This window comes from Takifugu rubripes, chromosome 6, assembly GCF_901000725.2.
Source record: "Takifugu rubripes chromosome 6, fTakRub1.2, whole genome shotgun sequence".
In the NCBI taxonomy this organism is placed as follows: domain Eukaryota; kingdom Metazoa; phylum Chordata; class Actinopteri; order Tetraodontiformes; family Tetraodontidae; genus Takifugu; species Takifugu rubripes.
In genome coordinates, this window is record NC_042290.1 from 5169015 (window position 1) to 5308021 (window position 139007).

Here is a 139007-nt window from a genome sequence, read left to right on the forward strand (position 1 = left end):
GGGGATTTATTAGCTCAAGGGTTCCCATACTTTTTTCCACCAGTGCAATGATGGTTGATGTCAATGAAGAAAGGGAAGTCTCAGAGGTTTTATTTGTGTTTTTGTTATTTTAGGCACTTTATATCTGTCAAAAACCTCAACTTAGATGAAGGTCAGAACTCATTTGATGACAAATCAGTGCAGGAAACCATGAAATTCCGGTTCACACAGTTTTTCTTGCCACTGGAAACTAATTCAGTCCAGACTGACCATTCCTCAGAATTAAAGTGTCGCTCCGTCGTCTGCTGTCACCTCAGTGATACCTTGATATTTTCCTGTAGTGGATCAGTCCAGACGGTGCTCGCTGTCTCTCGCTGTCAGCACTGAGGGGCCGGCCGATGCGGGCCGGGCCTGCGCGCCGTAATTCCAAACATGTGCTCGCATTCCCGAGTTGCCGCTTTCTTCCAGGAGCAGATGGAGGTGACGCTGGCCAGAGCTGCAACATTTGGAATGCCGTCAGTTTCCACTGGTCCACATCAGCTACTTCAGTAATACAGCCACTTCCACCAGTGTGTTTCCCAAAAAAATCTGATCCTGGAAGGGGGGTGGGGGGGTGCAGCTGCTCCCGTCTTCAGAGAAGAATGAAGAGATTCTGGAACACTGCAGATTTTTATATAACAAAGTTCCTAACTAATAAAATAATGGGGAAGAAAAGATGCCAACAGTTGGGATTTGTGAAGGGAGCTGGATAAAAAAGACAATATGAGGAGACGGTGTGAGGGGGCAGCGCCGTTGTTTCTCCATAGGCTGGGAAAACTGGGGGATAAACAGCTCTTCACTTCCAGAAGAAGAGATTGTCATGACGACTACCAGCTGCCGCACGGCGACAGCTCCGAGATTGGAAATATGATTGGCTAATCCTGCAGGATGAGATGAAATACGGCAGCGTTGTGAAGACCAAGGTAAACTTTGTTGAGGACGGGGAGTTAATTGAAGTGTCACTCCAGTCCCGATTTGAATGACGCCTCGGACAAATGAGAGCCGCTGCTGGTTCCTCCCTCACTCCGCTGCTCTGCATAAATCGCCGCTCGGAGGTCACCGACTCAGGAAGCAGCATCTGGCCAGTTAGTTCACACCAATATCTTAGTCACTGTCAGCCATTAAATAGTTGCTGGGTTTTATCTGCCGTCAGCAGTCTTGACTGACATGCACATTAGCTCCTTTCTCCCGAGGCTCGGGAAACACATATTTTTCACAACTTTCATCCTCCCATTCACATTGCCGGCGAGGTGGAGGTGTCTTTGTTGCATACTAATTGCGAGTGGCTCACCTCTGAGAGCAAGACATCCGTGCAATATGCAGACAATTTATTCACTGTCTGTCGCAATAAAAAAAAAAAGTCAGCCATGACAGGTGAATGGCTGAAATTCCCTGTCAGCAGTGGAAAACTGGGAGTTGATGCCGTGTCTCTGGTCCCCATCGAAGGACCGATGCGGTTTTGTCTTGAAGGATGTCCCTTCCTAGCTGGTTGGTTGCTATTTTGGCGGCTGTGCGCAGTGTTTGTGCATCTGTGCGTGATGGTGAGGATGTTATGAGTAATGCTGTGATGTATTTAAGCCAGCGGATGCATGAGTGGCACTAGAGGACAGAGGAAACGGCAAAGTCACAAATCTGCACACGGAGGGAAACCTGGTTTTATTGTCCAGTTCTTAAGGTTCCAGTCGGAGGAAGATCACATATTTGCCACTTCACGGCAGAACCTGGGGCATTTCCATGCTGTGAGGGATGCCAACCACAACCTTCTCCCTGGTTCTTCTGCTCATGTCTTACTTCGATTCCTTTTATCCTCAGTTTTTCTTCTGTCCCAGTTTTGCCAAATGGTGCACTTCTGGAATACAGGAGCAAAAGTCTAATTTTCCTTTCAGGTCATCAAGATTTCCTTCTTGTGAATGTGACTCAAACGTGTGAATTGATGCCTCAAAATAGGGAGGAAGGCTCCAGCGGAAGGAGAGGGCAGGGCTCTTCCACGAAATATCCAATAATCTCATGAACATCAATTATTTTTAATGGCTAAATTCAGTACCGCAAACCACCCTGGTTGAATTGGCCCATTTATTTTTTGCTTTTGTGGAGCATTTGATTAAATCCTGTACGACCAACATCTTGTCATCTCTTTCCAGACACCCACGAGTTAATTTCAATCCAATTTTACAGAGAAAGGGGGGAAGAATTCTTCTAATCAAGAGTATCATCTGGGACGAGAGTACCCTTTTAAGTCTTGGAGACAAACCTCAACCGGGCCCCTGAAAGGAACCGAACAGAGGGAAGTCTTGTGTGTTTTCCATCCAAGCAATGAACAGAAAAGAGGAAAGAAGCGCTGCTCAGCTCCAAACATAACAGGTGAGGCTGCAGGTGAGACTTTCCGGATTATTCAAGAGCCGTTGGTGAGGATGCACTCAAACAGACGTGAGGGGCCGAGTCGTCAGAGCAGCTGGGGGAGTCGAGTTCAGATGAATATTAATGTGCAGCGGAGACGTTACAGCGCTACGCATATCAGGTGGGATCTTAATCTATTACAGCACCAAGTGGCGAAGAATAAGAACCTAAACTGTCCTCTCGGTGTCGCTGGGCGGTGATGTGTGTGGCAGTGGGGGGGGCTCCGACAAAGGAATCTGCCCATCAATAAGCAGCTTGGGCCTGCGCCACCAGGATGGCAAAAAAAGAAAATACATCTGGACCTCAGTTTAGCGTGTGTGCCAGTGTGTGTGAGCTGCCCCGGGGATTAAACCCAGACATGGACTCATCTAATCACTGGTGGCCTGAATGGAGAGAGAAAATCCCCCGCTCGGGAGGCGAGTGAACAGACAGAGGTGCGAGGAGGTAATTCGTGAACACTGTGCGCGAAGCAGCAAAAAAAAAAAGTTTATTAGATTGCGCGCCGGCCCGGCTCATGTGGCATTTCACGCCACATCTGTGAAATTAGACAAAGCGTGCGCGAGATAGAGCAGGTCTGTGATTGAAGTCTGTGCAGACGGTGGCCAGACGCACCTGGGTTCCCCCGTTCATCCGAATTCAGACGTTAACCCTGAATATAAGGCACCAGAACACCCGACACGTGATCACATCTGGGCTTTACCACGCCACAGTGAGCTAAAGGGGACGTCTATGATCTCCTGAGACAGACCCACCTACACCCCAAAGGTCCTCAGCTTATTTACGCTCAAACAACCCAATGTTAGCGTGGAGTCGAGCCGCAGTGTCACGGTTGGCACGCGCCAATTAGCGGTCGGATCAAACGCGTCGTCAAATGGTGGTTTTCACTCCCACTGGGCCCATGCGGCTGTCCAAAAAACAATTTAAATCCTGTTCTTTGTGCCGGGAAAATGGCATCTATCCTTGTCAGATCAATAACGTCGTCGTGACACCCTGTGAGCAGTTTCTTTGAGCTGGGGCGGATTAAACGCTGGCAGACATCTAGTCTGGCTTCATCTGAGGAGCTGCAGAGATTCAGGTGCTGCAACAGTGCAGCATTCCCACAGCGTTGGTCCGGGGAAAGCCGTTGCCCGTCGGCGCACCTGCCGCGGCCCCGCCGTCGCCTGAAACAGAGGCTCCTGCTGTCTGGACATCCAAAATTAATTAAGGTAAACCTTTTTTGAAGGGCTTAAGACACTTGTTTGAGTCTACATGTCATCCAGGGTGGCGAGGCGGGCTGGGGCTACCGCTGGCTAACGAGGAGAAACCTGAACCCAGCAGGCACTTTTACCTGGTGATAGCGCTCAGCGTTTGGAATTAAAACCAATTATGGCTCCTCCTTCCAACGTGTAACGCGCACGCCTGTCCCTCGCCACCGGCGAGGATGCACCCGCGTGACCGACCGCCTCGGGCGGGGAGAAATCTTGCCACCGACCTCTCCTGGGCCTCTCTCCCCCTCCCGCCTTTAATATTTCATAACCTGCTCCTATATCTGTTTATTGATAATCAGGCCTCCGCTAGAACTGGGGAAGCCTGAATCTTTCATGCTGGGTGATTTTCCCCACTGGTCTCCACTCATTCTGATAATTCCGCAATTCCAGTAAGTAAATTGAATTATTAAAAATGATGGAAAAATGAAACTGAATGAGTTAGGTGGAGGGAGCGACAGCCTTGTAATTCCACAGGACTCTAATCTTTTATTTCTGAAATGTTTAATATCCAAATAAATATTTCAGCCTCAGAAAGGGATTTAGAGGAATAAAGAGCATCGCCGATAAGCGAGTGAGAGCAACGGCGCCAGCAGTTGTCAGCAGTTATTCCACCACATGACTCAGCTCTGCATCCCCATCTAACCTGGTGCTGCTCTGCCCCCACCTGCAGCTGGAGTGTTACCTCCATTCTCACAGTTTGATGCGTTTTCCTCTCAGTGGTTCAGAGACTCGGGCGTAATTGCTGCCGACCTTCTGTTGGTCCCTCCTGCACTCCAAACCCTTTCTGGACCAGACATGATGCTTTTAAGGGGCGGCTGACATTGAACCGGACTGATTGGGGTTCACCGACTGAGTGTGGCGGCGGGCTGCAGCATTTGCAAGGCTTATGACTTCTGTTGAGGCTGGAGCTCCACGTCGCCTTGCCTCCTCAGAGGTGGAGAGAGAAGAAGAGGGGAGGGGTGGGGAAGAAAGAAAAAGGCCCTTGATCACCTGAAGTGAGTCACCTTGCAAATATATGAATAGCAAATGCAAGAAAAGTAATCTGGTGGTGCAACGCTACATCCTCCTATTTGCATACCTTCCAGCCCCTGAAGCTTCTGCATTTCAGAAGCAGCTGAACTCCACATATATTAGCTTCCTTTATCCTAAAAGTGTCTATCATTTTTCCCCATCTCACCTTTCCTTTGTCTCCTGTCCATCTTCTCCCGTCCTCTTCCTGCCTATTGTTCCCCAGCCTCCTCACTCACCCCGTTCCCCCTCTGTCTCTCACACAGTCCCCCCACCCCCCCTTTCCCCCCGCAGGAGGCTTCACAGGGAAGCAGCCGGAACACAAATGACAATTTTTTTCTCTCTCTGCCTCCGTCCACTGCTGTCCTGCTGCTGGAGACCCTCCCCAGCCACCATCCACCCGCCCACCCACCTCTTCATCCGACCACATTGATATTCAAATCTGCCCGGTTTGCATTTGCCAATAGCAACGAAGCTCCCGGAGAACCGTCCTCAGGGCTAATCTACAGCGCTGAAATGATCCATCAGCTGGGCGCCGTGACCGTCTGTGCAGGCCATACATCAATAACAATGCTGAGGGTCATAAACAGACTATAATACACTTTCAACTGTGTAAAAATTGAGCGAGAAACAAGTCTGCATCCTCGGAGCCGCTGCTAAGATGCTAAAGCTAGCGCGTGGGCCTCGGTTTACCTGAACACACACGTGACAGCAGGTGTTCAAACACTGATGATGGCATTTTCAGGGAGTTTCTAAAGTTCTCTGATGTACCACCACTGAGAGAAGGAGAACCTGATGTACACCCCGTCCTGTTTTGTACAGCGTTTAAAAAGGGAGCGCTGGTGTATCGTTACCATGGGAAACACCTGTTGCCTGTTTTGGGTCTGGGGACAACATCATTAGTGGTGAAGCAACTCTTTTGCCGGATACAATCCCCACAGAACGGTGGCGGGAGGAAAGAGTCTGTTGCTGTTATTGACACAGCCTTCTGCGAGCAGGGCCGGCGTCTTCCATCTGGCCATGAGCTATCATTATCTCTGACTTCTTCTCTCAGATGAATCTGCCTCAGCTCCATGCTGAGGAGCCTGACTTTACTTAATGGGCCCTTTCAGCTGAGGTTTGCTCAGCAGAAGCCTCTTACAAACCCATTTAAAGGGGGGTCTATGGATTTCATGGCTCCCCGGGCGCTCTCTCCTTCTTTCAATAAGGTGAAGTCCAAGGCTTTATCCATCCGTCAATGGGCCGGAGGAGCACTGGATGCAGCGGTTTTTAATCCCAGAGATACCACCATCCAGTGTATGTTTGGCTGTTTGCCTGATGGAGGGGCCACGTTGCAGTGCTCCCACCTGGAGACCTTTTAGTTAGTGTGGCAGAGCAGATTTATTGTTCCAGATGAAGATAAAGACAGCTCGGACTCTGTCCGCAGAGTCAGAAATATAAAATGGGTGATTGAATCTGCTGCTTTGAGTCGACTCAATGGGTGCTACACGCTAATGTCACCCCGCTAACAACAGCATTGGGACGGAAAGGCTAGTACTAGCATAACTTACTTCATTTGAAACTTCACAGTCAGTTACCGCATGCCAGCTTTTGCCTTCTGAGAAATCAGCCGTGACAATCATCCGCACCTTCCTAAAAAAAAGAGCAATTTCAGGTCTCCTGACTGCACCCCGGGGAGTGGTAGCACGGCGGCTAATGGTGTTCATCAGAGGAACCGCTCCACCAAGGTCAGGTAATGATGACTTGAAAAGCATTAAATTAATAAATGAAATTCCCCAATGAAGGAAACTAGCCAACACACACACACACACACACACACACACACACACACACACACACACACACACACACACGTAGATTATTATCATCATTACTATCAACACAACACAACCCATTAAGTCATGAAGTGTCAGTTGTCAGCGTCAGTTGGGCAAAGCAGGGACACACCCTGGACAAACAGAACCACCCTGGGAGAGCACATGCACGCTGGGAAACAAACCGACAACAATCTTGCTGAGATTTGACGTGTCAATGACGAAACTGGGGAGTTTCTTATGGTGGTAACTGATTTCTTTTTCATTTTAAATACTGTAGCTGCGCCTGCACTTTGCTAACAATGTGAGCTCCATCAGCAGCTAAATAAACTGCTAGCTGAACTGCTAGTTATGGGCACGTGACTCTGATTTATTATTGCAAACTGGTGCAGCATCGTCATCTCGGGTCGCGCTCAGACTGTTGAAGTAAATAGGACAAGGTGTTTTGATGACAAAATTAGGAAGCATTAGTGGGATTGCACCAGGGTCGCCCGTCTAAAGAATTGATTGGCTGGCTAATTTGAGTAGAAGGTCTGACTCGTTGATGGACGTCGGGGCTGCAGAGAAAACCCCTGGAAGGGGTAATTTATTTCTTTGAGGTTAGATGGTCGCCAAACGGGCTGAAAAGGTTATGCAAATCACGCCGCTGGCGGCTGGTTTTCTTCTTTCCTCGCCGCCTCCATGAGTGACGGCGCAGCTGGACACGGATGGAAACACGTCCGTTTCCTTTGCTTAAGGTTTATTGAGTGATGCAACATTCTTGGAGCCTGTAAGAGGAGAGGAAATGTTCACATCTCTGCTGAAGTGGCGGCGCTCTCAGGACGGCGCCGGCCAAATTGAAACGCTCGCTTTCAGGGTCGGCTTTGTCCGCCAACACAAACTGTTGTGGCTGGCAAAGTGGACGGCGTTCACTCAAAAGTGTGCGGAAAATTGAATTGAGATTGCACAGCAGGGAGCCGCATTGTTCACCTGGCTGTTTGTGTAGGTGCACAGCTGGGATTACTGCGCTTGTTCTCCCTTCTGGAGGACGGGTTCACTCGGAACACCAAAATCCAGCTCCCGGGCGGACCGAGAGGCCTCCTCAGGACCAGGGCCTGGCTTTGCTCCGCTCCGGAGAACGTCGCAGGGGAAGGCGAGGCTCCGGCCGGGGCCACGTTGGAGAGTCGGATCCAACAGATTTGCATCCCTGAACGTTTGAGGGGAAGTTGCGCAAACATGCAAATCTGGCACGCGGCTGCACAGTGGGCCCCGGTGGTGCTGCAGGCCCGGTGCTCTAGGAGGGGGAATAAACGTGCACGTGCTGGAGCAGAGCCGGTGCTGTTTAATTGACGTAATGATCTGATCCAGGACGGGCTGGAACGATGCTAACGTTCCTGCCCGTCCAGGTAATTAGCGCCGCTCCTGCGACACACGGGAGGCCTCGCAGTCAGAAGCCGCGTTCACCCGCTAGATCCTCCCGTGTTTTGTAATTTAAGCGATGGCGCGAGATTTTGGGAAGCTGGGAGATGCTTTTTGATAATGATGAAAGAAAACAAGGGCGCGCGTTGCCTCCTCTTTCATCAGACTCTCACAGGAAGCTCTGTGTCTGTTAATTTGACAGGTAGGAGAAGAAGCCCTTCATTCTCCTGTCTGAGCGAAGATCTGGAATTTGGGCTGAGATCACACACACACACACACACACACACACACACACAGACGGTTCACATCTGTGTGCTTATAGACCTTCCTTTGATGGAAACAAGGAACCAGGTGTGTTTGCCAACATTCGCTGACCCTCGCAGGGCTCTAAAAGTGTCTGGGCTCCGCTCGGAGTAACTTTTCCAGGAGACGTTTGAGTCCTCTCGGTGGGGAGACTCAACTCTCCTTTCCCAGCGTGTCCAAAAACACACCGGGCACCTTCTAAATCGGCACCGTCCCACATCTTTGGCCGTCTGGATCCCTGACGACGGCTCTGTTTTTAGACTGCACGGATTGTGTGTGTGTGTGTGTGTGTGTGTGTGTGGTGGGGGTGGGGGCACTGTGGACGTCCTGCTGCACTCTGTCCTCTGCTGTATGCTGGACTCACAGCTATCCCATATTAATCAGATTTCATGCAACATCCATATGTTTGAGCAGCACAATAGAACCCTGGCTGTTACCTGCTGCCTCCAACAACACGACAACCCTGTGTGTGTGTGTGTGTGTGAGAGAGAGAGAGAGAGATTATCCCCATCAAAGGTGTTCCATCATCACGTTAGTTGTCGTCCGTCTGTCAGTATCACTTGGAAATGTGCAGGATTTTGCACGTCACCGTGACAACAGAACCGGTGCAAGTGAATCCTAATTTCCTGCTTCCATCTGTCACCATATGCGTGTCAGAAATTATGTAATTTTAACTCTCACCTACATCCGGTCCTGAGAGAGGTCAGCGAGACCGAGACAGATTAAACCTTTTTTATTGGGTACAATCATAACTGTGTCATTGAAATTTGGGGGGGGGGGGAAATTGGGATTAAGATTAGCAGCCATGTTTGCAAAAAATGACAGCCCGGAAGGTCCCATTAAATTCAGCCCCTGGCTCACTAAATGGAATAACGACACCATAATCCCGTGTAATAATTACAGCGGCGTGCACGTGACTTACTGTCTTGTTTTGGTTGTAATCGGACAAAATGCAGGTATAATGCCACCTACTGTCTGCAGAGACAAAAGACTCTTATTACTGATCAGGCGCCGCAAGCTGCAACAAATATGACAAGCGTGTGTGTGTGTGTGTGTGTGTGCGTGTTGAGTACATGCAAAGTTATACTACACCGATTAGGAGCAACTGTATTTTATTCAAATATTTGATGGTGGTGTTGTTTTACATCAGTAAATATCTGAATGATTCGGTCCTCTGTCACTCTGATAGACAGCCGCCATCACCTCCTGCATCAGAATCATTAAAAAAAAAAAAACACATCCATTAAACCCCATCAGGAGATTCCCACATGATACCAACCCCCCCAGCCCGCGCCCTTCCTTACATCTGACCCCCCTCCAGACCCATCCCCCCCCCACCCCCCCACTGACACACATCTGATCAGGACCTTTTGTTTTGGGCTCCTTTTGTTAACAGCTGGCCAATCATGCAGCTGTGGCAGCGTAATAACAGCGTAATAACAACACACACCAGGACACCCCCCACCCCCCCCCGAAACTTTATTTCCAAGGTGGCAAATCAGACATTTTAATTCGTCCCCCTCCACCTGTTTATACCCGTCCCTCTATCTAAATATCTAAGATGGCTTTTGCAGCACCATCAGCACCAAAGTGAACTGCAGATAACCCCATGACGTGGCGCACAGTATGGAAAAGCCTACAGAATACAGCCGGAACCCGCTCCGAGGTGCTGCTGGTCCTGTCTTGTGACTCCAGTCCACATGAAGGATGAGCTTCTCACACACAGACGTTGTCCATCCTGCCGCTGATGCTCCCTCGTCTCGTCGCAAACTCTTGCGCACCCTCTGGTGCTTGCTAGTCTCCCAAACTTCTTTGTGTGTAGCCGTAGCCTGCTTTGCAGATTGTCTTCCTTGTCTGTGTGGTTGCTCATTATTCAGAGACAGACGGATCTCAGGTCATCTGCAGCTGCAGCAAAGGAGAAGCAGGAAAGATGGCGATCATCCATTAGAGCGACCGGGCGCACGCATGAAAGACAACTTTTGGGGAGGATCGCTCGAGGAGAAGATCGTAGCAGTGAGTTTTTCCCCTTTCTATCTCCTTCTCTTGTGCTATATTTCCATCATATTTCGGCTGGGCTTTCAGGGTCTGCGAGAACGTCGGTGTGGTAGATCATGGGATATAATTTGGAGAGAGCCTCGTGAATGACCTGGAAAGGACTGACCTCGCTTCTCCTTTTTTAGTCCTGGTCCAGCTTCGGAAAGATGGTAGTCAGGAGCCGGGGTTTTTATTCTGGTCGCTCCGGCTGGTTCCAGTGCAGCCAAAGTCAAGTGGGTCTCCTCGCTCCCCAGTTTGGGTCCTAAACTAGCCTTCCTCGCGTCCTCGCTATGTCGCCCGTCGGTTTGTTGTCAAAGTGACACAAGGAAATGGACGCGGTGGTGTGCGTGGTTTTTTTTTTTTTTTTTTAAAGAGAGGGGCTAGCCTGCGTGATTTCAGCAGCACCGGAGAGGAGTGTTTTGTTATTCTGACATGTCTGGTCAAGGGAATTGCGAGCCCCGGCTGTGCGCGTCCCCTTCCCCGTTGCGCGTTAGCTTCATGGAGGAGCCATTGCACGGATTGCTCTTCTCTCCCGAGCAGCCTCCATTAGAGGAGCCACCGGGTCCGGTCACAACCACAACACGAGAGCCGGTGCGAGGGGGCATTTACATGGACCGGACACGCTGCTTATTCCTTCATTTATTTATTCGGTTCAAAATAAAAGGAAACCGAATCTGGTCGCGATCGCCGGTCGGAGCTCCACGGGGTTGGAGATATTCCCCTTGATGGTGCTCAAACGCGTGCAAATGCGGCTTTGCCGTGGTTTAATTCAAACGTTTGTTGCTCTTTTGGTGTCAGATGGTGGGGTTATTCCCCCCCACACACCACACGCACACACACGCACACACACGCCGGGTTGCTGCACTGCTCGGATGTCTTATTTGCTGTCACGTCAGGTATGTCACGCTGGTGAGGGCTTCACCATAAAATGGAGGAAAGCAGATGAGTCTCTGAGGAGAGCCCTGGAGTCAGACAGACAGGATCCTTCACGCCAGAACAAAGGTTGTGTTCAAGGAATCCTCAGCCACCACCACCTCCTCCTCCTCTTCCTCCTCCTCCCTTCTTCTGCTTCAGCTTCTTCTTCTCCTCCTCCTCCTCCTCCTGCTTCCTCTTCTTCTGCTGCTTCTTATTTTGGCTGGTTTCAAACTTTAGTCAGCCAGGAAGCAGAAGAAGCCTGCGGACCGGCCTGAGATCCCTTTTGTGGTGCTGTCAGGACTGACTTTTAAGAGTTTTAAGCTGCACTTTTAGGATTTTGATTCAGAAATAGATGTTTTTAAAGATTCACTTTCAGGCAATGGACAACAGGGTGGCAGTTATACAGATAGTTAATGTTCAACCACACACACACACACACACACACACACACACGGGTTTCTATAAGGAAGTTCTCAAGATGATACTCTGCTTTTATATTTGGTGTTTTATTTAGATGAGTTCATTTTCTATTTAGAGCAAACACTTGTGGTTTATAGCGTCACACCGTTGTGCACCTGCATGAACATTTAAGGCCATTAAATCATCGTCCCACCATGGGCCAGTTTTTGGTCATTTGTATGGCGTTTGTGGACCAGCTTGGCAGGAGAGCAAATGAGGCGTGTTTTCAAGCCGCCGTGTGTATGTGTGTGTGGTCTGCTCTGCAGTTCCCCTGCCCACACTGAAATCTTGCTGACAAGGAGGCTGTAAGCTTGACACAGTGTGCTGCGACAATGCCTGGGCTGAGAGGAGCAATCAAAATGGTGGCCGCGGTTCCTTCTCCTCTCCTCGGCGTGGCAGGGCGAACAGGTTCTCAAGGAGCTGGCCGGCTGAGACAGGAATCTGCTGCCGTCAACAAATTTGCATGGCAGGAGGCAGGCGGTTGGGGAATTCAGCCTGGTGGATTTCTGGATCTTCTTCAAACGGGCCCCGTGGTGAAGTGCAGACAGGGCAGAGATGTTTGTTGTGGAGGATAAAGCCTGAGACACTCGCTGCTGCGCCTAACTTTCTCCCACCTCCAAGGCGCTAGCACGCTCCCTCTATCACAGACCTATCGCTAGGCCTTCTGCTAATGCTAGCCCTTCTGCTAATGCTAGCCCTTCTGCCAGCCAGGTGTGATAGCAGGAGACTGTTAACTGGTAGTGATTGTGGCTCATTGTGGGGAACTGTCCCCCTGGGGTGGGGGCCCCCAACGCTGAGGGGCCCGCTGGGCGCTACTAAGATGTCTTGAGTAAAATCTGACCAATAAATCCTGGTCAGGAAGTGCAGGAAACTTTTGCCCATGAATGTTGGTGCAAACATATGGAATCGTAATAATAATAATAATCCCATTCATTCAGCACTGATTACCCGGGGCCATGTGGGAGCCCATCTCCCACCCAGAGGTCCTAAACTGGTTAATCTGTCTCTTCCCACCTATTAACAACCACATTAACAAGTTTGTTGTAATTAATTAAACACACTTTGCTTATTATTCGACTGTACGGCAGCCGCGCCGATTCGCCCAGTGAATATGAAACGGTATCTTCCAGCACAGAATCGCAATTTCGCGGCCCGAATGTGCAGCTGATAAACTGCATTTGTGTAGCGGCGAGCGCTAATCACATCAAAAAGTGTGCGGTTTCTCTCAGCATCTCGCTGGGGGAACGTGGCTCAGGCTGCTTTAAGGTGACAGAGATGGCCGATACTTTGGGAGGAGGAGAAAAAAAACCCAAACATTACATAACTGGATTTTTGCAAGGTATTTCAGGATTATGCTCAACGGGGAGGACAGAGGATTAAACAAGAGAGACCTCTATGATGGTTTGAATGCTGGAAGGAAGTGGTGGTGAAGCTCATCACTTGCTGATGCTTTCACACACACACGCTAGCACATGTGCAGCCCCCCCTCCCTCCTCCTAATTCACTCTCTCGCATTGTGCGATGCACTCCTCCATTCTTCTCTACCTGGGGCAGAGGAGACAGCCAGGGAGACGCACAAAAGCAAATTGAAATGCTCCGGTGAGTGCTCTCACCGCATGATGCATAGCTCATGAGACGCTGCCGCGGCTACGCTAGCAGCGGCGCCGAGGCGCGTGGCCCCGCGGATCCATCAGCGCCGGTGAGGACCTCCAGACCTTCTCTCCGATCTCACTGGGTGTGACAGTTTCTGTTGCAATCGGGTGGGGGGGGGGGACGTGTCCTGCTGCCGAGCGACATCATGTCGGGCTTGAACGAGGAAGTGGCTGCTCCGCTGCTACGTGTGGCGTTCCAGTTTCTCTCGTCAGTTGCCACATCACAAGTCTGCAGAACTGGTTCCTCCTCTCTGCTTTCCATCTAAATATCAGACTCACGTTCCCTCTCCTGGAGAACGTGGCTCGCAGTGGCGTCCGTTAGCTTTGCGTATCAGACAGCAGGCCGGTTTGGTGAAGTTCCCTCAACCCTGAGATAAAAGCTGGCGATCGGTCCAAAGGGGACCGACCGTGTCGGCCTGAAGCTGCCAGTGTTGGGTCGGAGGAGGGGGGGATTCTTTGGAGACACCCGTTCCTCGGGCAGCAGCTCCGGCGGTGTGGCTGGACAAGGCCCTCATTGAGCAGGAACAGGAGTGGTCTTGTAGAAGGGATCCGCTCTGGCTCGGCCTACGGAGCAACGGAGCCGTCCAAGGATGATTAAATATTTAAGAACGCAGAAAGGAGGCCTCGGCGGTGAGTTAATATTGATGGCTCTCTCATCTTTCCAGTCTCTGACTTGTTGCCTCGCGAGGTCGGCCGGCCCCGACCCCGAGGAGCACAGCGACCCAAAGAGAGTGTGCGCCCGCGCCGGTAACCGTAGCAACTGTTGTGTGAGGAAGTGAGACCTGTGGTGTTTTCTTCTTACGTCCGTGAAGAACCTTCTGCTGAGTAGATGAAAGGAGATAAGAGGGTTCAGCGGAAGATGCTTCAGCTCTCTGGGTGAAGGAAGCAGCATCCGAGCGCCCTACGTTAGCGGCGCAGCTCTCCACCTGACCTTGGTCTTGTCCACACGGGTTGTCTGGCAACTTAGAGGGTTCTTCAGATTGATTTTCATCAGGAAATGGTTTCCTAGGAGAGACACTCAGCCTGGCTGTGTGGAATGTTAGGTTTCCTGGAGCAATTGTCCAAGTGGAAAAAAACACTTCCTGGTTTCTCTCCAGCGCCTATCCTTGCGCAACCCGGGACTTCAGAAGGAATCTTCATGTTTTGGAGGCTCCATCCGCTCGGATGTTATAAAACCCTTTTTAGGAGAGATCCTCTCTTCCTCCAGAGGAAACTAAATATATCTACCTACTGCTTTTCGGGATAAAGTGGCAGGAATAATCACGCCTGAGGTGATTAATTAGATTGTGGAGTCAATGAAATAATAAGGGATGTGGCGGAAGGTCGGCCCCAGCTTTGTCTTTTATGCCTTTTCAACGCAGAGGAAACCGTCGAAACGGCTCCTTTGTGTTCGATTATTCCGCCTCAGAGCTCCACGTGTGGACGCGTCGTCCTCGGCTCTGGAGGACGTCGCCTCCAGCTCGTGAGGAACAGCAGAGCCTCCTTCAAGGAGGCCATCTTTGCAGTGAGGGGGGGGGGGGGGGGGGGGGGGGGGGGGGCGACATCTTGCTTTTGCTGACTGCTGTGACAGTCTGCAGAGGGAGGAAGCTGCAGACTCAGGTCCCTGCTCTTAAAGTTAAACGCTTCCATCTGTGTAACTAGATAGCGGAGGCACCTCCAGAGCAGGACACTCAAAGACCTTGAGGAGCACAAAATGGTGGACGGCTGCGCTGCCGACGCTCCAGCCTGAACCGCTCCGTCTCCTTGGTCGCAGAGGAGCCGGCCATGTGAAATGGAGTCCTGTGTGTGTGTGTGTGTGTGTGTGTGTGTGTGTGTGGAGCTTTGGCCTCAACTCTGATGCAGGAGATAATTCCGTCGGCCCCTGAGAGAGGGACGAGAGTGCAGCCAAGTGAGGTGACTGTACTGAGAGGAGCCCGGACAGTCAGGCCTCCAGAGAATTCCAGCTCAGGCACGTTCCTCACATCTCATCCTTCACATTCTTTTTGAATGAACTCTTTTTTCTTTACATAACACATCATCTTAGATGAACAGATTGCGTTTTGTTATCCGGAATAAAGTGTTTTCATGAGCCGACCTTCAGATCCGAAGGTGCTGCGGCGGCGAGCGGGCCCGGTTGTGTGAGCCGCGTCCTTGAAGTGAGCAGTCGGAGACGGCTGCTGCGTAGGGAGACGGCGCCGACAAAACGTATCATTCATTATGATGTGATCGAGATTTTATTTCTGCGGTTAAATGGCCTCTTTCGGCTCTCCCAAGATCTGCTGTCATCCTTGTCAGCCGCCGCTATCAGGGAGTTCCAGCAGTCCGTGATGACCAGCGCTGATATCGCACCGCCTGATCAAAAATAACGCTGGTTTCTCCCAACAACCATCAGTCATCAGCCGTTTAAGGCCATTGGCATTTATTAACCAATGATTTTCTGGAATTTGCATCCATGGCGATCTGGAAAAGAGATGTTATTTCGGAGAGCGTGCGTTGATGTGAAGTATTGAGAGGTGGAGCGAGGGATGTCGGCTTCTGTCGGAGAGGCAGAGACGGGAAAACGCGGCCGTTGCCTGACCTTGCAGTATGGCTGGCAGATGAAATAGGAAATGATCTGCTCTTCTGTGGATTAGCGTGGCAACTGGCCCACCATGCTAACAGCTGTGCTACCCCAGACCTCCGTCAGCAGAACGCTTTCAGGTCTAAAGATCAAACCCCTCTCGGCCCTTTTTAGAAGACCCGCCGCCACGTTGCGCTAGCCCTTTGTGTGGTTTATCTTCGCTGTGTTAGCATTAGCATGATGTTTAACAGCTTGTGCTTCTCTACTGTTCCTTTAACAAGAATCCTTAAAGATCCAGAATGTGAGATCTTTAATCTTTTATTGCCAGAAAGGAAAGATTTTTGGTTTGCTAATTTTAGCATATACAAAGGTTGATACTGGTCCCTCTCCTTGAGTGCTAGCATGTTTATATTCTATGTTTACCTACAACAACAAGCCTCTGGGCTGTTTTTCCTGACAACAGTTGTGGAGTAACTCATTTAGTCCCCCACCACTGTAGGTTCTCTGGCCTCTCCAACGGGAAGGGGTCTGAAATGCTAATACCTTCATACCGCCACGTTGACGCGACAACGTTGTCACCAAAAACGGTTCTTCCCTGTTCCTTCGAGACGGCTGAAAATGGCGAGATTAAACATTTGCAAACTTTTCACTCTCGAGCCCAGTTTCAAAAGCGTGCGGATTCAGGCGCTCCGGGCGCCGCTCTCGTGTGTACGAAAGAGGCAAATATCTCAATTTTCTGCCATTTTCATTGTCGTGTAAACAGGCCCTGGGGATCTTAACATGATCTCTGGGTCGAGGAAGTCCTGCTCCGGCCTTCTCGCCTCGTGAGTGTTTTTTTTTTTTACTTATGAGCTCTGCTTTTTCCAGATTAGTGGAATTAGACGTACAGATTTGATCCTGGAGGAGCGTTTCTGAGACGCCACGGTGGAGGGGTTCGGATCAGATGGAGAAATTCTAGACCAGGCCATACTTCCATGTTGGATGGTGGAGTACAGAGGAAGCTCTGGAGGAAAAACTACCAAGAGGCCAAGAGCAGGCTAAAAATAACCAAAGGACTAGAGCAGAGTCTGTGCAAGCCTGCACTCAGGAAAAGTTTTATGTCTTCTGAACTCGTCAGAGCTGAGGGGCAATAAGATGAAGCTGGGTCACGGAGAAGGCTCAGCTTGAAAGCATGACAGGAAGTGCGATCTGGGGACTACAAGGGAGTAGGGTCTGATCCTGTACGCAGAGCAGGAGTGAAAGGTAGGAAAATCAGACGGTGGGACAGGTAGAAGGGCTGGGTGGAAGAAAGGAGAAATCAAGAAAGCTGTCTGATGTTAGCTAACAGATTAGCCCCAGACCCTAAAAACAGGCCGGTGCTGTTTGATGTCTGTTTATCTTGTGTTATTCTCAAATACAGATTATTGCAGTTGACATGCGACGTCTCAGACGGACTCCTGGCTTAGGGAGGAGGAGAGCGAGAAGGTTTTTGGTCAAGGCTGGTTAATGGTTGACCTACTTCTCTTTGAATGCCATATGCTTCCTGGGACAGATTGCTGCAGATTGCCAGACTAACATCAGGGATTATATTTAGGTGGCGTCTGATATCTCCTCACCATGGTGATGGTGACATTGGTGGTGTTTCTCAGGTCTGCATCCACACGCAGCAACTCTTGTAATTTAGCTAGCAGATGTGTTTTTACCCCACATGTTTCGTCACCAGAGTAAAAACTAATCCAATCTATTATAGTAATTGTATTTGACGGATTACCCCGCAGCACTGTTTTAAACGTAAAATTAAGTTAAAACATACGTGTGTGGCTGTGCCCCGATCGCATCTGCAGCTTCTCCTCTTCCTGGATCCCTTTTTCCTTTTCCCTTTCATCTCCTCTCGGCAGATGTCTGATGAATGTTATGACAAAACGTTCATAGTGAGCTGCATCGATTTCTCACATCTCATCACAAAAGGCCCGGCCCATTGATCGGCCAGGTGTGATCGATGTCTCATCAGACGACTCCAAATGAGCAGCGTCGGGTGATCTCATCACCTCGCTCTGATGATGTCACCGCTCTGCTGGCTCTTACTTATTAGTTATTTATTAGTTTAATGCCGACAGCAGCTCATTTCTGCGTTAAATCGCTTCAGAGTGTATCTCTACTGATTACAGTGCAGCCAAGCTAGTGCTGACAGGCTGATGCTAGCATGCTAACACGCTCGGGGAAAGAATGCAGACCTGGAGCAGGGGAGCAATGGAAGAAGGTGGATTTGGCTTCCTGTACGTCACCCAGATCTCAGCCTGGACCTGTGCGCTGGACAAACAAGCCCGATCCAGGGAGGCCCCACCACCTCCATCTTAGGAGGCCTTAAAGGATCTGCTGCTGGCATCTCGGTGCCAGATACCACAGCAGACCTTCAGGTGTCTAGTGAAGTCCATGCTTGACAGGTCAGGCCTGTTTGGGCAGTCGGGGGTGGCGGGGTTATAATGTTTCTCCTGACAGTTTGGGTTTATTGTTTATTGTTTGGTGAAACTTGTTTGTTTGGAGGATTATTGGGTGTGAATGAAAGCCTCGATCGTGCTCATTGGCAACTTATTTCCCCCTTTTCTCTCTTTCTTTTCCATCTTCTCTGTCTCCGCTCTTTCGGCTTTAGAGCTGTGTTTAGTGTAAACATCGGTGTCCTCACAGGAAACACTCCAAGGTGGAATCGAAACACTAAATATAGATAGACCTCATCTCAAAATCCCGAAGAACAGAAAAAGCACCTGCATGCCCTCACTCAGGAGTCTACATGTTGCTGCTCTGTGAGAGGATTATTGGACTATGAAGGACATTCAGGTTGGACCAGCTCTCCCATTTGAACCGGTGTTGTTACCAACAACAGTGCTGTGTGGCAACAACCAAAACAGTTGAAGCCAACGTGCTCCTGGAGCAGCGCGGCTCCTCCAGGGTGAAGCGACAGTTGGAGGTCGTTGCTCAGGAACGCCCGCCCGCATGTTCAGACCCACGTGTGTCTGCAGGCCTCCAGGTGAAGAATCCAAAACAAGCTGACGCTGGACTTTCAGTCATTGTTCAGCGTTCAAAGTGCTGACGAGGCCGCAAACGTGCGCATGTGTGTTTGTGCTCTCTAATGACTGCCCTGCCTGCATGCGTGCGTGAGACTCTGCAGACGTGTGCGCACGTGGTCGCATGTCAGCTGAGGGTCGAACTGTCCGAGATGATAATTATGCTCCCTGGTTACCCTTTGGCTGTTTCGGACTTCGTAGCAGCCGCGTGCACGCGCGCGCGTGGGTGTGTGTGTGTGTGCATTCACTAGCAAAGTGAGGACATTTTGGTTTTAGGTTGTGGTCAGGAGCTTAATCACTCACAAGTCCTCACAAAGATGGAAATACTTGCACGTGTTTGTGTTCTTGTGAGAAAGCGAATTCAAGCTCGCAAATCTTTCCCCCTTTTTTTTGTCCGTGATCAATGAAGCAACACTAGCGTTGGTATGCTAATGTTGCTAATGATAACACTGGGTATTTCGGGCGACGGACACGTTTTATCCGGTGTTGGCGGGTCGCAGCGTCGGCCGTGCAGCGCCTGTCTGGTGTTGGGAGGCCGAGGTGTGGAGTCAGCAGCTGAGCAGTTGTGCAGGCTTTGTGCACGAGAAAATCCATTTTGGCCTCTAAAAAGACAACAGTCCACCAAAGCAGCTCATCGGCTACTTGAAGCAAATAGATTTGGAAATGTGTCCTATGCATCCCATGAGGTTCCCTTTCTTAAGCCGTGGAGCCGGAAACTCAGGATCGATCTGCAACATGTTCCTCCTGGGATGTCTTTTCAAGTGTAGGGCTGCAGGTTTCGGGTTGGGAACCCGTTCAGCTGGCGCCTCTTTTGCGGGTTTTGAGGCGTCTTCAGGATCATTACCTTTTTTCCTCTTCAGCTTTTTACAGAGGCTCTTTTGTTTGCTCACAGAATTTATGAGGATTTAATTGAGTTTTTCCTTCACTCGACCCATTAAATGTTAACCGGGTCGCTGGCAGAAGCAGAAACACCACCCTGTGCGTAACAGCTGTACAGGTGTTCCTCACCAGCCTTTGTTCTCCAGACACTCATCAAAGCCAATCAGTTCTTTTTTAACCATCTGTCCACAGCATGCCTTCCCAGAATGCACCAGGCTTCATCTTCCTTTGTGAGTTCTGTGGTGAGGTTTTGTTCTGATGACTTGTCCGTGGCGGCCATCTTTGTGCAGGTGTTCAGCAGCGCAACACGAAACAACACAACAGTTGACGTGTAAACAACCAGCATTTAACCGTTGTAAAGATGCAGTAAAGATACTGTGACAGCAGTTAAACCAGCTCCACCTCCCGTCTACCAGCCTCTTTATTTCCTAGTTTTCCCCTCTCCGTGGACGGAGTGACTCTGGGTCTGTCATGGCCGTGCAGGAGAACCGGGGTTGTTGCTGCGGTGGTCTCGGCGCCACTCTTCCGCAGTTCTCCACCCATTTCTGAAGTTCTGTCTATTGTCGTAAGTTGCCCCGGTACAGTCGGACCTGTCTGCTCCCAACGGATGGAGCGCTTTGGTCCACCATGTTGGAATGTTCTCGGGAACCCCTGAGGAACACCTGAGGAACGCCTGAGGAACACCTGAGGAACGCCGCCCCCCACACACACAAGACGTTTGCTTTAAGTTGAAATACCTGCTTGTGCAAACAGGCCTGCAGCGCACCGTGCGTCTGCTTCACGACCACTGAGGCGTGAACGCAGGAGCTGCGACATGCAGCGCATGGACAACAACCGTGCACAACTTCTCAAATTCCGACGGCTGCCCGCCAGTCTGGGGTCCAGGGCAGCGACTAAATGCAGAGAAGGTCAGTTTGCAGCTTGTTTGTCGGCCTTCCAGGCGCTCCCGGAAGACCACGTCACCCTCTGTAACGGTAACTTTGGGTCTGACAGGTGGGTGCTCCACACGTGAGCGCGCCGCCGACAGCTTCATTGGGTTGGTGATCTTTCTGGTGCGCGTTGGTGTTTGTTTACTGCTTCAGGCTTTCCTGGACGTAGGTGAATTCAGATGCCTCCTGCTCCTCCTCCAGAGTCTTCTTGGCTTCTCCAGATGTTGCAAAGGTTGCTTTTTTATCAGTAGGTAAATGATTGTGCTATCACCAGGTCCAGTTGTCTTCTGCCCCCCCCCTCCCCCGGGTGACATATCAGGTTTCATCCTCGATGCAAATGAAGTTAAAAGCAGTCAGGTTTGTCTCCACCGTTGCCACTGGTTCCTCAGCAGGTTTGAAGGGCCACCACATCTTGCACCTATTGGGCAACATCAAAACGTTGAAACCTAAACTCTGGTTTATCTGGTTTACGAACTCCTTCAGATGAATCCAGTGAAGGAAAAGATTAAAACGTCCGGTGCCAAAATAAATATATCTTGCTGCTGCTTGACTTGGCCCATACTTGCATCAGCAGATGTTGGATTTCAGGATGATTTCACCCTGTGCTCACAAAACCCCTGTTGAAAGACGGGGATTGTTTCATCGCGTACAAGGGCAAAAAGAATACAACTCGACGAGGAGCACTTTGAGATAACGCCGAAGAAATTCTGATCATTTACGGAGTAAAATGTCCCAGTTCTTTAAAGAAGTATGGAAACATTTCGGATTACAATTTTTTTAAAAGGTAAAATTAGAATCAGGTGTTTACAGTCAGTGGGATGATAATCAGGTTTGAGTGGGTGCTCTGTTTTATTTCGAGGATCTATGAGAGACTGATTCACTGTATGTTTGTGGTGTTGGTCCTCATTAGGATGGGAAAGGTTACAGAACCTTTTGTGGAGGGTTTGAATGGGTGACCAAACTAAAGGAAATAACAGCCAGAGTCTGACCAGCCGTGACCCCTCTGAGTCCAAGAAGTGGAATAGTTTAGAGACCCAAACACTTAAAGGCCCCTCGCATGTGTTGATTTTCATGGGTCCAACATCTGGAGAACAATGTGCATGAAGGACACATGGAACATCTGCAGTTTGCTTTTTTTTTTTGTTTAAAATACCCAGCATTCCTGAGTAATCCCATCTGTGGAGCACTGCGGTGGCAGTATTGTGGTCCAGGCCTGTTTTGCCGCATGTGGACAAAGACGGCTTCCAGCGGTGATGGAACAATCGTTTCTGAATTATCTCTGCAAATCTCAAGCCAAAGCGGGTCAACACCGCGAGACAATGGCCCTGAGAACACACGCCGTCCGACCAAAGAACGCGCACAGGTCACATTTGGACACGGACGAGTCAAAGCCCTGCACCAGAAGGTCAGAGAAGATACTGCAAGCACTCACGGACTCGTGACATGGTGCCACCTCTCGTCTCCCTTCCGCTCTGCTGGGTTAAAATGGCAAACATTGACGAGTCGTAAAGCCGCACAGAATTTGCTGATTCAGCTCAGGCTGAGCTTCAGGTGGTCCCCCTGCGTGTGAGAGCAGTGGACACAACATCCATTGTTGCTGCCGTCAGAAATAGGCGCTCTGTGCAGCGGGTGGACGTCCTTCAGCGTGACCATGGTGGCCTCGCTGCGTCCGTAACCGGCACAAATACAGCAGGTGGAAACGCCAACACCTGAACAAACATGTCAGGGCAATAACTCATTGAACTGGTCTGAATCCTCCTTCAGCCACTGTCGGGGTGTGTTACCTGCCTCCACCGGGCTGTCAGGGAGGCCTGTGTGTGTCTGTGTGTGTGTGTCAGAGATGGTGCGTTTAGTCCTTCAGGCTTGGTTACATCAGAGGATGGGAGCAGCCATCTTGATCTCCAGCTCTCCTGTTTGCACAAGGCGACGAACGCTCGCCTGTGGAGGTTTCTGCTCAAGCGTCGGCGCCGCGGTTGCTCTGACGATAGCGCCGCACCGTCATCTCGATCAGTCAATTGGCGATCGAGCGCGCGCATGTCTTTGCGTTACAGGATTCTCCTGTAACCAGGATGCTCGCCATAACGCGGCGACAGTGGATGTAGTGCTACCGTTGGTTAGGACAGAACCTCTGTGCTCCTAATCTGCTTAGTGCTGCCTCATTCAAAGGCCCTCTTTCAGACGGAGCAGCTGCTGTGAGCCAGTTTGAGCAGAGGGTGTGACTGCTGGCAGAGCTCGCCGATGCGGAGAGACCGGTTGGTGATTAACAAATGTCAGTAGACTTTGGAATCTGGGGAGCCCGGTCTGAAGGCTTTGTCTTCCATTACTCACTGTTGAAGGTCTTTCAGGTGGCTCCCTTTCTCCTCCCTCCTTTCCGCCCTCCCCCTCCAGGGCCCCGCTCTCCCCTCCGTCCGCCTGACCTCTTCTCATCTTCTCCTCATGGGTTCAGGGTTTACCGAGCTCTGAGACATACCACACATATTTACACTCCCTGTGTGGAAACGCAGTTCTCCACCGAGTGTCAGACCCTCCAGAAGAATGCAACTCGTGAGGGAATCTGCATAAAAATCCCCAGAATCCAAAGTAACGATCAACCCAGCTCTGACTTTCTGTTCCTCCACGGGGTTTTTTTCATGTTCCTGAGCTGTACGTTTTGTGTTTGGGTCACGAGAGTCTGGTGAGTTGACTTCTCTGCCCCGTGAGTGCGGGGACGACGTGTTGAGCAGATAAAATCGACCAAATGTACGTATCAAACAGACAATCTGGATAAAAAAAAGGGTGCAGCAGAGCCAGCCTGAGAGGAGCGTGAGATGTTTTTCAGTGTGGGCAGCAGGCTTGGGTACATCTGGCAGATAGATTTCAGCCGGTTCTCCAGTGTCAGCCCGTCTGTCTTTGAGGAAGAGGATCAGATCTGTGGTTCCATGTTGTGTGCTGGCTGAACACCTAAGCACGCATGGCCGGCTCCTAAAATGGCTGCCCTTGAAGCTGGGCTCAGAGGAGGATCTGAGCAGCTCAGTCGCTGCCTGTTCGAGCCCCAGCTGACAAGATGAAAGCAGCTACACAAGCTCGCCCATTAACTTGGTGTGGCGCGGGGACCGAGTGCACACGCACGGCCAGCTTTAAGGCAGATGGTGGTCGTGCAGGAGTGGGTTTTTTTCTTCCCAACCTCGGCATTCGTCTGCGCTTTTCTCCAAAAGGATTGTCTTGATATCCATGTCAAGGAACCTGGCATTAGAAGGCAACCTTGTTCAAAACTGCAGCAAAGTGCCAGGAGAGCAGGGTGGGGTCCCATGGCGAGACTGTAACCTGACCCCGGACAACAATGGATCCCCTGGTTGCTCAGGGACATGCTGGCAGCTCGGCTGACTCAAACGGAGCTCCGCTGGTTGCGTGTAGGAAGCGGTGAATGATCTCTGACATGCCTCTGGATCAAGACCGCACAGGTTAGCTAGTCGGCGTTTTGAAATCAAAGACCTTTTGTGTTGCTTTCCATCCACTGAGGTGTTAAACTCATTTGAAGATTTTCAGGTTTAAATGCTTTAGTTTGCCACTAGTTCAGCCACTAAATGGAAACATTTAACGTCCTCTCACTTGAATTCTTGCCTTTATTTCTTAGGTCACTGAAGGAAACAAACTTAAAAAAGCATTTTTTTAGTAGTAGAGATAAGATAGAGGAACTGATCGACCTGCTCAGTTATAGTTCATGTATGATTACAGAAGTTCCTTGTGGCTCTCAGTTCCAGGTTCATTATTGAAATAGCTAATGGGGAAGACGTCCACTTTTCCATCTTGCTGTGAACAAACTGGGTTTAACCGACTTCAGGCTTTCAAGCTCGGGGTGATTGTTTTTGCAGGGCGGGGTCCTGCTCCTAGCCTCCTGTGAAGGGATTAATTGGTCGTGAGTAATGTTTAGACGGGCGTCAAAAGCCAATTTTTCCTCCATTCAGCCCTCACCAGGAACATTCAGAGGAACATTGGTTAAGCCGGTTTATCAAGTCTCTGAGATATAATTCTATTTTAATAGGAACATTGTCGTGTTTTTACACTTTAAGGGCCTCTTTATTTCAGAAGCAGCGTGACTTTTCTCAAGCAATATGTGTAGCTATTACTTTTCTTGACAAATGGACATCGATTGTAATGGTCTCGATGAAGGACATGATGCTCATCATCATCAGGACCCATCAGCGTTTTATTTTTTGGGGGGCCAGGCCCAAATCACAAATCAGCTCTAAGACATAAAGCCTTCATCTCTGGCTCGATGCATTCAATCTTATTTCAGAGCCCTCGATGCAATCTGATGGAATAGTCTGCTCTAAATACTGATCTGTGGAGCTGCTCTCCAGCTGTTGCTTATCCCAAGGTAATAGAAATGGGACAAATCAGCCCATAATCCCTCCTCAGTCGCTCCATTGTTCTTGGAATGATGCTCTGCTAGAAAAAAATGGGACCATCTTAGTGTCCTGACTAACATCAGCATCTGTTGAATCCATCTCTTTGTTATGAATGGGGAGGTCTCCTATCGTTGCGGGGACCTCTCTGGGCATTTTTGCAATTGAAGAATAACCCACAAATGTGCGGCTCATTCATGTGGGCTTGAATTCGCAGAGAGACACATTGAAGTTTTGCATAAATGAACAACTACTGTGTTGATTCTTATTGCGCATTTGACTCAGGGAGACTCACATTTTTACTGGAAATTTAGCAAACACATTTCAACCTCCTCACCTCCACGGCGCACTGTTGTGTCTTTATTTAAACTGATTTATTCTTAGCACGCAAAGCCAAAAAATATCAATTATCCCTCTGGATTACACTTCTTGCTCAGTTCAGCTCTGTCATATAAATGAGAAAACGAGCTTCTGCTTCGTCAGAGCAACAAATAATGAACATTACAAATAAAAAATCCTTCCAAAGCCCACCTCTTACTAATGACGTGACCGTGATTACTCCTGTCGGTTTGTGTTAATAATCCCGTGTTGTAATTTCTTTTTCCTTTGCAGGTTTCCCTGATTCTCCAGGGAGCGTTGCCTCTTTTTAGTGATGGAGGCATTGCAGTGTGATGGCTGTGACTTCCGAGCCGAGTCGTACGATGACCTGAAGACCCACATTCAGGAAGTGCACACTGCCTTCCTGCAGCCGGCGGATGCGGATGAGTCTGACTCCATGAAGGATGAAGATGAGGAGGATGAGGAGGAATGTGAAGACAAAGATGAGGCGAATGAGACGCCACCAAAAACTGGACCGAGTATGTAATCCTTCCCTCATTATCCTAAATAACTCTTTCCCTTGGTATTATTTTAGAGCTCTTCAATGAAAAGCTACATCAAATGGTAAGACTAAAAGGCTTCTGAGTGTCCAATTTGTCTTCTCTCCTAGGCCCAGGCTCCACAGAAACTTCCAAACAGACGCCACAGACGCAGCCACCAGAGACACATTTGCAGTTCTACCAGTGCAAGTTCTGCGTCCGTTACTTCAGATCGAAATCCTTCTTAAAGAACCACACCAAAAAAGTTCACAACCTGGTGGAGGATGACTCGGATGAGAGCGTCTCCTCGCAGACAGCCAAGCAGCCCAGCTACACCGTTGTCATGCACAACGACCATTCAAAGGTCTATTCCTGTCAGTACTGCTCCTACAAGTCGCCGCGCAAAGGAAGGATGATGAAGCATTTATTAATGTATCACAATAAAGTGCCCACGCAGAGCGCCGGAGATCCCTCCGCCGATATCGGAGAGGAATCTGACTTGGTCAGGGGACACGTGAAGGGAACATTTGCTTGTGAGTGGTGTGACTATCAGACTGACCAGAAGGACAGCTGGTCCGCTCACGTGGTGCAAGAACACAGCGACAAGGTCAAGATAGTTTCCTGCATTTCAGAACTGGAGGGGGAGGCCGGGGTCAGCCCGCCCAAAAAAGATTCTCCCTCTCCTTCCAGGAGCCCCACCAGAACCAATACTGGTTTCGCTGGAAAGGAAGATTCGGATGGAAAAACGCCAGACGACCTGTCGGAGGAGCCGCTTTCAGACATCCCATCGTTTCAGTACGCGCAAGCGAGCGCGGCGACGGCGAACAGCACGGGCTCCTTTTTATTGTCCCAGAGGTTGGCTTCTTCCAAAAGCATCAATGAAGAAGATTCCCAGAGCAGCTTAGAGGATGATGACAACGACGAGGACGGGGAGCTGGGCGACATCGACGATCCGAACTACACCGGGACCCTTTCAGCCGACGCGAAGCAGCTCCTAACTGACGACGATCATAAGTTACTGGAAACTAAAGGAATACCGTTTAGGAAATACATGAACCGATTTCAGTGCCCCTTCTGCTCCTTCCTCACCATGCACAGGCGGAGCATCTCCCGCCACATCGAAAACATTCACCTTTCCGGGAAAACCACAATGTACAAGTGTGATGAATGTCCGTTTATTTGCACCAGTCCACTTAAATTGGGCACGCACAAGCAGACCCACAATCCCTCGGAGCTAGAGACCACGGACCTAACGAGCGACAGCACAGACGCCCAGAACGACAGCGGCGCGGAACCACTCAATGGGAGTAAAGTCAACGGAAAGAGGGTCACCAGCACACCAAACGACCAGAACCCTCATCGCTGCACGCTCTGCAGCTTCTCCACCACCACCCTCAAAGGTCTGAGGGTGCACCAGCAGCATAAGCACTCCTACTGTGACGACCTCGATGCGACCGCATTTGAAAGTCAGCTGACGGACCAGCCGGACCCCGAAGTGGATTCTTCCCCCATCTTTGTGCAAAAGACCCAGACCTCCATTCTAGGACTTGCCAACAAAAAGCCCTTAGTGCCAGGGAAAAGAGCCAGAAAGTCCATTAATGATTTGCCGTTGGACTTGTCCTCAGTTAAGAAGAGAACTAGAATTGATGAGATTGCCAGTAACCTTCAGAGTAAGATCAGTCAGAGCCAACAGGATATGATTATAAACTTAGACGACATTGACGATGAAGATGCAGGAGAGAATCACACCGGCGCTGACAAGGACGATAGAATTTTCACCTATAACATGCAGCCTCATGCGAGGGAGTCACTGATTTCCCACGAGGGGGGCAGGATAGGGAAGCGGAAAAGCCACCCCAAGTCAAAGCCTCGCAACATTCCCCTTTCCCTGACTCTATCGGATGACAGCGAAATCCTCTCTACTGACCCAAGCGATGGTATGATGCAGGATAGCTCCGATTACTCCGAGGAGGCGGGAACTGCACGCTTCTACTGTAAACACTGTGATTACCACAACAAGTCGGCGCGTAGCGTTAGCACCCATTACCAGAGAATGCATCCCTACATCAAATTCAGCTTTAAGTACATCCTGGACCCCCAAGACCAGAGTGCGGTCTTCCGCTGCTTAGAGTGCTTCATCGAGTACAACAACTACAACGACCTGCACCAACACTACATGGATCACCACCCTGAAGCCAGCAACGTGCTCAACTTCAACCAGCCAAATCTGGTGTACATGTGCCGCTTTTGTTCGTACACAAGCCCCAACGTCAGGAGCCTGATGCCTCATTACCAAAGAATGCATCCCACCGTGAAAATCAACAACGCGATGATCTTCTCGAGCTACGTCGTGGAGCAACCACACAAGACAGCCGAGTCTCAAACGCTGAGGGAAATACTGAACTCCGGCCCCAAGAACTTTAACTCGGCTTCGCCGTCGCCCAGGTCCTCCTCCAGCCCGGTGCTGAAAACCGTCTCCAAGAACCCAGAAGAGAGCGCCGAGGCGGACACTCCCAAAGAATCCATCGACGGCAGCATTGTTGTCTATGACTGTGACGTGTGCTCCTTCGCCAGCCCCAACATGCACTCGGTTTTGGTCCACTACCAGAAGAAACACCCTGAGCAGAAGGCGTCCTACTTCCGCATACAGAAGAACATGAAGGTCATCTCAGTGGACCAGTCCCAGACTGTTACCAACTCTTCGTATAAGCTCAGCATGGTCATGTCTCCAAAGCAGACGACCAGCGCGGCGCTGTACGCATCCGATGAGGAGATGTACTACTGCAAACACTGCGTCTATAGCAACAGATCCGTCGTCGGCGTCTTGGTCCATTATCAAAAGAGACACCCAGAAGTAAAAGTGACCGCCAAATACATCAAGCATGGCGCCCCGACGCCCGGTTTGATGAAACTAATGGATGAATTACAAATTGCCACGCCCAAACAGTTTATGAAGCAGTTCCAAAATAACGGCCATGATGGATGTAACAACTCCAGCCCCAAACTGGGCGGTGGAGAGAAGAGCGAGGACGAGCTGTTCTTCTGTCAGCACTGTGATTATGGCAACCGCACCGTCAAGGGGGTCCTCATTCACTACCAGAAGAAGCATAGAGAAACCAAGGCTAACGCCGACCTCGTGCGCCGCCACACCGCCGTCGTCCGGAGTCAGCGCGAGCGTGCTCAGATGGTTCAGTCGAGCAGCGTGTCCTCTATCATGGCCCAAGCCCCTCCCGACGCCGACAACCCCACTTCGCTGCGGTCTCTGAAGTGCCGACACTGCCCCTACACGTCGCCCTACGTCTATGCTCTGAAGAAGCATCTGAAGAAGGAGCATCCCACTGTGAAGGCCACCGCCATGACCATTTTACACTGGGCCTACCAAGATGGCATCCTGGAGGCTGGCTACCACTGCGAATGGTGTATCTACTCCCACGCCGAACCTCAAGGACTCCTGCTCCACTACCAAAGACGCCACCCCGAGCACAATGTTGACTATGCATACATGGCCAGCAAGCTCTGGGCTGGTCCTGAGACCACCCCACAGGACGGCAACATGGAAACCAAGCATTACAAATGCAGAGATTGTGCCTTCGAGGCCTGTTCCATATGGGATATCACAAATCACTATCAGGCCGTCCACCCATGGGCCATCAAAGAGGACGAATCCGTGATTCTGGATATCATCACAGACTCGGCTGAGAACATCCATCAGCAGGCTGCCAAAGAACACGCATTTCCTTTCAACTGCCAGTCCGTTGAAGACGAGGGAGCGCTGGTGATCGCAACCCCACCCCGAGACAGCAACCCCCACCACCATCCACGTCTTTCCATCTCCAACAACGCCTACCAGTGCACCGTGTGTCTGTCAGAGTACAACAGCCTGCACGGCCTGCTCACTCACTATGGGAAGAAGCACCCGGGCATGAAAGTCAAGGCCGCAGATTTTGCACAGGAGGCCGACATCAACCCCAGCACGGTTTACAAGTGCCGACACTGTCCGTATGTCAACTCCAGAATCCACGGAGTGCTAACTCACTATCAGAAGAGACACCCGTCGGTGAAAGTCACCGCAGAAGACTTCGCCAATGACGTAGAACAGATCGCGGACCTGAACGAGGGAGAGGAAAAGTGCAAGACACAGAGGCAAGGGTATGGAGCGTATAGGTGCAAAATCTGCCCTTATACCCACGGGACACTGGAAAAACTCAAAATCCATTATGAAAACTGCCACAACCACCTGCCCGCCGACATGTTCAACTCCTCGGTCACTATTTTCTCCCAGAGTAGGGATGCAGAGTTGATGGGCGAGTGCAGCGCCAGCAACATATCAAGTACAGAAAGAGTGCAGGAGGTTAGCGAGTTGGACCTTAGCCTTTCCCATTTACCCGTCAATAAAACCGGGAAACACGCTCTATTCAAGTGTCAGCTGTGCAAATATTTCTGCTCCACCAGGAAAGGCATCGCTCGCCATTACCGCATCAAACACAATAACGTCCGCGCCCAGCCGGAGGGTAAAAACAACGTCTTCAAGTGTGCCCTCTGCTCGTACACCAACCCTATACGTAAAGGCCTGGCAGCCCACTACCAAAAGCGCCACGACATCGACGCGTATTACACCCATTGTTTGGCTGCGTCCAAGACGATGACTGAAAAACCCAACAAGGTGGTGGCACTGGCGCCCCCCGAAGGGGACAGTGAAATGAGCGAGGACCTGCGCTTGGCTGTGGAGAGACGGAGGTGTTCTCTTTGTGGTTTCCAGGCCTTCAGCAGGAAAAGCATAGTGTCGCATTACATCAAACGCCACCCAGGCGTCTTCCCCAAGAAGCAGCACTCCAGCAAGCTAGGTCGCTATTTTACTGTAATCTATGCCAAAGAACCTCCCAGCACCATGGAAGAGGAAGACAAGGACGCGATGGAAGTCCTGGAACCTGAGCAGGATAGTGATGACTGGTTGCCATTCAAGTGTCTGAAATGCTTCCGGTTGTCCTTCAGCACAGGCGAACTGCTCTCTATGCATTACAACGACCACCACGACAATGACCTAAAGAGAGACTTCGTGGTGTTGCCCGATCCTGGGGACGAAGACTCTGAGTGGTACCAGTGTTCTCACTGTGAGCTCAAGTTCCTGGCTCTGCCAGCTTTAGCCAAACATCTGCTGAATCACAATGAGGAGTTTCAGAAGAGGGCCATGAGGCAGGAGAGGAGGAGGCAGCTCCTCAGCAAACACAGATACAGCGACCTCGCCGAGGTCAAATCGGAGAAGGTGAGCAGACAGGAAAGTCGGGAATCACTCAGAGAATCTTTTACTATGTACTATGGAATAACTGAGCACTTCCCATGTACAGGAAATGCCTGAAAATAGGACTCCAATAGGATTCAGGTGTAACTTCTGTGTGGAGGTCCACCCCACCCTCCGAGCCATCTGCAACCACCTGAGGAAGCACGTCCAGTATGGAGAAGTCAAGGAAGGACATGTGAAGGTAAAGGAGCGTTAACGTGGAGCACAGCCGTTTATTTCTCTTTAATTTAGGGAGTCCGGAACGTTTCTATCATCCGAACATCCTGTCCTGTGCCGTCCCTGCGCGTCACCAGACTTCACGGGTCCATTTGTGCACCGTCTGGTCTGACGCACAGGCAGGGCCCTGGTGGACCGTAAATGCTTAGATGAGGATTTTTAAATGTTCAGGTCAGGACACAGCTGGCATCAGTGGCACCAGCAGGCAGACTGGACTCAGGTTCGAGGTGTTGGTCCACAGTTTTTTTGTGGCTCCAGACAAACCCGGTTAACTGTTCCTTTTCCACTCGTCTGGCCTTGAGTTGCCATTTTTGTTTCAATGACAGAGCTTTGTGATCAGAGTCTGTCAGCTAGCCTCTGCCATTAGTATTCCACTGAGGGTTCCAGTGCGGGTGGGGGGGAAGCCCTCACCCAAATAAAGGCTGCTTCCTCGGCCCAACGACCTTTCAAGCATTCCAGACGAGATGGCTTTGGGACCGAGTGACACAGTGATTTACATTTGTCAAAGGAAGTCTGCAATAGATAGATTTGCAGTGCGACTTGTGTGGATCCAGAATGGAGGATGGGGACGTGGTCATTTAATGGAGGCAATCACTTAACGTGATACAGTATATTTGCATGTTCTGGTGCCCTCGTTAGTGCATCTTCAGCCGTGGATTCTGAGGCAGCAGGATGAAGAACAGGCTGACAGTGCAGCCAGGGCGACAGGGGCGAGTCTGTGGATGCCACATTGCATTTACGGCTGCCTGAAGTGCTTGGTCAGGTCCTTCCACAGAAAGAGCTTCCTCGGGGCAATAAAACAAGAGAAAGTCACGGTGATTGCCCCTCTGCCTGTGATGGCTGCAGACATCAGCCTGCAATGGAGGAGGAAGAAGAAGACGCGGTTGTTGTTGTTGTCTGTTGGCAGATTTGCAAAGATCTTCTCCCTAAGCTCTTTATCTGTGTTTGCATCGTATCAATCGGCTCCTTCCTGGGGTGATTAAGCACCAGCAGCTGGTAATGAAACACTGACAAATACAATAAACGCCAGTTGTTTGCGCGTAGAAGGAACTCGTGTTTCTCTCCAAAGGTGAAGGTTGGGGAATAGCGCCGGTCTGTGCGAGCGGTTGGACTTTTCTCGCGTCACATTCCATTTTTCTGAAGCAATCAACTTGCCGCCGCTGTGTGTGAGTGTGCCGGGGAACATCAGCTTTCCCCAGGTCAGGCCCGGTGCCTCGGGTCACTGTTGCGGCATGTTTATAAATGATTGCGCCGTGTCACATTTTTCTCTCAGCAGTGGCTCGAAGCAGAAAAATGCTTCCGGGGCGAACCCACTGACATTTAATCATCATCTCAGGCTTCTCCTTTTCGTTCCGCAGCAAGAGGCCACCGAGGTCCCCCTGACGTTGCCCTCGGAGAGCCTCACTAATGGCGATCTGATGGAGGCTGAGGAAGATGACCAGACGGAGAACCCCATTGGTGCCGCGATGGGTCCGGCCATCGCTTCCGCCATGTCCCCTGACGTTGAGGACGAGGCGCTGGAACCGGAAACCATTGTGGTCCAAGGACGGGCGGCCGCCCTCATAGCTGCAGCCAGGGCCATGGTGTCAGAGGAGCATCTGAAGCAGAGACTGGCGGCGAGGGGCCACCCGTGCGCCCAGTGTGACCGGGTATTCATGTCCATGCAGGGGCTGAGATCCCACGAGAGGAGCCACTCGGCCATGGCGCTGTTCAGCAAGGAAGACAAATACAGCTGCCAGTACTGCCAGTTTGTCTCACCTTTCAGACACAAGTAAGTGAGACGGTAAACTGGGTCAAAACGTCCAGAAAAGGTCTTTACTGCCAGGTTACAAACGCGCATTTGAGACCGTTAATTCAGGATTTACCTTCCTGATTTTCTCACGTGTCAGGAGTGCCTGCGGAACGCGGCGATGCCTTCGAGGCACCGTTGTCCTCACATCCCTCAGACACCAGCGCCGTCAAGCCCCTGTCAGATGCGCTGACAAACATACACACATTTTGCGCATTTTTTTGGTTGTTTTTTTGCGGCACACGGCACTGTAGCGTTTCTGCTTCCAGGAGGGTAACGCTAGAGATGGCGAGACGGAAAATAAGCGCGAGTTCTTCATCTCCTCTGAGCTCCCAGGTGTAATCCCTCTGTACTGTATGTGCCCTGACCCAGAAAGTAGCTGCATTCCCATGCCACCTAGGAGGCTGGCATTAAAAACATCGCCACTGTCCCCACAGGCACTCGTGCGCTCATTTCCACCAGGGGATTGTGGATAGACGGGTTCACCCCACAGATCCTCGTGCTGCAGTCACTGAAAGGGTCGATGATGGAGACTCTTTTTATCCTCTGTCTCTTTATCTGCTGCCAGTTTTTGGGAAAAAAAAAAATAAACAAACTAAATGTCCTCTTATCTCACCACCTCTTCCGTTTTATTTCCTACTTTCCCGTTTCATCATCAGTCTGGACAGACATGTGCAGTCTCACCACGGGCACCACAAACCCTTCAGGTGCAAGCTCTGCCCCTTTAAATCAGCCTACGTGAGTCGCTTAAAGAGCCACCTTCACAAAGCACACACAGGTAAATCACATAGGGATTATTATCAGGGTTATCATGAGGGATCACTTTATACATATGTGAGCAATAGTAAAACTGTTTCCTGCTTGTCGTGGACACGGAAACTGATGGGTGTTGTCTTTTTCTTCCTCTCAGGTGAGCAGCATACTTATAAATGCTTGTCGTGCCCCTTCTCCTCGATGACCATCAGCCAACTAAAGGAGCACTCGCTCAGAGATCACGGCGAGGCTCTGACCCTCCAGAAACTGCGGGCCGCCACCCAGGCGTCCCATTCCACCTCCAGGCCTCTCCGACTCACCAGTGCCACCGAGCCGACGTCCATAACCCCGAACGGTAATAAAAACAATCAGAATAATTTGCTAAGTTGACTCGAGGTCGCTTTTCTTTCCCCCTGTGGACTTTCTTTCTTCGCCTCGGCGGTGGGCAGGTGAGGCGGCGGTGGCGTTTTAGCGGCCTTGCAGGTGCAGCTAGCGGCCTGTTTGTTGGCAGCAGCTGTCACCGCGCTGCCGGAGCTGCAGAAGCTCCCCTGGAGCTGCAGCATTCCTCAGCGCACCAACCACCGCTGCGAGCGGCGCCGCCCTGAGACAAGCCGAGCATTGAGCCAGAGCAGGGCCGACGTACTGCGCATCCCTCCTTCAGATGGATGTCTGAAATCCTCATATTTGCAGTGGAAATAGACAGACGAGTATTTATTTGGCCTCGGCGGCTGGAAAATATGTCAGTGTGGAAAATGGCTGCGGGTTTCTGTTATTGCAAAGAGCCCTCCTCCTTTAAGACGTTGTCCTCCTTGATCGTCAACATTAATCATTCCAGAAGACGCGTCGCCACTCTGACAGAATCTGATCTCCATCTGCTTCCTCATCTCCATACGTCCGCACAACACAGAGGAGGATATTAAAAGCGTGATTCAGCTGTGGCACCGTTCGATCTCCTTGACTCCTCCGCCGGAGTGAGGAATTGACTCTGGAGCATTTTTATCAAGTTTCAAAGTTTTTTCTTCCTGTCTTGCCTTCATGCCTCCTCAGCCAGCCTGGGCGCTGAATGAAGCATTTTTCACTCAGATAGATAATCCATTAGTGTCACTGTGTTTTATTTATTGATGTGTTGCAGGCTCAAAGTAGGACGAGAAGATGCGCTATATTACTGACTTCATAGACATGAGGAAGGAAAAGGGGAAGTAAGGAGATGAATGGATTGCAGGCTCTGTTAGCATGCCTCAGTCTTGTCTCCTTTAGTGAGCATCAGCCAGTTTTTATTAAATAACCTCAATATTGGAAAAATGAAAAATCAGCATTGGATGTATCAGTGACCTCAATTAGAGGGGAAAAGAAACTTAAAACTAATATCAACCCATACAGGCATTTAGAGAGCTACAATATTTTATTCGAACCTTATTTTACACATTTTAATGGAGCAAAATGCTAAAGATATAGTCCAATGTTTATCCACTGTTTACAGTTGAGCCTTCAGCATTTAGCTCATCACATGATGACGTTTTCAGTGCCCCTTTAATGATAATAGTTTGACTGAGTGTAATTCTGATTTACGTTCCTAAAAAGTTCGCCTTTTTCAAAATTTGGCTACTAATACAAACCTGCTGTCACAAGTGACCAACATAAATACAGACCTAAATACCTTTCATTCATTTTAAGATGTCCCCCATTCCCTTGTTCCCTTTCTCAGATCCGTCGTATCTGGAGCCGGCAGACGTCCGTGTGCAGCTCAGCCATTACCAGCTCGCCTCCCGCACTCACATGTCTTCAAGCATGACACCTGGCGCCTCTCTGATGGCCGACGGCCGGCCGGACGGCATTCTCACTTGTGAGTTCTGCGAGTTCAGTTCCGGATACATGCAGAGCCTGCGCCGGCACTACAGGGACCGCCACGGGGGCAAAAAGCTCTTCAAGTGCAAAGACTGCACCTTCTTCACCTGCTGCAAGTAAGAAAATGGACGCTGGTGCTCCAGATTCTATGAGAATACAAGTGTAATACAGTCCAAAGAGTAAATATGGACAACGAAGCCCTTCATTCGTGCCTTTGAGTCTTTGTCTTTGAACCGTCACAGGAACAGCTTCTCCATGCATGTGGAGGCAGGTCACAACAGCAGTGAACCTGAAGACATCCCCAAAGACCTGCGCTGCCCCCTCTGCCTCTATCACACCAAAAACAAGAGCAATATGATCGACCACATCGTGCTACACAGAGGTACGCTTCGCAGACGCACCCAAATAAAGCCTGCTGTCACACGGTTCGATCTCTGCCCTGTTTTGAAACCATATTTTCCCTTAGCTTGATAGCAAACTCAAAGCTTTGATTTGACTCTACATAACAGAAATGTTGCAAATAAAGTCTTTTTTCCCTCTTCCATGGCTCCTTTCTAAGATTTTTCATGCGTGTCCCTTAAGTAAAAGTAGCAACCTAATCATCGCTGCCACTCTCCTCCTCCAGAGGAGCGCGTGGGTCCGCTGGAGGTCAGCCGCTCCAAGCTGTCGCGCCACCTTCAGGGAGTGGTGTTCCGATGCCACAAATGCACCTTCACCTGCTCCAGCGACCAGGCGCTGCAGCTGCACCTGCAGAAGCACGCCGAGGTCAAACCCTACCAGTGCCAGCTCTGCTATTACGACAGCGGTCGGCGGAGGCAGCTGGAGGAGCATCTACGCCTGGAGCACAAGGTCAGCCACGTGACAGGATGGTGGTGGAGCACATCAAGTTTGGAGTTTCTAAATTTAACCTTTCTTATGTAATTGGTTTAATTGCTTAGTTGTTCTGGAGATAAATGCCTCACTGAGCTTTAAACAGCTGTTTTTTCATTTTTTATTTAATTCTACATGGTGCATTTCCTGGTTTGATTTGGTCTGAGCTACATAAAGGTTGTAGGAGGAAACTCCAAATCAGCTGCAGTGGGATAATTAGTCTGATCTTCACTTCCTGTTTCTGATCAGGTGATCCGGAACTTTGAGCTGATGGGCCGGGTCAACCTGGACCAGCTCGAGTTAATAAAAGACCAGGAGAGCAGCTGTGATGAAGAGGACGACAGAGACGTGATGGAGATGGCTGAAAATGAAAACGTGGCTCGGCCAGAAGACGAGGAGGAGGCGGAGGAGGAAGAGGAGGAGGAAGAGGAGCGGGAAGTGATGGAGAGTATGCAGGAGGAGAGAGAGATGGACGATGAAGAGATGGAGGGCTTCAAAGAGGAAGAAGAGGAGCAGGAAGAGGAAGTCAGTGAGGAAGTGGCAGAAGAAAGGCATCCTCTACAAGGTAGGATGATAATAAATGGAATCATTTATTCGAGTGTGACGTCCTGCAACTGGCGGATCATTCAAACTCCATTTCCCAGAAGCCCTCGGGTCTCCCATCAGCAGCTCAGGGGCGAGCAGCGCGGAGAAGCGCCTCCCCTGCGAGTTCTGCGGCCGCTGCTTCACCAACAGCCTGGAGTGGGAACGTCACGTCCTGCGCCACGGCATGTGAGTGTGTTTGCCCTCTGCACCCGTCTTTCAGGTCTTTTTCTGGTCTTTGCACAAACAAGAGGAGCCTTCAGTCGGATCTGTGTTTGTGGAAGGATTCCAGACATCTGCGTCAGCACACATGCTCACTGTAGCCGTTCTTCTTCCCTGGTAGGACGGTGAACACCAGCCGGACAGACACCAGCAGCTCCTCCTCCACCGCTGAGGCCTCGGCTTTGTCTTCCGCCGGTTCTTCTGTCGCCGTGGACGCGGGATTGGACCCGCCCGGCAACCGAAACGAGGAGGCCGAGTTCTCGCTGGGAAGCCCGAGCCAGTTTGTCGAAGACAAAGAGAAGCTCGACACCAAAAAGGATCAAGAGTTTGACTGAAGGGAGTTGCCTGTTGGGAGATTGCGCCGCCATCGACCAGCGCAACAATCAGCACTGAGTTACAACATCAAAGAACTTCAAAGGAACTGAACGGGACTGGAAAAAAACAACAAAAAAAAGACGAGTGAAGCATTACTAGATTTTAGGTGTTGCATATTTAAGTATTAGGCTGAGCTGCATTAAAGGGCGGAGCTCTTCACTGGGCGGTCCCCGAGGACAGATCTTAATATATTGGTAACCAATAGTGAACAGAACTCTTTATTGCTGACATTCTGGTCAAATCTACAGTGAAAGGTCCCCCCCACAGATGAAACGAAGCTATTTATAAAGAATGTTCTCCCGACTGATTTGAACTAAATTCAGCATTTTATTAATGAAAGCACCTTCTTCCACCCCCTCCTCCCCTCTCCCGCCCCTGCTCATCAGAAACAGGGTTACTGTAGCTGTTGCTAATAGAAACCAAGCATTTAAAGCTGTGGCCTGCTCCAGAGCTGCCCGCTCCCGTTTCCTGCTGGGACGGGAAGCCCTTCTCTTCCCGTGGCAGACGTGTTGAAGTGTTCCTTGAGGGATGGTGGCACCTTATCTCAAAATGTGTTCCCGACAAATTGTCCCCTAATGTTTGTAGCAAATTGCTATATTTTCTGTCCCTTATTATACTACGTATAAGCCTTCTTCCGGTGGCACAGTTTGAGTTAACTGTACTTTATTGTTCACTGATTTTGTTGATGCGAGTGAAGAAAATTGGACGTTTAAATTTGCCCTCCTTCTGCGGGTTAACCCGCACACAAGTATAAATGTGTCATGACCATTCCCATGTGACGTACTGGTATTTGTCTGTGAAGCGTAGTACGTGCTAGCCTTGTCATAATGCAATCTGATTAGCAGACTGAGACTACACTTGTCTTTTCAGTGCAAGATAAAAAAAAGTCTTGCTGATGGTGTACCCAAAAATTAGAACCAGAACCCACCTTAGGCTTGTGTTCTGGCTTTCTGCATTACACTGTCTGCATGACAAGCCGTCTGACCGTCATCCTGCAGATTTATGTACTAGGTACTAAAAAATCAGAAGAAATAATCGACGCAGTATTTTGTATTGTAAATCATCATCTTTGACTACTCTTACCCACAGAATTTGAATGGATGCTGAAGTCAGCGTGTGAAGTGCCTGTGTGCCTTAAGATGTATTTTCCCTTATGGCCACTAGATGTCACTAACCAGGAAATGACCCAATAAATCAAGAAAACTTTATTCACATTTATTGTGAGACAAAAACAAAACAGCTGGATCAATGTTGGTGTTTAAAGAATATTTAAGGAAAAGCATTGATGTTTAAATGTGCAACCTTATCTTTATCTCAAGTCTGTCCAATGCTCATGTTGAGGCTTAAAGTGTCTAAATTCCAAATCTGGAGACTTCCCTTTGGAAATGTGATAACAACGATGCGATGGGACACACTGAATCGACAAGTGTAGCCGTTTGTTCCCGCACCTGTTTGCCGCTGGGACCGTATGAAGATCGATTTGCCAAAAGTGTCAAATCCCCCTGACTTCAGCCCCCCGTCCCCTTTAACTATCACACATGCCGCATTTGTCTGCTTGTTTTAAGATTTCACTTTATCGTTAATGCTGACAAGAGGCAGAGATTGTATTTGTTGGTTGTAAGTTGCTGCTCGAACGCCCCGAAGCCTTATGACGCATGACTTGCAATGAAGTAATATATATATAAAAGGAAAAAAAATAGTCAAATGAAACCGTCTGAACTGAAGATTCAAAAGAAAAAACAAAACAAGGAGCACAGTTCTTGAAATTCCTGGCACCAAATCCTTTTCTGCTGTGTTTGCTGCTGTGTTTGTCTTTACGGAGGATCGATGGAGGGGTCGGAGGGTGGAACCACAGTTGGATCCGTGTATAGAAAACAAACGTTCATGTTAAGTGTTTCAACTGTGATGTTTCAGAAAGCATAATTTAACCCCCCCCCCCCCCCCCCCCCCCCCCTTCCTTTTTTTTCCTTTTAGATGTTGTTATTTTGTTAAAAACAGAAGAAAAAAAGAGAAGATATAGCTAATCTCAGGGGGGCTTCTTTGAGTCCCCGTTTCAACATTATTCCGCTGTTGTATGTCTGGTTGCAATGAAAAATAACTCCGTTTTTGTACTGTAATGGGAATGAGCACATAGGAAGAGCAGTGTAGTTGTTTGATATTTAAAATATAAAATGATGCAGTTCTTTTTTTGGGAGGAGGGGGTGACATTAGTGTAAAGTGCTTGGTCCTTTTCTGGGATTGGCCACCGTGTGGATTCCCAGTCACGTCTGATCTGACACCCAACACTCCCGAGGCTTCTGTCGGCTCCTCCCGTCCCGTTCCCGTCCTGGAAAAGGCCTTGAGCCGAGCCTCCCAGCCCCTTCTTCTGGTTTTCAGGATCTGTGTAGCTTTTTGCGAGGTGAAAACTGTTGTTGTAGGAATAAGCTTTGTTAAGGCGGCTGGTGGAGCTCAGCGCGGGGCAGGAGATACTCTGGACCCATCTGAGCTTCAGGGCCGTCCCCCCAAATGTGCTTGTTGGTCTGTGATTATTTTAATAGAAGATAACTATGAATCCCTCACTGTGTGCAGTCTCCTGACTGTAGTATTCCCGGTTTGCCTAAAGTTGCGCCCCCTGCTGACAACACACTGGATACTTGTATATATGTTTAGTTTGTTTTCTGACGCGTTTTTCCTTTTCAGATTGTCGTCTCCATAGTTTTGACACTAGAATATCTCCTTCTTGCCTTTTCTTCCCATATAAATCTGATTACCTGATGGTGGGTTGTGGTGTTGCCTAGAATGTTTGTTTACAATTTTATTCCATTTATCTCTGGATATTCTGTAAATATTGTAATTCATTGTCTTTTTTTAACTTGATAATAAAGATATCGGATAACAGCATGTGTCCTTGTCACATTGTGTGGATTAGCATATGAGGATAGAGGGAAAGTGGGCAAACCTTCTTTGGTTTTTGCTTTAAAGTCAACGTTGTGGTTGTTTTGCATTTTGCTTCTCACATGACACCATTTCCTGTTGCCATCATTTGATTTACAGGCACTAATGTTCAATGAAATGTACTGATTAGCAAGTAGCTAATCTGGGAAAACAAAATAATCTTTTTACATTCTAAGTAATCAATATGAAACTGATAAATTGTCCTGCAGATTACGAGCTAATAAAATGAACGATCAAAGCTCCAGATCACCTGTTCAATAGCACCATGCTAACAGAGTCATGTGATGATCATGAAATACCCTAACGTGGCTGTCGGTGCTGTCTTTGTTGCTGTTGACGTACGCATCATCAACATATTTTATTAATAGAAACAAGCAACTTTCTCATGGTTGTAAAGCTGTTTAAATATATAATTGTAAATGAACTGGCATTGCTAATTAATGCCAAGTACACACGTGTTTCCTGGCTGCAGAGCTAAAACCCTTGCAATCTTCCCACTAATCTGCAGCCTTGCGTAACAATTTGGATTATTGGCCTTGTCTACATTTTATTGTGGATGTCATATTTAGCTTTTGTCCACTGTGTCTTCGATTCTTCAGTTCACACATAACTATTTCCTTTGTGTGTCCACAGAGTCCTTGGAACAGCCAATAATAGCCCCAGCAGCTTGTCTACAGGAAATAGCTCTGGGCTGTGAAGGCATCACAGTGGCCTTCACTTTGAGTCATGTCCCCTCTCTCCCCCGTCTCTTTCCCCTTTTCTCTCTCTCTCTCTGTCTCACTCTCGCTCTGCTGACCAAAAGCCCTGCAGATGCCTGCAGAGATTATGTTGTGTACCGTTTTTTCTGGTTATGAGTGGCTAGACATGCTGCATCTCTATCAGTAACACCAGGGTCTTTCATAAATGGAACCAGATATTGAGCGTTTTTTAAAATCAGCTTTTTCCTGTGGCACCGAATATGTCTCCATTTGATCCCAGCTCGTCCCCCGAGTCAATTCTAGTAGAGACCCAAGTCCTTATTTCACATGTGTAACATCATCTCTTAAAAATATCTCCACGTCATCAGAGTTCAGAGGAGGCCAAGGGCTAACTGATGACCCCTGGAGACAGAAGCGAGAGCCACAGCGACAGTGGGAGGAAGGGAAGGAGGACGCAGCTGCAGCTGATGCTGCTGAGCAGAGCAACATAAGGATTGGCTGACGAGAATATGCGGCTCCTGGAATAAAACCAGACTGAGTAGAGGATGTGGAGAGACAGGATTAGACAGGAGAGCAGCCAGATGGAGAAGAAGACTTAAAAATGGCCATAGACCCATCAAGCACTTGTAGTTAACAATCCTCTCAGAGTCAGAGCTGGGCTGCACATTTCACTGGAACCTGGGTGCAGCTGAAACTCCTGCATGCTGGATTTGTTGAATAATGCGATAACCTCCCAGACCACTGGCCATGATTACGAAACTCCAAATGACCTTACTTGTGTGTGTACCTCAATATGACATTTGACAAAAAATCAGAAGGTTAAAAATTGCGTGGAGGTCTTTAGCGATCTACTGCTTTCTAGGAAAAATTGATTGACATAATTGCCATAATGAGTGAGAGTTACTTTCATATCTTATTAAATGGTCCCCTCATGACCTGTACATGATGCATCAGTCATAATAGTAGTTATTTAGGTAGTTATTTAAACATCAGCCACCTGGCATGCGCTAATAATACAGTGTTTGGTTTAATTCTGGATAGCATCATAGCAAATAGAGTTATATTACTGGGGTTATTTACCTGAATATTCGCCATGTAAATGCGTCGGCGATGCAGTACCCGCAGCGGCCACTGGGGGAGCCGCTGCGCTCATTTCAACCACAGAAGAAGAAGAACGTGAACATCATGGCGGTTGACACTTTGTAATGAGCCAACAAAATAGCAAAATTTCCCCCCATTAAGTTAGACTAAAACATTCAGACCAGGCCCGAGAACACAAAGTTGCCAAAATGCTGATAACTTTGAAAACCTTACAGCAGCAGACCTTTAAAATCGAGATCGATGAGGAGGAGACGGTGAGAAACGAATGCTTGCATTTGTGGAGTGGGTGGATTTGGGAGGGTAGCTTTATCTACCACATTTCTTAACCGTTAGGGTGTTGTTGTCGTTTCTTTTGAACTAAAACTACCATTCAAAGAACGCGTTTTAATGTCGAATTGTCATCCGCACGCCTGACGTCGGTTTGAGACAACTCTGCGTCATTGAAGTGACGCTATTTTTTCGTAAAGTCATGCTGGAATCAGCATTTAGCCGGAGCCAACGTCGGGGTCCAAGCGGGTCACTTACTACACTGGCTTTGTTAATTAGTTGCCAAGTTATATTAAACTGTCCTTTATTTCCCTGTCTCGGTTGCGAGCCTTGTGTCATGTGTGCCTTAGCAAGCAGTTTAATCTACACTTTAGACTTTTTCAGGTGACGTTGCGAGGACCCGTGATGGTGGACAGTGTTCGGTGTGTTTTGGACCCTTATTATAGCATCAGAACCTTAATGGCAACTCTGGTTTTTCCTACAGGTGAAGACATTAAAGGAGAGGATTGAAGCAGAGAAAGGAAAGGATAATTTCCCAGTGTCTGGACTGAAACTGATATATGCTGGTATGTTGTGTTCCCTGTGTGTCTGCAGCTCCGTGGTTTATCCCAGCAGGCGTTTAAAGGTTCATCATGATTTGCCTGGCAGATTACAGCCGCTTTCCATGTCGTAGTTAACGCAAAATAGTCAAACAGTTTGAATATCTGTGTTAAGCTCCGTCTTCTGTGCACCCGCGCTGCCTTTTCTTATCAAAGACTAAAAACATTTCCTGTGCTTCCTTCCAGGAGTAATCCTCAACGATGTCAAACCCCTCAAAGAATACAATATCAGTGACAAGAATTTTGTGGTTGTCATGGCAACAAAGGTACGCTGCATTTCCAATTTTTCTCAACGATTGACAGGTTTTGTTGGAATATAGCATCGTTGAGGTGAACTGGTAGTTAATTGTTGTGGCTCGCCTTCACACATTTGTCAGGAGAGTGAATTCTTCTTTGAATTCTCCAGCCTAAAACGGCACCAGCGGCCACACAGCCCTCGCCTGCTGCTTCAGGTCCTTGCACGGCAGCCCCCCCGGCCCCCGGAGCCTGCTCGACCGTTTCAGAGGTCCCCACACAGCAAACCACCAAAGAAGACAATGCAGAAGAGAAACCGCCTTCGACCGCTGCCCCGGCGTCCACCCCTGAGGGGTAAAAATAGACCTTTTTGTTCCCTCTTTCACTTAATTGAGAGGTTTGTGCATCACCTGTAACAAATGTTGTTTCCCCTAGTGGAGGATCTGAGGTGCCAACAAATGCAAACCTGATTGATGAGGCCGTTTCAAATCTGGGTGAGGCTGCATGAGAAGCCAGTTCAAGCAGCTTTCTAAAAAGGCTTTAATTCAGTGTCCCCCCTGATGACTTGTGCTTCTTCCTGTCCTCCAGTGACGGGCCCGTCGTACGAAAGCATGGTGAACGAGATCATGCTCATGGGCTACGACAGAGAGCAGGTGGTGGTGGCGTTGAGAGCGAGCTTCAACAACCCCGACAGAGCTGTGGAGTACCTGCTGACCGTAAGAACACGGCGGTGATGACGCCGCTTCCTCGGAGACTCTTGTTTATGAGGCGTGTGGCTTTTCCAGGGTATTCCAGGTAGAGACCAGGGCCAGGCTGCAGGAACCACTGCAGAGGCAACCTCAGCAGGCGTGGCTCCTGCTGCACCCTTGGGTGGGCTCAGAGCGCCCACGGGCACCGGCTCTTCCACAGGCGCAGAAAGAGGTAAATGCTCCATCGTGCTAAGCTTGTGGGTCTGTGAACATCTCTAACATTTGGACTCATCTCTTCCTCGCCAGTCAACCCCCTGAGTTTCTTAAGGAATCAGCCACAGTTTCAACAAATGCGCCAGCTTATCCAGCAGAACGCTTCATTACTTCCTGCTCTGCTGCAGGAGATTGGCAGGGAAAACCCGGAGCTGCTGCAGGTGAAGCAACGGGCTGGACTCCTTATTGTTCCACTATTGCGTAATAAAAGGGCTTGAACTCAAGAACCTTATAACCTTTTTTTTTTTTTTTCTTCCAAATCTGTGGAAAGTATTTTAGGCAACAGAAGCTGAAAGTGACTCTTCCCCTTGCAGGAGATTAGCCGGCACCAGGAACAGTTCATCCAGATGCTGAACGAACCCAATCCGGAGCCAGTGCCAGGGGGAGGCGGTGGAGCTGCGGCAACAGCAGCAGGAATGGCAGGCACCGCTTCTGGAGAGAACCCAATGAGATACATCCATGTGACAGCACAGGAGAAGGAATCCATCGAAAGGGTGAGGAGCACTAAACAATTGAGTCCACGCCCGCGTTCTTCTAATCTTAACTTTCCTAAGGTTTGATCCTTTCAGGATGGTAAACATGAAACACAGATTGGCATTTACATTTCAAATGTTTTCTTTGCTTGAAACTCTTCTCTAATTGCAGCTAAAAGAACTGGGCTTTCCAGAGGGACTCGTTATCCAAGCCTTCTTCGCCTGTGAGAAGAACGAGAACATGGCCGCCAACTTCCTTTTACAACAGAACTTTGATGATGAGTAAAAGTTTGATTGGGGTTTTTTTTTTTTTTGTTTGTTTGTTCTTTACTTCTTCCTCCGCTGTTTGATTGTTGGAATAGCCAAAATATCTACATGTTTGCACTTCCAAACACCAAAAAATCAGAAACACAGACTCGTTCCACATCTCCATTTCTTAATGACACTGGATGTTGATCAGTAACTATTGTTTGTAATTGGTTTCAAATGATTGGAAAGGAGGAGAAAATAAAACAACTTTGCATCAGAATGCTTGTGTGTTCCTAACTTTAAAAAAAATAGTTCAATTTTGATTGTAGTGACGTTTGCTCAGCTAAGATAGAAACCTGTCTGCAAGCAGATGTAATATTTGAAGAGAGTTATTTGGTAAAGAATGTACTGTTTTGCATATTTGTGCTGCACTTGGAGCCTGGAGCATGACTGCAGAAATCTGAAATAAGAGTCGGCGCACATGAACTGCAGACACTTCCTAAAGAGTAAATGTATTGCTACTTTTAACCTATTTATTAAATAGTTTTTAATAAATATGAGCGGTGGCGCCACCTCGGTTAGCCTGTAGGGGGCGACGCAAGACCACGAGCTCTACAAAGTCCTGCAGAAATTCGCTTTTTGTGAAGCTATTTATGAAATAAATGTTGTAAAACAACCAAAAAAACTGCATTGGCTATTTTTTTCAACAATTTAGATGATAAAACTCGACGATATACCCTATACATTTCAAATGTAACCTTTGCACTAAACAAAAGAAGTAATTATTTTAGTTTTGCAGCATCTTGAACAGCTCTCTTCTCAGAGCGTAACAGAGCATCGTTAGGCGACGTGTGAGCATAAAGCGCCGGCTCCCTGATCCCTCCTTACGTGTTTTCCCCCTTTATGCTGTGCAACTGAGAGGTCAGATTTGGTGTCGCTCTCTGAATGTCAGGCAGGAACTCGGATGTCCTCTCCATTCTTCCCCCTTTGTCGGGGGAAAAGACAATCCCATGGAAGCAGGGCATTGTGGGATCGCATTTAAGAAAAGTGGGGAGGGAAAAAAACCTTTTTAACTGTCATTGGTGTTCTCGCCCCAGGCGGGCTCATCGCTGTTACGGGGTGGGGGGCAGGGGGGTAATTTGGGAGCTGTTGTTGCCATTTTAAGGCAGTTTATTACAGTTCCAGATAACCTTCGAAACACCTGAAGTCACGCCGAAGCACGAGCGCCGCCGCCCTCTTATTTCAAATACAGTTTTATTTAATTGTGCTGTAAAATACAAAACCGATAACAAAACTTCATTATATTCACAAATGTACAAAATTCAAGATTATATTACATATTTTTTGGCTATAAACAAAACAATGCAAATCTTTTGTTCCGAGTTCACTCATTCAGTACAAAAATATGAATGTCTGGTATAAATAATTGCACTTGGCAGCTGCAGTGCTCTGAAGATTGCCATCACCATTTCTGAGTGAAGAGTTCACCTGATATTTTAGGTCCGATTGTGGAAGAAAGGTTTCTGAGAAACACATGGCACTTTTCACGGTTTTAAACCCTTAAATCTTTGGTACCTTTTTCCATAAAATAAACCTTCCGTTAGGAGTCTTTAAGCACCGTTCTGTACCTGAAATCACGGGAATCGCAGGCAAAATGCGTCTATAAATAGAAATGGAGTCATCGATACAGTATTTAAAGCAGTGTGTTGTGTTTTTGTGTTGGCTTTTTTTTTTTAGAGACGGAGCCTGTTTTGACACGTTGCTGGTGGAAGGCCTCCGGAGATGTTTGACTGTTGCTCCTGGTTTTCCCTGACAGAAATACTTTTCCAGTTTAACAAAAAAAAAAAAAAAAAAAAGCTGCTGGCACCTGGTCCTCCAAGTGTTGTCAGTTAAATAAGACGGATTCCAGTTTGGTCCCTTTCGCATTAGCTTTACAACCCTGACTGAGAGGTCTTGTCAAGTCACTTGTCATTTAAAAATAAAGGCGGGCCTCCAGGGGAACTCCGACTCTTGCCGTGAACGCCACAGCGTGTCTTGTCGCTCGCCAACACCCAGAAGGCGAATTCTGGTTTTGTTCATTTAAAAATAATAATTCAGAGAGGCTTCAGTCGTCCATGGAGTCTCATAAGTGTCTCTTCATGTGGAGAGCGAGGTGGTCTGACCTGGAAAAGGCCCGGTCGCACTTCTGACACTGGAACGGTCGGTGGCCCGTGTGTTTCCGGTAGTGGCGCGTCAGCTCGTCCGAGCGGGCGAACTTCCAGCCGCAGCCCTCCCAGTCGCAGTGGTACGGCTTCTCCCCTGGTGGAAACGGAGGCAGCAGTTAGGACCGCGCCAAAACCCCCCAAAGAAAACTGGTCAGGGGAGGGAAAGAAGTCCCTCCTGTCCTGCAACCTGCAACCGCCCCAGCGCACCAGCCCGGGGCCGGAACATCAACCTGTTAGGCTGCACCTGCCCCCCCTCCCTCCCTACAGCCATCATCCCACTTCACCACTCCTGAGCTCCAACCTTCCCACATAATGGGCACCTTTAGGGTTGTTTGCCTCTATTAGCCGTTTGAATGGAAGAAAGGGGACGTTTAGGAGCGCCGAGCGCCTACCTGTGTGTGTGCGGTGATGCGCTTTGAGGTGGGAGCTCTTCGTGTAGGTTTTCCCACAACCTACGTAGTCGCACGTGTGCGTGGCAACTCTCTTCCTCGGCCAGGAGCGCCGACCGCGTTTAGGCTTGGGTTCCTCCGCCAAGCAGTCCCCACTGGAGATCATGAGGGGCTCTGCAGGATCGACAGACCACAGTCAGCGGACCAGACCCCCAGACCCGACCATCGCATTTCAAAGGCTTTCAAATCGCCACTGCGGCGCCCCGGCAAACTTTTTTATATGCAAACCCCTGCATATTTGTGGCTGTAAATATTGAAATACATGCAGATTTAGCCACAAATCACATTAGCTTAGCTGTGGAGATGAAGGCGTGCTGACCTTGATACTGCATGGAGGACAGCTGAGGGTAGGGGGTGTAGCCCTGGGGGGAGTTCTGGTGGTATCCCTGCGGAGGTAGATTGATCTGAGAGTGGGGGTGCCCCAAGACCTGATGCTCCCGGTTCAGCGGATGGTCCGGGGAGAGAGAGGACGAAGACGGTAGCCGTCCTCCTGTCAGGGCTCGCCCTCCTCCGGGAAAGCTGCGCAGGTCTAAATGAGAGGGGCGCTGCTGGCCCCCGCGGCCCTGGGGGCTCACCCCCGCCAGGTGTATGTCGATGGGCTGCGAGAGGGTGCAGTTGCTGGGGTTCTCCTGCTTTATCCTGTGGCAGGTGAAAGACGGCGCGGCCTGGGACAGGACCGAGTCGGAGGCGGCGCTGATGCACTCGGTGCTAACGCTCACGCCCTGGCTGTACTCTCCCATGTCCATTGTTGTCTTAACCACAAACTTGCCGTGGAGGCTGGTGGGGTGGAGGTACGCCGGGTCCAACTCGGGTCTCATGAGCTCCGCAACAAAGCCCCCCGAGGGCGAGACGTCACTGATGTCTGGGATGGTGTAGAGCAGCTCGCTGGTGCCACCCTGGGGGGAAGGCAGAGGGTAAGATGAGGTGAAGGGGCCGGGTGATGGGGAGAGGGCCTGGGCAGAGCCGCACGCCATGGACTCCTCCTGCTGCTGCTGTTGCTGCTGCTGCTGCTGCTGTTGCATCATGGAATTTGATAAAATGAAGTCGTAATCTAAGTCCAGGTCCGGTTCCGGGTGCTTTTTGGACATGCCGAAGCTTGTTGTGCTGGTGGCGGTGGGATGGTCCGGGTCAGGGCTGCTGCTTTTTGCTGGCACACTGGGTCTCTTAAGCAGGGACAACTCCTCCTTCCATCTCTGGAGGAAAGTTACAGAGGCATTAATGGCTCCGCTGGTATGAGTGCGCTGCTGTTTATAGCAGGCGAGGAAATCGACTAGAAAATTGTTCTCTCTCTTTTTTTGAAAAAAGGATCTAAAAATGAGGGAGCCAACACTGACAGCTCGAGCAGTGGTTTCAAGCACTTTCCAGGCTTACAAGGCTGACTGGAAATCATTCCTGATAAACACTGTAAAATGTCCGCGCAATCAAACTCTCGCAGTCGGTTATAGCGTATTAATAACCTATTATGTCTAAAAATAATAACCGCATATTGCGCAAAATGATCTTTAGTACTCCGTGTCTCCGCACACGCCAATTTAAACGGGTGCACGCCCTAGCTGTGCCCATAATAACAGACTGGGAAAACAACCCTTAATAAATGGCAAAGAATGCGCCGCATTGTTTGATATCTGACGTGCAAAGAACGCGGTCGGTACTCACTAAAGTGGCGCTTCCTATGGACTTAGTCTTGACGGCGGGGCCGCTGGCGAACGTGGATATAGAGGGCAAAAGGGTACCACCTAAAGCCATCTCCGCATCATTTGGAGGCTGCCTGAAAAGTGGACAGAAAACATAGAATGCTTTTTAAAAAAAAAGGAAAATCCAGCCGAGCGATCCTGGAAAAAGTGAGCGCAATCAAAGTGCGCACGCCAGCGTTGTTATTGCAACTTTGCCGAGGTCCGCACCTCATCAATGAGAATCTTTAAGACAAGTGGATCCCGCGGCCGCTCTGCTCGGTTCTGCACTCAAATATCCTCGGGGGTTTTTCTCTTGGCTTTTTTTTTTTTTTGGTGTGTTTTAAAAAGTTTCCGCTCGGGGGTGTTATAATAGGTCCCGGTACATTCTGCCGCTAATGGGGCGCCGCTTCGTAGCAAACACGCAGGCTGGTCTGGACGCAGACGCACGGGAACGGGAAGACGGAGAGGCGGCGAGCGGGGGAATCCCTCCCGCCTGGTGTCATGCAGGAGGCCGGCAGTATGAACTGAGAAAGCCGCATGAGAGGTTTCCTTAAAACCCAGGGGCTGATCCCTTTTCTATATACAGTCAATGGGCCGGACAGCTGTTCCCAGGACGGGGCCGCCTGGCCCCGCCCTCTGCGCGCTGATTGGCTGGGACCGGGAGTTCGGAGTGCGTAAGAAATCAGGTTTACAGGAGTTTTGACACCGAAGCTGTACTGAAGGCTTTTTCCCTTCGACTAAAGGCTGGGGGGGATGTCACATTTCACCTGAGCTATCATCATCATCATCATCATCATCACCATAATAATAATAATAATAATAATAAGGGAGAACCGGTATATTACACACAACTGCGAATGTATGTCAAGTAAACAAGGTGTGGCGGAGAAACACGGTTGTAGAATAGTTTTGGCACCACACAACATGTATCTGTCGTTGAATAAGGCTCTTCCTGCGTCCCGGGTCAGGAAACAGCCAGTCACGTGGGCTATCGCGATATGACGCGTAAAGGTAACAGGGACACGTGACGTTGGGAGCGCTGACGTGGGAGAAGCGGCCCCAGATTCCCACCTTGTGTGGTCCCCAGAGTGTCGGAAGTCGGGGCTCAGAGGGAGGAAAAAAAGGAAAAGTAGACCGTCACAATACAACCTGAGCAGGGCGAAGCTGTCCCGGGGAGAGAAAAAAGGGAGAAATAACGTGGCTTCGTTGCTAAGCACCCAGGCCGGAAAACATTAGCGCGAACACGTGGGGGAAGATGGGGCCAGTGGAGAAAGGTTTGTTTGTGTTCATAGCAACGGTAGGCCTACATTTCCTTACTCTTATCCTCACTAAATGTGTGTGAACAAGCGCCATTTTTCACATCACTGGGATAAAATGTAAAAAGGGGAAGAGCTAATTCTGTTGCTTTGGTTAATGTCACGCACAGGTATGCACTCACCTGGGTATGAGCTGAACATATACTGTATGTGTGTGTGTGTATAGAGTAATGTATCATGTTTTCTCTCTCGGGAATATTCAATTTCTTCTGTTCGTTTGCGTTTGAATTGGCTGGAGTTGGTGTTTGCTCAGAGCTTGCTAGCGAACACAAACCTCTCTGTCCAACATAATTAGACACATTTGCTCAAGAGTTCAGTGCAAGAGCAAACAAAGCTCTCGCAGGTGATCCTGTTGCATCAGGATCTTGTCCTTTACGCATGTCAACAAACATGCTGTGACTGCAACAGGATGCGTTTATCTTCACGCGTTCCGTTTGCTTTCCTTCCTACTTTCTCTCCCCAACGTACTTTGAGACCAAGAGATCTGGGTTTCGAATTCATCGCCGTAGTCCTGACTGGTTCGGCCAGTGACTCCATTCCTTTTGTAGATTAGGCAAATTTAACAGGGAATGTTGACAGAGTGTAATGACAATCACATGGCATCATGCTAATTATCGGACGACATTGCATATTTATTTTCATTCTTATTTCACTCTCTAAAATAAATGTTCCCAACACCAAATTGTGGTGATCAAAAGCAGATTTAAAAACAACAACAACAAAACAATTAAACTAAAAAGCATTAATATAAGTGTTGCTCGCGAGCGCCGGGGCTTCTTCCAATATTTCGTTTCAACAGCTTTTGGCCTTGTCGGCTCACCAGCGCCCCCCTCAGGCACCTGCAGTATTACATGAAAATCACTTGTTAGCTCCCTCAGTGGTCACCGACCCGGTCCAAGGCTTCCCGGTCCAGCTGGGAACTTGTCTCCATGAAAACAGCGTATGTGCATGAATACGTTGACAAGTTTTAAACATCTTAATTGAAAATACCCAGCGGAGCGTCGCGTTTCCCAGCTGCTGTCATTTACAACATCTGGCTGTGGACCAGCACCGCCAGCGGCGCTCGGCCTCGGCGCTCTTGTTTTTAGGCTAATTTGAAATGCAAAGGAGCACCAAAAGGCAGTTGGGAATCCAGGGGTACAATTAAAACCCCGGCGCCACGCAAATGTCCTGTTAGAAGCCAAACGAGTTGCCTGAACAAGCGCTGCAGCTTTTCCTCAGTGTTCACGCCGCTGACACAGTTTCCACTGGTGTCACTCTGCCCCCCCCCGCCCCCCCACCCTCCTGGAAAGTACCCAGTAGAATATGAGCACCGGCGGATCAGAACCCCAGATATTGAGGTCTTTGCCGTTCTCTTCCAGATGCTGCCGTTAATTAAAAAATAGCGTTCATTCTTCTTCTGAAAGCTGAGTCGAGCAGTTTTTTTTATTATTATTGTGTTACTGGCATCTGCTGCTCTTCTCTTGATTTCGTTTAACAATACGTGTAATCAAAGGCTAATTGGTGAATTCAGCTCCTCTGTGGTTAACAGCCCATAATAACAGATGAATATTCACTCTTGGTTCGTGTTTTTGCACAAACAATCCTCAAACTAACGGCGTTAGCGTTCCCTCAACATGCTAACATTAGTCACCAGTGTTGCTCCAGCTGATTTAGAGTCTTTTTTTCGCTTGTTTTCATGAAGGAAATGTGGATCGAGGAAAAGAACGAGGCCGTCTGGGGGGGGGTTTGCTTCGGTGTGTTGCTAAAAACGCTGATCTGGGTTTTTCTCCGGCTCCAGCAGATGCATCCAGGCCTGGTTTTAGGCCCGGCTGGGCTCCCCCCACCTGCTGCTGTCCTCCAGGAATTCACCCGCCAGCAGAGACCAATTCCACAAGGTTAATGCGAAGGAAAATTAGGTCTGGTCATTGTTAGGTCAAAATAGGTCGCTGTTTATTTCCCAAAGGTCTCTGACACTAACAGACGTGGTGGTGCACGGCGAGTCAGCGTTTGTTTGGACAGAGCCGGGCCCGTCCTGCGAGAGGCCGGCGCCTCCTGTAATTTACAGGTGGGCTTCCGTGTGTGTAGGAAAATGTGGCTGTGGCTGTGGGTCGGTGGTGGCGTGGAAGAGGAAACGGCTTTGGAGGAGGAAGCGGAGCGGGAGAAGGCATGACGGAGCGGGAGGGAGCGGGAGGAAGGAGCTCCTGTCGGGCGGCAGGCTGTCCAGCCTTTGCCTGTCCTGGGATTCCTCCGCAGCCTTAAATATGCCGGTTATTTTTAACCGGCGACGTCACAGAGCTGCGCCGGCCCCCCTCTTACAAAATATCCTCTCAGCCAGGAGGGGAAGTGGCGAGAGGAGCCACTCTTCCCGGTCACATGATCCGGCCCAACAAGAGGGGGAAGTGGAGAGTGACTGGGGGGGCGGGGGGGCTGCTCCGGAGCCACGCCAGCTGCTCTGGAGCTCGGCCCCGCTCGGCCCGGCCAGATGAGGCGTTCCGTTCGAATCAGATGCTCAGACGTCAGAGGGCCGAGGAGACCAGAGCCGAGCTTGGCGTCCGTGAGCTGCGGAGGAAGTGAGAGCGTGGGTACGGGAGGGGGGGGGGGAGGGGCTGCGTGACGTGAGGCAGCAGCCCACCAGGATTAGAAGCCTCTAAAAAGAAAAGGAGAGCGGCCGGGCTGCCAGAACTGGAGAAAATGTGCTTCTCTGCCTGTCTGACGCGGGAGATTCAGGGACTTCCCATGAGCTCACCTTGTTGACATACCAGGAACTTGGACTGGCTCGTGTCTCGATCTGCGGCCTCGCTGCTGACAGATCCAGGACCAGCTTCACGTTAGCGTCTGGCTTCACCTCAGCAAGGGACCGTTGAGCTGATGAACCAGCGAAAGATAGAGTAAACACACAATTAAACCAGAGGTGACGACGAGAGCGGACAGATTATTAAAGTCACTCTTTCTGCTAGTAAAACATTGTGAAAAGGCGACATGCTAACTGCTACAAGAGAGACGTTAGCAACAACAGGGACAAAACGTCCAGGAGGTCCAGAAGAACTTATACCTGTATATCGCGTTTAAATCCAATCGGACAACTAGTTAGCGTAGTCACGGTAACCAAGAACGGGTAGCAAAGAGTTCAAAAGTTATTGTTAATTCAGATAATCCGTAAACTAACTCACCTCACATCTGTTGCTATGCTAGCAATATTTACCTCCCACACACACACACTCATACACGCAGTCTATATATTTCAGGACAAACTGTAGGAAAATCTAATTTAGCATCATTCCAGTCGTGCTCGTGCCATCAAGGCCGGGGAGGCTCCGGGTAAATCGGAACCGCATCTTCAGAAACGTGAGGTTTGGATTTTTCCACGTAAGCCAGATGTGCCGAGCGCCAGCTGGAAACATTCCCTGAATTAGCGAGGAGCTCGTCATTTTCACACTTGATACCTGTGGCGATGAAGACGAGCCCACGTGGACGCTGCATCTGCTTCCCCTCCGGAAGTAACTGAGGACTCTCGGGTACCTAAAAGTCCAGTTTGGGATCTCTGGGAAGCGGATTTAAGGTTCCCCACAGGTGTGTTTCTACTGTAATTGTTGTCAGACTCAGCTGGACCTCCGTGTTCCTCCGAAGGTGCGGACTCTTGTTTTCCCATTGGGAGTGGTTGGGAATGTGTGAACTTTTTCCACAAGTGGCCGCTCAAAAGGATCCTGGATTACCTCTGGAAACTTTCTCTACACTTTCGCGGCAGCGCTCAGGGGCCGGTGGCGACAGCAGCAGCGCTGGACGCGGCGGCTAGCAATAATCGAGCTAGCAGACGCTCAAATGTCGCCGCAGGTTCTGCGGAGCGACATGGCAAACTGTGGGAAGGTTCCAGGACAAAAGGAATGCCGCGAAGCCCGTGGAACAAAGCGCCATCTCAGCTTTGCTCTCTCCCTTCGGTCCAACTTTAGCTTCCCTCTCCGAGGGCGGTGACGATGCCCGGAGAGAGTTTATGGACACGTTGGAGGCCCAAAATCGTGGATTAATCAACCGGCTTCGTTCCTGATCGTCCCGGCTGGATCGAACGTCCGACAGGCACAATTGAAGCGAAAGCTTCTCCAGTCTGACGTTTTATTGACATCATGCTGAGTCTAATTGGAGGGGGGGGGGGCAAAAGTAAAACCAGATGGGCCACCAGATCAGGAACAGCTTCACTCTCTTCCCTCTCGGAGCTTTTTGGCTGAGCAAAGCTTTAATGAAACATCATAAAAAATAACCTATTTGCTCAATTTTCAGCCAGTTGAAAGACACTGATACTGGGCCTTTGATCCTGAAGACACGCCAGGGGGGCGTGGCTACGCCTCAATGTCCATATTTAATGTTCTGTTCAGCCTTTTAGGCGGGAAACTAATGAGGGAATCGGCCGGCGGAATGAGCTCGTTCCTTTGTTGTCGCGCGATAAATAAAAGCATTTAAAGAGGTCTCTTTGAAGCCAAAGATCCAGTCCAGGGGATCAACGTCATTCCCACGTCCTCACGCAGGACAACTGTCCATCAGGGTTCAGGAGAGCCAAGAGAAAACTTTGTTCTTTCTGAGATCAAAGCATTAAAGCTCCACTCTTTGATCGCCTTTAAATGATATTTATGATGCAGGTTTACGCGGCCAGGTAAAAACAAGTTCATCTCGATCTGGGTTTCTGGGCGGTTTGGAAGCTAAACTCACTCACAAACACCTCCCAGCCACATCTGCTGCCCCCCCGTCACTGTAAAATCACTTTATAGCGGCGCTGGGTGCTCTCTGGCCTGTCGGCCGTGTGTGTGTGTGCGCGCGTGTGTGTGTGAGACCCCACAATGCCGAGCTGCACCCCCCCCCCCCCCCCCGCCGCTCACACACACGGCAGACGTCAGCTAGCTCCGTGTGTAACAGGGAAAATGTGACGTTGCGCTGTTGTGAAATGTCGACATGTTCTGGAACCTGACCAGAAACCAGTAAGACTTCATGCAAACAGCATGTAGGCATTACACACACACACACACACACACACACACACACACCTCTGTTGTGAACACTGCGGGGGAAAAATCCAACTTTATGTTTGTCTTGGAGGCTTCAGCAGCAGTGTCACATACAGCGAGAGAAGGTCATTAAGCTATTTAAAGCTGGCTACAAAGGGCCCATTCACGGGTGTGTTGGTGTCCCCTTAAATAAAGCGAGGGGCTCCTTTCTGCTCGGGGTAAACAAGTTCACGAGATGGATCCTCAAAGTCCGGGAGGCTGCGGCCAGAGGAGCCGTCGGCTGGAGGTGTTAGCGCTCCGCAGCTGCGTTGCTGCGCTCAAACCCAGCCGTGTTAGCGTGGGCAGTATATCTCCCATATGTATGATGCCCCCCCCCCGTCCCAGAGCGGGGAACCAACTGTATATGGTTTTAGCCGTGTGAGTTCGATGCTGCAAATGCTATAACTGCTATTTAGGCTCGCCCAGGTTTTTTTTTTGGAATCATCTCATGTTGGACACACAGGGAGGGAGGTGGGGGGGGAGGAGCCAGAAGCAACAATTAAAGCCGTTCCAGTAAGGTGAGGTGAGGTGAGGTGACTTCAGGTCAGGGTTAGCGAGTGCACCAGGTGTATCCAAGACAGTTGCATGTTAGCAGAGGATCGCTAGTTTAAGGGATACACTAGCACTGAGTCCGTTCAGGACTCCGCGGTTAGCTGTGCTAGCAGAGATCCTGATGTTCCAGCTGCAGAAGAAGAAGCTGGTTTGGACCTCAGAAGTTGATGCTCAGTGAGGTGCTCGTGTTGCTGAGTTAAATCAGATGTAGCAGTGACGTCACTGGTCCGACCCAACAGTTTGTCTGCTGACAACGTAGCACTAACAAGGAGAAACGTGGGGAAATTAGCATTAGCTATTTGAATTAGCATCCCAGGTGCACATAGGCCAGACTGACAGGAATGTCGTGGGGTTTGTCACTGTTATTGCGCTCGATGAAAAGTGAATAAAAGATACAGTATTTATTCTCACCTTTGGACTTTTCCCTCATGTGATGCTGGTTCAATTTTCCTTCATTTCACTGGATCCTGCCCCTCATCAACACATCTGCTCCGACTTACCCGGAATTCTATAAGAATTCCTATTGTGTAACTGCCGCGGGCTGGTGGAGATGTCTGAAAACTGTCGAAATTCACTCGAAATCTCTTTCAATTATCTTTCAAGAACACATTAACTGGTCCATTTTCGGAATTTATCTTCAGTGGTTGTTTTTCCAAAGCTCCCAGCGAGCCGAAACACGAAGCGAGGGACCGGGAACAAACCATAAAATGTTAAAAACTGCAAGTTCTGAACGTGCCCACAGTAACAACAGCACCGAGTTTGTGTGTGTGTGTGTGTATTGTAAAATATTCCAGGCAGATGCAGCAGGAAAATGAAAAGCAGTTATTTTTTTTTCCGAATCCAGTGTTTGTCCAAGACCAAGGAGAAACAAACAACCGTTTGAATGTGAAAAATTACTGTGACATGTTTGATAAAGCGCTGATGCACAAATCTGATGTTTTTCAGAGCAGATCTGACTCGCTGGTCCTATAAGTCGAAGAAAAAGGGTTTTACTCAGGATTTTCTTCAGTGTTGCAGAGCTAGCCTAGCTAGCCTAGCCCTTTAGCCTAGCTATAGCAAAAAAAAACCCTAACTTTGCTAACCACTGCGCGACAACTATTTATGTAAAGATGTATTACAGATGAAAGAAATGTTGGTTCATAGCAACACAAAGCGTGGTTAAAAAGCCTCCCGAGGTTTTTCCATGGAGGATCTCTGTTGTATTATGTCACTTATGCAGCCCCATTAGGACATAATGAGGGTGCACGGAAATAATGGAAACAGCCAGAAACATTATTGCTCTTGGCTTCGCCGAGTATAAAACCAATCATTCTATCAGCGCATTTGTATGACATACAACAGCTTTGGGTAGCTTTTTTTTTTTTTTGGGAAAAATCCAGCAAGAATGTGAAAATCTGACTCCATGGTGGATCAAAGCAGGAGAGAATCAGGATGCTAAGTGAGCGCGGAACCACATCAGATGCCATCCGGAGAGGGAAGCTCGGGCAAATATTGTCCCACAGATAAATCACGCAGCTCATTTCCCCACATATGGCGCCTTAGACCCATATATACACGTATATATACGTATATATACAGTATATAACACAGGTAGCTTTATGCTCAAAGACCCACCGCTTTGTTCTTTGGAAGGATCAAAGTCCCCAAAATGGAACGAGCTCTTCCTTGGCCCATCGTCAACGTTTCCAGAAAACGTCATTAAAATCTGTTCGTAACGCTTTGAGTTATTTTGCTGTCGGACAGACGCCGGCTGTCACATGACCTCTTTGGCGGAGGTAAAAACTTTCTTCTTTGTGTATCACGAGGGAGGTGCCGGACTTAGCTAGCTTAGCTAAGACAGCAGTTTGGAGTTTGGACAGGGAAAATGTGGAGGATATCGCCAATAGCTACGGCGATGCGAGATTTTAAAACTCAGAACCCCGTCCTAGATTGCGTCACATGTGGAGGCGAGCACGTAGCTAAGCTCCCCGAGCCTTGAACTGTTTGCTCACTCATTACTTTTAGCATTTGCCTACTAGAAACAGGTTTTTCAGCACCAAACAGCAGCCGCTCCTCATAATATCTGCTGTTCAGCTCTATCAGAAGGAGCAATTTGATGCCTATCGCTGCCGTGCGCCATTTGGTCGGCGGTCCCCGCTCGGAAATGTCGACGTGGGCCACGTTTGCTCGATCCTCAGATAAACCCGTGAACCGCAGTGACAAAAGGCACCTGAGGAGCTCCTCAATGCCACCTTGTCCACCGACTGACTGCTCACCGAGCTGCGGCCGGTTCCGAAAACACACACAAGCGCACAGTTATTGGCCGTTAATTGGGCAGCGCGGCGTTCCGGCACAAGGGCGGCGTGGTGATTATAAAGACATTTCCTGTTTGAGCTGCCTGATAAACACAAGCAGGGTTTTATGAGCATCATCAGACGCCGCGGCCGCCAATCCAAACGCAGACAAGATCCTTCTTGTTTCCCGGTGACGGGATATTTGCTCGTCCAGTCCCAGAGTCCAGCGCAGCCACGGGGACGTCTGTGCTTTTGTCCTCCGCCGTGCTGAGCTACGCTTGGCTGTGTCGTTGCCCCCCCCCCCCCCATCCTAGCTGTGTCGCGCTAGCGCACTGATCTGCCTCCAGGACCCTGATGCAATAACATGTGGTTAGCCACACACGCCTTGCTCAAAGGCAGCGCTCGTGTGGCGCTTGGCTAATCACCATAATGACGGACACGGCTGCGAAACAAGAACTCGGGACGCAAAGTGCTTTTGTTGTTGTTGTTGTTGTTAGCATGCTAACAGCTGATGTTAGCAGCGTAATCCGATGCTAGCTGATGGTCACCCTTCTTTGTTTTTCGAGGCAAAATTTGGAGAATTTCTCCCTCTCCCCACATGCACCCCCCCATCCCCCAGGCTCATTGACTGTCTCCAAAACAAAGGACCAGGATTGTGTTGCCCCTGTTGAGCCTGTTTATCCACTACGCTAATTCCTCGTTACAGGCTGCGTTTATCAGTTTGCAAATACACGGAGCTGTTATGATAATTAGGTTCCCCTCCAGAACCTTTGTGCTCTTCTTCCGAGAATACTCTAAATTCCTGGACACTTAAACTTTCCTCCTCCCCCCACTAATGGAAGTCTTTGAATATTACTCCACCGTCGCTGTTATTGGTTCTGCTGAGACTCAGACCCACTTTCACTGTGTCAGGATGCGCATGTAGGAAGGGAGGAACGGGTCTGACAGGAGCGTCTGTCACAGGATGCTGACCTCACACCGCCGTGCCTTCAACCTGCAATTATGCAACAGCCCCCCCCGCACACACACACACACACACACACACACACTCGCCTTGGTGAGGACTGGGAGGAAGCACTGGGGACGCTCAGATCCCGTTCCCTCTCAGGGGGCCGGGCGGAGGGACAGGCCAGAGCTCAGATCTGATTTCCCAGGAAGGAAGGGAGAAGGGAGGGGTGCAGTGGATAAGAGCGCGGCTCTTGCTTTATTTCGCCCTCTTTTCCCTGCTAACGGTGACCCGGGTCTGCGTTCTGAATGCCACAGAGGTGGAGTTATTACACACAAAGCAAATCCAGGCCTAATCTGGGTGCTATTCTCTCCAGAAACAATGCTGGGCTCCTTTTACGGGGCCGCGGCTCAGATAAGTGCCGGGAAAACAGCCCTCAGAGCCGGTTACATAAGCTCTGCTAGCCCTCTGCTAGCCCTCTGCTAGCCCTCTGCTAGCCCACTGCTAGCCCTCTGCTAGCATCGCCGCTGAATGATGTCTGACTCACCGTATCCTGGTTTCTGGAGCCAGAAAACTTTCCATAAAAACTGTTGTCTTTGCACGCACTGATGAAGAGGGACACACCTCAGTGACGCAGCCCACCAACCCCCCCGCCCACCACAGGAAGTGGACCCACGCCCTGCAGGTAGAGTCCTAACGGTGGCGACACCCTCGCGTCCAGCTGTTAAATATGTGCGTTCGCTTAGCTAGCTTAGCTGCGCCTGAATCGGTGAGCGACCGGGCCGGGTACAATCAGTGCGTCCGGTGTGTTCTGATGCAAACCCGCTGGACGGGTCCGAGCCCACCGGGTGTGTTCCGACCACCCGGCACCAACAGCACCTGTGACCACCTGTTTTTATCAAGATTTTACAACCTTTTATTGAACATCCGCACTCGAAAGAGGGTTTCCCCCCTAATATTTAACTCCTGCCGCCTAAAACTGAGCTCATAAAGGTAAATCAGGTCTATAAGTTCCACAATAATAATAATATAAGTTTCTCCGGGTTCCATAATAACGCAGGTGTGTTTCCACGACGACACGAGCGCGTTCAATCAGCGTTTGATTGCTAATGTCTGGTCGCTAATAAAACAGGTCTTTGGTTAGCTGGTATCACAACAGCCGCTTATCTGCTATCTCTTATCTGATGGAAAACAGTCGCTTCAAGGCGGCCCAGTGCCGCCGCCGCCGCGGTGCAGAGGTGAGGTGGCGAGACGCACGTGAGCGTGCGCGCCTCTCCTCCGGGCTGGCCTACTTTCACCCACACATGACTCATCCTCGACCTGCTATCTGATAAAGACTTATTGTCCTTTTCTTCGCTCGGAGGAAACTCGTTTGTCCACCTGCTCCTGAACCGTTTCTGCCGGCGTGTCGCTGCTCCTCCGTAGCGACAACATCCAAATACAGCGGCGGCGGCCGATACTATCTTATCGCCTGTGAACTGTGTGGGAGGTTTGTGGTGCAATTTACAGCCGCGAGGATGTCAAGCAAAGTCCAAGACGTGATTGGGCTGAGGGAAATGGGTCAGGTGACCTAGTTAACCAGGGGTCTCCTGTTAGCAGCGCAGGCTAGGTGGACGCCAGCGCTACGTGATTCAGCACGTTAGCAAGCTTAGCGACCGTGCTAGCTAGCCAGATGGGTCGTGGCGCACCGACGTTGGACTTTCCCAGGTGTCCCAGTAAATTCCAAAATTCCAAAAACTAGCATGTTAGCAACAGTAAAGCAACAAGCCCCGCCTCTTCTGTGCTTCCTGGCTTCAGATGAGATTTCCTCATTTATCAGGATTTTGCTTCACTCCCTTCATTCTCCGCTCTTCTCCTCCTTCTCCTCCTCCTCCTTCTTCCCTCTGTTTTCCCTTCCGCCTTTCCGCTCCTCCTCTTATCTCTTCCTGGAGGTTTTCGGCCTCTGCTGGAAAGACAAACAGTGACGTCCATCCAAAACTCTGCCTGACGGAGGGGACGACTGCATTGCTTCACCCGGTGCTGACGCACACACACACACACACACACACACACACACACACACACATTCTCAGCTGCCTGTCCAATCGCCACACCCGTGTGCATGACATCAGCCCGTGATGTCATCAAGGGACCAATACTGGGACGCCGTCCACCGCGGCTTCATCGTCGACATCATCGTCCTCTGGCAGCGGCCGGCGGGCCTCAGATGGGAGGCAGCTGGGTCGTTACAATTCCTTCGCCACTCGCGCGTCACCGCCCACGTGCGCGAGTGACCCGTCGCCGGCGCGGCCCTGGCTCGCCCCTCCGCGCTCAGGAGCAGGATGGGCTGGGAAGGCGCGAGGAGGCAGGACGGGATGGGAGGGACGTCTCGCGGTGGGGCCGGACAGGAAAAGCCGCTGCCAAATTCTGATGACTCGTCGAAAAAAAGCGACGGTAAAACAGCAAAGATACGCGAGAGGAAACTCAAAATTCCATTTCTGGGATGAAAGGAAATGAGAAGAGAGTGAAAGCGGGAGCGGGGGGGGGGCAAGTTATCCGACCTCTCCGTGTTGAAATGAAACACACGGGCCCAAACGCCACGACTGTTGGAGCTTCGGTCCACATTCCTCCCATTATTGACGGGAAAACTCTGCGTTCCCTGTGAGTGAGCGTGGCCTAGTAGAACATTCCCTGTGAGTGGGCGTGGCCTGTTTGCTAACATCAGGACGATGAGCTAGCCGTGTGGCGTTAGCTTCCAGGTCAGCTGTTTACAGACGTGATTCAGAGCGATGGGTGTTTATGTGGGCTGGAACCTTTAATCAGAGCAGCGTTGGGACACTGAAACCTTTGTTATTATGGGATTTCGCCTTGTAATAAACAGTTTTTGTCAACGTTAAATTGATTTACTTCGTGGTTTCTGTGGTTTAATGATGCCGCCACCTCTGAGCGGCCCAACGCTACACGTATGTGATGCATATTGCTTCACACGGTGCTGACGCGCACACACACACGCACACACGCACACACACAGCTTTGGCTCAATGTCAAATGTCAATGTGAAACACGTTAAACGATCTCTCCCAAATCCGGAGAACGCCGCGACCTTGTTTCATTAGCTCATCCCAGCTAGCTGTTCATGTTAGCGTATTATCAGCCGCGACCGCAGGCCGCTGGCGCCCGAGCCGTGCGCGCTCGCTATGGAAACGGACGAGCAACACAACAGGAGCTCGTCCCAAAGACGGAGACACAAGACAAAGACGGACAAACGGAGACAATGGGATGAGCCAGCAACCTCAATCCTGGTGACGGCATCCCGGCGCTGCGCTTTGATTAAGTGTTTACATTTGGAGCCGCGTGCGCGCTCACGTCGGATCGTCCCCAGATGTTTCTGGACAGGCTCGACCCGCCGGAGGTGCGAGCAGAGGTGAATCCGAAGATCCGTCAGTGGCAGAGAGGAACCGCGGACCCGAACGTGCGACGTCGCTCCAGGAGAATCCTCGCCGAGGAATGTTTTGCATTAGAGGGATGATCCGGGCTGGAGGGATCTGGGCTGGATCGACGGCACCGGGCCGGAGGCCAGAACGTGTCATGAACCACATATTGATGCTGGCAGCGGCCGCCGGGTCGCATTCTGATCCGGTCGGTTTCTAGAGGAGTGTTTACCAAAACAAGATTCCAGCTCCCCTCATCCCACGACGTCGGGAAACCTCAGCGCGCCACAGCCTGCGTGCACGTTAGTGGAGACGCGTCGGTCGTGCACGTGCACCTTCTCACCAGAATGTGTCGCGTCGTGGACGCTATCCAGGAGAAAATGGAAGGCCGGACCTGTTTGGGAACGCCGGCTCTGACGTCACGCCGCCACTTTAAACTTCAACGTTTCTCACTTTTCCTCCTTCCATCACACACACACACACACACGCACGCACGCACACGCACACACACGCGGGAATGATGCGGCCGTCTGCTTGTTTTGCCGCACACTTTTTTTCTTATCGCTGCAAATACGAGACACGTGTCCAAATGTTGCCTCAGCGCCGGAGCCCTAATCACATTCCCAGAACACACGCCGGCGTCTCCTGAGGGCGTCACGTTAGCGCCGTCCCAGAGAGCCGAGAACCCGATCTGCCGGCACGCACGGCGCTCGGAATCGCCGCGTTCTGGGGGGAGAAGAGATGACGGTGCAGAGGTGAAGGCGTAATTTAGAGAGGGGGATTTCGGAGTTTCGATGGCCGGAGTTCATGTTGATCCTTATTATTGGCTGATTAAGACGTACAGTGACTGCTGACCTCAGCAGAATCCAAACCACATGTGGCCTAAAGACAACAGCCGTCACACAATCCCGCGCTTGTGCAGGGACTAATCCACTGAATTCCCATCCTTTTCCCGCTATTCCGACGTCTTTACGTCGCCGGGTTGGTGAGAGGAACGCGGCTCTGCGGGATCCAGGATTTCACAGCCCCGTTTGGGGTTTTTTATTCATCTCCGGGAGAGCGAGCCGGCGTGTAAATTCATGGTGTCTCTTCCGATTCCACGGAAAGTAAAGAAGACTGTCAGAAACAAACAGGGATGAGGAGCTAAAAGCCACATTGTCCAGATCAGTTGTGCAGTCAAACACGCACGCAGGCGGAATTATTGGCTCCAGCGTTCACCTCCACTGTGCTCCGTTAACCATTAAGAGGAATTGGGCCGTCGGAATCTGGCTCTGATTAAGAACTCTGTCAGGCTGATTTGGAGCAGAGAAGCGCAGGGAAAGTTGGGAAATGGGGATTTAATTCTGCAAACAGACCTCGTCGCCGCTGTAAAATCTTGGCGCGTTTGTCGCTAATATCTTGTTTCAAGTGGAGATTTGGTGATAACGCGTTTCATACGACCTCATTTCGTGGTTGGCACGACGCGGGATCGGCGCTGGCGCCACGCCGGCCGCTCGCCGCTCTTGGGAAACGCTTTAGGAACTTTTAGAGAAGGTCGCCGCCGCAACTGCCCGGTCGGGAACGCTCGGGCTCAAAGCTAATGCCGTCTAAGCTAACCCCAACGGCTGCTGCTTCAGCCAAGGCAGCGCGGAGCGTCACGTTCGGAGCGTCACGTTCGGAGTGTCACGTTCAGAGCGTCACATTCCCCCCCTCGTATTAGCGGAGCGCCGCTCTGTTCTCCAGCGTTTGAGTCGTTCATATTTGCCTGATTATAACATCGGAGCTCTTGTAAATCTGTCCACACGCGTTTCCGTCATCTTGAGGCGTTTGTGCATTTTGCAGCTGATATCTGGAACCTTTCCCAGCTGGAACGATGATGCGGAACAATTGTAGCGTTAATCTGTAGCAGAGCAGCATGAGACGAGGCTGCTCTGCCTTTTAGGTGATAATTATTTGTCTATTGTTCTTAGTGGAGCGCTAAAAGCTCCATTAGCATTAGCTCATCCCCTGCGGCTCTTCCCAACCGGGCTGGTCTCACGCTGGTGACCAGTAGTGATGTCATGACGAGTGGGAGGGGCCAGAACACCTGATGACACGAGCAACATATTAGCCTCGCTCGTTGCTTGTGTGGTTGCTCTATAGAAAAAAACGACCTTCTATTGAGAGTAAACGCCGCTGTAATTGATCCCGCAGTGATCTTTGGTGCTTCGATCTTCTTTCTTCTCTCTACTCGGTTTTGTTGCCACCACAAAAAGAGGAAAAGGTCAATATTGGTTTGATGTTCCGGGTCCAGAGCCAAAAAACCCTCGTTGCTTTGGCAAACACGTCATTCAGACTCTGACAAAAGAGCCCGGGAGCATTTTAGCGGCAGCCTCACGGGCAGAATCGCGCATTAATGCACTCGGTGCACGTGCAACCATGAGAATAGATCAATATTAGCTCAGAGATCCAGTCAGATCCCTCTCATTAGGCTCAGGTTAGCTTGTGAAAACACTCTTCCAGGATCGCTAGCGCTAGCATGCCGTCTAGCCCACGCTATGATTGCTATAATGATGAATACGCTAACCACCCCGCTAACCAATGTCCCCCCCCCCACCCGACGTGGCGAGATTGATGGCGACCAGTCGGATCATTCCCTGAGGAATCCTTTGAAAGAACCACAACAGTGTTGATACAACAAAGATTCATGGTGACATTTATAAAATAAGCTGTCCAATAAAACCGGGAATATTATTTACTCCCCTTCCAGGGGGGCGTTCCCGGCTCCTAATGCGCAGCAATAATTCCACAGCAATCTGCTTCACGTAAAATAAGTGCAGCATACTTTTGTTAATAGGAGTGATTCTCTCTGGGGGCTCCGGCTCCAGGAATTCGGTATTCCGGGCCAGTTCCTAAAGGGACGGCGCTGATTTACGTCTGCGTTGTGCTTTTGTTGCTCAATTCTGTGTTTCTGCTGTGATTTAAAGAGCCGAGCGGCTTCAGATTTCTGAGATTGGCTCAGAGGGAGTGTGCGTTTCATCCCATTTCTCCGGGGTCGTGTCAGTCAGACGTCGGCTGCAGGGCCGAGCGGCCGGTCGCGGGGGGAATCAATCATTCCGTGGTCACGTGACCCGATCAAAGCCTTGATCTGACTGAAATCGGGCCGCTGCTCGGTGGTCTGCAGCTCTGTGACGGAGGCTCCGCAGGGACACACGTGCTTCCCACGTCGTCCTCGCCGTGTCACCTACGGACGGTCGGGAAGGACGCGCGTCCTCGGGAGCTTCCGTCCCTCCAAGGTGAAAGCGTGAAACGTCCCGTCTCGCGATGCCGTCGCGGAGTGAAAACGAGCTGGGCTTGTCGCCGTGCCAACGGAGTGAGCTCGACCGGAACCACGTGGAGCAACATCTGGCGGAACGAGAAGGTCCCTCACCTTCAGATGCCTCCCAAACCTCCGGCTGCCACTCCGGTGGCTCCCACCGTTTTCCGAAGCGTTAAACAACAATTATCGGGTTTAAAGAAACTTTAAAGAGTGTTTTAACACGGAGGGCGGAGCCACGTGCGCTCCCACGTGCACGTTTCCCTCTGCGGGATCCTGATGTCACTGGGGAAAGTGATGGAAACCGTCCAAAAGCTCGACAGGAAGGTTCTGGGTTTGAGTCCAACTCAGATTTTGCAGTGAGGCGTTGGCGTTGTTCTCCGGCTGCTCCGGACAGCAGAGGATTCCTTCAGGCTTGAACCCCCGGAATCGTACGTGGATCGGCCTCTGCGGCCGAGCGGCATCAACGCCCAGGGAGAGAGAGAGGACGGCAGCCGCCGGCCGGATCAGAACCATCGGAGAGGAACAGCTGATGGCTGAGGACCGGACCACAGGATAACCAGGTACCGGCCAAAGCACCCGCCGCGTGGACCTCAGGGAGAACCGGGGTTACCACGGTAACGACGATAGCGGGCCTATCTGCTCCTCGCCACCAGCCGAGGCGCTCCGGCTGAAAGAAACAAACACGGCTCCAGTCGGGACAACCTGAGATCAAAGCGTGTTTGCTTTTTGCTGCAGGACGGCGCTGAGATCAAAGCGTGTTTTCTCTCACGGGTTTGGACCTGACGGGCCCGGGCCTCCCACCGTAACCTCCACCTGGGAGCAGCGTTCCGGCCGTCCTCTTCCGCATCCCGATGAGCTGTGAATGAAAGCTTGGGATCGCGGGGACGAGCGGCCACAACGGACCGGCGACGGGAGCAGGTCCATCGGGAATATCGATGACGCCTCGTACCGATGACGTGGCCACAGCTCAGCGCCGCCTCAGGTCGTCCCATCAGGGACCGCGAGCGACGTGCACGGATCCTGGCCTCAGCAGGCTGGCCGATGCCTCGTGCGCAGCGATGCGCGCGCACGTTTCCTGCGCTGCGCTTGGTTACGCGTCTCGTTTTGTAAACATGTTGTTGTTGTTCACGTTTCTGCCGACGACCTCGACTTCCTTCTCCCACCCTGGTCTCTGCGTCCTCGCCTGATTTGTATTTAGCGCCCATATGCTACTGGAATTAGCACACGTGTGTGTGTGTGTGTGTGTGTGTGTGTGTGTGTGTGTGCGTGTGTGTGTGTGTGTGTGTCGGAGAGACAACAGTACATGCCTCCTCCTGAGGGAGCATCTGCTCCTCTTTCCTCTTGTTTCCACTCACCCCCCCCCCCCCTCTCCCCCCTCTCCCCCGTCTCCCCCCTCCCCTCTGTCCTCCCCCCCCCCCCCCCCCCCTCTCCATGGACTCTGACCTCAGACGTTTGGATGCTGCAGAAGAGCAACATGAGCTAAAACATCAACTATGTATCCAAATGACAGATCAGGTTCTGGAGGTGGTCCCGCTCCAGATCAGGTTCTGGAGGTGGTCCCGCTCCAGATCAGGCTCTGGAGGTGGTCCCGCTCCAGATCAGGCTCTGGAGGTGGTCCCGCTCCAGGGCAGCACAAAGGTTTCAGCTCCAGGTCTCACCTTGTTTATTGACCTTGGGACTGGGTGAAAGGTCGCGGCCCTCTGTGGTCGTCATGGCAACGCCTCCATAACGTTACTGAGCTTCAGCTAATTAGCTCTGGCCTCTTCGCAGCGTTACGGAACCATTTTGGTTTTGCATGAAGACTCCATCTGGGTCCTGACCCGTTCTCCCCTGGAGACGGTCCAGTTGAGATCTGGATCCAGGACTTGTTTTTTTCTGCAGGCTCTCTGTGGGGGGAGAAGCACACGTGTTGAGATTTCGCCTTATTTCACTTCTGAAAGCTCAAGAGCACGAAAAGAAGAAAGTTGGACCACCCTGCTGACCCCAGACCCCCCCCACACACACACACCAACCCCCCCACACACACACACCGACCCCCCCCACACACACACACACCGACCCCCCCCCCCCCACACACACACACACATACACATGCACATGCACCCCCCCCCAAACACACACACATACACACACACACCGACCCACCCCTCACACACACACACACCGACCCCCCCACCCCCCCATAACCCCCCACAGGCCACAGCTGAGGGCAGATCCACCATTATGTCCTCCTATAGATGATAAATCTGGGCGTGTCTCTAACGTGCACACGTGTGCACGTTTAGAACCACTCGGCTCTGATAACCGGGTCAAAGTTCACCAGCTTCAAGAAATGTAACGTCTCATGAGGCAAACGTGTTGTTTACTCAGAGTAAACAACTGTGAGTAAACAACCTGCTCTTATTCCATATGCTGGCTCAGTGGGGGCGGGCGCCACTGCGCTGGGCGCTTTCCCAATGCATGCTGGGACGTGGCGCCAATACGCTGAATAAGCACCGCAAAAGGGTTCAGGTGTGTGTCGGTGTTTTCAGGTGTGTGTCGGTGTTCTCAGGTGTGTGTCGGTGTTTTCAGGTGTGTGTCGGTGTTTTCAGGTGTGTGTCGGTGTTCTCACGTGTGTGTCGGTGTTCTCAGGTGTGTGTCGGTGTTCTCACGTGTGTGTCGGTGTTCTCACGTGTGTGTCGTGTTTTCAGGTGTGTGTCGGTGTTTTCAGGTGTGTGTCGGTGTTTTCAGGTGTGTGTCGGTGTTTTCAGGTGTGTGTCGGTGTTCTCAGGTGTGTGTGTCGGTGTTCTCACGTGTGTGTCGTGTTTTCAGGTGTGTGTCGGTGTTTTCAGGTGTGTGTCGGTGTTCTCAGGTGTGTGTCGGTGTTTTCAGGTGTGTGTTCTCAGGTGTGTGTTCTCAGGTGTGTGTTGGTGTTCTCAGGTGTGTGTTCTCAGGTGTGTGTTCTCAGGTGTGTGTCTGTGTCAACAGCTCCGACCTACTCGACGGCGGCGGGGCGAGACGGAGCCATACACGGACTCACCGAAGCTGTGGTCTCCACGGCAACGTATCTGAAGACGACGGCATCTCCTGGCGTTCCTGCCCCTCTGACTCAGTCCACACGCAGGGGGCGGGACAGGAAGAGGGAAGCACGCGCGTGACGAGGGCGCCGCGCCGGCAGGTGTGGTGCCAACGCGAAGGTGTGTGTCGGTGTTCCCAGGTGTGTACCTCTACACACGCACAGGGTTTCCCTGCTGCGTAGGAGAGGGCGTGCCCCCGCTGACTCATGTGTGCGGCAGGTCGCCGCTCGGCCTCGGCCGCCCCCGACCTGGAGGGCTCTGTTCCCTCCACGAGACTGGCGGGGCGCCGCTGGTGACGCGGTCACCTACTAGAGAGGCGGAATAACGACAAAGTCGTGCTGCTGGTCTGGCAGAGGAACGCAGAGACGATCCAGGGAAACCGAGTCGGCATATTTGCTCCCCTCCGGAGTGTCGCCGGGGTGGACGTAACGACGTCCGCTGATCCCAGATCCAGTTATCAGGAGATCTTTGCTGATTATGGATCCGAGCGGGAACACGCGGAGCAGCTTAGCACACATCAGAGGAGCCTTTGTGGCGTCTTGGACGTGCGCGTCCTCCAACCTGCAGCTGCATCGTGCGGGAAATGGGATACGAGTGTGATATGAGACAAGTGAGATTATTACGACTGAGTGTGCGCTTTTCCATATGTTTGTGTTTTAACCTCGGAACGCTCCGTCTGTCAGTGGTTAGCGCCGCACGTTAGCCTCCGTCACAGACTCCCATTCAGGATAGCCGTCGCTAGCAGGTCTGTGTCACGCCATGGCGGCCTCACGTGGGGCCTCAAAACCCTCCGGAAGTCAGCGCCTACGGCCGTGCACGTGACACGGACGCACGCCGTCGGGCTCGCGTCAATGCTAGCCGCTGCTCTTAGCATCAAAGCTGCTTTAAATCAGGAACGTTGCACGTACGCGTGTATATTTGTTCACAGGTTTATTACAGTCTGCAGCTGCTGCACATGTTAGCTGCAGCGACGCTCCGCAGCGACGCTCCGCAGCGACGTTCCGCAGCAACATTCCGCAGCTGGAGGAGCTGAGCGTCTTTCTGTGTGGATGAGATTCAAAGAGACAACAGAAAATAAAGCGCTAATGGAACGCAGCTCCGGATCTCTTCCCCATTCCTGACCCTCTATCACTTCCTCTTTCAAGCTCTCACCTCGTATCCCGCAGCCGATACCTCGCACATTCCCTCCCCCCTCTTTGCCGGACGGTTGGAAACCCGAGCTATCGCTGGCTACCTGGGGAGATGCAGGAATCGCGTCGAAGAGACGGAGCTGTTTCTTCCCACACTCTCCATCACTCCACCTTATCCCGCTCTTCCCAAGCGCGGCGCCCGTTCCGTCGGCACAGCTAACCTTCGTAATTCCGCGCGGATAAATAAGTAAAGCCGAAATGTCGGCCGCTGTGGTAACCGGAGCAGCCACGGGACATCAGATATCGCCAGGAGGAGCTGACCTTTTTCCACGGGGAACACAGGAGGCGGCCGAGGCCCGACGCTGTCGGCTCAGGTTCCAGCCCCCCCTCTTCCCTTTGTGCCCCCCCCCAATTCAACCCAGAGAACCAGAACTCGAGCTGTTTTTATTGCCCCGGGTGGCTTTTACACACCTGAGCTTTACAGTGGGGGGGAGGGGGAGTGGGGGGGGGGGGGGGGGGGGGGCACCTAGCCGAGCATCAGCACATTCAATCAAGGATCACCGACCGTCTTTTAGAGTCAACAGGTGGCGGCACGTGGCCTCCGTGGCCCGGTTGACCTCTGACCTTTGTTTGGCGGCGCAGGGAAAAGAGGGCGGAGCCTCGTTGGGATGACGGTGAAGTCGCACCTGTTTAACATCAGCGGGACAACGAGCGGAAGCATGTGGACGCGGCTCTGCCCGTCATGTTACCGCCCGGCTCGCGGCTCGTGCGTGAGCGCGTGGTCGTTGTCGTGGGCGTGGGCGTGGGCGTTGTCATGGGCGTGGTCGTGCTGGAGCTGCAGGAACAATCGCGTTGGCCCATCAGGAACATTCTTGTTGTTCCGACTTCCAGAAACAGGCAGCAGCTTCCATAAATCACCTTTACATGGAAAAAACGGCACTTCCTGGTCCGTTTCTCCAAAAATCGTCGTCTCCACGGTTCCCTGCGCCTGGCGCTACAATCTGAGAGGAACGTTGCTCAGATGAGACGATCCATCCCATAAACAACGGTCGGCAGGACGAAGTATTGCGGAGCATTTTTGAAAACTGTGTCTGGTGGTGGGTCTGGTGGTGGGTCTGGTGGTGGGTCTGGTGGTGGGTCTGGTGGTGGGGGCGGGAACATTCGGACCCCCGGCTGCACCAACACAGCTGGAACATTGGAAAGAGATTTGAAACAGGAACTAAGAATGTGGACGCGGACCGGTGGGAATCTGTTAGTTCAATAACTGGGGGGTCCTCGGAAGTATAGGTAAATCTGCAGTGTCCTGTGTATGGAGGAGAAAGAGGAAGAAATGTAAACAGTGTGTGTGCGTGTGTGTGTGTGTGTGTGTGTGTGTGTGTGTAATGACAGTTCATGTTTCTTGTTGTGTTACCCAATCTGCTGTATGCTAGTTTAGCTAATCCCTTTTTAGATGAACACCTGAGGCGTCGCGTGTGTGACACCTGTTGTTCACCTGTTGATCACCTGTTGTTTACCTGTCACCTCATCACTCAAACAAACATGGCCGACGCTCGTCCTGGCGCCCGACTCTGGAGGCAGCGCGGCGAGGCCGACCCTCCGCCACCACCGACAGCTGGGGAGTGGAGGGAAAGATGGCGTCCCCCGTTCTGGGGGGGGGGTTTACAAAACAACGTGTAAGCAGGGAAACGGTGTGTGTGTGTGTGTGTGTGTGTGTGTGTGTGTGTGTGTGTGTGTGAAGGGGGGGTAACCCGACACCAACATCCAAAACTACTATTGGGAGCATCAGCAGCCCCACATCTGCCCGGGAATCTGCTTCCAGTTTCAGTCAGTTATTTTCTTTGTCAGTGTCTCTCACTGACACCCCCCCCCCCCTCAACACCCCCCCCTCCCCCCAACACCCCCCCCCCCCCCCCATTCACCTGTCAGAGCCGGAGTCATGACAGAATGCACAGGCATCTGAGCTAATGCGTGTCAAAGATAATTGAACGCTCGTCCAGTTCGGAGCGCCGGCCCCGGGTTGTTGAGTTCAGCTGTGATTGATTTTCGACCCCCCCCCCCCCCACACACACACACACACACACACACGCTGGAAACGCATCAGAAGACAAATTATTTCAGACGGTTCTGATTCTCCGGGACGTGCTTGCGCTGATAACTGGGATCGCAGCACTCTTTCCTTCCCCGGACGCCACAGGCGTGACGCCGAGGCGCCTCTGTCGCCCTCTAGTGGCGGACAGCAGTAACCCGATAAGCCCCTCCTCCCCGAGGTGACCTTTTCCTGTGTTCCGGCTCCTTCGCTGAAGTTTTCCTCCCTGCAGTCAGGCCCGGCTGGCTGCGGTCGGACCCGAGTGGGAGGCTGAGCGGCGGGTCGATGACACGGGGGGGCGACGGAAACCTCGGAAAACAAAGGCGCACCAACATCTTAAACGCCATGCGCCATAAAAGCCTGATTAGCTACTGGTGATGATCATAAAGTCGGTCTAGACTGTGACTCCGCTCAGGCACAAGTGGGACTTTACGAGCTTTTAATGCGCCGTTAAAACGCACAAGAGCGGCGTTGAGCGGCGTCTGCCATCCCGCTGCCGGTTATATCATCTTTGTTTTTATGAATAATAAAAAGCTTTGCACTTTTCTGTTTGCTGATGTCAGGGGAAAGTATGCGGCTGGTTTGTGAGCGAAGTCTGGGTCAGAGTCGCGAGTTAATTAAAGCTAACGCAGGAGACAGGAGCTGGAAGGTCATGCTAGCCCTTTAGCTTACTTTAGCTTACTAGCTGCTCTGGGTTTGTGTAAAAGTGGAAGAAGACTGTTCAGAAAAGCAGCTTCTTGATGCTAACGACGCTGGCTTAATGCTCAGTGGCACCAAGTTTAAGCAGAATTTTTACTGCTTTAACTGTTCGTTCTTTCTGTTCTCTGCGAGCAACAAGATGGCGCCTGACTCCGCCGACGCTTCTTATCAAACACATCCAGCGAGTCTGTTTTGTCTACTTTTATTTTTATCCGCACAGTCATCTCCCGGTTCCCTTTCCGACTGATACCGATTAGCATCGTTTCCCTCACGCTGGTCAGTGACTGGAATGGTGATCCACCGACGTCTTTTGTGTGCCGGTGTTGCAGCAGTCGGTGTGTGTGTGTGTGTGTGTGTGAGCCCTTGGGGGTCAATATCGACCCACCCGTGTGCAAACACCTTTACTAGCAGGTGAGGGGTTCAGCAAGAATTAGCAAGAAAGGCACTAAGCTAGCTGCTTCGATGTCACGGGACAGAGCGTGAGTCGCAGAGTTGCACAAGTTCCCCAAACAATGACTTTGACTTTCCAGAAACCCTGCCTGTGTGTGTGTGCGTGTGTGTGTGTGTGCGTGTGTGCGTGCGTGTGTGTGTGTGGAGGTCCTGTTTGTTTCCGCAGCGCTCTGCTGCCCGTCTGCTTTGTGGAGGAGCCATTAATGCAAACACGCGTTCCGCTCCGGAGCAAATAAAGCGTCTATTTTTGCGTCCTTTGCTGGGTCTGCAGCGCCGCCTCCCTCCCCCTCCCTTTGATCTTTTTCTGGAATCAAATGTAATGATTGTGGCTGCCTTTGAAATCTGGAAGCACGCTCGTCGCCACTCGTTTGGAGAGGTCCCACGAGTGGCTCTTTATTCTGAAGAATCATCGCCACGGTATAAAAGGACTGTATATACCATTTATATACAGTAATAACATACACTCCCTGTTGTAATAACACCAACAGACAGAAGAATTACAGTAGGTAGAAGCTGTTTATAGAGAAACAGGCAGATATCACGACTACCTGGAACAAAGAGGGAATACTCAAGGAAATCCGTTCATTCCTGTTTGTGCAGGGATTAAATGACGTGGATCCCTCACCTTGTTCTTCAGGAGGCTTTAAGGGGAATAACGATGGGAGCATTATCATCATTTCAGTGTCTGTGTTCAGGATCCAACGGGAATTAGCCGCTGGTTCGGACGGTTTTTCGGCCGATATTTTATTGATGATTTAAGGCCAATATTTGATGTATGTCCCGGTGCGTGCGGCCGTATAAGGAAGCTCCGCCTGCTGAGATCATCAAAAACGCAGAAATCCTGAAGCGTTCCCGCTCGGCTGAGCCTCTGGCCACGTTCAGGAAGATTCCTCACGGCGTAAGCCTCCGAGTCAGAAAGGAGAAAATAGCCTGAGATTTAAGTAATCATGCGCAGTAACGCAAATAAGCACTTCTGGTCTGCTGGGAACGCCAGAAAATGACACATTCAGAGGTGTAATTACACCTTTTGCTAAAATAGACGGTGATGGAAGATTGAAGGAATGACTGAACGGCTGCCTGCTGCTATTTGTCTGTAGCTAACGTCGCTTTCAGAGTTCCTCGGGGGCAAAACTTCACTTAGCCTAGCCTAGCCTAGCCTAGCCTCCTCTGCTGGTTCATTCAGGTGTTTCTTCTCTGTGTGATTGGATGTGGCGGCACTTTAGCTTTGCATGCACACGTGAACCATAATTCTGTCGGTAACTATGGTTACGCCTCGAAAAATTGGCCAGATGAAGTTTAAAAAAGAGCGTGTGAATCTGTTCACGGCATTTGTCACGATGACGTGCGCGGCCCTGGTTCGCACGTGTGTCAAACATCTAAAATCCAAGTTTACAGCTCCAGCTGGACAAAGACGCTATTATGGCCGACGCGGGGACAGAAAAGACGCGAGCGGCTGATATTTCTGTTTGTTTAAACTTTTTAACTCGCACTCAAACGTTCATTTGGGTTTGTGGGATGTTCGGTGACGGCGCCGCGGCATCGGGACCAGATGGTCCCAGTTAGCGGACCTGCTCGGAGCCGTCCCGGCTCTCCCGTCTCCGTGTTTTGTCCCACCGGCTGCAGATGTTCCGCTCATTTGACTATTTCAGGTATTTTTCACGCGGTCGGACGCTGACGAAACGGGTCCAAACCAGCCGCGCTTGTTTAGCGAGGGCGAGAGAGAGGGAGAGAGAGAGAGAGACGGCTCCGTTCCCAGCTGTCGCCCACACGTGGGACTCTTTCCCACTCCCGACTTAAAATAGTGCATGAGGGCTTTTCAATTACACAGGCCACACTGGAAGAAGGGGCCCAATCATAAAACCAGACTGTTTACCTCCTCTCTAAATCTCGCTCCGCTTTGATTAAGGGGGCAGAAGACGTCTGGGAAGCTCCAGCAGGAACGCCGAGGCCAACGGGGGAATGTCGGAAACACCAGGGGAAAAGTGTCGTCCAGCTGTGACCCCGGACCTGCCGAGCATCCGCCGAGGTGGCTCTGCCCGCTAAACTAAGCTAAGCTAAGCTAAGCTAGCAGCGGAGGTTGTGGAAATGGGCGGGTCAACCTGCCACCTCGCCGCGTCCGTCCGACCCGTCCCTCCATAAACGGGGGACGTCTCCTCCGCCTCTCCGGTCATGTGACCCTGCAGGCAGGACGGCGACGTGCCGCTCTAACCTCGAACGAGCGGCTGAAAATAAAAAAGAAATCCCAGAAGTTGCGGAGGGCAAACTTTTCCGCCGACGTATTTTGTTTGTTGTTTGTTCGGAATCCTTGTTTCCGGCTGCGGGATGGTTTCTGCATAAATCATCGGTGCTCATTTAAGTGTAAATCTGATTTTGGTTGATCTTTAATTCAGCAGGTCAACCTCAGCATAAACACGCCCGTCTGATCTCCTGCTGCTCCCCGGAGGCTCGGGGGATTCTGCGTTTTAACGAGCTCCTCTTGGCAGGAGCGGGATCATCCCTAATCAATATTTCAATGCATAAATTAACATTATCCAAATGGATGGTGCGCGTCTGCATCCCTAAATGTTGTTTATCAAAGCAAAGGTCACTTGATGTATGTCTCTGTCCAACAGGGGTGTCTTCCCGGGAAAGCGCTGTAGCATCGATCCTCCCTTTAGCTTAGCTTAGCCGCGTCATCGCTAATAATGCATGAGCAAATGTTTGCGTTTCCCTGCAGGGGAACAATACGGGAATGTTTTTACAGGTGGACGCGTGTGCGGTCCGGCCGGGAGAGCAAACGGGGATAAATAAGAGATGATACATCATCGGCGCTGCGGCGCGCTAATCAAAACATCGCGCCGGCGAGGAGCTATAAAGTGCGGACCAAGGGAGGTGGCGGGGTCCTCTGGTCCGTTTGGAGACCGTCTGATGGGTCTGAGGGTGAAGGACGCGGGTTCGTGTTCCAGCGGCTCAACACTTGGGGCGGATGCAGCCGGGCGTTGCTGCTCGTGTCTGGAAACTCCCTCGCTAAAGCGGGTCAGATGTAGCAGATGAAGCCAAACACGAGGTCCAGAACCTGCCTCCGGTTTTCTCTACGGTCCCGACCACGTTCTGAAGAGCTTTCTGGCTAAATCCTGGGACAGACGACCTTCGACTCTCCCCTGTTGTCACGGGTGACCCAATCAGCTGTCAAACCTCAACGGGACCAGAACCAGGAGCTAGTCCAGAGACAGGAGCCCTTTCTGGAGAGCTCCCCTTCGGGGTTCTTACTCATTCCCATGGAGCGAGGCTGGAACCCCGGCCATCGGGAATACTGCAGAGGGAGGCATCTGTCAGGAGACAAAGATGTCCGCCGAGCTTCTGGCAACAGTTGCTCCGCCACACGTGCGGCGGTTGCAACAGTTAGCATCGTCAACAGTTAGCATCGTCAACGGTAATTAAGCGGAATCGGCGCCGCGAGAGGAGCTGAATCACGTTATCGGCCTGTTCGGTGCTCCACACACGCCCGCTCCGAAGGAGGAAGCAGATCTGACGTCAACTACATGGAAAAAAAAAAGTCTTTCGCAATCACGTATTACGTCAAGCTCTTCTTCTTCTCTTTTCTTTCCGCCCCTCCTGGTTTTTTAACAAACATAAACAAACGCGGTTCATTCATGAATCTACGTCTTTGAGTAGAGATATAAGTGCAGCAACCGTGAGTCAGAGCCGAGGGACGCCCTCCTTTATCTGCCATTCATGCCCTGAGGAGTGCTTACTCCTCCCAAACACTGTCGCCATGGCGACACACATTGTGGCGGGAGACGAGCCCTGAAGGTGTGCTGCTGTGTGTCTTTTTCCTTCTCTGCCCAAGCAGCCTTTGAACTTTGACAAGTCAGCAGATAAGGGGTTTCCCACTTTACTGCCCCTGGTCGCCGTGGCAACATTCCTACAAACAGAGGATCTCCCAGGAACTCCAGCAGGCTTTCCCGCCGTGTTTGGTTGCTATAGCGCCGGCTGCCAGTCGGTGCGTGCGTGTGCGTGGGAGGCGGGGGTGAAAACAGGTAGCGCGCTACCTGTTAGCTCCTGTTGTGACCTCGGTTAGAAAAAGTGCAACATTTATACGCAAAGTCGACCTTAGAGCGCTCATGCTAAATGTACAGGCTGAGACGCTGTTAGCACTAGCTTCTGTCCCAAACGTGCACAGGTGACTTTCCAGTCACAGTTTTACACCCGCTCACGCGTGATATCCGCGTCGCATCACCATTTTAGCTTGCCACACGTTAGCTAGCGTTCACGAACAATGCTGCTATATGCAAATGCTTGAATCCACGCACGATATCCTTACACGTGCTAAATTTAACACGACGCGTTTCACCCCGGGCCGCTTATTTATGCAGCCCTATAAAAATGTAGTAACGTTATCTTCCAGGCGGACGTGCGCGTTATTCCGCGCCGTGTTTCATCAGATTTATGGACGAGTCGACACAAACGAAGCGCAGTCGTGACTGACAAATATGAACTGAAATGATTTACACCCCCCCTCCCCTCCCCCACCTGAGCGAAAGTCGGACTCCTCCAACCCAAGTGTGCACGCTCCAATGTGTGCGCACACATGTTTTGTCACGGTCACTAGGGAGGCAAGAGGCTTGCAGCCGTTCAGCGCAAACACAAACCAGGACCATCTGCAGGCCTGGAGCCCCTCCAACAGCAACACCAGCGCACGCACACAAGCACGTCCGTGCACGCCTGACATGATATCATGGACTGGGTGTCAGCGGCTGCAGCACCTCATCTCTGGACGTAGACGTCCGCGGCCCGGCCCGAGGCAGATGTTCCGCACATTGCCGTAACCTGAAGGCTTCAGCTGCAGTCGGGGCTGCGCGATGCTGCTCGGTGAGCGGCGCGAATCGCCTAATCCTCCGTCGAATCGGGGGGCGTTCTGTAAGCGTGCGGCCTCCGTGCGCGCCGCCTCGGCCCTGGTTTCCCTGTTGTTGTTGTGTTGTGTTGAGGAAACAAGCGGAGCGTGTTGTTATGAAGCGGCGGAGCAGCACGCCAGAGTGAAAATACCTCCTTCCCTGCCAGAGATTTTTGTATTGGAAACCACAAATCCATGGCACAGAACCATATAGGCTTTCCTCTCGCACCACTCGGCTCGGATTACTCAGGAAAATGCGTGTGCGCGTGTGTGTGTGTGTGTGTGTGTGTTCTGGGTGCGCTGCTCTGCCCAACATGCTTTTGGGGCTCTCATTTGGTTTCAATCACGACTGTAACCGAGTGTCTTGTGGATTTCACAGCGGGAAATCAAAAGCAAAGATAAACGACCTGCACCAGGTTGCCATGGCGGCTCGTAAACATTTGATGAACGCACTGTCGTGTTTGGGCTCCGGAGCGTTTTGAGGCTCTTTGGCGGCGAGACGGAGCTCCAGGTGAATTCAATTGGTGGAGAAGGTTGGAAAGTCTTCCCCTCGTGTGCCTGAAGTCGTTGGAGTCTTCGCATGCTTTCGATTTTCTCAGGCTCGGCGGCCCGACCGCGGCGCCGCCTGCTTTCATCGTGTCGAGGAGGAAGACGGACTATGCTAATTAGGCCTTTCAGGTTGTCCTCGTCTTCCCCGTCGCTCCGCTCCTCCACCAGACAGCAGCTGTGTAAACCCAACGCTCACACATCCGCGTTCCTTCCTCTTCGGTCCCGTTGAAGCCGTCGGCATAATTAATAGTCGCGGCGTGCGACTCGGTTCTCAGGATCTTGTGATGAGTCACGCACACCGCTAACACACGACAATCTGGGTGGATCTGTCGTTAGCTTCTTCGCTAAAACACCGATTTTTGCCCCCTGGCCAATCTTGGAATTTGCTCTGCAGCGATCCACAGTCGGATTCCCGCCGCGCTCCCAGGTGCCAGTGTGGCTTCGGTCCCTGTTTTCCCAGGTGGGTGTTGAGATGAGTCACCAGACGTTCTGCAGGTTCTTCGGGTTTTGCTGCAGACGTGGAGGTCTGATAGGAGGAGGACTGGCACCTGGAAGAGGGACGGCTCCAAACACGGTGGCAGGTGAGGCCTGACGCTCCGGTGAAGGAATTCCCTGGACTTGTTGCTGTCCTTCGGTCGGCAGTTCAGCGTCTGTGAGGCCTCCCGCGTCAGATCCATGGCACAGCTGAACGTGTTCGGCCAAACGTCTCCCACAAACCTGATGGGGTTGCATCATCCCCCCGCTGATAGCTCATTATTTACATTCTTTATTTGTGCTCACAGAGAGAAGGGTCCAGGTCCCGTGTGCACGTTCCCCGGTCTCCTCCAACACTCCACAAAACATGCACAGTGATCCGAGGCTCTGGATCGCTCCGGCTGGAGTGTGTGACGGCCCGGCGAGCTGTCCTGGGAGTATTTCTGCCCTTCACACGATGAAAAAGTAGACCGAGGGGAGGTATTTAGTTCCTCTTTCTGCTCCCCACCCCTGAGATTAAAGGCATCAAAGCCAAAAAAAAGAAAAAAAGACTAGTTTCTTAAAAGGAAAACATGTCAGCTAATCTGATCTAATGTATCTTCCAGGCAGGCCGTGTCCACACGCCAGTGCCAAAGTAAACCCTCCTCTTTAGGCGAGCTGTGGCGCCACCTAGCGGCCGCCTCTCCGCGCCCGCCGGCAGCCCGGTCGCACCACGTTACAAGCAATAGCTTAATGCAACATGAAATAAATGTCAGATTTCACTTTCACCTCCACGGGAGATCTGGTCCAGCGCCACGAGAGCGCCGGCACCCCCCACCGACGGCGGCCGGAGCCAGCAGAAGGTGTCGGGCTGGGAGAAGCTCCAGGTGGGAACCATCAGCGCTGCTCCGGGGAATGGTCACAATAAAAGAGGGGTAAAGCAAGAGCATCTGGATCAGAGCATGGCTGCGGGGGATGTTCACGTGTGAAACCAGAAAAGGCTGCAAACACGGCAGTGAGGACGACATGCGAGAGGTGTTGGGAAATGTTTAGGTTTGGGAGGTGCCGGTCCAGTTCCGTCACTGGGGACACTCCCTAAAATTACTCTATAGTGAATAGGAAAATGAATGCGTAGGACTGGTTGTATTAGTAATGGTAGAAAGCTCGTGACGGGAAATGAAAAGATCAACTTTACATCGTCCCTTTGACTGCCCTTTTTTCTGCTTTGATGCTTTATTCTTGGGTGAATAATCGGCAGAACAAGAATCCAAATGATTCCATTTTCACTTCTGGCTGCTGCGCCCACCTTCAAATTGAAATATTTCTGCCTGCCAACGCCCAAGGAGTGACTAAGTAATCAGTCATCTCTCCTCCGCGGTCTGCCAAGTGTCTGGTGAGTCAAAGCGTGGACACCGTCCAGGCGAATGCAACCGGAATTTAGAGTCCGTGAGCCATTATTTGGACAGCAGGGCCACTAGAAACCATAAAATATGTGGTAGAGCTCAGGAGAAACTCCAATATTATGGTACAGCGTGAGAATGAGCGGTTTAATCTAGAATCTGGGTATAGCAGGTAAAGCAAGGTGACGGTTTCCGTAATTAAAGGTAATAAAAGCGCCTCAAGGCGGCGCAATTACGCATGGAGATGCGTGGAAAGCTTTGTGTGTTTGGGCTTGCTTTCCCATATTTGCTCAGATCATGCGGTTGAAATGATTAGGGTTTGGGGTTTTTTTCTCCTCAGAATCTTTTAACTTGCTATTTATCAGCAGCTGTTGGTGCATCTGTGTGTTTCATCACTGAAACCGATAATGGCAATAAACGATGAAGTAAAACAAACCGAACTGCTCCCCATTTCTCTACTGGGCCGTCTTAAATCGGTCCAAATGTGGCTTCTCATGCAACTGTGATGCAGTCAGGTTTAGATCTGTGTATCAGAGTGATCGATGGACGTTAATATTGCTGCTTTTGGTCAGGTCAACGGGTTCGTGCAATACACAGATCCGCCAGAAGGCGGCGGTGCAGCACCCGCAGCTTTAATGCCAGAACGTTCACTAATACAATAAATCATCATTTAAGTTCATCATTTAAGTTCATCTTAGTGCAGATTAACAGTTTGACATTCTGAAAGTTTCGTTGTTTTTTTTTAATTAAAGGAGTTATGTCCTCTATAGGTGACAAATTAAAAATGGAACTTTTGTATTTGATCATTTAAAAGTAAATGCTGCTTCACCCCTTTAAAAGGATGATTTGCATTTGGCAAACAGCTTGTATTATTATACTTTCTTTTCAGGCTATGATAACCTTAAAATATAATGATTTTTAGTCTGCTTTTATTAACTTGGGAGTGTGGCATTTATACAAACATTGCAGTGTGTGGATCCCCCTCCACGTATGCTAGGCTAATGATGCTCCATCACACCTGGAAGCCTCTAATAGACATAAAGAACTTTAATTCAAATTTTGGTGTCGGTTTACATTACTCACCACTTATAATCTCTTCCAAATCATTTTTAATGTATGAAAAACGCAGAGTAGACATTAACAAATTACCAGCTGATTGGCCCATTATTCTGACTTCCATCAGGCGATATGTGTTAATTATAAAACATTTGTCAGCCACACAATGATGAAAAGATGGTGTGAAACTGTTGTTAGCATGGAATCTATCACTTCCTTTAATTGATCCTTTGTGCTGCTGTGCTCCTTTCACTGCCTGTGGTTCACCAGCACACCCACTAATGAGCTCGTCCTGTCTCCTGCAGCTCGTTATAAATGACTGTGGGCCAGCAGAGCCAGGCAGGAAATATCTCAAAACGACCTGCGTCTTCATGCAAATCTCAGCTGTTGCGGCCAGAAGCGTTTGGGTTTATCGTTTCTCGCGCATTCTGTGGGTTTGGCCAGCTCTCCGATGATGGTCCAGCTCATTTGCCTGCTGTGTTTCAGTAGTTACATGCAAAGAAAAAAGCTCCCAAACGATGATCTGCTTGTGGTGACACTGGAGGGCCATCCTGGTGGCCCACAAGAGCTTCTTTCAACCTCAAACTGGCCCCAAGAACAAGAACCCGTGGAAATGTAATCCAGCCATACTGTGTAATACTGTATAATATGCTGTATATGCTGTTAAATTTAAAGTTCTGAGGCAAAAATCTCCTCTTCCTTTTCAGATGTTGTGTGAGCTGAGAAGCCTCTTAATCTTTAATTATCCGCTAAACTGCAGGTCAGGTTTGTGGCAGCACAGTGTGTAAACCTAGAAGATGGTTGGTTATTCAGTTCCACCTTGACATCTTATCTACATCTGCTTTATTCTCAAAATCTTTTGTCTTTCTATCAAATTTCCAACCGGAGAGGCGCCCTCTAGTGGATGTGTTGCAACTCAACAAAATATATGTAATTCGGACGGTATTAGTGTATGTAAGGGAGATTTATTAGTTTATGTTCTTATCCGTGTATTGAAATTAGGAGATTCTACGAGCCAAATGTTTAGCTTCAGCATCTTAACAACAAATCTATCACTAACGAACAGAGAATTAAATAAGCTACTGAGTTTTGTGTGTTTAAGTGGATTTGATTTGTAGCACCAGCTCATTCTCATTTTTCTAGCTCAAGCAGAAACTGTAACAGGAGGAAATACAGGCTGTTTTTTGTCTTTGGGACAAGCTAAAACATGAGCTCGAGCTGGGTCTGTGCTGCAGCTGTGCTCCCATGTGTTTAAAGTAGAAATGTTAATCATTTTTAAACAGTTTCCACTATTTTCCCCATCCAAATGAGGATTTAGGCTAGTGTGCTACATCTACAGCCACATGGTTGCAGGACACGACAATCACAGATTTAAAAGTATATTTCCAACCAAAAGTGATGTTTGGCTTTATTTGCAGCTATTCTGGACCAAGTTGGATTTCAACTGGACCAAGATGGTGGAACACTGCTAGAAAATCTCTGATGGATAGAGAAACTTTACTGTCGTCTCTCACGCCGTCCTGTCAAATTTCCTGTTTCCAGCTCGACGTGATTCAGAGTCAATGTGGAAACAATTTGAAAAGCTCTTTTCAGCCTTTTTAAAGCTCTCCTAGAAATACCCATTGTAACAGTTATGGGATGTGGATGCTGGACCCCGGCATGACCTTGCAAAGCTGCATTAAAGACTCATTATTTATGGAAGAATTCATTATTTCTTTAAACCATTTTCTCTAGTGTGTTTAGTTTCAGCCAAATCAACGTTAAGATTGTAACAAGAGCCCGCGGGAGCCCAGCGTGAAACGCTGTACTGTGTCAACACCTGAGCTTTAATTAAACATAACATAATCCATCATTTAAACCATAGCATCAGTAAATACAGCCAACTGTGCGAAAGGGGAAGGAAACGAAACAGCAGTCTGAAGCTGCCCCCTCATAAAAGGACGCTGACACCTGAACCTAAAGGAATAATCCCAAACTAAACATCCAGAATCACATCATATCACACTTCCCCTGGTCTTTCCTCCTGCTTTATACCAATAACAAAGTATGAAACGCCACATTGGGCACCTGTAAGGTGTGTGTGTGTGTGTGGGGGGGGGGGGGGGGTCTCCGAAGGCCCTGTCGACCTCTGTGCCCCTGGGGTCCAGTCATGTGACTCGGACCCAGTTTGACTTCAGCTGAGATGATTTCAGGTCGGTTGTGGGTGGATTTATTACTCGCTGCTGAGTGGTTTCACATGGTGATTTAAAAGAAGAAAACAACCCGCAGCTGTTTAACACGCCGCTGGCACGTGGGGGCACTAAATTACCCGGCGGCGTGACGTTAATTACACGGTCAGCAGCCGGTAGTTCGGCCGCGGATGCGTCTTTTAAAGACCCTGCTGCGAGCAGCCCACGCGCGAGGAGCGACGTAATGCGAGTGCACGTGAGAGGGAGAGAGCGCGCGCGACTATCTCCCCCTCTCGCATCACGACGTCCAGTCCCTCATCTGCTCGCGCCCCATCATCACGAGACGTGGGAGGCGGCCGTCCAACCTGTGGAGCGTCTTTCTGTCCGCCTGTCTGTCTGACTGCCGCGCACGCACGCACGCACGCACGCACGCCTTATCTGAAGTAGTTGTAGAGACACAACAGGTCCGCGGAGGAGGCACCGCTGTCATCCCGGAAGACTCATCCGGTTTTTGGCGTGGGGGAAGTTGAACCGAGCAGGTGCGTGCGTGCGTTTCATTTTAATGAGTGTTTACTGTAGTTGTTTTTGGAAAGACCCACCGCGAGGTGTCAGTTTTAAATATCAAATATTGTCAGTCACACCCAAACATCATTTGCCTCTTTGTTACTCACGCGCCGCTTTGGTGTTCGGGACTGAAACCGAATCCTACAGGTGGGGTTTTGTTTGCAGGGCTGCATTATCTGGTATCAAGTGAGCTTGGCAAACCTGTCAGAGAGAAAAGTAGGGCGGTGGCACGAGCGTGTGCGTGCGTGCGTGTGTGTGTCTGCTTTATTACCGTGCGCTCCTCCCGTGCGCCTTCTCATCGCGCCTCTCTGGACCCCCTCTCAGCCGTGTGCGCCTGTCATATTGGAGCCAGCCGAGCAGCCATGGACGCGTTCATGAAAGGTTTCTCCAAAGCCAAGGATGGGGTCGTGGCCGCGGCGGAGAAAACCAAGCAGGGAGTGACTGGAGCCGCCGAGATGACGAAAGACGGGGTGATGTTCGTCGGTAGGTGCTGGTCCTGGTAGTGTTCAATCGGATTATTCCTCCTTTGTCCTGTCCAATTCAGAGGAACTAAGATTCACCTGTATCTGCTTCCAGGTACCAAAACGAAGGACGGGGTCACAGTAGGTAAGAGAAACCTAAAAATGAATCCTATAATAACAGTTTTAAAGCCAAACAACAGCAGTGTCGATCCGGTTTAACCCCCCTGGATCAGCTGTCCTGGAGCTCTAAGGTGTCAAACCTGAATGACAAGATGAGGAATCTTTTATTTGCCTCCGTGGGGGCCTGGGCAGCCTTCATCCCTGGCCCCACAATGTGCCTTTATGGAGGATTAACCTCTGACATCGTGCACGAGCCGCTCTGGGTCAAATGCTACAGGAAATATCCGTGATGGGGGGTTTTGGGGGCGCCCTGAACGTGTGTTTTTTTTAAACGCTGGCTCTCGCAGGTGTGACGGCTCTTTGGAGATTTCCACTCATCTGCTTCCTCCTTCTCAGTTGCAGGTAAAACCGTGTCTGGCGTGTCCCAGGTGGGCGGAGCCATGGTTACCGGAGTGACCGCCGTGGCTCAGAAAACCGTGGAGAGCGCGGGGAGTATTGCCGCCGCCACCGGGTTGGTCAAAAAAGAACCAGGCAAACAAGTAAGAGTGAGAGGGTGAAAGAGGAAAGGGGATTTCATTTCACCTGGACACCATTTTGTCTTCTGCTAGCCTGTTAGCTGGTCAGAATAGGCTCTAATTAATGCTAATGTTAAACTCAGAGACTCAAATAGTTCAGGTTAGTTTGTTGCAGTTTCAGTTTGAAATTATCTTTCTTCCCCCTCGAGTCATCAACCGGACCCCACCGGCCTCATGAGAGGGGGTGGGGGGGCATCATTTCGCTCCCTTCGTCTCAAACAGCACGTAGACATAGATAATGATGCGTTTCCTGTGTTTTTTTCCCCCCGTTAAACGCCGATAATGACTTCAACTGCAGCCACATTCATTCCTGTTTTTATCTGACCGTTGATGTCCCGACCCAAAGGGAGCGGCGGCGTCCACGTTCATTTGTCCCGCGGCTCTCCGCACGACCCACGCCTCCATTTCACCACTGTCTGACAGCCATTAGTCGTCAAAATGGGTTCCTGACCTTGAGTCATTTTTCATCACTTCTCACGTCTGGCGCCTGTTTGTTCTCAGAAAATCAAAGCGGGTTCATCCTGTCGGCTCGATACCGCTCGATCAGGCCGTTGTCTGTCCCAGAAGGTAGAAGACAAATGATACAGTTAAATATGAGAGATTTCCACTGGTGACCGGACCAGTGAGGCTGCTGGGAGAGACACCAGTGCTCCCATAACCTCGGCCTCACAGCAGTGATTAGCACCTTTGACCACCAGTAGTGCTGTTGAGCACACCCCTGTTTTATTTTGATGTTTGTATCTGGGGGGGGTTTAAATGTGGACAGTCATTATTGATCAATGAGAGGAGGATTATGGGGTGTCGATGGAAGCAAAGATCCCCAAGAGGGATGTGATACAGGGCACCAAATCCACCAGGAAAACTAATAAACAATCAAAAACTGCACTTCCTCCTGTTTGCTTCCCAGCAGCCTCTGCAGTTTTATTGTTTATACAGAATTTGAGCATAATTAGATAAAGATCCTGCGGGGCCGGCTGCGTTTGCTCATAATCACCCCGTTCTCTCCCGAGACCTGTGTAAGCAGGAAATGATGAGCCAATCCTGGATTTCCACGGCAACACAAAACACTTGTTGATCATTTTCTGGCTGGGGGTGCGAGCAGAGGTGCTTACTTCCCCTTAATTAACGCAGACACCAGAACGGCGCTCGAGTTTGATTTAATCTTCACATCTTCATTAGCAGCTCGGGCAGCTGGACGGCTAATCGCTACGTTAGCCCCGAGGAACAGAGAAGCACTGACGGGGCTCCGCCTGGAACGTGACGGGCGCTGACAGCTGTAATCCTCCGACAAACGGATGCGATGGTGGATAAAGTGATGAGGAGACAACGGAAGGGCAGTGGAGTAAACATATAAATCCCAGTATTCCCAGCAGGGCCAGCAGCAGACAGCGTTCCTCATTTAGTCGTCATTCCCAGGCGGTGCTGCCATTAAACATCATTAATATTGAGTTTGTTTAAAAATTAATGCCAGGTGGAGGGCGCTCCTCAAACAGTGTCTGCTGCGTCTGACACGTGCACGCACATGGATGCTGGTTCTGATTAATGCCTTTGTCCAGCTGCCAGGTCAATTATCGAGACACCAGGACGGTGGCGCTTAAAAATCTTTGGTTTTTCAGCGTCTGTTGTTGACTTAAAGGTTTACCGGTAATGTTCACGTGCACCTTTGTGTGAATCTGCGTCCGTCTCTGCTGTGGCGAGCAGACGGAAGCTTGACGGGGGGGTGTGAATACGCCAACCTCCTTGCAATATCTGGTGTCAGCCTCCAGCTGCCGGGTCACGCACATGGTGGCCGCCTCTCTTTAGAGGTCAGTTCAAAGGCACGGTGTCAGAACGGCGCCCCCTGCCTGGAAAGGGAGATAAAGAGCAACGTGTCGCCGGAGTGCCAAAGTGATGTGAAACTGCAGGGGGGACCGCTTCCGATACAACACAGGGCAGAGAGTGGGCGGGGCCAAAACAAAAACTACAAAAGCAGATCTTTTGTTTCATATCGCTCCTCTCCCTTGTCTTTTTCCCCTTAATACACCACAAATCACCCAAATCCACATTTTAATCACATTTAGTTGCCTTCAAAGTAAGAATAAGCACGTTTTTCCTCTTCTGTTGGTTCGCCAGGGCGACGACGCCGCCACAGCTGAAAACATGGCAGAGTCACCAGACGTCACGGATCCGGCCGAAGCCACAGAGGTGAGACTCGCAGCAACGTATGAAGCATTCAAACTACCGTCGGTGACGTCACCGGCCGAGACGCTGACATACGTGTGCGCCCCCTCTTCCCCCTCAGGAGGACGCCGACGACTGAGCAGCTTCACCAACGACGACTGCTAAACATTCCATGTCGCTCTGCCAAGTCCCGTCGTGCCTCATTTCTGGTCCTCGTGAGTCTGTGTCGATGTGTCGTCGCGTCCTGGTGCGTTTGCTTCACTGTTAGAGACAGATGTGCTCCGTGTGACTGTGTGTCGTTCCTAAAGCGCTGTGTGTGTGTGTCTGTGTGTGTGTGACCAGCAGCCATCTATAGTGAACTGTCATCAGTGAGAACGTCATCTGCTCGGGTGTGTTTGTCTCCCTGTATCCCAAATATGAAAATCAGAACATCAAAGCACCAAAGTGTCTGTCCGGGATGAAAGACCAATTTCAAGTGACCATTTTTATCCATAATGAATCTCTATTTTTGTCTCATTGTATATTTTGTGCTGGAATTGAAATTGTTGAGCTGTTTGTGTGTTCACACTGTATTTTCTATGTTAAATCTGCCGAAAGTGGACTCTGAAAGCAAGAGCATGTAAAACCACATCAGAGCTAAGTGTTTAATAAAAATATATGAACAGGAGACTTTGGCCTTTTTCTCATTTACATCATGATTATGAATTCTGCACAAATCTGAGGTTTTCTTTTTCCCCTAGTTGCTATGACAACATGGACTAGCTGAAAATACGTAAGGGTCTAATTGTTGCACAAGTCTTGTTGATACATCAGATTATTAAAAAACTGTAATACGTGTCATGAGGCAGCCAGGCACACGTTCCCGAGAGAAAGAGCTTTTCCTGTAAGAAGCGTTTAAAATATCACCCTGTGCATGATGCGGACAGATAACCTCGCCTGTGGGCTACAAGAAAACACGCTGGCCTTGATGGCGCCGAGTTGAGAGTGAACAAACCTTTGTGCCAGCAGCCGAATACAAAACTCAACATTCTTATTCACTTTATCCTTTTTTCCCTTTGAATATAAAGAAAACCCTTCAAATATTCAGAGTATAGTGTTTTTCCCACAGGCCACCGTATGGAACGGCAGCTGCCTGGAGGTTCGGGCACCTCCGTGGACAGGCGTGATGAGAAAAGCTCCACGCCAAAGTTCTTGCCTTCGTCGTACGTGAGCGGATGCGAAATCTCGGGTTCGTACAAATAGTTTCTGCATGAAACGGCTCAGATGTCTGATGAAATGTGAGACACCCTTGTTTGTTCCTAATGAATCCCGCCTTGAGAGGCCTGGATTCTCTCCCAATTCCCTTTAGTTCCTGCTCCTCTGCAGGTATGAAGACTTTTTTGTACCCTTCAGAGACTTTAAATACCTATAACGGCACCCATGAGATATTTAGGGTCAGTTCTATTTTCTTGTTCTTTGAACGCGAAGCTTTGTCCTTGTAATTTATTGTCTAAACCACAATTGTCGTGCAACACGTCAAGGTACGAACTTGTCTGGTGACGCCACGACGACAGAAGAGACGGTTTAAGATAGAAGAGGAACAACTCAGTATTAGCATGTTATCAGCACTGGGATTTACAAACAATAACTTTATTACGGAGCCTGGGAGACCGATGCAACAATAAAAGAGATTTAGGCTGTGATGGATGCTGGGGTGGTTATAGACTGAAAAAGCATCAGTTAATTACACTTAAAAAACAAAAAAAGTTCAGTTCAAGATGTTTGAAGGCTGATTTCTCCTCCGGCTGTTTAAAAATGTAACAGGTGAGGGACAGATGGGTGGAAATATGTATGTTTACTTTCTCTTCTTCCTCTTCAGGGCCTTCCACTCCCCCTCCTGAGAGGCCAAACTTCCAAAGAGTTCCTTCACCTTCTTCTTCCTCTCCGTATCTCTGCAACACAAAGATAAAACAAAGTTAAGCAGTTTCCACTTTGCCGTTTTGACGAGGATATTCACGGTTTTCCTCTCGCACCTCTGGACGACCTCGTTGAGCTTCTCTCTGGCCAGGAAGCGCGAGTCCTTCCTGAGCTCCCTCAGAGCGCCCTTGAACTCCTTCTTATACTTGTGCTTCAGTCGCTCCTTCTCCTTCTCCTCTCTGGTGCAGCCGCGCTTCTTCCCATAATCCAGCCTGAAGATGAAACCTTTAAAACGGCGGCGGCGGCAAAATTGCATGTTTCAGCTCTTAATAAAAGATCGTTACTCACACTTCCACAATCTTTGGAGTGAGCAGCTTCAGCGGGATGGGTTTCTTCTTCTCGAAAACCAGCCGAGGGTGAGCGACAGGCGCGCTGTCGATGGTCTCCAGGATCACCTTGTGAAGCTCCTGTGGCAGAAAGCAACACGTAAAAACAGAGCCGAGACATGTCTCGTTGCGATAAACCACCTTTGGCACCGACCTGTAGAGCTGCTGGTATTGTTTGGGCCGTCAGGTGTTTGGAAAGCAGCGTTTTTATTGGCTGGAGGATGACAGTGAAAGATGGCAGGTCTCTGTAGAGCAGAGAGCAGCGCTTCACCAGGTCCAGGCAGATGGAGAGACACGTTAGCCTTAGGAGACACATCACAAATCCAAATGAATGGACCAAAGTTTCACAAATACCAGAAAAAACATGATACAGCAGCCTTTGCTGTGCAAAGATATCCAGATGGGTGGATCACAAACGTGCTCTTAAACTTAATATGTTCTTTTGCAAAAGTATCTGATCAAACATACTTCCCTCCGCAGATCTTCTCACTCATTTGCGGGTCTTAATTTTAGCACTATTAAAACTGTACGCGATCACAAACTGTGCACGATCGCGGTCCACTGAAAGCCTGTTTACCAGATTTGCTGCGTGCCCACACACCAACTGCTGTGTGAAATCACGCTGGCGGCTCATTAGAATCACACCAGTGGACGTGTCAGCGCTGCGCTGCGGCGTACAGGCTGCACAGGTAAACACAGGCCTGCCTTTGCTGAGGCTGCAGCCGTTAAGGCAAATCTCCATCTCTCAGTCCTTAAGTGGCATCGTTGGTTTTCAAAGGTGAAGGGATTCATCCTTGTTACTGTCTGGTGTAATTAACCCGTCTGCTTTATTGTCTTCTTCTCTTTCTCAGAAGCTGTGTGAGGACAAAGGGATCTCTCGTGCTTCACCGCCCTCCCCCTCATCCATGCTAGGCCTGTAATTGTCACCCGGTTGTTCTTGCAGGATCAATCCCGACTGCCCAATTAAAATATTGGAGTACACATTCTCTCTGTGCAGAGTTAAGACCTTCATCTGATTCTGCTGCACAGCTAAAGAATATAAGAGAGTGAAGCTACTAAATACAGACTCAAACAAGAGTGAGGAGTGAATATTTCCTACCTGTGGTGATCCCTCTCCAGGTCCGTCTTTAGGTCCAGGCTTTGGGTGGCAGAGAGGGGAAGACTTTTCTTGCTCCAGGTCTTGCAGGACTCCCAGTCTGACAGCACCAGCAGGTCAGTTAATTTCCCCGTCGCCCTGAAAGGCGGCACCAGAGTGTAACCTGCAACACAAGAGGTTCATCAGCGCTGTTTAACCCCCCCCCCCCCTCCCCCAGTGTTGTGCCTGAGCTCGTACCCAGAGTGGTCTTATCCCGCACCGCCAGGTGGAGAATTCCCAGCAGGAAGTTGATGAGCTCGGGCAGAAAACGCTTTGAGAAGGAGACGTATTCCACTGCCAGACAGCACAGCACCAAGCCTGACGTCACATCCTGGAGTGACCTCACTGGACACTAACAACAAAACACACCTCTTTATTTCAAACACCAATGCTGCCAATCGAAGATGTTATTCATAAGGCGATGAGTTGCGTGTACCCTGGTGAGAGCCTGGCTGATGTAAAGGAGGGCTGGAGTGGTGACAGGGTGTCTGAAGTCGGAGGTGGGGAAAAGTAGGGCCGTCACCTTCAGATAGATCAGCTTCAGAGACAAAAACAAGAACGTACAGCTGAGTTTGTGTCATCCGTCACACCCAACAAAGACAGCAGAAGGTTGTTGGCTGAGAAAACGCAGACGTGTGCAGAAGGAATTGAAGAAACCTGTACGAAATGACGAGGAGGAGGATTAGTTTGGGCTGTAGTTGTTTCCCGCAGTTTCACTGCAACATTCCTGAGAAACGAGTATTTTTGGCCTCAACGTTCACAAAGATCTGCTCAGTCCTGCAGGGGCCGTTTAATGAGCGCTCACTCGGCCAAGCATGTAAAAGAATACCCACCCTGGTGAACATTCACACAGTTGAATACATACTGAACGAGCTGATAACTCATACCATGTCCAGTGACGGGAAAGCAGCGCGCCCTTTGACCTCAAGCACTTCCTCCATGCTATGAGCAGCGTCTCCCAGGATGCTTTGCATGGCTTTGCACGCTGCTTCTGGATACATCTGACACAAGTTGTACAACTCTCTGGGAAAGCAAGAAGAAGCAGAAGGACATAGAGGCTTTATTTATTTTAAGAAACAGAATTAAATGGGGGCAATCCTTTTAACTTACGGGATGAGTTTATCTACTGTGGTAAGTTCAGGCGGAGTCCTGGAGGCCAGATCGCCAACATACTCCAAAAGGAAGCCAAACAATTTCTGAGAGAAAGATATTGAGAGTTAAACCTGCCCCGGAAAAATATAGTTGACATAACATTAAGCGTACTTTACCTGCAGTTTGAGCTTATTTCCCACAGCCAGACTCGGGTGGTTGCACTTCAGAGTCCTGGCCAAGATGAGGCGCTGGTTATCAGGGGTGTGGTTACACAGCAAATCTTTCAGCTCACTGAAACTCTCCGGAGCTACAAACAAGAACAGAGGCCACAGATGATGGACGGCACAGACATGAACTCACTTTGTCTGTCTGTGTGTCGGTACCAGCAAACGTGTAGGGAAGCTCAGATTTAGCCGCCTCTTGCTGGGCCTTTATCTCCTCCTGGCTCAGAGGTTTGGCACTCGTCTCTTTAGCTTCAAGCTTTGGTTCTTCCTCCTCACTTTCATTCTCAGACTCCAGGTCCGAGTGTCCATCTTCTTCTTCACTACTGACCCCCCCCTCTTCTTCTTCCCCCTCCTCCTCATCTTCTTCCCCCTCCTCCTCATCTTCTTCCCCCTCCTCCGTATCACCATCTTCCTCATTATCGTCTTCCTCTTCATTATCCTCCTCCTCTTCTTCAATGTTCCATTTTCCATCCTGAAAACACAAAAAAGCACATTTCAGACTTTCGAAATCAAGTCATTTCACAGCGTATCCAACTCGTCCATCTTACCTGATAAGCCAGGGTTTTCTTGTCGTCATTATCCAGGATGAAGCCGTCGTTGAGGTCGTCAGCAGACATGTGAACCTGTTGCTGTGTGCTGTTGCCAATTTCGTCTCCCATCATCCTCCTCAGACGGTCAGCCTGGAGGAAATGCAGAGCATTGACAAAGGTAAAACCGGATGTGGTGGCGATACTGGAGTTTCAAATGTCAATAATACACATTTCAGCTATTCATTACAGCGAAGGGAAACATATCACCTCTAATTTCTGCAGCTTCTCTCTCTCCTCCCGGGCGAGCTCTTCAGGAGTTTTCAGCTTCTCCGAGGGCTGAGCCTTCATCTCGAAGCCGAGCTCCCTGACCATCATGTCGTACTCTTCCAGCTAAAATAAGCAGAGAGCCCTATGATATTCGAGGCCCTGTCGCAGATGGATCAATGTGCACATTAATGATCAAGGTGTTCCCACCTTGGGTTTCTCCTCTGGTTTCTCATCAGATTCAGCTTTAGGGGCCTTCTTCACCATCAGTGCCTGGATGCTCTTCCACTCTTTATCCAGCTGTTCTGTTAACACCTGTGCTTCCTCTTTCTGTGCCTGTCGCTCCCGCTAAACAGGGGACAATACGAAGAACGGCGTGCAAATGAAATACACGTTATTAACAGAAACCTTGGGACACGAAACCCCCTTTAGCAAAAGAATTGAGTCATGAAGCTCTGTGTTACAGCTCACCTTCTCCTGTTTAGACTTCAGGATGAGCTCTTCGATGAGCTCCTGTCTCGATTTGGCCCTCTGACTTCCATCTTCCTCCTGCTGATCCCCTGATGTTTTCTTCCTGAGAAGGCCCCCTCCTCCCCCAAAGTGGGAGGCAGTCATCTCAGCTGGATGAGGAAACAAAATCATTATTGAAATTATTAAGAGGTTTTTGTGATCAATCAAAGTAATGACTTTGGTCTTACCTGATAATAAACCTTTCTCTTCTGATTCATCGTCACTGTTCACAAAGTCGTTGAATGTCTCCATTTTGGCCAGCGACTGGCCAAAATGGGTCAGCTCCTCATCCTCATTCAGGTTGAAGACGTCCTTCTTATCGTAGGAACGCTGAGTGAAAAAGCATGGCGTAACAACCCCGGTAGACATTTGTTAGCTCATTGCTGCAGTGCAGAACTGTTGTGCTTTACTGGTGTTTTATTAACCTGTGATGATATGAATGTGTACATCACCAACCTTTCTCTCCATCGCAAACCTTTGCAAGATTTTGTCTTCTGGCGCCATCTTGGTGTCATATTCTCCAAAACGCCTGTCAATAAATTTGCTGGACTTGTTCTTCTGTTTGTATTCCTTAAGAAGCGTTTCCTTTCTCTAGAAAAAATGAGGGAAAAATTAGTCTACCTATACCCACTAACTCCAACACACATACGCAAAGTTCCAACACGGTAGAAAACAATTATTGAAAAGGGTCAAATTTAATAAATGTAAGAGCTCTTTCAAAGCTGTTTGACCAAACATTCAAATCAAATGAACAGTGAAATGTTTACATCCCTACATAAATAACAGTAACTTGGGGAATTCAGCATCCATGTGAGCAGATCGTACTCTGATCTTTCTGCTCGCTCACACTCTCCTGCAGAAGATCCCTCTCCCAGCGTGATGCTGTGAGCAGCAGACCTCACAACAGAATGTGTGTTAAAAGAATGAGGAGTTGTGACCCGTGGATGCCAGATACAGACATGTATCTGCTGAGTTAGTTCACTCCAATCACTTCTTTTAAACTGAGTTAGCTACAACTTTCCAGAACCATGTTGCATCTTTAAAATTCTAGTTATACTCTTCATAGCTTAAATAAACTTGATGACAGGTGTGTTTGTGTTGTATCTTTAAAGTTTCAGTGAACATCTTTTGAAATATTGGTTATTCCAGTTGTTAGATTATTTTTCGGGAAGTGCTTTTAATGAAGAGATTAAAAAAAGCAAGTACATTGGGTGATCATACTTTTGTAATGGCTTTAGATCTGGAGACGCCAGGCAGACCAACGTCATGCTTGACTTTCCTGCCCAGAACGTCAAACTTCTTCCTGTTGATCTTAACCTCAAATGGGTTGTTTTTTATCTCAGTAGACGTCTTGGCCTTTCGGACCTTGTCAGCCACACTCCTCTTCTTAGTTGGCTTCCCCATCTGCAATCAGTAATTTGCTTTTGAGCCAACTTAAATACACAGAAAACAGACTTGTTACATTTACAAAGAGATTGTCACTATCTGCATTCTACAGAGTATGTTATTGTGTTTTTACATTTCTGTAGCCAGTATTGTGAACACCTATTACCAGCTGGTATGGCATGTTTACGTATGTAATGGTATATCAACGCGTCACAGTTAAACTCGATTTTTAAAAGATCAAACTGATTAAAAGGGCCATTTACATTACATGTTGTAACTCTGGTCATGCTAAAGCTAACTAGCGTAAAAACATTTGTACAATCATTCTGATAGAAATTACCTTTACTTTTTACTCCCCCACGAAAATCACCCGGGTTAAATCAAAACAAAAGAAACCATGGGACTCTCATAATAACATTTAAAAAAGAATAGCTGTTGTATCCACGTTGTTCCCCAGAGTTTTCATTTCCAGCGTGCAAATGACTGATGTCAGAGTTCAAAACAACGACTCAGACAAGAGTTACTTCCGGTAGTGGTTTCCTTTATAGCGCCCCTAGCGTTAGGAATAAAACCTCCAAAATAATGCACGATCAGGTTTAAAATGTGTAATAAAAAGTGTCGAGGCCAATTTTGCTGTCACATTTTAAAGCCACACCAGTAGCATCGCTGTAGCAGTGTAGAAACGGGCTGGGTTATTTAAAAGACTTAGCCCTAATATTTTCTTTTTGGCTGACAGCAACGAAAACGCCCGAGGAAACCAGAATTTCTCCTTCATTTCTTGTCCATCAGCGAAAGGATGGTGAGTAAAAGAGCATTTCCCCACATTTTTTGGTGATTTATCCCGACCTCCAAAAGAGTTACATTACTACCATCTGCTGGTGAAAAGATGTTCTACCATCCATAAATACTACCAGCAACAATTGGGGTACATACATGCCCGTAAAAGTTAAAGAATGCAAACACAGTTTTCTCATTATAATAAAGATTTTTGGAGTGATAGTATTGATTGATTGGATTGATAGTATAAGGAAAATACACAACTCTTTCATAGGGACACAGGGAACAAGTTTATCAAAACTTTAAGAAAGGAAAATGCTGTTTTGTGCCTGCAACCCATCACGAGGGCTGAGAATCAGGTCAGCAACATCATATTATTACCAGAACAGCTGCAGCTGAAGACAATCAAAGAAACATTGGTTAAAATATAATCTATCCTGTCATATCCGGTGGCTAAAACATGGTGGATCATTGACAGCAGAGACAGCAGTCTGGGTCTGAAACAGTTTTTTCTGCAGGGCTTTGCTCTTCCTGAATTACATCCTCCATAATGTAATGTTTCTCCCTCTCATCTGTGGGCAGCACACTAAAGTCCAATCAAGACAAAATGAGAACAGATTATTTAGACAAATGTACTCTTGGACAACATATACCAAACGCACACAAACTGAAGAATTTTAAATATTTCATTCAGAGAACATGCTTACCTTCTCACGCAGCATTCGAGGAATGCTTGGTTGCTCTTTTCTGTCAAGGGCAGCCATCAGCTTTGCATTTTGCTCCTTCTCCTGACTTTTGGTTTATTATTCTCCCTCTGCATATATGTTGGTTGTATAGGAAGCCAAAAAAGGAGAATGCTGGTATAATGTTGATTTTAAAAGCCAGATGGACGTCACAGCACTAAAAACAAGAGCAGTTTAAATTAAGGTTGTAGTTCGAAGTTTAAGACTTATGTTGAAACAGGCTCCAGGTGGGGGAGGGGCACTCTCAGGTAACCATAGGTTCCAAACCCGTGCACAGTCTGTTCAATAGATGAAGGTGTGAAGATGCAAACTCAGTAGCTTTAGCTGTGTGTTTTGTAGTACTACCTCAAAAAGGGTGCAGATGATTCAGGTCTTACAGGTTAAGGAGGAGGCACAGGTAAGTAATTTTCCACCAGGAACTTTTGATCTGCCTGAAAAGCCTGTGGATCTCGGGTGTGTTGAGCATCTCCCTAAGGTGTTCTGTTGTAGCATGTATCTCTCAGCGTTTCCTAAACGGCTGTCTGAAGGGTGGAAGCAAAATAGTCAAATCCAGGATCTCCCTGAAAGCCTGATCAATATCAATATTCATCTCAGAGAAAACCTGTGAGACAGAAAGACAAATGAACCTGTGTTTGTACTGTCCAAATAATAATGGTGTGTTCCTTTGTTTTAAGCACTATGCATTTGTAATAGACACAGTTAAGGAGACACATATGAGCTAACAGCATTTTTGAGCAGTGTGTTTGGATGCTCAACCTTTCACAGAATCGTTCCATTTAAAATACACTAAATGTCAAAACCACTAAAGTTTTCCTTCCTCCAGTAATTCAACACTAATACTTACACATGCATATCATTCATAAAAATATATCTTTAAACGAATATGAGTTCAATGAATAGTATAATGTTGAATGACGTCAACAGATAAGTTGAAAACAAATCAACAAACGTGTATTTACCCAACGCGTCACTGACGTCACGGCGTAAGCCACGCCCCTACGTCATCACGCAAGGGGTGGCGACGTGGAAAACATGGAGGAAAGGGACATGTAGAGGAAACTTTAACGTCTCAATTCTACCTAGGACGCTGCCAGTTCCGGATCAAACTTGCCTAACTTCATAAAATCCTTGACTCGCTTGTTAATAAATTGCCTCCAACGGTTTGTGAAAGTCTGGAGAGCCTCGGGAAGAGTTTTTGACAGGTAAGCCGAGCGCTAAGCTGCTACCAATGATGCAGTGTTGCTACATGTCATGGTTGATGTCTACTAGGCTGTTAGCCATTATATTCCCGAGTCACAGGTCAGCAGCTCAGTGAGCTACGGTGTCATGGTCATCTGCACGTCCGCACCGAGCGGTTGCATAGCGACAAGCCTCGACTTGCTCTTGGAATTGGTATGCTAATCTAGCTACCATCCCCATACACAGGACGTTGCCCAAGAAAAGATTTTTCAGTGATCCTGGCCCAAAAGCTTGGTGATGTTGCTCACAGTAGCATTAAATCAACAAGATACAAGATAATACCATGGGACATGTCTAGTGGTATATTTTTCCTAAAGTGGGACTGTGCAGTTTCACAGTGACGCCATTGTGTTTGTGTGCCAGTTCAGTTGGGACAAATGTTGGCTACCTGTCCCACCTGTATGCCAAAGGTGTGTAGTGTCGACAAAGCAAAAGGACCTGGTTCCTGTCTGTCCTGTGCAAGTATTTGGATTTCTGAGCAGACATCTGGTCGCTTGCATGACATTTACAACTTTATTGTTGAATTGCGTGCCAGGAGGGCAGAGATTTGTAAGAGGAACCCCAAGAGGAGCAAACCTGAAATATCTGCAGTGGCCAAAGACCGCTCTTAAAGTGCATCCTAGCTTTGAATAATTGATATCTTGAGATATCAGATAACAGCATTGTGTTCTCATAGCTATTGTAACTGTCTTGTGTGTAGAAAGGTTTTTTAACCATTTCAACTTGTCTTGTCCTGCAGAATTTTTCATATGCCTGGTGAGAACAGTGAAGCGTAGGGTGTTCGGCTGAGAGGAGGGAGCAGAGATGGGCGCCAACACTAGCCACATCAGTGATCTGTCCAACAACCAAAGCCTCAAGACCCTGGTGGGCACAGAATCCATATCTGAGAATGACCCCTTCTGGAACCAGCTTATATCCTTCACCTTCATCAGCCCCACCAGCAGGTATGAATTAGTGTTATACTCCCACAATGGCATCTTTTTGGAAAGTAGGAATCCAGCGGAGGCCTTAAGGTCTTCATTCAAGCTGTGCGACATGCCCATTTGACTCTACACAGTTTGCAGTAAATTGTGACTTGTGTGTTTGCAGGAATAGAAATTTCAGTCAAGTGCAGAGACAGATGTTTAGTTAACAGCCGTTCACAGTTCAGGATCTCCCATCAAAATAGACAGGATGTTTGCAGAGCTCTCCTCATCAATGGCTTACGAGCATTACAACCCTGTTTGGAAGATGAAAGGTCAACTTGTTAACGGTTAATCCACAGAGAAGAGCAGAGAAGTCGAGACGGTAGTTCTTCCTCCTGTAGAAATGTGTTGGTGGATGGATGGAAAGATGTAGTGCAGAAGTGTACTGTCGCAGAATGGGTCATGACAGGATACTGTCTACTCTGACCATGCAACACACACGTACACACAAATACACAACAAATGGTTACCTATGATAGCAAACTTTAGGAGATTGTTTTAAAGTTAGCTTTAAGATGGCTGAAAGAGCAACAGCTCCTCACATTGTCAGGCAGAGTGTTCCTCTGAATAGTAGCTTTTATAGAAAACGTAGCCTAGTATTGGTGTGGCAAAATGGAATATACACTCTTGCATAGACGATGTTCTCAGCTATTTAATCGACAGTATGGAGAATGGGCCAAACCGTTCTTTTATAAACAGAACATAAATGACAAGTTAACCTCAATTTTTTTAAAGCCCAGTAACTTGTGTTGGGATGGTAGTGCGCTGGCTTTTAGAGTCTGTTTGAACAGAGACTCAAGAGGTCTTAACCTTCCTCCGACCCGTTAACATCAGAGATGGTAACAGAAAACGAACACAAGAGGAAGGTTAAACCAGTGTCACCAGGCCGCCCTCAGCCAGACACAATAAGAGGTACGAGACAACATCATGGCAGCATAAACGTCTTAGCTGCATCTACAGAAAGACAATGTCAAATGCCTTTAAAGTTCTTAACAGGTTTCTTGAAATTCAAATTTGGATCCAGGGTCACCCCAAGATGCATAAATTTGGTGGCTGTCAATTCTTTTACCTTTGGTGAGAATATCAATGTTCGGCCTATGTATCATGGGTTTAGGACAACATACTGTATTTTCTCTTCTTTGCATTCACAGTCATACATGATTGCTTGAGACAACGTGTAATCCTTTGCAGTGCAGTTGTTAGCTTAGCATGTATATGTATAACATGGCCGTTGGCGTACATTTACGGATTCATATCAGTACACTCTTCAGCAAGATCATTAGTATAGAGGCTAAATAGTAAAGGTCCTAATACTGATCCTTGTGGGACACCCATACTCATATAACCCGGCCATGTGTCACACACCTTAACACATTGTCTCCTGTGTGATTAAATATGTCTTAAACTACAGGCTACACCTCTTTTAACGAGCAGATAAATATAATGTGAACATGTAGCCTGACTCTGTCCAACAGTCACAGAATCATTATATTCCCTTGTTTTGTCCAACTTTTTTTCAGTCTCAATCACATTAATTTCTAGAGGGGAGCAGTAAATATATTTGCAGCTAAAAGTAAATTATGCTCCTACACAAGTACAATTGGCAGCTGTACACAAAGCCTGAATGTAATTTACACGTCCTTTGACTGTGAGCTGTTTAAATCTGACTAGTGTTTGCTCCTCACTTTGCTTTTGGCAACACAGCGTGGAAGATTTATTACATTTTATGTGTGTCTCTTGCATGTGTTTACAGAATCATCTGCCTTTTTTCTAACTTTTCTTTCTTTCTTCGCCTCAGTGGAGACTCCAAGTTGCTGGAAGAGGTCGTTGTCCCGCTGGCCAAGACCCTCGGTAAGATGTTTGGCCTTTTCCCCACTCGTCATAAACCACTCTCAAGCTTTAGTCACACTGGTTCGGTTACGTATTGCGGTTTTTTTTTACATGTGAGCCCGACTATTAATGTCGGATGTTACGTAATGTTGATGATAAGCGCCGTCTCCCGTTTTTCTTTCCAAGTTCACAACAATCCAAGAACGGGGAACTTTGGCGCCCTTGTGAAAATTTTCCTGGCAAGAACCAAAGAGCTAAAAATCTCTACAGAATGCCAAGAGTGAGTATGAGAACCTCGAGAAAGAGTGAATACTTGAGTGACCTGGGGGGTTGGTTCTTATTTGATCATGCTGGAGTCTTTAAGGCTCTTTATGTGGGAGATGCACACGTCCCGAGGACACGGAATGTGTACAGAGTAGTATTTTTGCCCCCAATTCTGCTTCAAACGTGACAGGAGGGAGATGATTTACTATGTAATACGTCACAGGCGGCCATCGTTCAACATCTGGAGCCCTTTAATAATTAATGCTTAATAAGGATGACCTCAGTCAGCGAATGGAGGATTAAACTCTGTCAGAGGGGCGTTACTCCTTACACAGCCTTCACTGACCCCTTTAATGGTGACACAACGCCCAGTTTTGTTGACCTCAAATGTTGCAGTATAAAAGTCTATTGTGGCGGATTATTTGACATGATACTGTTGGTGTTGTACAACAGTGTGGGTTGTAATGATTCTGTCACAGAATGTTGTTTTGATTCCTCCTCCACAGTCAGCTGTTTATCTGGCAGGCCCACAATGCACTGTTCCTGATTCGCTGCCTGCTCAAGGTGTTCATCAGGGAGATGAGTGAGGAAGAGCTGCAGCAACAGTTCTCCTACCAGGAGAGGGCACCAGGCTCCTGCGCAGGTGAGCACTCTTGTTGCATTACAGGAAATGCATGTGTGTCTTTAGGACGCTACAAGATACTGGCTTTCTGTCAGATTGCAGAATTTTTAAGGCTATTGTTTTAATTATTAAGTAGACAGTTGCTAGGAAAGGAGGTGTTAATTGGGAAATGTGAATCTTAATTATGTTAATTATTAAATATCCACTCTTGTATATTCCTGTGTTTTCTGCCTTAGTAATAATTAAAATCTCCCACGTGGAGGTGTGTTGAAAATTCTCTTGCAAACCCTGTTAAAACCCTGTAATTAGCTGATTTCCATCAGTGCCATTTCCACTGTGCATTCAGCATGAAATATGGATGAAGGGAAAGATGGAGTGGGGGATTGTCAGGGGAGAGAAGCTCCAAGAAAAGAGACTATCTTTGATCAACAGGGATCTGCCATATGCATCTCATAATCCCTCCCTCGACCCCTTGTGTAGAAACAGACAAGCAGGATCTCCTGGAGGAGTTGTTGTCCAACCTCATCCACCTGATCGTGGAAGTGCCCCTGCTGTAAGTACCATCCTGCTTTTGAGTGACTGATGTCGTAGTTCTGTGCTCAATGCAGTCTTCAGGGTCAAAGCAGCATGTTTTCCACACTGCTTTTGGGAACCACGTGAAAGCAGCATTATGAGCTGCTTAAAACTCCACTGTTTCTGGTTTTAGCAGTAAAACGGCCAGTAACAGGTTAAAACGCCATCGTCATGTCTGGACTGTTGAGGCCTTGGTTAATCATGTGACTGTCTGTGCGTGCTCCACTTGTTCATCCACTCTCTGATTCATTAACCAGGAGAGGACACAACTAGGTTGAGTCGAGTTATGCTTTGATGCCCCGTGTGAGTGTAGAAGACAAAAAAAGGATTTACTAAATTAAAAGATTTGTGCAAAGAGAAAAGGTTTTTTGAAAGCTGCAGAGTAGCATCAGTGACGTGGAGAGATAGTAGCACCCGTCTTCCCTCCCAGCAGGCTGTGTTTGCTAACACCCTCTGCTTCAATGGGTGATTATTTCAGTGTATTTACTCATCAGTGCTGGAATTATCTTCTGCCTAACAGTCACATTCACACGTAGACGGAGATCCTGAGCATGTGTGTCTGCACAGATAATCCCCAAAACGGTGTTCAAGCACAGACAACTGTTGTTCCTTTCATTAACATGGTATCCTCCACATTTCCTCCCCTCCATCATCTGTATCACACCATTCTCAATGTCTTCCTCCTGCCTGCTGTGGTTTCTCCCTTCCCTCTCCTCGTGCGTTATCTCCAGACATCTCAAACCCCGGGTCTTGTATAAATGCATGCAGCATTCCAGCATTATTCATTGTTCCAGCCTTCCAGACTCCTGTCGCTTTTTCTTCCCTCCACCATTTTGTGGCTCTCGGCCCATTTCCTCTGTACGTGCTCCTGATTCGGAGTGGAACATTACTGTTCTGTTTGGTACAGCTCCTCCAACTCATTTCCTTCAAATGCCGGCTCACAAGAAGCCATTTTCGCTTTGATGTTACAGAAATGGTGTTTCAGCAGCTTTCTATTATCTTTCCAAACAGAATTTTGATGCTCTCTGTCACTATTATGAACATCTGCTTAAAATATATTCCCTCAGTGAGGATATGGCTTATTCCTATGAATGTATACAGTAGTTGAAACCTTTCACATACCTGCTTTAACTTATTATGCATCTGTTTTTCTGTAGCGACATCACCTACAGCATCCTGTTTGAAGCGGTTACCACGTTACTGGTGTTGTTTTCCTATCAGCTCTTCCACAAAGAAATCCTCAGAAATGGGATAATATACCAGCACATCATGAAAGGACGCTGGTATGGAACCACACACCTCCTTCATGGACCAGTCTAATCCCAATTATCCAAATCTATGTTGCTAAGAAACAGTAAATTCAAACACAGCATTGACATCAGCAAACAAACCCGCTCGCTTCTGGCCTTTATTTAGAAAAGCTCCGAACCCAATTCTCCTCACTTCATTGCCATCTTCAATAGTGATAAAAGCTCATAAAAGCTGCATTTGGATGTAGGCAGGGCAGTTGTGATGGCCCGACAGAGGATGGAATTAATTTTCTTTAAGGGCTCTCATGGCATAAAAGATGAACCGGAGCACTTTGGATTAATTGCCACGGAGCTGATGAAAGGAAGTCAATACGCTGATCTTTGCAAAACAGATTTGAAAGTGATAAAACTGTTTCTGTTGCCTGTTGTGAAAACACGGTTATGGTCCTTGACTAAAACAACGAGGCGCAGATCCTGAAATGGTCCAGTTTTAGGTGCAGTTGGTTTAGACTGTTGTTATTGGTCTGCTCTCCACAGTTTATCGCTAACCAGCCGACTTGTGAAGACGCTGCTCTACAACTTCATCAGGCAGGAGAAGTGCCCCCCTCCATCAAGCCACGTTTTTGAACCAAAGGACGACGGAGGCCTTCTTTACGGACTGGCATCCGGAGTGGCAAGTAAGAGTCTGCACGCTCACACCCTTTTCACTTTGCCCTCCTTAGAATCTAAGGAACAATAAATTGCCTCTTAAATCTTAATAAAATCTTAATGCAGATTTTATCTATTTATGCTTGAGATTTTCTGAAGTAGATTCAACATCTTGTGACCACACTCCTGCACATTTTAGTGGAATGCAACCAATAAATAGAAGACCAGTGACTCATAATTTGGTAAAGATCTATTCTTGCTGCTAGTGTGAACCGTGGAATTCTTATAAAATAGCTGCAGTAAAATGAAAAAAACATACAATTTCATCTTTTCTTCAGTGGAGAGACAGAACTTTTGTCCTTGCTGTTCTGAGAGCTCAGTGGCTAAAAGTAATGGATCAGAAAAAACGGAAAATATGTGTATTAGGTGGTGATAGACTATGTGTATTGTGAGTGGGAGACTCGGGCCTGGTTCCCCCACAGATAAATGCTTTTTGTCAGTTGTTGGTGGCAGATTCCTATCAGTGAGCCATCAGCATTCACCCAGCCTGTCTGTCTGTGGCCAGCAATTGGGCCGATGAGTTATGGTGCCCTGTCCTGTTCTGTAATCCCCCAGAGCCTGTCTGTCTGCAGCCGCCTCCCTTATACACACACGCACAAACCAACAAAGACACAAGCTCTCTTATACCGAGAACTCTGAAACAACGCTTGTTTTCTTTAGCTGTCTCTGTGTCTTGTATGCACACAGTCATTGAGGATCAGCAGAATACACAAGTAGAAAAGCATAATTTAGAGAATGCACACGGTGGCCTTTATATTTACAGTCCTTTTCAATTTAATTTTGTAGCGATAGCAAATATTTAGCCAGTTACAGATACAGAAGAAAATATCTGAAGAGATTTTAGAGGTTAAAGGTGTGTTAACGTGAGACTTTTTAATCCTTAAGGGCTGTCCTTAGAGGGACTTGTCATCCAGAATAGCAATCATTGCAGTAATTGGGAATTATTTGGAAGAATTTGCATGTGTGATTGTAAACATTGCTAAAGTTTAGGCTCTTGTCTTTGGCTGATCTCCTCAGTTGTGCTTTACATTTTATCCACCGATTTGTTAAAGCAAAAGAGCCAAAATGAGTGTGTTCTCATGTAGAAGTGCATAAATGTTTAAATTCTCACTAATGGTGGTGGGTGGGAAACCAAGACAAAGGACCAGTTCATGACAAACCCAACCAACTTGGGTTACTGTCTCCCAGTAAGGCCAGAAGGATGGTCAATCATTTAACCATAACACACTTTCTGTCAAACGCACCGACCCCTACAGTGTGTGTGGTTAAATACGCTCCGTATTACAAGGTCAAAATTCAGGATGAATTGAATGTCTTAAAGATAAAATTATGGTGTAGCAACATAAACCAAGCACACTTGGCCAAAGTCCTGGCCCAGAGCCCTGATGTCATAACTCATTCATTGTTTTGCAAGTAAATAAGTAAGTAGTACAATCTGTCTGTCTCTGTTTGCTGGGCGTTCACATTTCTGTCTGTCTCTGTTCTAATTGTTAGCTTTTCCTATCTTAGCTCACCTCGTCCAGGCTTCCACAGGCTTTACTCTGCTTTGGGACACAATTTATATAAGAAACTACAAGATAACTTAACTTGGATTCTGCAGACTTCTGCAAAAGTTGGTTTTCTTAGAGGATTACCAATGAAGGAAAAAATGTGTTCCTTAGAGAATTGGGCAGCATTCTTTAAATTTTATATTATGTCGGCTTTGACTTTGACGCAATGCCCATTCAGAATGATGCCACTGGCAGCCGGCCAGTAGATTCAGCGATCCCTCAGGGAATCTGCTGCGTGCAACCTTTTTTCAAGAAATGCTCACAAAACTCTTTCACCACAATAGTTGTGGGGTCTCCACCCATGAGAAGGTGCTGTAAAGAGCTCTTTATTACATTTGTGTGAACAAAACAAGTGTTTTTCATTCCCTCGCCGCCATTGTTTGATATCGGCAGCCTCATTAGGAATGTTACTGGCTCATCCGAGTGCTTGAAAGGAATCTGGATTTGGTACAGATGTTGGACTCATGTGAAGCAGATGTGCAGATGTGATGACATATGCTTGGGGAAAGACTCTATTGTAACAGTTATGTATGACAGCATTTTGTCCTGTCAGCAGGACTAGGTCAAAATTTAAACGCTCGTTGTTCCAGGTTATTTGTTTGACTCTAATATGTAGCATGTAAGGAATGTGACAGCACCTGTAAGGATAGGGTTCAAGGGTCAAGGCCAGGGAAAGCCGTCACCCAAGTTCTGATGTCAGCGCGACTGACAAGTTGTCCATATGTGACCTTTTCGGCACTTTTCCTTTCCTTCTTGTCACGTCCTCTCTTTTTCCAGTGGGCGGCTGGCCAGAGCTGGAGCGGCCCGAGAAGGGTAGCATTATTGGGTTTGTGGAGGGTGGGCAGACAGGCCGAGGGAACCGAGCCAGACAGATAACAAACTGCACCCACTAAGGTAACATAGAGCGCCGCGCACGTTTGAGCGTGAGTGCAGGAAATGTGGCTGCGGACCGAACTCTCTGACACCGCCGGCCCAGTCTGTGTGGTGCCAGTGATGAGATGAACAGGGCTCCATCACCGTTTGGGCCTCTCTTACTCTCCGGCTCTTGTTTTCCTTCCACGGCTTTCTTAGAGGTAGACACAAAGAACTGCAGACAGAGACTGACCGGGAGAAACAACATCTGTGTGTTGGGGTTTTTCTTTTTTCACCGATGAGGTTCTTTGCTGGAATTTAAACAGACACATTTGGCTTGGTACTGGAGACAGAGACACATTTATACACACAGACTGGGGGTTGGAGTAGCTCTTCACCAGCCATTAGTGAATTTAGAGGCCCACCAATATATAAACTATGGATGGATGAGACTGTAAACACTCATATGTTGTTCAGATGAAGCTATTAACGAGTACAGAGAGTTGGTAATGGAGATGTTTTTGTTGTGTCTCCTTTAAATCATTACCATGAGAAGACACCTGGAAGTGATCACCCATTTTCTCCTTGATTTAATTTTAATCATATTGCAGAATGTCACTGCACACTCATCACTTTGCCTCTGTGCTGTCTTTGAACTTACACCCTCTGTGTTCGCTTCACTTACCCTAATCTCCTCTTGGTTCATCAACCAAGTAAACAGATGATTTGTGTGTTAGCCTGGATGGGTCCAGATGACTTCACTCACACCAGGAGTTAATATCGCCCTGCTCTTCACCCCCATTCCGCTAGATGGCACTAGATCCTCTCAACGTCTCACATTCAGTAGCTTGGTCAATGTGGACCTGCAGCACTGTTGTACCGCTGGTGCTCGGTTCCTGTCTCACTGTGGCCAGACGTGCAGGAGCCAGGCACTGTTGTCTTTGTGTGACTTTTCATGCTCCTCTTCCTGAAAGCTGCACTTTAGTAGCTCCGTTTTAAATTTATCTCTTTCTCAATCCCCAAACCAGCCAAACAAACCCCTCCAGATTACCAGTATTTCCAGGTTCTTCTTGTTCTGTGTTGTTTAAAAGTTGCAAATCATCGTCTGTGGTGACCTTGATTAGACTAATCTGCTGTTAAATTCCCTGTGCTGTCTATTGTCAATAAATTAACATGTCTTGATCACAATTACAATGAAAATGAAACCCGTCACTAAGGAAATTACTGGCTGAACGTGAAGCTCCCTTCAGTGGCTTTTCTTTATGTACCTGGATGTGCTCATCTCCATCTCCAGGTGGACTGTGGAGTGTCTTCACACTGGGTGGAGCTGGTAGCAAAGCAGGGATAGACGAGGAGCACAACCCGTTACCTTTGTCCAATCAGAGCCTTTTGTTGCTTCTGGTCTTAGCCAATCTGACAGATGGCCCCGACTGGCCCAACCCTTACCGACAAGCTATCACTTGTTTCCGAAACACGCAGGGTAATGTAAAAATATCCCGATCCATTGTGCATAAAAGAGACTTAATAATGTATGAAGTGGTAAAATAATATTAATGTTTCTCCCCACATGTAGACACGTCATCGTCTGCGGAGCAGCCTCACTCTTTCCAAATCAATTTCAACAGCCTGTACACAGCACTGTGTGAGCGGCAGCGGTCCGACCAGGCGACGCTACTTCTGTACACGCTGCTTCACCAGAACGCCAACATGAAGACATACATGCTTTCCAGGACGGACATGGACAATCTGGTGGGTAGGACCACGTCGAAGGCTGTTGTATCGAGGCAATTTCAGCCACATTCACCGCTCTGATCTGAAGACTCGCGCCAACTCTGCAGGCGGAACAATCGCAAAGATTGCTGTTAAGAATGAATCAAACCGAATGGTTAATCCTAAACAGAATGCATTATACAATCGTTGGTTACAAACATGGGGGATGGCCATCAAATCCTTTCATCTGGGACCAGTGCTATGGCTCAGTAAACAGTGAGGATGTATGCAGTGGCAGCTGGTGATGTTCTGTCCAGATGGAATGGTGCCAATTATTCTTTTCAGCAGAGTGAATTTATGGAGGCATTTCCTGAATGAAAGGCAGTCTTCGTGTGTCACACACACACCACGAATAATCGCCACCAAAAAACACTAAATCCTTTTGTAAAATTATACAGGGATTTTGACTAGATTGTTTAAAAAAAAAAAAAAGAGTTGATGACCAAATCCAACTATTTTCATGTCGGGACACTTGCACAATGTAGCGGCTCAGAATCAGCCGTGCTGAGAACAAGGATTTAATGAATGTCACTAGTGACACATACTCAGCCTCTTTCTCTTGTTTTCCTCTCAGGTTTTGCCCATCCTCGAGATCCTTTACCATGTGGAGGACAGAAATTCTCATCACGTCTACATGGCCCTCATTATTCTGCTCATTCTCACAGAGGATGATACCTTCAATCGCTCCATCCACGAGGTGGTGGGTAGACACAATCTGTGGGGCTTTGCTCACCTTTACGCATGTCGCCGTTGCATCGCGTCATTCTGAAGTTGTCTGGGTCCCTCTCACTTTCACAGGTGCTGAAGAACATCACATGGTACTCTGAGAGGTCCCTGACGGAGATCTCCCTCGGCAGTTTGCTCATCCTGGTGGTCATCCGCACCATCCAGTTCAACATGACTCGGACGAGGGTAGGCCGGCACGGTGGCGAGGGGGAGCAGGGATGTTTTCAGAAATGTGAACGTGTGTTTTGTGTGTTTCCATCCTGAGCAGGATAAGTATCTCCACACCAACTGTCTGGCTGCACTCGCCAACATGTCCGCCCAGTTTCGGAGTCTCCACCAGTATGCTGCCCAGCGCATCATCAGGTGAGAACACGCTGATAAAATAGATTCTCTTTTTTGCAGATTCTCTAATGTTTCGATTTTGTTGCAAGTGGTTTGGAGGTGCATATCTCCAGGCACTGCAGTATATAGCAGAAAAAATGTGCTTATGCTAAAATTGTCTTAAAAAACAAAGAAAGAAATGACCAAAATGTGTAATTTTTTGAGTGCATTTGAAGATGTGATAGGTCATTTTCTGCCAACACCAGCTTTAAACTATGATGAACGTCCTTGTCTTTGACAGTTTTTTATAAAGACTCGGTACTGAAAGATAAAATCTGATAATAAAGTAGAAAATGTCCTTCCAAATTTTTTTCTGACGTCTGCAGACAAGCCAAAGGAGAGAGGCAAGGGTGGAAATTTGTATTCACATGCAAGTACACCCATTCATTTTAATGATTCATTGATGAATCAGCACCAAATATGTATTGTTATATAATTTGGCAGTGGCCACAGCAGGAGAGAGAGGGAGATGAAATATTGAGTGAGTGGTGTGCATGTGCAGAGGAGAACATTAGATAGCCGGAGTGCGCTGAAAGGAACGGGCTTTTGGAGCCGACACAGACTTGAGAGAATAACACAGGAATCACACACGTAATTCTTGTGTGTTTGTGTACTCCAGGATCACAGGAAGGAATTCTTTCCTTCCTTCCACACACACACACACACACACACACACACTCAAGGATCCTCTTATCTTGCCGTCTGTGTCTATCCTATCTGTAACTCTCTGGTGTTTGGGGCCGTAGAGGAACACTGTCTGTGAATGTGTTTATGTCTGTTCTGTGGTGATGTAGAGCAACTGACTCCATGTCTGATGATGATGATAACGACAAGGGTTGGATTAGACCGGTCAGTTAGATACAGGGGATGTTCCGCCAGGCGCTCCAGATGTCTGCCGGACAGAGCTGAAGTGCACATGTCCTCCTTCCACATGCAGCCCTGACCTGCCTCAGACCCCTCTACTAGCATTCATTTGTAACTTTCTGTTTCTCCCCCACTTCTTTTACATTCTCCCGTTGATGTACTGTCCCTCCCTTTTGTCACCCTTATCCTTCGTATCCACTCATCCATGCTCCCTCGGTCACCTATTAAACAAATTGTCTGCAGACAGGACTGACAGGTTAGTTTCAAACATTGCCCAGTTGCGTTATGCAGTCGTGTGCTCTTTAAAAATCTTCTGTATCCTGTTTTAAATCAGTGACTCAAAGTTTGCCCGCACACAGGCAACAGCACACAGCTACGTCTGTGTGTCCGCATTCGAGAAAAGTACTTTGAGCTGGTGGGAACAGAGCACCTTAACATTTTCAGGACGTTGGGGCGGGTCATGTCTGTCAGTACTTCAGTCTCATATCGGATTCTGGAGGAAGGTGAGCGTGGTGGGACTCATCCTCGAGCTCCTGTCAGTCTTTACCTCTGCATAAACCAGCAGTGTGACAAAGCGGCCAGTCACAGTGATCACTGGTCCCAGGTGGAAGTAGGTTGGTGGTCTCTCGTTGTTTGACATGAGTTGTGTAGATAAGACGTAGACCTCCTGGAAGCTGCTGGGATTCCTCCATTCAGGTAACACTCAACCAATTACCCTGGATAACTTACAGCTAATAGAAGGGCAGGTGCAGCTCCAGGCATCTCACTGAGTTCTGTTTGTGCATCTGACTTTCTCATGTCCTTCACTTCTGCTGATTTTAATTATTTTTTTTAATCGCTAATTAACACACAACCAAACAGCCACAGCCTTGGGCGCCTGCAGAGATTCAAATTAACACATAAGTCAGGAGTCAACTGGATCACCTGAGAGGTCTCTTCAGCTCTGTTTTTAATCCATGTATCTGTAGCTTCACTGTTGTGTAGCTCTCGTAAATCTACCTTTAATGCTCACTTTATGAGTCAACGCTGCTTTTTAATGGGACTTGGGCGCATATATGCCATATTTACGCTTGTATCTCTGGCCCAACTCCTTGTAACCCAGGGTCAGCCAAGCGTGCTCTGAGACTTGAGATGATTTTGCCCCTCATTCGTGAGCAGTCACGCCATTCAGTCCACACAGCACAGAAAGGCAGTTAATCAACTCCTCACAGGATCGAGTCCCACGCCAAAATCACAACACACAACGTGGACAAAACATTTTCCAATGTCAGGGTAGAAATATGTCTTCTGGAGTCCATTGTTTTTGGTGTTCTGAGACTGATTATGATCAACTATTCTAATTATCATTAATCAGCAACTTCATTATGAAAACAAAACTGTTCTCTAATAATCTGTAAAATGTCTGTTACTAATAAAAGAGGATTAAAGGCTACTATTTTAGCAATTCCAGCATATAAATGTATTATTTTTTGGTCCCTTTGATGTTTCTACTCACATATCCTTCCCTCTCTCTGTATCTTCCACAGTTTATTTGCTTTGCTTTCCAAAAAGCACAACAAGGTTTTGGAGCAGGCAACACAGTCTCTGCGCGGTAGACAAGGAGACAACACAGCCCTGCCTGACTATGTGAGTAAGACGCACAATCTCTTCGTCCTCAGTCTAAACAGTGTTCAAGTTGCCCCAATATCCGTCAGGCTTCACTAAAAGAATCCAAGTTATCTGATGGCTGTAATGGTAGAACGTTAAAGCGGGATGGAGGGGTAATTTCATGAGCACGGCAAGAATGCTGGCATTACATATAACTGCATACATCTCCATCTGGCTGTCTCATTAGATTTACATGGGCTGTGTATGAGTTTAGGGGGGTTGGAGATGCAGTGGAAGGGTCCCCACAGATGCCCCGAGGTGACGGGCAAACGTGAGAGTTGGTGAATGCTCCTTCAACCGTGGACTGACTGTCTGATGAGGGCCTGCACACAGACGTCTATGTATTCACATAAAAATCAGGAAAATATAATTATCCGCTGATGTTTTGATGTTCCTCTGCCTCCGGGGCTTATTTTTAATGCTCTGTTTTGTCCAAAAGTATGAACAGCACTGCATAGGACGGGAAATTGAGAGGAAAGCATAAAAAGATTTGACTCTATGATTAAATTAGAGAATTTATTTGATGTAAACACACAGAATAATCCTGGAAGCAACAGTAGGAAAGGTCATAATGTTTTAAAAATATCGTCGAATTCTCCCCTCTGGTTGTGTTTTTAGGATTCTCAGGGGCACGTATGTGGTGGGATTGTTCAATGGGAAGTTTTTGTTTTCCAGAATAATGTCTGACGTCTAGTCTGGGTCATAGATGTTTAAGACACTTTTCTGATACTGCCGATATCCTTGAGCTTAGACTACACTAACTCGGTGTGGCATTGGTTCCCATGTCTACCACAAATCAGCATTTAGCTTGTTTACAATCTCCTGGTTAACTAAATCTGCTCATTTAAGCTCTGTGGCATCAGCACCTGAACACATTTCTGGGAATTTCAGACATTTAGTGTCGTAATGAATGCAAAGTTCCAAAGAAGCAAGACTCCAGCATCATACATCCAGTCCAAAGGAATCACTGTGTACTTGTATAATACAAAGTGAAATGAGCTAAACCTGTAGAGGCTTGCTCTGCTCCATCATTAATAGCCACGAGATTGGCGACTTCATTTTTGTGATTTAGGGCTCGTACTAGAGTCTAATTTGGTAACGCTGTAAATTTGAAAGACTGTAGCTTTAATCTTATCTGGGGAAGTTTAGGCAGCTGTATGGAGAGATGAAAAGGAGACGAGAAGAAATGGGCAGGCGCAGAGATGAAGAGAGGGAGGTATGAGAGGGGCTGGGTCTGAGATGAGCATCTGGAAACAATGTAATTTGGCAGTGTCTGGCTCTGGAGAGAGAACTAATGTTTGTTTAATGTGGGCTCGTCCTGGACATGTAATTGCTCTCTTCACAAGGGAGAGACTGAGAGGTGGATGAAAAAAACCCAAAAAAACGTCATCAAATACTCCGAGTTGTGGTTTAAAGCTGGGTGCGTTCTGCTCGTGCGTTTGCATCGCCCTCTTTTCTCTGTTTCTGTCAATTTCCCTCTTTTGATGTCTATCTCTGGGTCCCTGTCTCTCTTGTACGTGCACACACAATCCCACCCCCTTCCTCATTTGTGTTTGTGCTGCTGTGTCTGGTTAGTATCAGGAGCCAAAGAGTGAAGGGCTGGGGCCCCTTGATCCCCCTGGGGACAACCGGAGGCTCCGAGGATAAGCAGGGAAGCTCTCAATGGGGCCTCTCGATTGCGCTCTGCACCTCTGATTGCAGACTTTCCCTTGCCTTTTGAAATATGTGTACTGACATGCAGTATGTGCTCTTACACACAAACAACAACATTTGTGCTTTGCCTTGCATGCCGTTGCATCGTGTGTCGCTGTCTTTGCTTCCTACCGTTTGTAGTGGTGATGCTAATTCTGTGCTTCGTGGTGTGTTTACTGTTGTACATTTCTGGGAAGAGACTACAAGTACACATAGAGCCAGGAGCATGTTGGACCACCCTGCCTATGTGTTTATGTGTGGTGGCTGAGTCACAATCTGGGATGTCTTTTTAATAGCCGGAGAGTGGACGCGTGGTGTTAGCGCTGTAGCGTCGCTCCTCTTGTTTAGGGGAAAACGGCAGAGCCCCTGGATATGTCAACAGATGATAAACATTATGCCTTCTGTTTATTATCGGGGCTTTATGGCATTCACTGCTATTTTTCTAGGCTGCTGAACTGTTTGTAAAATTCTCAATTTTCCATTAGCGCAGCAATACCTCAGGGATAAGTAGCATTTTTGAAGTCAACCGCTGTGAAATCTGACAAATGCATGTTGACGGACGGCTCATTTCACGTTATTTTTCTGTTCAAGTTGATCCCAAAGAAAAGATTTGCTATAGTTCATTTTAAAGTGACCTGCCCAAGATTACTCAAACATCCTCATCCACAACTAATTAAACAAATAAAATGGAGGCTTTAATGTCCTCCAAAGAGCAAGGCCAGAAAACATTGCAGACCGCACAGCAGAGAAACGGCAAAAGAAAGAACCCTCAGCATTTCCACTAAAAAAGCTCATCCTCCAGTTAAAATAGCAAGCTTGGCTTTTGGATGTGAAAAACACTCCTTTGTGCTTATTATGTGTCTTCATAATTAAACACTCTGGCAGAGAATTGTTGTTTTCCTTTTTCAACTCAGATTTCACTGAATACATTTATTAGATTTATGAAATTTTGATGCCCCACTAATGCACAAACCCATTTCTTTTATTATTATTTTGTTACTAAATGACTTTCCAACATGCATTTTTAAAATGCTGCAGCTACATCGCCTGGTCAAATCCTTTTCCCTTTCTGCTGATTCCACGGTGCTAAAGGAGACACCAGGGAGGTAAAAATCACTCTCCTTCCATGTTTTGGTTACCTTAGATTGCGTGAAGTGTGAAAATGACAGCATCCCATCACATTTTTATGCCCGTTCCAACACAGATTTCCCCAAAGACTGATTGGGACGCTCGCACACCAGTAGAAATTACACACCTCGGAAAAAGCCGGAGGGCAATGATGGGAGGAGAAATCCACCAGAGTGACCAACTTTTTTTTAATGTCACACCATATCAAACTTCTAATGTATTCACTTCTGTTGAAGTTACTTCTGTATCGATCATGTGATGCAGTCAAAATTCCCGTGAAACGGAGGCAATTTTAACACTCAGCTGCCCCAAAAATGGAAAACGCACTTTGGTTTCTTCTGTAACCATCTTGTCTCATGTTTAGAAGTTTCCCATCAGTGCAAATCCTCTTTTATCATCATCTGCATGTTTTGTTTTTATTTAGTTTGACACATATCTGGAACCGAAGCAGATTCCCAGCAATCTGCATCTACTTAACACGTTCATCCATCTTCTGATAATCGCAGTTTATTCCAGATCAACGTCACAGGGCTGCTGGAGTCCATCCCAGCACACATGGGGTGAAAGGCAGGAAACCACCGCTGACAGCTCGCCACTCCATCGCAGAGCACACGGGCTGTTCACTCGCCCACCAGGGCAATTTGACTCCCCAATCAATTAATCTAAAGTTCACCTCTTTGTGGCAGGAAGCCACACATGCTTCACAGAGACACCCTGTCTGGGAAGTGAAGCTGAAAGCCTCTAGCTCCGAGAGGAATAAGACACACTTTAGACTCTAAAAACTAAAGCGTACCTTCAACCTGGAGGTAAAGCACCAACTGCTAACTGGGTCGGTGCAGATGCGATGGACATGGATCCATGTAAATGGAAAGATTCGACGCCATTTGCCCTTATTTAGCACATAGTATGTTGTTAACAACTTGATAATGAGCTCTGGGTTTATGCCACTTTTCCCCGGCTCTCTTAAAAGGTTAACACTGAATAAAATGTTACATAATTAGGTGGAGCTTTGATTGATGCCGACGAGTCTGGATCCTTGTGCTTCTCATTAAGGCTCTATCCCGCTGAGGCCTGACTCCCCCAACTCTTAATCTCCACAGTCTCCTCTATCATCACCACCCTGGTGCTGCTACAGGCCTAGTTGTTAGTGCGACCTCTTATTCTAGCTCGGTGTAAAACTGTCAGCCTCCCGTCCTGCATCTCTCTTGCTCTCTGTTTATTCTGGGGCAGTAGGAGTGCCACCCCTGCAGGCAGCAGGTGCTCTGGGGTCCTAATGATTGTCTGCTTCCAAATGTTAATTAGGGCAGCCCCGCTGCGCCCTGGTCTTTTCCTGATCGAGGCACTCCAAAGCGGAGCGCAGCTAGCGGCAGATCAATTAGCAGTGCCCACCTGTGTGTCAGAGTGCTCTCGCAGCTGTTGGCGGCGTCTCTTTTATCGCCATTGCTCCCGACATGTCCTTCTCCACTATTTCGCTGCAATCGAAGCGAGGCTCCGAGAAGGAGTTTGCGTGTTTAAACCCACATAATGAGGCGTCTGTCTGCAGCTATGCCAGACTCGATAGTTCACGGAGACACTGACGCAGCAATTGTCCATCGCCATCTTTCCTAAACAGAAGGAGACAGGAAGGCTGCATTATTCATGTCTCAGTTCTTCAGCCTTTGGCCTTATACCGAGCGTGTGTGCAACAAAGGATTTTTCTGTTGGTTCTGGTCTGACACGGGCACAAAATGGTGTGATTATGACATGGACATGGTGCCATAATGCAGGTCAGACGCTGACCTATTTAAAAACCCTCCCGAAAGACATGACAGTCTGGTTGCTTCTCAGCCAGTCTGACCCGCACTGGCTAAAGATGTGCTGTTTTTGGTTATTTTATCATCTCTTCCTTCTTCTTTTCATCTTTCTGCTTTAACCATAGGAAGAGAGCACATTTATATTTATAATTTTTATTGTTTTTGTGACTTTTCAATTTCTCATTTTCCACCTTTTGCACTTGAGTCTTTGTGTCTGTATCGCTGCGCCTTCGTGGCTGTCAGCAGCGTTTCTCAGTGCGTTTTGTTTGTCTGCCCTGCAACAGTCTGCAGCGAGCAGCAGGGCCAGCCAGAGAACCTCTAAGCTATTGGTTTAATGATTCCAGCTCCTACTTTGCAGGGATTTGCATGTCTGTGTTACTAAGCACTCTATCCACACATGCACAGTCGCAAAATAAAAAGTATGGATATGTCTGGTTTGTCTAGACGCATGTGGATAGAACCAAAACACTCAGTTACCACTGGGCTCTTTAAACCATATTTTCACTTCTCAATTAGATGGCGAGCGATGCGCAAACATGCAGACACATTTGTGCCCAGCACTTTTGAAGCAGTCGCTGTGGATTCGTGCGGTTACAAAGGCTTAAAAACCCCACAGTCTCTCTCACAGGCTTCCTGCTGGTTTTGTGTAAATGGTGAAACAAGTCAAACGGGATAGGATCATTGAGACTAATGATACAGCTTATGACAGTGGCCTGTGTGTTTCTGGGTGGAGAGGAGACATTAAACGGCGCCGTGAGTGGCTGTGACTAAATGACAATGAGAGGCGGGATAATGGCAAATGAGCACGGACGAAGACGGAAGGACGGGGGAAATACACACCCTCCAAACACGTCAGGTGCTTTTGTGACCTTCTTATGGTTGCGTTTTTGGCAGAAAATGAGAACAGCGCGAGAGAGCGGGGTGGCAACTGACAGAGGAGGAGCCAATGCATTTAAATCCTGTCTGGGTTTCAAGCAGACCATGGACCTCTTAATCTCATCCACTTGACAAACATACACACAGGGCCAGGCAGACGTCTAGCTAGCCTATTTTCATGTGACCTGAATTCCCTAGTGTGGCATTTTTTCCCCCTGCTGGGCTAATCTCATTAAGCTGGGTGCAGAGCTGGAGAACAAACAAACTAAGCATCTCTCACTCCGACTCTGCCTTCCTCTGTCTTTTGTCTCCTCTTCATCATATTCACTTTCTCCATCGCCCCCCCTCCCCGCTCTCCTTTTTTCCTCCTCTGCTTCCATTTTCCATTTTTGTTTCCGCCTTCCTTCCTCTCCCTCCCACTCACTTGTCTCCCCTATCTGTCCCCACTTTCTGTCTAATTATGGCTTGCCACAGCAGAACACAGGAGCAGATCTCGCCAGGCAGCGGAGTCTAGCAAACGAGGGCCAAATCTGCTCCTAGACGTACAATCAGTCCTTATTATAGCGAGCGCGGCTGTCTCTTTAGGTCTGCCTGTCGGAGCTTCGCACCATCGTCCCCAAACCTGGAGAAATGAATGCGGTCTATTTGGGCGCATCTTATTCTATAGCCAACGTGGTGCAGTTGTGTTTGGGTGAGGCCACACATCAAGCAAAATAATTTATAAGATAAGGACGCGTTTCTAAAGGACGGCAGAGGAGATGGAATATAAAATGCTACCTCAAGCACTTTTGTTCCACTTGGTTTCCCCGGATTGGAGGCGGAATCTTAACTTCCAATCAGCCTGCTGCTGCATTCTCTCTGTGTTGAATCTGGTCTTAGCCGGTATTACAAATTTCTTGTTCAAAACAGGTCGCCATGGGAGCAATGTGGTGCGTTATTAAAATCAATCCTTTAGGACAAGTTTTGCATGTGGAGAACTTGCTCCAGAGTTTCTCCTGGTGCATAGGAAGCAAGATCTTTCTTTAAAATCAAAGTTTCACTGAATTAAGTACTTCGTTACATTAAACATTCAACCGGCTTGCTCAGCAGTTTTTTTTTTTAAATTCTCTCTCACGTATTCCACAACGCCTCCGGGAAAATCTCAAGCCTTAAGTTAGGCAGCCATGAGCGCAGTGCGGATGAGCAGTAAGGTGAATATTCCCGTAAAGCAAGATTGAAATTGCTCAAATTTTGGTTTGATTGGAAATTGTTGTCATCACGCGTGCGTCTTATCTCCAACGGCGTCGGTGCACCTCTGCTGCGGCGGTCAGACCGCAGGGAAATATGGATCATGTGCTGACGGGCATTCATCAAGTCATTGTCGCCTGTTTTTTTAATCTCTTTAAAGATTATTAGTTTTCCCACCGCCTCATTGTCATTTCCTCTCCGCGTCATCCCGGAGCGAGACACGTGGGACGTTATCTTGTCACGGTGGCGTCCGTCTGCCCGTCTGTCTGCTTCTGTGGCCGCATTGTTTTGAGAGCAGTAAATAGAGAACATTGTCTGATAAAATCTTTGTTTTCTGAATAATGGTTGTTTGCAAGTTCCTCAAATTGAGCCGCCGATGTGTTCCGTGTTAAGCATCAGAGCGAGTTTCGTGGAACCTCTCTGTGTACCCTCATTGTGCTGTCACTGAGACGTGTGACTGCGGTTTTATTTATCCACTTTGTTTAAAGACGTTTCTGGCCCCTTTCATGGTTCCCTCCCCTGCTTCCACGTCACCTGGCACTGGCTGCTGGTGTCGCAGCCCTGGAGGAAACACGGTGTGACATGACCCGCTCTGTACTCCGCAAGGTCAACTATCTGTCACTCCTTTAAGACCTTGGCTGACAACTTAGCAGCATCTTTCATCCCTCCTTCCCTCCCTTTATCCACCCCCTTCCCCCTGCTGATCAGTCTTATCAGGAAGCAATCATTCAAAAAGAAAACATCATTATAGGTGAAGGCAGTGTAGTGGGAAACCAATTAACCTTTACATCCTCCCTCCCCCCCAGGCCCAGGACCTGAATGTGATTGAAGAGGTGATCCGCATGATGTTGGAAATCATCAACTCCTGCTTGTGCAACTCTCTGCACCACAACCCCAACCTGGTCTACGCGCTGCTGTACAAGAGGGAGCTCTTTGAGCAGTTCAGGACCCACCCCTCCTTCCAGGACATCATGCAAAACCTGGACACGGTGAGTGGACTCGGCCCCAGGCAGTCGCCCAGATGCAGTATATTGAGACTATTTAAGAAGCTGCGGGGGCTCCTAAAAAGGTCCCACTTTGGAATCCAGTCTGGTCACTGAAACAGGAGGGAACATTTGATATCGATGTGTAGTAAATTTAAAGAAGCTTGGTCCTTGAAAGCCTCCCATCCTGCCCTTGTTTGTTTTGCACCATTGGAAATGTCAGACTTCTCCCGGTTCCCCTCCTGGGCTTCCCTGACATCTCAGGGAAAGTTTGAGAACGCCTGGACTCGGGGTTAGCACAGAGTGCTGCCGTACTGTACAGCATCCTGAGAGTTCTGTGGGCTGGAGCTGTATTGATGAATTAATCAGCCCCCTTGTGTCAAGAGGCTCTCTGAAAATTCATTCCGTGTTTTGTGCATGGAGAAGAAAGGAATGAAGCCAGAGACGGCTGTCATTGATGGCAGTTTTAGTTGAAAGGGGAGGAAATGAAGCTCGGGTGTGCACCAGGGCCTTGTGTAATGGATGGGGGGGGGGGCTCCTGTGTTGCCATGAGCTTTGCTGTTATCCATAAGCATGAGGGGAGGAAGTGATGTAGAATCCTGGAGTTAAGTCAGACTCCCTCAGGCTATTCTCTGAAGTCCCTGCGCTTGCAAATCCATGTGTGTGAGCATGAGATTCATGCTGAGGAGGGGGCTTCTCTGCGTCTCTGAATTAACCCCGTATGGGAGGCCCGAAGAGTTAATGAAGAGATTAGTATTAGATGGATGTAGACACACACGCGCGGCGCCCGTGTGTGCCGAGGCTGGTTTGAACTCTGCAGAGCCGCCCCAGAATACGAATGGAGAAAACCCCGCCTGCAGATGCAGCTACCACTGTTGGTTTGGCAAAAAGAGGGAAGCATTAAAAAGAATCAGTAATACCTAGAGTATTTTTTTTTTTTAATTACCAAATATAAAGCGTCTCTCAGGGGGAGAACGTAGCGCGGCGCCAAAAACACAGTTTTCCTTGATCTCTTGTTCGGGATTAGGCCCAGAAGGCATCGGATCATTTGAGCTCCAGTGGAGTGCTTACTTTAAGTTTGATGAGACGCACTCAAATCCAACGGTGAGTGTGTAATCTAAAGGGCTGTATGGATTTACAGAATTTTCTGCATCTGTAGCCCAAAGGGGGAGCCGGCCCACGTTCATATGCATTTCAATTCCAGCAGCTGCACTCGCAGAGCAGTTCATGAATTTATATCAGCCTGTTTGAAACGATTCCCAATTAATATCGTTAGTATAACAATTCCCTCCGTGGTTCTCTCGGATTTCTGAGGAGTGAAAACACGATACAGATGCTGTAGTACTCTCAGACCGAGCAGGGGAAAAACTAGCCGGTGCTAACTGGATGGTGATCAGGTTGGATGGTTCGCCAGAGTCGGGTGATTAATTGAAACCATCCAGATGCTCCTGTGTTTGAAACATGTTACTCACGGTGTCATCATACCGGGCGTGGCTGCTGCACTGTCAGTGCCACAGCCCCAAACATGGAAATCAACACCGTCCAACAGCGGGATGACATAAGCGAGTGTGTGTCTTTGACCTTTCCTCCCTGTTTTTCTTCCCGTGAAGGTGATCGGCTTCTTCGGCCAGCGGCTGGAGCAGGCTGGGAGTGACCTCTCAGTCGAGAGGGTTCAGGAGGTCATCATGAAGGGAGCTCAGGCCCTGCCCACAGACAGGCTGAAGGTAAATCAGCCTCCCCCAACACACACACACACACACACACACACACACACACACACGTGAAATGTGAGAGCAGCTGAAGTCAGCCTGTGCAATGGGCCAACATGGCTCTGACCAGTGTTGCTGGGGACGTGAGACCAGGAGTTTTGCTCCCCGGCCAGGTGAGAGGAGGCGAGTGCACGGCTGGGGGGGGCTGGAAGAGCCAGTGGGACAGCAGACAAAAGGCTAAAGCCCAGTTCTCATTAGCATGATTGCCCATCTTCATTTCATCTTCGCTGCGCTACATGTGAACACGTAATGACATTTCAAGGAGATGCTGTGGGGGGCACTTTGTCATGGGCATATATGAACAGGAGGAGAGGGTGGAGTGCGGACATAAATCTGCCACCGCTCCTCATTACTCCACTCTCCCAACACTCCTGGTGGGTTCGCTAACCCCCGCCCTTCCCGCTGCTCCTCCATTAATCAGTCAGGAAATATGTAACCAGCAGTCTCCCCTCTTTGCTCCTCACCAGCGCACAAGCTCCTAATTGCACGCTTCATCATGTGTTTCATGTTCTATACTTGGCGGCGGGCTGTGAGGCATTTGTCAGGCTATCCGATGCGGAAGAGGGATGGCGCGGGGCCACGGGCGCATCCGTGCGCACCCTCTCGGCAGCTTCAGGCTTTAATGCAGCCATCAACCGCAGGATTACGCATGGAAACGGTGTAACCCCTCAACGTCCTTCAGTGATGAGGCTGAACCTGAAGCGCACGCTCACATACGTGCGCACGTGCGCTCCCCAGGCCTTCTCCCCCTCTAGTTAAGTCTTGTATCGACTCTGCGCCACCCGAGCGCTATGCGGCTCCAGGGGGTGACACGCAGCAGAGAGAATCTCCCGCCAACGTCTCCCCAGGGTGACGTCTCCGCTCCATCCTGATGCCATCGCTCACACAAACAGCCGCCTCCCTGCCCCCCCCCCGTCTGCCTTATGAGCCCTTTTTGGAGTTTAGCTCCCAATGCAAGAAAAAAATCCATGGGAGGGATTAATGTTGCGTAGAATGATCTATAAATTGATGGTTGCTCAATAAAAGCTTTTAGGAATGCCGCTGTCTGGATCTGCTTTTCCATGAACCGCGGAGAGATTAAGATGTATTAGCTGCGGATGCGTTCTCAAATACTCTCCCCTGTGTTTATAACGGTGTAAACACTTTCAAAGATTAAATCATCACCTGTTAGCAGGAGACATGCTAGCATTTGTAAATGAAGAGTTTCCGGGGGGAGAGGCTGACTTTAATTGTTATTTTATGGTCTTGAGATCCATCATTAGCGGGTGGCTGGTGGCTGCGCCAGAGGATCGGCTCCATCAGCACCTCCTGCCTCACGCCCCGCCGTCCCTCTGGGGGCGCTGACATCATCGTTCCTGAGACAACCGTGTGTCAGCGTTTTGGGTAAACTTGGTTTCTTTAAGACAGATGACTGAAATATCACCAGAATATTGCCGGCTTCATGTGCAGCCCGTCTGGCTCCGAGGGGTAACTCTGATAAATACCCCACGTTTATGCGTGCAAGAAAATGGGAACGGCTGAGAGGAGATGTGAGTCACTCTCACACGGAAGGGTTAGAGGAGCGGCCGGTTGCCGTAAAGGAAATCATTTCTGCATTTTACTGACCAAACAGAGCTGTTGTTTTAGGTGAGGTCCAGCCTGTGGACAGAGGCTCTGCTTATTTAAGGAAGTTAGGAGGCATTCTTAGGGAAAGATGCAAATTAGCAACTGAAACAAAAGGTTAAAAGTCGTTGTTCAAATGCCTCGAGGGCGCCCATCAACAGCTTGTCATTCAGGCTTTGTCAGGAAGTGTGTTGTTTCAGGGTGTGTGAGGCCGGGTCGAGTCGCTCTCATGGCCAGAGCCTGTGGAATGTGTTGTTTAGCCCCACCGGCTGAAATCTGCTTTATTGAGCAGCGATAGCCTACAGACTCTCTGGCTCCGGAGGAGGGGGCGGCTGGGGGAGCTTCCAAGCTGTTACTGAGTACCTGCCTGAGCCTTCAGAGGTCGGGTGGCCGGGCAGGGGGATTTACCCACACACACTCTCACACACACCCATAAAAATCCATAAAAAGTGCAACAAATAATCACAGAGTTGATAAAATTGTGGGTGTGTGTGGGTGTGTGTGTGTGTGTGTGCGTGCGTGCGTGCGTGCGTGCGTGTGTGTGTGTGTGCGTGTGTGTGTGTGTGCGCCACATTCCTCCCTGTCTGGCCGAGCTCTGACAGAACAGCATCAGGGAGGGCGGGAAGGGAACACGCAGTCCCGACTGAAGATATGAGGCCAGCCAGTCAGTCTGTGCTCAGGGGCGAGGGCAGGACCCACCAGGACCCGGAACTAACTGATATGAGCCCGGGCCAAGTGGGTCCAGACAGCTGCAAGACTGAGACCAACCCGGAGGAGGGGGGGAGGAGACAGAACCAGGGGCCGAGACAGCGTTAGCCGTCTGGGGATGTTCCGATTCCTCCATTTTAGTGGCTTCCTGCAGCTATCAATTCCTTTGTGGTTCTGTCTCGTGTCGACGCAGGAGAGAAAAATGTTTGCCTTTGTGATTTAGCGGCCATTTTTCTTTTTCTCATTTCGTGCTCAGTATCTGGTGAAGATGGTGGAATGTGCACACGGGACCGTGTTTTCCTGCCGCCCGGGTTCATATTTTCTCCTCCACTCAGCACTTGTCTCGTCAAACTCTCATTTTGATATAAGATGTTTACTATCTTGGCGCGAGGTGCATCATTTTCTTGTTCTTTTCAGTCTCTCAACAGCCTGTAAAAGCATGTAGCGCCTGCTTTACCGCCTTTCCCAAGGCCACCCTGCTCCTATGCCTCCATCATTAAAGGAGGTTGTGACGCTCCAGCAAATACACACATCCACTTTTTTGTTTATAGTTTGGATGTGGAACAGAAGAAATTGTGCATTAACTACACAGAAATGTTAGCGTAGTTAGCCACTTCCTGTTTCTTTATGCTGAACTAGCTCACTTCATGGAATATTTTGTCCTTGCCGGTTCTGTTGTCCTGATTCTGGATCATTTCATCCTTTAATTACACAATAAATATGGTTGGGAATGGCCACTGGGGAGCTCGCAGTCGAGGCTTCTCCGCCTGCGGTGTAAATCGCTGATGATGCTGGGAAGTTCGATTCCTTTTGATGGAGCATAAAACATGAAATGTTGTTCGTTCGGTGTCCTGGAAACACAGAAAACCATAATGTTCAACCTGATATTGCCACAGCAGCTCGTGTGAGGCCGTAGACGCGCAGTTATGAAAACAATCACTTAAATAGGCTCCACGGCAACCGCATGGGCCCGCACGCGTTATGGTGCATCTTTATGGGATGTAATCAATGAGCGGGGATTCCAACATCCCCTTTGAATAACGCATCATTTAAATGGAAACGCGGGTGAGGTAACGGCTGCTCTCATGCACATTTGATGAGTCGGTCATCTCGTCTGCGCCAGTCACCTACACACAGATGCCAACCCCATAATACAGCTCCTGCATTGTGCGTCGCCGTGACAATGGCGCGGTGTGGTCTAGCCTCAGCAGCCTGGCATATGGCCTGTGACCCCCGTAGCCCCTCTGTCTGTGTCATTATGATACTGCTAGCTGTGAATAGAGCCAGTCAGGACTCAATAAAGGCCCTCAGCGTCTGTCTTTCACTGCAGACTGATTATGGGATGCGTTGGTGCATACACGCGCACGTGTAGACAGGAGCATATAATGAGGTCCCATACTGTATTATTGATGCGCTTCTTTTACTACCTACCTGCTGTTCAGGGGCTTGTTTTGCTCCCGATGCTTCTGGAAAAAAGCTATAAGCAGGCACTTTAAAGGGAAGCTCTGTGTCTCATATGACGGTGAGCGATGAGTTAGTCGCCGCACTTCAGGTTCATGTGGTTTTAAAGCGAAAGGCAGCCAAGACGAAAGTTAGGGGACGGATTCTCCGCGTTGGAAATGTGGAAAAAAAAACTAGCCAAATTGAAGATGTATTATGAAAATTGTGTCCTTTGTGGGTGATAATAATTTTCCACATCTTGTTTCTCTTTTCTGGACGGACAGAAGTTTCCAGAGCTCAAGTTCAAATACGTGGAGGAAGACCAGCCGGAAGACTTCTTCATCCCCTACGTGTGGTCGCTGGTCTTCAACTCGGCGGTCGGCCTCTACTGGAGCCCTCATGGCATCGAGCTCTTCAGCATGGACTCCAGCTGAACTGTTTATTATGAGAAAGACTGTGTGTGTGTGTGTGTGTGTGTGTGTGTGTGTGTGTGTGTGTGTGTGTGTGCTGTTTTTGAAAGTGCCTCAGTCTTGTACAGTAGTTTTTTTCCTCCTTTGCATCATCCCCCCCCGGCTTTGACCCCTCCCTCACGCCGTAGCGGCGTCGGAACACGGCGCGGCGTTCGCCCTCCCGTCGCCGCCTTGCTAAGAAAGAAAAGGTCAAGTGAAGCGAGGCTACCGAAGTGTTACACGCCGCTCCGATAAACATCCCGTAAACACTCACACGCCGCAGCTTTCACACGTTCAGGAGGACTTCTGTATGTTTTAGGCGGCTTTCTTCCTTTAATTCCGTTTACGTTAACAGGCGGCTGCTCTGACCATCCCCCCCCCCCCCCCTCCTCCCCGTTGCTTCCAGCCACTTTTAGACTTTCAAACCGCCTCTGCTGTTTCTATAGACAAACACTTAGCGAGGACAAGTCTTTGAACCTCCCGTCCCGACCCGTCCGGCATCGTCACACTCATCGCTTGAGTTGCTTTATTTGCGTGTTAGAGAGGCTGTGTATTAAAGTATTTATTTTCTTGTATATTTTTTATATGCCCTCCTCACGGAGCGTGAATGCGAGCGAACGGCGGTACGGTCATGTCATCCGATGCTTCCCCGCGACACCACAGCAGCTGTAACTTTGTGGCAGTTCTTTCAACAAATAGGAGTTTGAATAAAAATCGAGTGAAACCGGCAAACGTGTCACATGACTGAGTGAAAAGAAGCAGAAAATCGGGATCTTCATCTGAGGCCTGGGTGTCTAGACGCCGCCGCTCATGAATACGCAGGGCGCTGCAGGACTGGGCGCCCCTTGTTGCCCTGGCTGCCGCAGAGGCAGCACAAAACGCAGGCATGAAACCACTCTGGGGGGAAAAGTTGACGGCACAAAGGCCCCCACTGTGGCCGGGTCTCCCACTTCCCCGGAGAATTTCATGCCTTTTATTCTCCGCTGTATCGATTTCCATGGCTGAAAGTCTCTCACTCTCTCCGCCGACATAATGGGAGTCGTTTCATGTAAAACTCGGCGTGTTTCCGTTGAGGGGGGTCTTGTTGGTTACAGTGAGGCGCCGCCTGAGGTCAGACCGCCCGAACGCTGGCTCACCTGCTTTCATCTCCCTTAGACCTCCACCAGATGGTGGGGGGGGGGGCTCCTTGGTCAGACGTGTGTGTTGGCGTTCCTGTTTTAGATGACAGCAGGGAGATGAATGGTGTGTGTGTGTGTGGTGGTGGGGGGGAGGGGGGTTACTTCTTTTAGAGGTCGCTGTTGCGTTTGCCTCAAGGTCAAGGTCACGTGCCGGCAGGACGTCAAAGAAGCGGAGCGCAGGAACCTGGGGGCTGGGGGCCGAGGCCTGGAGGATGGAGCGGTGGCAGCCGTCCCCTGTTCATCCTGCCCAGCGGAACAGCTACCACTTCCTGGTTGTTGGGAAATATGGTGAACATCCAACAGTTGGGGGGGGGGGGTATAAGTGAGTTTCCTTTTTCTGCTGTGGGCACGGCAGCTGCAGCCTCTGGGCCTGTTAGATGAACGTCTGGGATTTATTTGCACTAATTTCCAATATCTTCTGATTGTTTGAGAAGAGTTTTCCTAAGTCATCAGAAGGAAGCTTTAACCACACGGAGCGTTCTCATCAGTCACCGACCGGTTGAATCAGAACTCATCTTCCTAACTCAAAGCCCAATATTCCTAACTCAAAGCCCAATATTCCTAACTCAAAGCCCAATATTCCTAACTCAAAGCCCAATATTCCTAACTCAAAGCCCAATATTCGCCACTTTAAGGCTTTTCCCCGACTCTCCTCTGGTGAACGGAATCGAGATTTGGCCAAACGAATGTCTCCTACCACCATCTGGGCAAACGTGAGCCGCTCTGAAACTGACATGGATGCATTTTAGGATTAGGAAAGGATGAAACGCCAGGGTTCATCATTATTATTGTTAGGATGTGACATTTACCAATGCAGGTGGTTTTCAGGCTGTTTCCTTTATCAAACCGTTGGAAGAGGAGAAGCCTCCGTTATCTTTTTTAATTAAAGTTGACTTATTTTGTTGTCCTTATCTCGATGGCGAGCTCGCCGCGGTTCAGACAGAATCGGCCCGTTTGATTGCATATGCATGACCCCTTGTCTGGAAGCAGCGACTGTGTCAATAAATTATAGTAACGGCCTGGAGTGCTATCTGGAATATTAATTAGCCTTTCTCCCCCAATGTGCTGGTTTACTCCACTGTGTCTGGAGCGCCCAGAATATTCCCGATTCTATGACAAGCACAGTCCAGTTGGTCAAAGGACACGTGGAGACGAGGGGACAGCCGAGCGTGGACGGTTTTTAATTAAAGGATCTACTTTCACTCACGCCTAAAAGTTGAGAGCAGCGTGAAAAAGACTCTTTAAAGAAGGAAACGGGTGTAAAGTGGAGAAATGTTGAGTTTCCAGTGCTTTAAAATACAGATTAAAATACAGTGAGGCTGAAATGGGGAATGGGGAATGGGGAATGGGGAAGGGGGGGGGGGTCATAAAGGGCGGGGACATGCGGGGAGAGGGGCTGGGTCTGCATCCACCGTCCCTCCCTGACAGGCTTCCCCTGCTGCCTGATTGCTTCCAGACTCGGGTTCAGTCCTCTGGGCTCCCCGCGATCGGGCCCTCGTTTGCGTGGTGGCGCCAGTGTGGGGGGGGGGTCCTAGGGCAGAAAAAAGAGGGGATGAGCCCCACTCACTCTCATCTTCCCGTCCCCGTCAGCATTATCAGCACCCACCCCCCCACCCCCCTGCCCTGCAGCCAAACAGCCTCCCCCGGACCACTCTGTCTGGAGAGCGCAATTAGGCTACAGAGGAGACACGTATAATTATTAGTCCAAAGCTAAAACAACCTCTGGCTCATGGGAACGGGGGCCTTTGGGTGGTTCTGGGCCACGCTTGAGCTAATCCACCAGTAGAATCCTGTCAGATGGCCGGGAAGTTGGGGGGGGGGGGGGGCGGTTCGTGGTGCATTCGCTGCGCCTGGGAGCCAAACCGCCACAGGGCGGCAGCAGCGCGCTCTCAGCCGCGCTCCGGGCAGGGCGGGGGGCCACAGGGTCTTCTCGGCCCCCCCCCGAGTTCGGTTTAACTGGCGTAACGTCTCTTTCTCTCCCTTTCCCACATGTAAGGCGAGACAGCCCATAAACTTTGACCTGCAGCAAAACCAGTTAAATGGGGGCAGGTTCGGATTATGAGAGGCGACAAACGCCGTCAGGGCTGCGGACGCGTCTTTCCCCGAGTTGATGATGACGCACTAAATGTGATTTGGGGGATTTGAATGTAAATTTAAACACTCGCATTGGAAATAACTGAATAAATTGGATTTTTACCCGAACTATCGCGACCTCAAATCTGTCCAAATAAAGCTGTGAAATGATACAAAACACGATTTGGGTATTTTAAAAAAAGTTTTGTTCTTCGATTTTACTGTTAAGCTCCTTTAGTGACACAGACTTTGTATCGTTCCGTGTAGATTTTCTCACCCAGGCAAGTTTTATTTTCTCTTTTTTTTTCCAGGAAACGACGACTTTGCTTTTCTGTTTTACTAGTTTTTTTTTTTCGTGCGTCCCCGTCTGTCTGTCTGCGTGTGTGCGTGCGCGCGGGCTCGCTGTGGGCTCCGCTTGATCTGTTGTTTGCGCAACACAATCACATTTCTTTTAAGCGACAGGGTGTCTAGACGCACACGTGACCGGGCGCGTCAATGCGCACTGGAGACTGGAGACGGAGCAAGGGCACCCAAACCATCCTCCTCATTTCCAGACGGAGAGCCTTCCGCCCCCCTCTCAGATCACTCGTCGGCTCGCTTCCTTCCACAGCCACACGCAGAAAACTTCGCGACCGAGCTCGGATTGTTTTATTCCAGGGGACGCGGCTGCGAGGCGTCGGAGAGCGGACGCGTAACCCGAGGGTCTCTCTCGCTCGACCCCCCCCCCCCCCCCTCTCTCTCTCTCTCTCTCTCTCTCTCTCTCTTCTAACCGAGTGAGAGATCCGTGGCTGGATCTGCTCCCTGACTCCTGACCAGGCTCATTCTTGCCACATCCTCCGCGGAAGAGTGGCGGTTTTCCAGGACGATCGCGGATAGAAAAGCCTCCGCTGCTCTGCGCAGTCGGATCAAGGATTCTGTGGATTAATGCTCCTGAAGACGGCCGAGCTCCGCTTTTTCACGGGGAAAACTGCGAATGCTTGTCCGCTTAATTAGGCCCCAGTTCGTCCAATTCCCACCACAGCCGCGGCACGTTGGTAGAAACATGTTTTGACGGTGTTTTCTTGCTGAAAACCGCCTGGGAAACGGGTCAGACGGCGACACCAGGCTGCACAAGTGAAGCACGCACGTCCGGGGCTGCATGTCGCCGTGCTGGGGCAGGTTCGTCTCCTATGTTCTCGCCACTGTAGGTCAGCCTTAAACCCTTGGGGAGGGGGTGATGGTTGCTGATCCACAGAGGACGATCTGACCGTCCCGTCAAACATCCGCCGCTTTTCCTCTGATCCAGACCCAGAAGACGGCGACAGACTCTGGCGCATGCTACAGATTCCCTCTGCTTCTCAAGTTCCCAGCTTTTCCACGGTATTTTCTCAGGCTGCTTGTCATTGCCTGGACTCGGATCCCGGAATCTTCATGATTTGCGGACACCATGCTCGTTTTTTAGCCGGGAAACCCTCTTTTCGTCCCGCATGTTTAGGACCAAACGATCGGGGCTCGTCCGGCGACTCTGGAGGAGCCGTGCGCCCGTGGAGGGCGACGGGGAGACGGATAGAGGGACGCATGGCTCCGGGGGCTGCTGCATGGGCAAGACAACAAAGGTGGCCAAGTCTAACGCCGGGTCGGAGGCTGAACTGAAGGCGTTGACCCACTCCATACTGAAAAAGATCAAGGAGAAACAATTAGAGGCGCTTTTGCAGGCGGTGGAGTCCAAGGGGGGCGCCCGAAGCCCCTGCCTGCTCCTGCCCAGCAAAGTGGACGCCAAAGTGGGCCAACAGTCTTACTCTCTCCCCATGCTGCTCTACAAAGTGTTCAGGTGGCCGGACCTCAGGCATTCCTCGGAGCTGAAGAGGCTGTCTTGCTGTGAATCCTATGGGAAAATCAACCCGGAGCTGGTTTGCTGCAACCCGCACCACATGAGCCGACTCTGCGAACTCGGTGAGTCCGGATCGCCTCCGTCAGAAAGTTCTGAAGTCCAGTCTCTCGCCCTGGCTGCGGTTGGGGGACTCGGGATTTCTCGCGTAGACCGGTTCGGATGACATCACGCTCGTGTCTCCGCACTTGGCGTTGAAAACGTGCCAAGCGCCGTTTTTCACTCTTCAGCGCCATCAAATTAGATTTTGTGACACGTTTCATTAAATCAGTCGCAGCCACCCGCGCTCCTGAAGCGCCCCGCAGTTAAAATGACGCGCGCATGCTGATTTTGAAACCTCCATATGACTTTTAATCCGAATGCTCAACTAATTTCAAACCGCCCGTCTGTTTTCTCAACATTTCACAATTGGCAGACGCGATCGCACCGAGCTTTGCAGTCTTTCCACTGAAGTTTCCAAGGCGTGTGTGTGTGTGTACGTGCGTGCGTGCCTGTGCGCGCTCGCCTGCCTGCTTGGCGCACCGGGCCAAAAGAGGCCCGTATCTCAGTTTGTCCTAGACGCTGATAGTGGCCCTCCTGGCGCCAGGCGGCCCCCTGTTTATCTGCCTGCCAATGAAAGGCAATAGCCGCCCGGCCGGCCTCTGCCTGCCTCTCCTCAGCTGAACTGACAGACACAAACCCGCTTCCCAGAAGAATGACAACTCTTATCATAAACTTTAGATCTCTCCCGTCTGTTATTTTATTCTGTTCTCATGCTCTGCTTTCTCTCCTCCGCGCAGAGTCCCCCCCTCCTCCATACTCGCGCTATCCCATGGACTATCTAAAACCACCAGGTGAGCTCCAGCTTCTTCTTTTAAAAACGTCTGTCTGTGTGAAAACGGCCGCAGTGAAACGTCACAATGAGCCGATGTGGTGATTTATGGTAGCGGCGAGACGGGCAGAAGCGCCGGTGTCACCGGGGTGACGGTGGCGGGGTCGTGTGTGTGTGTGTGCGTGCGTGCGTGTTTGTTTGTCCGTCTGTCTGCTGCACGCTGCAGAGCCGGGCCAGACCTAATCAGCCGAATTAATCAGCAGATTAGAGTGGAAGGCTGGCGGCCTGTGGGTGTGTGTCACCGTCCCTCGTCTGTGTTTGGACCAGTTTGTTTTAGAGACAGGAAGAGACTATTTGTTTACACATGTCTCTCCCCCACCCCCTCCACAAGTTTCCTGCCAAATTGTTTTGTGGGCCCACCTGTGCCAGACCACTGCGGTTGTCATCCTACCCCCCCTCAGAAAAGTAGCATCGGATTGATTTGCCGCCCATTAAGTCAGCGCGCGCGTGTGTGTGTGTGTGTGTTGGATTTCAGGCCGTCATCAGAAACGCAGCGCTCAGGTTTGCTGAGACGTGGATGCACATGCTGGACCTGAGAGTTTTTAATTTCCTTAAACGCTCCCCAGTGCCGGCGCTCATTCATCCGTCTTGCCGTGCGTGCGTCAGTGCGGGAGGGAAACAATAATGGGTCAGGGGAACAGCCGGTGGGCCAGGAGAAGGAGAAAGTCGTTTTCAGTGAGTGGAAACAATAGGAAGTCATTGCAGCTGCAGCTGCGGCCCTTCAAAGCCCCCTGTCGCCTGAGCTGCTCTTCTCTGTTTTGTCTGGGTACTTCTGGTTCCTGAAACACCTCTCCAGGAACTAACAGATACTCGTGGCGTGTCAGCGTTTCCTCTGGGTCCTCAGTGACGCTGTGGTTCTTGCTCAACGTAGCCATGCCAACCGTGCCGGTATCCTAGAATAGATTTAGCTTTTACCGAAGTTTCACGTCCACTTCAACAAAGGGACAAATGTGTTTTCAGCCAATCGGGACGGGCCGAACGCTGCAGATCAAAGCTCCACGGGAGGAAAAGGCATCAAATCCCACTTCCTGTGCAGGAAAAATGTATTTAGTCTCTATTGACAAACCATCAAGCGCGTGCAGAATTTGCATAAGCGCTGTAAATGAAGCGACACTCGGTGATCCCCAGCTTGGCTAATGTTTTCTCTGAATGCGTTTTAGAGCATCAAATTAAAAAAAAAACACGCTTCTCTGGCCCCGCACGCCTCTTCTGCATTTTTGCAAAAAGAGGTGAAAAGGTTTCACCTATTCCATCCCATTTCCTCATTTGGTAGCAGTGAGCGAGTGCAGCTGCAGTCGTGGTTAATCAAAGGCGGCTGTCTCTGTCTGTCTGCACCGGCGAGGGCGGAGGGGGGGGGGGGTGAAAGACATACATTAATAAGACAATGGAGCAGACGCACACACATACACACGCCGAGGACAGAAGAGCTTATCATGCAGAAAGACAGGGCTTGTGCCCCGGGGCTTTGCAAGTCTGTCACTCATCAACCCTCCCATTACTGGAGGATGTTACAGTTATTAGCTTCATATCGAGCTATTTCAAACCGCCCTGACATTCAGAAAATCCTGCATAGTTAACTTTAGGTACGCCGTCTCAGCCCGTGGAAATCGGCACGACGCGGGAAAACGCCGGAGTCTGCCACGATGGTTTTATGGCGGCGGCGAGCAGCAGGAAGTGCGGCTGTGCGTGCCAGGGTGCCCGTCCGCTCCGGCAGCAGCGGGCGGCGGCGGCAGCGGTCGATATGAAAGCGGCCCAGACGTAAAATGCAGCCTTGTTTTCAGCTCTGGGGAATATAAATCACGCGCTGTTTGCCCCCTTCCCCCCCCCCTCCCCGATTCTCCTGTTGGAGCCTGCGGTCAGCTGTGATCTGCTGCCCGGGCGCAGGGCTGGCGGCAGGCAGGCTTGGCAAACGCCACGCCGGCACCGTCCACGCGGGGACGTCCAGTCTTCACTTCAGACCTTCTGTGGCTCCGCCCGGTCAGACACGAGGCCAATAAGACAGATGTCAACTCTAGCCGGCAATGCTGCTGCAAATTAGAGCGTCGCTGGTGAATACGAGGGCAGACCACTGACACGGGCTCTTTGTTGAGCTCTATTCAGGTGCCATGTTGAGAAGAGCTCACATCAAGGGCCTCGGTGGGAGCGACGCATTCACATGCAAAGAGGGTGGAAGGGGGAGTCATTTTCTCTTGTCTCTTTGTGAGGAAAATCTGCCCTCAAGACTCCCTTTTTTCAGCCAAAGTAGCCAAGAATACCCTTTAAACGGCCGGTGGTTTCCAATTAGGGCCGGATTTATAGATATTTTCAGCGAAGTGAGCGGGAATTATGCGGCGAGACTCCGAATGTGGCGCTGCAGCCATCTAATGTCTGTGTTTGATTACTGAGAGGGGATCAGAAGTCTCCCACCCAGAACCCTTCACCTCAGCCATCAGCCAAAAGAATACGTCTCTTTCCAGATGAGCAGCCCGTCTGTGCAGAGTTGTGAGGCTAACATTCCTCTTGAAGCAGTGGATTATGGGGGATTATCAGGGGTGTAAGGAACTCGCCTCTGTAAGTCCTCTCGCTGTGCGAGAGCGCGAGCTCCGTCGTCAGCGTCTTCATCAGGCATTGATTTCACAGGATTGATTGACGGACTCGCAGCTGTTGCTTTGCCTCCCGTCGCACACGCACACACACACACACACACACACACACACACACACACACACACACACACACATTTAAACACACCAATGCTAATTCACAGTCTCTCTCCTCCTTTTAGATTCTCCAGACTCTGGACCTTCATCCAGTGACACTGGGGGAACGACATACTCGGCCCCTGTGGGGCTCTCAGGTATGCATTTCTTCCTTGTCTTCGCTCTCCTGTTTTTTTCCTCGTTCCCCTGTTTTCTTTTCCTTCTTCTGCACCTTCCCCCCAGCTCACATCTCCCCTCCATACTTGTGATGATGAGGCAGTGATTGTGGGGCCCCTGCTTCCCCTCTGTAATAAAAAAAAAAGGGTGGGTGGTGTATTTCTCCCACATCCACATAAAATTCCTCCCTTCTGGCTCTTTGAACAACGCTCCTCTCTTCCTCTCCCCTTTCCTCGTCTCATCCCTTCCTCATCTCGTGCCTTTCCGTGTTATGTTGTAATGGAAGACAAACATGCCAAAGAGTTGTTTGGAGAATTTGCTCTCTGCGTGCGCTATTATGAGAAATGTTAGTGTGTGTGTGTGTGTGTGTGTGTGTGTATTCAACTGACATGTGAGTGTTTGTTTGGGTCTGTTTTTGGGTACACCATGTCTGTGTGGACAGCTCTCCTCTGGGGTCGGGCGTGGATAGGAAACCAAGAGATGCCTTTCTCTCTGTCATCTCCAATGCGGGATGTGTCTCAGGCTTCCCTGTTTTCTCCCATAATCCCCTCTGGCAGCCTCGCCTTGCTCACCCAGCGCCCTGTCCCGAGGCTGCAGAATAAGATGGCGTTGATGAGAAAAAGAGGCTGCTCTCTGCCGCCTCGCTTTGCTCTGTGCTGTTCCGTCCTCAGATGGTTCTCATTACTGTGCCTTTAAAGCCTGTTTTATGTCAGTTGGTGTTGGCTGCCCATTCTCCCCTCCTTTGTTTGGGGGTGGCGGGTTAGCTCGCCTGCATGCATGTAGATGTCCTTAGATGGGGGAAGAAACTGTAGCAAGCTTAGCAGAACAGAGGACTACAATTTTCCCACCTGTCAAGTGGACAATAAACAGTTAGATGAACCCTTTGTGCAACCTTGGGGATTGTTGTAATTGCGGGGCCTTTCCCCCCGAACCCGCCAGCCTCATAGTCTCATCTGCAGCCATGACGCAACCGTCTTGGGTTTACCGACAAGAAATAGCGAGAAATGGTTCCTCCAAGTCTCGGCAGCGGTTTGACCGTGGCTGAAAGGGCTGCGCCACGGGCCTTCAGGTGCGTCGCAAGTGCAGGAAGTTTAGGAACATCTTTATTTTTGTCTGTTCCGGGTCAAAAGTGCTGTAAAGTCGGGCCCCTGAAACAGCCCTAAAGCACCCCCTAAGACACATTTTAGACCCATTTCAAACAGTGAAACCCAAGAACTTGAGTCTTTACAGGTGCCCCCACGCTCCCTCCCCCCTGCTCCCTGCAAGCCATACACACAAACCCCCAACCCCTCCCCTGTTTTCCTTCCTGGCAAAGACGACACGGTGGCAGCGGCTGACCCTCCAGTGAATGGACCTCCTTACGGAAAGAGGCAGAACAGCCCGAAGCAGAACGGCCAAAGCGCTCTGCCCTAGTGATTTCCCTGGCAGTACCCAAAAAAGAAAGCAAAAGCTGCTCCATTGCTACTTCCACACCCCCACCCCCCCTTCCCCCTGGGGCCCTGACAAAAGAAACATGGCTCTCCCCGAGGCCTGCTGCTGACCTTCTAATTCACTTGCTCTGCCCTTTTTATGTTCTTCTCCAGACATATTTACAGAGAGGAAGAAGGGAGAGAGGAGGGTGGCTCTGGGGGGAGACTCAGCCAGCGAGACTTGTGTTCTTTGTGTGAGCAGAACTCCTGGAACTTTGAGAACAAAAAAGCTGCTCTGTCCAACCTTCTTTTAAATTTGACCTTGGCCAGGCTTGCAAATTACCCCCACCCCATTCATCCCTCATAGAGGAATCGTTAGGAGATAACCTCTTCCCCCCCTTTTCTCCGTCTCACCGCGGCCCCTCCAGCCTGTAAGGAGTTAAGCGAGTGGCGACAGCGACAAGCACAAATGCAAACTAGGCTGCCTGCCAGGCTACCAGCTCCAAAGCTGCTCTTGCTGGCTCACGTCATCAACTTGGAACAGAGCGGAGAGAGGAGGAGTGGGGGCTGGTGGCCGGAGGCCTGGAGCCTGGGTGTCGAGGTGCTGATCTCGGTTCTGACGGGTTTTAGATTCACCTGGGAACCGAGGAGAGAGAGCGGGAGAGGGAGGCAACGGGATCCGAACATGGGATTAGAGAGAGCCCTGGATTGTTTGGTCATGAATCCGCAGCATGTTGAGTAATATTTGACTAGCATTCGAACGGATATTTGTCCGCTAAGATCAGACCTAACGCCTTTGACCCTCAGATCAGTAGCATGGCTTCATTCTGAGGGATGTGTGAACTCTGGAAATGAAGAGACAGAAATGGGTTGACAAATCAATCGAGCCATTTTTCTACCAGCTAACTCCTGCTATAGATGAGAGGTTGATGTTCTTTTTCTGTCTCGCTTCCTCTGTTAGTGTCCAACACTGCCCCCGAGGGTCTATAGCGGTACTGCAAGTTGCCTTTTAGCATTGGGGAAAAATTAAAATCTAAGATTATGAATATCATTTGATCTCTACTCATATTCTTATTGCCTGTAAACCAGACATATTTTAATCCAACCTCTGAGGACCAGTACTCAGCCATAGTGTGGACACCCTGGTCCTCTTTGAAGGCTAGTTTATAGACGTGTGTGTGTGTGTGGGTGGCGTGCCTGCTGGTGCCATCGGGGACTGACCCAGAGTGCTTGCGTGTAAGAGGATCCGGTGAGGCTGCGGTGACACGCACGCACACACATGCATTTTTCACACACGTACACAACAAGCCGGGGGGGGGGGGGGGGGGGGGGGGGGGGGGGGGGGGGGGGTGAGATAAAATGACCCGGTGTGAGCCCTGGCTCACGGCCGACTGTCACACAGGCGCTTCCTCCCACTGCTGGTTAAATTTAGGCCCGCGTTGTATTCTTACACCAGCGAGCAGTCACCTCACTCGACAGACAGTCTGCCAGCCCTTCAGTCAGTCAATTAGTCATCCAGTGAATCAGCTGGAAGTATAACCTTCATCAGGGGCTCTGACGGAGATTAAATTTAGTCTCGGCACCTCGGCTCATTAAATCAGACGAGTTCTGCTGTCATGTGGAAGCGGAAGAAACGACCTGATTTGGGCCGAGATGAAATCCGAATGTTGCTGTTGCTGCCGTTGTTGTGAACAGGAAGTCAGCTTCTAATTACATTCCAGCCCCACCAAGAGCACGGACAACTTTTCCATGCGTTTGGCTTCTCGGCCTTGTTTTCTGTGAGTTTCGCCAAGGCGCAGATCGCTAAACCGGCAGCAGAAACATCTCGCGTTGACCAACAAAAGCACGACTTACGAGCGTTTTGGCAATTCCTGCTTGTTCCCACAGTTTTATTGGAACAAATTCCCTGAAAATGATTCCAGAAGCATTCCATTTCCTTCTGAAAATCAGACACTTTTACCTACAAGGGTTGGGGTTTTTCCCCCCTAACGAATTAGAAACAGAACGACCCCGGTCCTGCGCGTCTCACCCCCTTCCTCTCGCTCCTTAGGCATTCCTGACTTGTTTGGGTTAGCGGGGAGAGGAAAGGGCCGCGCAGGATATGACCTCATGTCTTTGAGGAAAAGGCGAGCGGATGGGGAGGCAGCCGAGGCCTCTTGGTGACAGAAAACAAACACTGGGGTGCATCAACCAGGGGGGAGAATAGAACATTTGTTTTGCCCGCAGACGCACGTCTTAGGATGAGACGTACCTTGGAATAAAAATACCTCTGTCCAAACGGGACGACTTAGCAGTGAGGAGTGAGCAAAGATGGCGGCTTTGGGTGGAGGGAGGTATGGCCGGCAGTTCTGCTCCGCTCTGTAATTTGGAAGCTGTGCGTTGAGCCGAGCTGCTCCGTGCCGGGCCAGGATCTCTCATTACTCCCCACTTCCTTTCCTTGCACGGCAGCCAAGCCGACTCTTGGCAAGGGACTTAATTTTGGTTTTGGCTGTCCTCTGTTCCCCACCCTGTGTCATTATGCTGCGCAAATCGAAAAAGCAGCACACTGGGATGGCGGAGGATGGAGGAAAATGTGCCTGGGGCCCCGTGTGTGTTTGGGGGGGTTTGCGTTGGTGATTTCGGAGCATCACAACAGAGGCGTTTTTCTA

General features: G+C 49.4%; 7 protein-coding genes and 3 long non-coding RNA genes across 16 annotated transcripts in view; 7 read left to right on the top strand and 3 right to left on the bottom strand.

The window, feature by feature from the left end:
* Nucleotides 1–3614, top strand: part of LOC105416532 (uncharacterized) — a 14509-nt gene extending 10895 nt beyond the window's left edge. The window contains exon 4 of the long non-coding RNA XR_964580.2: nt 2194–3614. This is a non-coding gene — a long non-coding RNA (uncharacterized lncRNA). The remainder of the gene's footprint in view (nt 1–2193) is intronic.
* A 6446-nt stretch (nt 3615–10060) lies between these two features.
* Nucleotides 10061–40703, top strand: znf462 (zinc finger protein 462). Of its 4 annotated transcripts, none has more exons than XM_011604549.2 (13): nt 10061–10198; nt 25631–25875; nt 26007–31138; nt 31221–31355; nt 32749–33161; nt 33839–33957; nt 34090–34287; nt 35638–35893; nt 36020–36159; nt 36403–36626; nt 36897–37212; nt 37292–37418; nt 37573–40703. In XM_011604549.2, exons 2-13 carry the CDS (start codon nt 25671–25673, stop codon nt 37784–37786), a joined length of 7479 nt encoding a protein of 2492 aa, XP_011602851.2. In that variant the 5' UTR covers nt 10061–10198; nt 25631–25670; the 3' UTR covers nt 37787–40703. The 4 variants fall into 4 exon arrangements, with proteins under 4 accessions (XP_011602851.2, XP_029694021.1, XP_029694023.1 ...); XM_029838161.1 differs by lacking the exon at nt 10061–10198 and adding an exon at nt 13448–13875; XM_029838163.1 differs by lacking the exon at nt 10061–10198 and adding an exon at nt 14811–15193.
* Nucleotides 40704–42594: 1891 nt separating this feature from the next.
* On the top strand, nt 42595–45623 carry rad23b (RAD23 homolog B, nucleotide excision repair protein). The gene is made up of 10 exons (XM_003965199.3): nt 42595–42813; nt 43311–43392; nt 43612–43691; nt 43832–44013; nt 44095–44153; nt 44248–44375; nt 44445–44580; nt 44655–44782; nt 44936–45115; nt 45267–45623. The coding sequence occupies exons 1-10, from the start codon at nt 42748–42750 to the stop codon at nt 45378–45380; spliced, it is 1155 nt and encodes a 384-aa protein (XP_003965248.1). The 5' UTR covers nt 42595–42747; the 3' UTR covers nt 45381–45623.
* Nucleotides 45624–46578: 955 nt separating this feature from the next.
* klf4 (Kruppel like factor 4) lies at nt 46579–50242 on the bottom strand. Its single transcript, XM_011604550.2, has 5 exons — nt 49898–50242; nt 49653–49764; nt 48316–49189; nt 47940–48110; nt 46579–47641 (listed from the first exon to the last, which is right to left on the bottom strand). The coding sequence occupies exons 1-5, from the start codon at nt 49900–49902 to the stop codon at nt 47466–47468; spliced, it is 1338 nt and encodes a 445-aa protein (XP_011602852.1). The 5' UTR covers nt 49903–50242; the 3' UTR covers nt 46579–47465.
* A 1368-nt stretch (nt 50243–51610) lies between these two features.
* Nucleotides 51611–55836, bottom strand: LOC115250220 (uncharacterized). The gene is made up of 3 exons (XR_003888822.1): nt 54411–55836; nt 53714–53832; nt 51611–51824 (listed from the first exon to the last, which is right to left on the bottom strand). It is a non-coding gene; the product is annotated as an uncharacterized lncRNA (long non-coding RNA).
* A 24598-nt stretch (nt 55837–80434) lies between these two features.
* Nucleotides 80435–83804, top strand: LOC105416533 (uncharacterized). Of its 2 annotated transcripts, none has more exons than XR_003888821.1 (4): nt 80435–80686; nt 82513–82822; nt 82915–82967; nt 83626–83804. It is a non-coding gene; the product is annotated as an uncharacterized lncRNA (long non-coding RNA). The 2 variants fall into 2 exon arrangements; XR_964581.2 differs by lacking the exon at nt 80435–80686 and adding an exon at nt 80907–81144.
* An 824-nt stretch (nt 83805–84628) lies between these two features.
* On the top strand, nt 84629–88922 carry LOC619283 (alpha-synuclein). 2 transcript variants are annotated; one of them, XM_011604510.2, is made up of 6 exons: nt 84629–84914; nt 85264–85422; nt 85516–85545; nt 85917–86059; nt 88208–88279; nt 88377–88922. In XM_011604510.2, exons 2-6 carry the CDS (start codon nt 85302–85304, stop codon nt 88392–88394), a joined length of 384 nt encoding a protein of 127 aa, XP_011602812.1. In that variant the 5' UTR covers nt 84629–84914; nt 85264–85301; the 3' UTR covers nt 88395–88922.
* Nucleotides 88923–89817: 895 nt separating this feature from the next.
* nop14 (NOP14 nucleolar protein homolog (yeast)) lies at nt 89818–96201 on the bottom strand. The gene is made up of 19 exons (XM_003965168.3): nt 96019–96201; nt 95514–95696; nt 94749–94883; nt 94481–94622; nt 94254–94402; nt 93993–94130; nt 93786–93908; nt 93537–93668; nt 93148–93460; nt 92941–93071; nt 92783–92868; nt 92560–92695; nt 92109–92210; nt 91871–92024; nt 91637–91796; nt 90692–90839; nt 90500–90618; nt 90268–90423; nt 89818–90186 (listed from the first exon to the last, which is right to left on the bottom strand). Exons 2-19 carry the CDS (start codon nt 95694–95696, stop codon nt 90090–90092), a joined length of 2604 nt encoding a protein of 867 aa, XP_003965217.2. The 5' UTR covers nt 96019–96201; the 3' UTR covers nt 89818–90089.
* A 1982-nt stretch (nt 96202–98183) lies between these two features.
* dym (dymeclin) lies at nt 98184–126838 on the top strand. Its single transcript, XM_003965201.3, has 17 exons — nt 98184–98400; nt 99177–99381; nt 101201–101253; nt 101419–101512; nt 102003–102139; nt 102599–102671; nt 103849–103974; nt 104479–104618; nt 108346–108531; nt 108625–108800; nt 109396–109521; nt 109620–109733; nt 109816–109910; nt 112319–112418; nt 119962–120144; nt 121749–121862; nt 125942–126838. The coding sequence occupies exons 2-17, from the start codon at nt 99242–99244 to the stop codon at nt 126089–126091; spliced, it is 2007 nt and encodes a 668-aa protein (XP_003965250.1). The 5' UTR covers nt 98184–98400; nt 99177–99241; the 3' UTR covers nt 126092–126838.
* A 2901-nt stretch (nt 126839–129739) lies between these two features.
* The window catches only part of smad7 (SMAD family member 7), a 15512-nt gene continuing 6244 nt past the window's right edge, over nt 129740–139007 (top strand). Inside the window, exons 1-3 of one of the 2 annotated variants that reach the window (XM_003965169.3) lie at nt 129742–131289; nt 132004–132057; nt 134860–134931. In XM_003965169.3, coding sequence (XP_003965218.1) covers nt 130824–131289; nt 132004–132057; nt 134860–134931 — 592 coding nt within the window. In that variant the 5' untranslated portion in view covers nt 129742–130823. Of the gene's footprint in view, nt 131290–132003; nt 132058–134859; nt 134932–139007 lie in introns of both variants that reach the window. The other variant, XM_011604552.2, reaches the window with a different exon arrangement.

What these genes read in the sequence shown, in the direction of transcription:
- znf462 (XM_011604549.2), top strand. Translation starts at nt 25,671, where the DNA reads ATGGAGGCATTGCAGTGTGATGGCTGTGACTTCCGAGCCGAGTCGTAC. An exon ending in ATCTACGCCTGGAGCACAAG is followed by an intron (nt 36,627 to 36,896) that starts GTCAGCCACGTG and finishes GTTTCTGATCAG; the next exon opens with GTGATCCGGAACTTTGAGCT. An exon ending in AGAAAGGCATCCTCTACAAG is followed by an intron (nt 37,213 to 37,291) that starts GTAGGATGATAA and finishes TCCATTTCCCAG; the next exon opens with AAGCCCTCGGGTCTCCCATC.
- rad23b (XM_003965199.3), top strand. Translation starts at nt 42,748, where the DNA reads ATGCTGATAACTTTGAAAACCTTACAGCAGCAGACCTTTAAAATCGAG. An exon ending in AAAACCCGGAGCTGCTGCAG is followed by an intron (nt 44,783 to 44,935) that starts GTGAAGCAACGG and finishes TTCCCCTTGCAG; the next exon opens with GAGATTAGCCGGCACCAGGA. An exon ending in AGAAGGAATCCATCGAAAGG is followed by an intron (nt 45,116 to 45,266) that starts GTGAGGAGCACT and finishes CTCTAATTGCAG; the next exon opens with CTAAAAGAACTGGGCTTTCC.
- klf4 (XM_011604550.2), bottom strand. An exon ending in GTCCTCCATGCAGTATCAAG is followed by an intron (nt 48,111 to 48,315) that starts GTCAGCACGCCT and finishes TCGATCCTGCAG; the next exon opens with AGCCCCTCATGATCTCCAGT. An exon ending in GCATCACCGCACACACACAG is followed by an intron (nt 47,642 to 47,939) that starts GTAGGCGCTCGG and finishes CGTTTCCACCAG; the next exon opens with GGGAGAAGCCGTACCACTGC.
- LOC619283 (XM_011604510.2), top strand. Translation starts at nt 85,302, where the DNA reads ATGGACGCGTTCATGAAAGGTTTCTCCAAAGCCAAGGATGGGGTCGTG. An exon ending in AGACGGGGTGATGTTCGTCG is followed by an intron (nt 85,423 to 85,515) that starts GTAGGTGCTGGT and finishes ATCTGCTTCCAG; the next exon opens with GTACCAAAACGAAGGACGGG. An exon ending in AAAAAGAACCAGGCAAACAA is followed by an intron (nt 86,060 to 88,207) that starts GTAAGAGTGAGA and finishes TTGGTTCGCCAG; the next exon opens with GGCGACGACGCCGCCACAGC.
- nop14 (XM_003965168.3), bottom strand. Translation starts at nt 95,696, where the DNA reads ATGGGGAAGCCAACTAAGAAGAGGAGTGTGGCTGACAAGGTCCGAAAG. An exon ending in GATCTAAAGCCATTACAAAA is followed by an intron (nt 94,884 to 95,513) that starts GTATGATCACCC and finishes CATTTTTTCTAG; the next exon opens with AGAAAGGAAACGCTTCTTAA. An exon ending in TGAAGTCTAAACAGGAGAAG is followed by an intron (nt 94,131 to 94,253) that starts GTGAGCTGTAAC and finishes TCCCCTGTTTAG; the next exon opens with CGGGAGCGACAGGCACAGAA.
- dym (XM_003965201.3), top strand. Translation starts at nt 99,242, where the DNA reads ATGGGCGCCAACACTAGCCACATCAGTGATCTGTCCAACAACCAAAGC. An exon ending in CCCGCTGGCCAAGACCCTCG is followed by an intron (nt 101,254 to 101,418) that starts GTAAGATGTTTG and finishes TTTCTTTCCAAG; the next exon opens with TTCACAACAATCCAAGAACG. An exon ending in GGCACCAGGCTCCTGCGCAG is followed by an intron (nt 102,140 to 102,598) that starts GTGAGCACTCTT and finishes CCCCTTGTGTAG; the next exon opens with AAACAGACAAGCAGGATCTC.